The sequence below is a fragment of the Lepisosteus oculatus genome, chromosome 10, assembly GCF_040954835.1.
Source record: "Lepisosteus oculatus isolate fLepOcu1 chromosome 10, fLepOcu1.hap2, whole genome shotgun sequence".
Lineage (NCBI taxonomy): Eukaryota > Metazoa > Chordata > Actinopteri > Semionotiformes > Lepisosteidae > Lepisosteus > Lepisosteus oculatus.
Window position 1 is genome coordinate 26,942,909 of NC_090705.1, and position 137,097 is coordinate 27,080,005.

The 137,097-nt window shown below is 40.0% G+C and overlaps 3 protein-coding genes and 3 long non-coding RNA genes across 6 annotated transcripts in view; 3 read left to right on the forward strand and 3 right to left on the reverse strand.

Moving 5' to 3' along the window:
- Nucleotides 1-4,471, reverse strand: part of LOC107078604 (coiled-coil domain-containing protein 18-like) — a 22,007-nt gene extending 17,536 nt beyond the window's left edge. The window contains exons 1-3 of the mRNA XM_015357256.2: nucleotides 4,087-4,471; nucleotides 2,269-3,716; nucleotides 1,556-1,640 (exon numbers count right to left, since the gene is read on the reverse strand). Coding sequence (XP_015212742.1) covers nucleotides 1,556-1,640; nucleotides 2,269-2,275 — 92 coding nt within the window. The 5' untranslated portion in view covers nucleotides 2,276-3,716; nucleotides 4,087-4,471. The remainder of the gene's footprint in view (nucleotides 1-1,555; nucleotides 1,641-2,268; nucleotides 3,717-4,086) is intronic.
- Nucleotides 4,472-39,013: 34,542 nt separating this feature from the next.
- LOC107078599 (uncharacterized) lies at nucleotides 39,014-41,696 on the forward strand. The gene is made up of 3 exons (XR_001479553.2): nucleotides 39,014-39,065; nucleotides 41,331-41,437; nucleotides 41,533-41,696. It is a non-coding gene; the product is annotated as an uncharacterized lncRNA (long non-coding RNA).
- A 23,066-nt stretch (nucleotides 41,697-64,762) lies between these two features.
- Nucleotides 64,763-69,343, forward strand: hey1 (hes-related family bHLH transcription factor with YRPW motif 1). Its single transcript, XM_006635695.3, has 5 exons — nucleotides 64,763-65,212; nucleotides 66,022-66,097; nucleotides 66,275-66,358; nucleotides 66,666-66,747; nucleotides 67,291-69,343. Exons 1-5 carry the CDS (start codon nucleotides 65,127-65,129, stop codon nucleotides 67,839-67,841), a joined length of 879 nt encoding a protein of 292 aa, XP_006635758.1. The 5' UTR covers nucleotides 64,763-65,126; the 3' UTR covers nucleotides 67,842-69,343.
- Nucleotides 69,344-75,084: 5,741 nt separating this feature from the next.
- Nucleotides 75,085-87,200, reverse strand: stmn2b (stathmin 2b). Its single transcript, XM_006635694.3, has 5 exons — nucleotides 87,012-87,200; nucleotides 81,722-81,817; nucleotides 79,466-79,638; nucleotides 77,234-77,425; nucleotides 75,085-76,484 (listed from the first exon to the last, which is right to left on the reverse strand). Exons 1-5 carry the CDS (start codon nucleotides 87,028-87,030, stop codon nucleotides 76,425-76,427), a joined length of 540 nt encoding a protein of 179 aa, XP_006635757.1. The 5' UTR covers nucleotides 87,031-87,200; the 3' UTR covers nucleotides 75,085-76,424.
- A 4,512-nt stretch (nucleotides 87,201-91,712) lies between these two features.
- On the reverse strand, nucleotides 91,713-93,620 carry LOC107078588 (uncharacterized). The gene is made up of 3 exons (XR_001479548.2): nucleotides 93,300-93,620; nucleotides 93,095-93,208; nucleotides 91,713-92,367 (listed from the first exon to the last, which is right to left on the reverse strand). It is a non-coding gene; the product is annotated as an uncharacterized lncRNA (long non-coding RNA).
- A 942-nt stretch (nucleotides 93,621-94,562) lies between these two features.
- Nucleotides 94,563-101,233, forward strand: LOC138241495 (uncharacterized). Its single transcript, XR_011190723.1, has 2 exons — nucleotides 94,563-94,811; nucleotides 99,257-101,233. It is a non-coding gene; the product is annotated as an uncharacterized lncRNA (long non-coding RNA).
- The last annotated feature ends 35,864 nt before the right edge of the window (nucleotides 101,234-137,097 follow it).

The following is a 137,097-nucleotide window of genomic DNA, read 5'->3' on the forward strand; positions in this document are numbered from 1 at the left end:
TCTTCCACATGTAAAGTTGCCATCAAACGTATTCGACTCCCCTTGGATGTTTTTACATATTTTTGTGTTTCAATATGGAATCATAATGTATTTAAGTCATTATGGGAGTTTTTCATCCCCTCTGAGTCAAAAATTGGTAGAGGCACATTTGGCACAAATCAGAGCCATAAGTCTTCTTGGATACATTTCTGGCAGCATTGCACATTTGGACAATTTTGCCCATTCTTCTTTGCAAAATTTCTCTTACTCTGTCAGGTTGGATGGGTAAAGGTCAACAGCAATTTTCAACTCTTGCCACAGATTCTTGATTGGATTGAGGTCTTCTATATTCACAAGTGTTCCAGGCCCCGATGCAGTGAAGCATCCCCAAAGCATGATACTGTCACTACCATGCTTCACAGTAGAGATTTTGTTCTCCAGATTATGTTCTGTTACGCATGCGCCAGACAACGCTTACCGTTGAGGCCAAAAATTGATTAATTTGAGTACCGTCAAACCATAGAATCTTCTTCAACCTGCTCTCAGAATCTCCCATATGCTTTCTGGCCAAGTACAGTGGAGATCTACTGTTTTTGTCCCTCTAGGATGAAGCCCAAATTTGTGAATTGCCCAGGCAATTGTCACATGCACAGTTACTCCCATCTCAGCCATGGAAGACTAACTGTAATGTACACTGTAATTTAGAGTTTGACATTATAAAGTGTTTTGTGTTCATCAATGGCAAAATCCCAAATAAATACATTGTGATTATATATTGTACACTGTAACATAGTAAAATGTGACATAACATGCTCCACGGGGGTGAATACTTTTGATAGCCACTGTAGTTTTCACTTGTGACTTCAATTTCACAATTCACATTTGAAGAAATCTGCTAGGTCTCCTCATAGTCTTCTCTGATTCCAGATTCCATTATTTATATTCCACAGACAATATTTTTTATAATGTAGTGACCAAGAGTGTACACCTTATTTTAAACTAGGCCTTTGTAGTTCCTTTATACCCTATACCATGGGACTTCACTCAAAGTCCTCATACTCCTATAGTCTCTCCCCTTGGACTTTTTACAGTCCACTTTTTAGAGTAGTCTCTAGGATATCCCCGTAAATGAGTATAGTATGTAAGTCCTGGTCTGGAACCAGAGAAATCCATAGTCTATATGGAATGTGTGAACTACTCCCAAAAGACTGCATAGATTGAAATAAAACAAAACTAGATTTTATTGATAACCAAGGACCTCAAAGCTAGGTAATAAACACATGTGGTACTGTGATAACAATAACCCTTAATCTATGTTAAAGCCTTGTTCTTAATGAGACCATAGACAAAATAAAATTGTCTGCCCTACAGTAATGCAATGCAAGGTGTTATTGTTATTTCTCACATTCTTGTGTAACAGTCCATTAATGAAACACGTGTAGGCATATGCTGTATATATACTTAATGTCCACACTTAATGTACTCATAAAATGAACGTTTTCAGTAAATGTGAAATTGATTAAATTTAACTCAAACTGATGCCTAACTGAATTTCACTACCGTAGTCTCAACTCACTTAATGGTTGGGGCCAAGGCATTTCGCTTCCCATTTTTCTGAGCAGGAGATTGTTTAGATGGTTTTGGAGTTGGTCTCAAATTTCCTGTGAAAACAAAGTTTGCTTGCTTACAATAAGGGATGTATTGACATCTTGCATTTTCCCCATTTTTTACAATTTTTAATACACCTGTTCAACATTGAAGAGGAAAGCAATGAGTAGGGTTAGTGGGATCAACTCAAATGGTAGTTGTTTAACACTAGAACAATGTATTATTGTGTATTATGAAGGTAAAAGGTTATTTATGAAGGTAACAGCAACTCAATCAAATAGACAGAAGAGGTGATTTTCAGTAAAATCAAGTGTAAATTTCAACACTGTAAAATCTAAAAATACATAACAATAAGAGGAAGAGACACATTTAATGTATATTTCAAGTAAATGTGCACAGTATTTTTTCTGGCATGGATTGAAAGCTGTCATTTTTTATTGTAAACTACAAAGTTATCAATGTCTAGATGATTCAAATACTGTATTATTTTATATCACACAATGCTATATAGCTGGCATCAATACATATTTAAATTATAAACTGATTAAGCATAATCTGGAGCAAACGTTCAGAGTTTTATCGATAGTATACAGATGCCTCTATAACAGATGCTTTTAAGCAAAATGTACTTTTCTGTTTGACAATGTTTCCAAACTTTATATTGTATAAAATAGTACTTACCAGACATTTTCTTCGCTATTTTGTCTCAAGAACTGAACTGAAGTGATTTTTTTTTAATTTTTAGATTTTAATAGTTTCATATTTTACGTCAAGAATCGTTTCGTCTTCAACCGGAAGTCACACCAAACCGTTTCCAGTAGCAACTGCCACGCCTGTCTTGAGCCCAAGCCAGTGAAGCGTGATCCTTTTAGCAGATCATGTTTATTATAGTATTTTTTTTATTTACAGGTCTACCAAAAAGCTATTTGGGTACATTGTACGATGGAGTGTGAGCTCTTTTCGGGTAATACTGAACACGGTATCATGAAATGTAGACATACACTTTTTTTATTAATAGACTACGGGTAAATGAATATAAAACATCAACCTGTAATACGTGTTTGGGTCTTATTTTTAATTTAGTGTTTATTTTTTAAAGGTCTTGAGGATTGTTTTCAGTATAATAATTGAAAATAAAATATGTTGTGCGCCTCCGCGGTCCAGAATTGGAAGAAGCGCTTAGAAAAAAAATCGATACACTAGTAATACTGTAGTGTAATGTTCTTGTGTGAAAAAGTAAGTTTTACAGTCTGTGCTTTCATTCTCCTCGTCCTCCTTCTTCTCTCATATCACCAGTATGTTCTATTCTTTCCAAAAGAGTTTTGAATGATTAGTTTTCAGTTTTTTTTTTACTTTAAGGCAGATCACTAAACGATTTTGATGAATATAGATTTAGTGTAATAAGAACGGTTTAAAATAAATATATTCTTAACAGTGCAGCACGGTAGGGGAGAGGTTAAAGTTGCTGCCTCGCAGCGCCTGAACCCTTGGTTTAGTTCTCGATCCTGCAGTGCTATCTGTGTGGAGTTTGTATATCTCTTGTGTTCGCGTGGGTTGTTCCGGTTTCCTCCCACAATCCAAAAAAGCACTAGTCGGTTGTAATCGCATCGGGAGTCTGGGAAAACTGGCCCTATCTTAGGGTTAGGGATACTGCGTTTCTCGTGTTTCTGCCCTGAGATTGACTGACGTCCCCTCCAGGCTCCAGGGTGAATCCCGCCTTCCGTATTTTGCTTGCCCAGTTCAGGCTCCGACTCCCCCGCGGTATCGAATGAGAAGAAGCGGTTAGAAAATAGATGAATGGAAATCTCTACCTTTCTTACCACTAGGTGTCAACATTTTCCCATCGTAATATCGAAAACAATGTATTGGACCTGAGATTCAAAATGAGCTTGTTTCACAGACCAGGATCTGCACTTGTGCTGAATTCGGTTACATAAATTAACAATTGTGATCCTTGATTATGGCTATCAGGTTTTGTTAAACTAAAACAGTATGGATAACATACATATATATGATATTTATATTATTTTTCAGTTACTATTTCCATGTATTTTAACACAGTGCTTAAGTTTATTGAAGTTGAGTAGTATTTTCATTCATGAGAGGGTAGCAATCTTTGAATCTGTGGCCTGAACAAAAGAAACAGTTATACATGTCAACCTATGAACAGCAAAGGTCACAGACAAATCTGGTACGTCTAAATTCACATCAACATGCGGTACTAAAAATAGCTCCATGATGCACCCATTAAAAAACAAAAGTATGATAAGATAAAAAAAATGCAACATCATGTAGTTGTACACAGAAACACCAAGGACCTTGTGTCTTATCCGCTGTACCAATGTGAGTTTCATGACCTCTCATGCTCTAAAGCAGGGGTGGGGAACCTTTTTTCTGCCAAGGGCCATTTGGATATTTATAACATCATTCGCGGGCCATACAAAATTATCAATTTAAAAATTAGCCTGCTATATTTGGTCAAACATTTAATTAACTCACCCCTAATGTGATGGCTGGAACTGCCTCTCTTTGGTGAGGCGTGTGATGTTAGCTGGTATTGATGATGTTGCTACTCGCAACTGCTTTTCCAGGTTTGCGTCGGTCAGTCTGGAGCGCAGTCGATCAAACAGCCACTTGCTATCACATTGAGTTCCCCGACAGGTTTTCCCTTCACCTCCATGAACTGCTTGACTTCATCCCGCAGTTCGTAAAATACAGTGTGTTAACACTTTCGTGTACACTCCCAGCCTGCCTGGCACTGAGTGTCCTCTGAGTCACCGCAATACAGGCAGACGGGCCGCGGTCAGCCAGCGACAAGCATGCGTGTCTATCCCGTCATGTACTCGTATGTGTCCTGTGTATCCCGTAATGGACGTTCCTTGTTTGTCCCTCAAAATTTACATTATTATGATTCACTTAATGTAAATTTATGTTGCTATGAAAAAAGCTCCTAGAGTTTCAAGTCCCGCCTGCGTAGGGCTAGGCGATATGGCCAACAACATTATCACGATAAAAAAAATCATATCAGTCGATATCGATAATCATCACGATAAATGTCAATCATTATTTCTTTCAAGTTTAAAGGCAGATTTTTTTCTCCTGAATGAAAGTTGAAGAAATCAGACAGTTAATTGGTGAATTAAACAACTCTTTATTTTAAGAACATAAAACTTGCCAAACAGCAGAAACATTAAACAAATCTGTTAGTACCCGGTCTACAACACGCACGCGCACTCGAGCAGTATTTAGTGCGCATGCGCGTATCATGCGTAAAGCATGAACATTTATCGAACTTTTGTTAAAATTATATCGAGGAAAATTATATCGCGATAATTATCGTTGTCGAATTATCGCCAGGCTCTCTGCGGTTGCCTTGGCAGGGCCAGACCAAATGATTTCCCCACCCCTGCTCCAAAGAGTAGATAGGATTTCTTGAATGTTACTGTAAATTATCAACATTTGATTCTTCAATTTCAACCCATTTTAAAGTAGACAGAATTAGTTTCTGCACTGCAGTATTTCTGGGATTTACCAGATCTTCGATGTTTTCAGTATCTAATGACAGCTGTTTTATGCTATTGATTAAAATCTTAAGACAATATGCAACGTGTGTCAATTGCTTTGAAAATATAAATGGCATTTATATTCATTGTGGTATGATCATTGTTGATGTGATTTAAGGTACCTTTTACAAAACAGCATTCATAGTTTTAGTACCAGTTTCTCCAGGTAAACACTTTTATATTAGACATTCTCAAATATCCTTTAAAAAAGATAAAGTGCTATATTGCCCATTTGGCTTGAAGCTCAGGCATAATTTAAGTATTCAATGTACCAGAACAGAAAGATAATCATTACCTGGTTCAGCTGTTGAAAAATGTTCATAGTATTTGATATCTCATTATATAGTATTTGTAATTAAATATGAAAGTATCTGTGGAAACCTGCTTTTGACTTCTTTATGATTTCTTCATATTATTGGTCATGAAAGCAGAAGGCCACAATAACAGAAAGTGCAGTGAAAGTTTTTTTTTATTCATCATTGTAGAAAAAAGGCAGATTAGTTTATTATAATGTCCTGGAGCATGTCTTTAATACTACACATCTTAGAACGTAATCCTAACAGTAATACCAGCGAAAAACATTAGTTTCATGCTGTCAGTGTTTGCCGCCTTCTTTGTAGTCAGTAAAATCTTTCCTTTGTGAAAGGTTTACTGTTTGTAATGGGTGGGATATCAATGGATAACTTCTAGGAATTACTTTTCCCCATTATTTTATCAATTTGATATTAATGCCACAGCAGGGTTATCCTTTTTTAATTTTCAAAGGAAGTGAGGAGAATGGTTCATAAAATGAACTTATTTTTCCTGCTTATCATTTTACCCAAAATAAATAAAATAAAATTTAGCTTAATCCAACACAGGGTTACTCATTGTATGGTCATAAGGCGGAATAAACCCTGAAAAGCACACTAAGGCACTGGGGCATTATGGGGCAATTTAAAGATTTCAATTTCCCTAGACAGCATGTCTTTTGACTGTGGGAGAAAAGTGATAAAATGCGCATGGCCACAGGGAGATCAAACATCATACAACACACAGAGGGTGGCCCAGACTTTATTTGAACTCAGAATCAATGACCTGCTGATATTTTGGTTGTTTAAATCACAGTAGGCTTTTCCTTAAATTTTGGTTTCAAAGTGAGTTCAAGGTAGGCAGCCATTCTTACACAGTGCCATAAGATCTTGGGATATTAATTATCAAATTGTCAGGATTCATCTGAAGAATGGCACTGTCTGCCATTGTAGGATTGCCACTTAGTGGTTCACAGACACAACATTATGCAGAAAACCTTCTTAAAGGTTTCCCTTTAACCAAGGTAATACTTGGTTAGTTTCATAGATACGATGAGATCAAGCTACGATGCAGTAAAGCTTTTTGACTTGTTTTAAATATTCTAATATATGGAATTGTGAACAAATATTTAAGAAAAAAGACAAACTATTCTGCCCACCTAAGTTTAAATATCAGTAGTAGGCACTACATTCCCATCATACATCGACAACAGTACTACAACTGCACTGTAGTATTCTCTGAAGTGCTCTGGGGACTGAGATGTTAATTCTCAGATAAAACCATGTACTTTAAGCGTCGCACTCATAGCTATAATAATATCAGATTTCTTCTGCAAGAAAAATTAAATAAATTATAGTTTGATGGATTTAAAATGTACAATTCCCTAATTATTTTTATTGTAATCAGCTCACACGTAACTCTTATTCAATACAGAAAGGACATGAGCCATCTTGACTAGAGAACAATAATATTCACTAAGTGCTGAGTGTCTTTCTCTCTTGATTTGGTAAAACAAGGCATCTTTTGTGGTCTCCCTCCGGCCTGATGCTTGGGTAGGTTCAGGTGACAGCTCTGAGTTGCTAAACCGCCTCTTAATGAACGTGAACTCTCTCTGGCTGCTGTAAAGAGCAGGGGAGGCCTTTTTCCGCCTGCGTTTCCTCAACACTTTAGCCCCCATTGAGCCGGGAACACTGGCCACAGACAAAAGCCGTATATACTGTACAAACAGAGCTCCAAGCCGCAGTACACTGACTCATTCTTCGGTGTGTGTGAGAACTGAGGGGGACTCTATTCAGCCTCTTTGTGCGGTTGTCTGTCAACAGTGTTGTTTGAGGCACAGCCCATTGTACCGGCCAATGTTTCTTATTGACACAGGACTCTGCTCTCAGTGTTCCCAGGGTCGAACCTGCTAGTAAGCGAATGTTTGAAAGAAGATCCTTGGGTAACATGCAGTTTGCCGCATTGTACACTGACATATTAAATCTAAACTGTGGTTTGCATTAAACCAAACAGGTAATTGTCCGGTCACAGCTGCAGCTATTGACATCTCACCACCTCCCTTCTGAGACAAATAGCTGTGGTTTATCCCTTTTATACTACACTTCTCAAGTGGTGTGTGCTAAATAACTGAATTACTGAGTAGTATGAAAAGTTCAGTAGGGTGGATACATACACATACAGTTCAAGTAGGTAACTGCATCAGCATGCGTAGGCTGCAAAGGACCAAGTAAAGGTTTATTCCATGCTGAAAAGAGAAGAAAAGAAACACAACATTTCGGTTGTGGAGTCTTCTTCAGGTGTGAAGAAGAAGAAACACCTGAAAAAGGCTCCGTAGCCAAAATGTCGTGTTTCTTTTCTTCAGATACTGTATATACACCTATATGTGTGTGCGTGTATGCACAAAGTTTAAATTTATTTTTATGACACTGCAAATGCCTAATGACTCAAAGTAATTGATGACTTATTCTGACAGCAGTGGAACGTGGTAGGTGCATATTTTGCTATGTGTATCTCAAATATTAGAGTATAAAACGTAAGAGGATAATTCTTCCAAAACCTAGTGACAATGCAACCATTCATATTTTTTGAAGGTGTTCATCTGGCTCTTGCAGGCATCCATTGGATCACTGTCCCTGACATCAATTTTGATTCACTATTGTTACTACTGTAGATGGAATTTGTCCCTGGACCATAATGCTACCATAATGATGCTTTCTGAGAATGAAAAAAAGATTTCCTTGCTCTCCTCTCCTTTACAGGTCTAATCAATAATGCCACCAGCAGTTTTCAACTAGTTGACAGAAAAGTTGAGACAGTCTTGCCCCTGTGCCGGTATGTGATTGTGGTATAGACAATACTCAGTTAGTTAGGGTTCTTCTCTAAGGGACACAGATGAATTTTTACTGTAGGATTTAGAAGAGTGAAGGTTGCTAATCTTAATTTTTGAGGAAGTTTATTTGGGGACTTGTAGTTTCTTGTTGTATGCAGTATGCACAGAGCATACAGAGTACACATTCAAAGCAATAAAAAGAATAAGGTAATCCCCACAAACCACCAGACTTAATATTTTGATGTTTCCTTTCTTTTTACAGCATTTTGTTCACTGCTGTCATCCACTTAAGCAGTTGAACTGCTTTCCTTATTTTGAAGGGATTACTGTTATTGCCCAGCTGGTTTGTGGTGTTTCTGGCTTAAAGAATTCCAGCATGTTTTATACTTCAAAGTGTTTCCAATAAAGCTTGCAGCTAGCAGAGGAGCTCTTATTCTTAACACATAAATTATGCACTTAACATGTCTCTAAATGCATGATCGAAGTTCAGTACTTTAGAAGTAAAGAAGCTTTACTTATTTCTACCTTCAGTCACATTTGCACTTGCAGCCAATGCTTTCTAAGCCTATCATCCTGTAATGGGGTCTGTACAGCAGCTCTTTGTATTACCTCTTTTAACCTGACAAACTGAATTTATCAAGGTAAAAAAATAAGTCTATAATAAGAATGCTACATTTTCACATGGGGAGGCCACTTCAGCCTTACATCAAGCAAAACAGTCACTTTCAGTGCCAAAACAGGTTCTGCATTATAGAGTGCTTCAAAATGAATATGCAGCACTCGTGTTTTCAGCTTATTCGATTGGATTATGCTATCATTACTCTGGTTGCTTTGCAAATGGTCCATGTAACTGTGGAGAGTATAAGATGATTAGGTGTTGTTGTGCAGAGATCGGTGGTGAGAGAGCCAGCCTCTACCATCTGGTAAGCAGCTGAAGGAAAAGTGCTGATACAGACCTGTATTTTGAGCCTGAGATGATGGAGCGGAGCAGCTCCCAGCCCAAAGACCCTACCTTCTTCTCATGTAGCTTTACTTGGAGATGCCTTTAGTTATGGGTGACAGGAAATTCACCTTGTTTGTAGTTTCTTCCATGCCTCAAAGTACTCTGCCCCTTTTCCCTCATTCTGTTGGTATGTCCCTTGCTATTCTTTCTAGTGCCATCAACAGCACCATGGAAACAAACTAAACAGTATGGCACATCACCTGTCATTCAAGCCACTGCACTTTCACACAAAGTCAGGCTATATTGCTCATCTTGTCTCAAATACAGAAAACACAGTCTGTGCTGGCCACTAAAGTGCCACAGGCTGTAAGAGGACAGTAGACTCAAGTTGTTTCTTCTCAACATACCTCTTCACTGTCGATATCTCAAGCAGGAATGGGCAAGCACCTTCTTCACTGAAAGAAAATCTGCAGAATTCAGTGGTGTAAGAAAGAAAAAAACAGGGCAGACTTTAAGTTTTAAATCACCATCTCCCGTGTGGTTTGCTTGTACATTGCGTTAATAATTCATAGCTCATTACCACTTGCAGTTTTTATATCAGATGATCAGCCCAATGTTAGTTTCATTCTGAACCACTGTTAAATTTATTTAAGTTGTACTGCATATTCCCAAAATAACTATATCCCTGGTGTTGAGCAGTTACTAATTAAAAAGATGCAGGATTTAATAGCAGGACTGGGTTGATCACCCCAAACATGACTAGAAGTGTGTCTGGATTTCCATATCAAAATGTCATAATGATGACAAGTGGGTCACATAATGTTTTTATAAATCACCTTTCCTTTTAATGGGCCAATTTAGATCTGTTCAGGAAAGCCAGCACTCCATGGAGCTGCTGCCCCCTGGGCTCTCAGGCCAGATTGACAGCTTGTGTCGCTCACCAGCAGCAATGGCAACTGATGGTGCTTCTGTAACAACTGCAGCCTGTTGAAAGGCCTCACAGCTGTCAGGCCACGTCACTGAGTGTGAGATCACCCTCACTGCTGCTTCCCAGGCCGTGCCTGCAGGTGAGGGAGTGAGGGAGTAAAAGGGGGAATTGGAGTGGCAGGGGTGAGTGAGGGACAGGATTAAATAACTGGGAATATGCAGCTGTCCCCCTCTACCACACACACTCACTTCCCCCTCCTTTCTTTCCCCCTCCATCACCCAGAGAGGGCATGAGGTCTGTCAGAAAGCAAGAGATTCTAATTCTCACAAGTGTCAGGCAGTTTGAGTCTGGGGCTTTATACCAGCAAACATAGGGCTTGGATACTTTAAACTCACTCCCAGTACACAGCAGCATTTTCTAAATCAAGACAATGAGCCAGAAGTTTAGATATGGGTCTAAACTGTTTTGTTTTGGTATAGGAGATTATGTTATAAGTTTTCTTGCATCTTTAAGTAAGGTGATGTCACTAACGTTCAAACCACTCATCTACTCAGAGCTGTGCAGCAGTGTCCCTCAAATCCACTCTACAGGGTTTTATAGTTTCCTGGCTTCTACTGAGACTATTTTAGACTTATTTTAGCTCTGCAAACCTGCTGAACCATGACCATCAAAAAACATATTTGAAGACCACTGTTGTGCATGTTGGTCAATGTGCACTGAGAAGACATTCTGCTTATGTAAACTTCTGTAAAGAATGCTTTTCCCTTTCAACACACACAAAATGTCTTCTGTGACATTTTGGTAATATACCACAATGTATGAAGTCAGTGGTTTTCCTGAACCATCCAGACCCTCTTGAGAAAAGCTTTCATAGCCAAAGGCACTTTCCCACCATGAGTTAGTAGAGGAGGCAAAACAAGTGCTTCATGTGCTTAGGCCTCTGCAGAAGGAAGGTGAGAGAGCTCTGTTTTGTGAACTGTGGTGTGCAACTCCCCATTCTTTAAGCCCTCACTAAAATCTTAATTAGAATTTTTAGAAAAGGGCAAATGGACTGTGTAAAGTTTAAGTTCTTAAAGCAATAACTTAAAAAGTATGCAACAGTGTGCTTTTTAGTTGGGTTTCAGACAGCATGTAATTAGTGAATTTCAAATGATTCTTGCATGTAGCAATCTAATTTAACATTGGGTTACTCCTATATGTCAGCTTCCTTGAAAAACTAACATATAGCCAACAACAGATTAAATATTGCTGTCTATCAGGCAAGGAACATTTCTTCATGCCAGTACTGCCAATAAGCTAGTAAGGAATACGGTGCTCTATCTCCATCCTCTACAAGGAGGTACAGGGCTAGTATCGCTCCAGTGCTATTTAATGCTGGTTTCTGTGGAATTCTTTTGGTGTAAATACAGACAAGTATGACCGAAATACCAGGCATGACAAAGTACAACACTGTCCCTAAGAGCAGAGACACCTAGAGAGAGCAGCTACATCCATTTGATACAGGTACAGAGTATCCCACCTACGGTAGCTGCAGCATAGTTGCTAGCCATGGAGGCACAGTGAACAGTGGAAACCTAGCTGGTAGATGCAGATTGTTTAGCTACTGGGAAGCTTTCTTCTAACCAGACCACAGTAAAAACAGGTGACTTGAGCCTCTAGAAGGGGCAGAGGCCTTCATTTATTTAATGCTTGTGTCAGCCTCGAGTTAAGTTGATCAAGCTAACATGCTCAACCAGAGAGGGGACAGATGGAACTCTGTGAATGAACAGAGGTAGACCTGAAGGAGACTCAAGGTGTGACGTGTTTGAGCAGTCTGAACTCCAGCAACATAGGATTTTTTAAGGACTTTGTTAAGTGCCATTGTTTATTAGGGAAAGCAGGATCCTTTGACAAGCCTACCAGAGAGGTGGTCATCACCAAACTCTAACCACTACTTAAGAAAATCCAGGAAGACCTGCTGCGTTCACCCCTCGCCTGAAGCTAAACTTGAGCAACAGCCTGTTGTTGGTTTTCTATGTACTCTGTGTTCCATTGAGCATAGACACAATGGAACTTATGTTGTGCTGCAAATGGCATAGTAAAAGCCCGAATAATAAAGAGTATCTATTCTTTTGTGTACATGGTTGTACAGTATACTGACTCTCATAGTTCTTTAAACAAGTTGCTGTAACTATGCTAAGATCATTTTACAGATGGTGTTAAAATGTGGTTCATACAAGATACATTTAAGAAAACATTTAATTAACATCTTATGTTTGTGCTGATGGAAAATGTATTGACTTCCTGTTATGTACGTGCAGGTCTGAGCTCTCAGCCCTTGGTCTCCTTGGAGACCTTTCACGTTCTCAAGAGGAGCTCAACACTGTTTGGTGTTACACACCCCAGATTCCACATGCTGTCCCAACCAATTGTCATGCATTAACCTTTGATTAGCACAGTATTTAAGCCCCACTGCTCAGGGCTTGGTTGTTGAGTTGCTCTCAGCCACGCTCTGTCCCGACCTGAGAGTTCTGTGACTAAAAGGTTGTGACATCCCACAACAACACACCTTACGGCATCTGTCACACCTCAGCTGTTGTTGAGCAGTGCTGTAGCAAGTTGACAGGTCGAGACACAAGCGTGTGACTTTGGGGATCTTTGGGGTATCCTGGAGAGAAGAGAAGTAGGTGAGACAGTAGATTGAAAGCAAAGAGATGTCCAGGCACGCTTAAGCTCGGAGAGGGCAAAGACAGCTGTTTGTAGATTGAGAGCTGTCTATAGAAAAGAAGGCAGGGTAAGACAGTGAGAGAGGGGTAGTAAGGTTGCTGGTGCAAGTCAATCAGGAATATGCTGACAGCGGAATTGCAGTTCTGCAGTGGGTCAACCAGAGGGTTGAAATCCCAAAATACTGGCGAGAGGTTCTCCAGGGAAAGTCCAGTCTCCACTGTATCAGAGCTTGCTGAATGTCAAGAGAAAAACTCTGGTTTAGAGAGGCGTGTAAACAGTACCCTATAAGCAGTTACTCAAATGAGCACAGGTCTAGCACAGAGCCCTGCCTTATAAATAGCCCAATTAATGGGACAATTGACCAGAGGATTGACTGCCCGAAGTAATTGGCCTAATTGAGAGGTGCCGTGATCTTGTTTGCATGGGCTGGTGGAAGGCTTATTCCCCATGCGAATGTGCTGGTAATCTCTGGCAATGGCAGGACACAACCCACTCCCAGCCTGGGCATATTATCATATTATGATGACACCATAGTCAGGAAATACTTTTAAATATACAGAGATAAAATAGTTTTGTTATTTTAATAGGAATGTATGAGATATATATTCATGATTACCCCCACAATAATAATTTAATGACAGCTATGGGTACAGAACAAAAAACAGAAACTCCTGAGTAAACTAGGGACATGTATTCTGAAAGCAAGGGCTTCGACACAGTAGACAGTAGCTTCTACACAGCTTATTCGCAAATTAAATTAATAAAATCCCAGCATGCTTAGGGTCATGTATAAGAATGCCTGGTTGCCTATAATCATGACTAACATGGCTGCAAGAAGAGACCTAAGTGACATTGAAGGAGATGTTGCTGGGGTATGCTTCAGTGATCAAGGAAGCTCAACTTGCTGATTTTTTGCTATTGCAAAAACTGAGTAGCACAAAAAAATGGTTCACCGAGAACACCACAGAGAATGAAACAGTAGTCAGGTTAGAGTTCACAAACCACTTGTCACACCAGCCATGTCCTTCTGCGAGTCCAGAGGTGCAAAGTGCACAGGCAGTGGACTACAAAGCAGGGGGAAAATGCGATATGGTCAGATGAACCATCATTTACCATGTTCTTGACAAACTCACAATGACAAACATACAATGCAATACATACATCCAATGTGACACCAACCTAAAGAACTTTACAGCCCAAAGTGCTTTGTTCCAACAGTGAAGGGTGCTCATAATTCCATAATGTTGTGGGGTACTTTTTGCTGACATGTTTGATTGCACTAATGTCCTCAATGCTAAGGCATTGCAATGTCAATGCTAATCTCTACTTAATGGTACTGAGTGGACATCTTCGCCTAATATTGCCACATTTCTTTCCCACCTGGAGAAGTGACTTCCAGGATGACAATGCCTCCATCCGCAGAGCATGTGTGATTGCCGACTCGTTTGATTAGATTAACGCTGATGTTCAGTCACCTGATCTGAGGCCATTTTAGCATTTATGAGATATTCTGGAACAGGGTTTTCCACCTCCATCAATCAGGCATGAGTTGATTAACCTTTCTGTGGAAAAATGGTGCCACACCCCTCTTGCATGGCTTCCAGATGCTGGTAGACTCTATGCCATAGTGCCTAATGGCTTTACTGGCCAAATTTGTTTTTTCCAATTTTTTGGTGTTTCCTTTTATTGAAAATTTTAAATTGAAAATGTTGTGCTATGTTTCAAATTTTTGTTCAAAACTTATATATGTCTGTTTAAGTAAACCTGTAAAATTGTCTTTTAATTCAAGAATCTCATGCAGTTGTTTCTCAGAAGATACCAGGGTATTGTCTCCAACAGCATTGCAGCTCAACTTGTCCCAGACTCCCACAATCTATTGTTTAAAGAAGTGTTTCTTGTCCTGAGCTTGTTAGCTTCCAGAAGAAAAAAGGCAGAGTTTCACAGTTCTGTGATAACCCTCTGGAAATTCGTGAGGATTTTCCTCTTCTTTTCAGGACAGAAACACTCAATGAGGGTTACACAAAAACGCAACCCAAAAAAATAGAACATAAACAATTAAAAAACAGTACAAAACCAATTTACAGCTACAAATATCCAAATCTTATCCACCAGTCTCCTTGCTCACGAGCTTATGCAACACAATATTTGCAAGTCACCAGAAATCACAACATTTATACATGAGACAGGACATGTAGTGTCACATAATAAGATATCATTGGAGATTACCAGAGGAACATCACACAAGCCACAAAAAGCAGGACAATCCTTAATATCATATACCAAAACAAAAAAGCAGTAAGGTCAATATATAATAAATATATTGCAAAATTAAAGGGATATATACTGACATCCCTCTATCCCGTGTACACATAAAGGTGTATTGTTTTCCCTTACAAGACCAGTTTGGTATTTTCTGCATACGCGTCCTTTGTACCATGTATAGCTATTCACATGTCTTTCACAGGCAAAGGTAGATAGACTTTCCCTGGCTGGTTAAACAGCAGATAATGATAGATTGTTTTCCAAATGCTGGATAAGAAGGGGAGCAAGAAAAAAAGAAAAACAGTTTTAAAAGCAGGTTTGAAAGCTTGAATGAGATCTCTACGGGGCAGTGTGAGAGGCAACATGATACAGTGGGAAACCTCTGAGACACCCACAGAACCGTAAATAGAACAACAGGAACTCATGTACAATTAGCTCTGTTCCATAATGGGTGTACTCTGCTCCTAAAGATTGCTATGGTTTAGCTGTGTAGATATATGTTTCCTAGAATGCTGTCCTTTCCCTTGTTCTTATCACTCATCTTGTCATTTTTTTCTTTTTTAAAGAAAGTATAGTTGCTTTGATCCAGTTAACCTCATCAAAACATGCAAACAGATATTGTGACATTTGGTCAGTGCTGTTCTGTTGTTTTTGTAGAATATTTTTACTGAGGCCTCCCAAGTCTTCCAGTGTCATTTGCATGCTCTGACTCACTACTATAATTATGAGACAGCATTACTGAGCTAACAGTGCACCAAGCCCAAAAGACTTTTGTACATCAAAACAAAACATTTTGGGATCTGCTGGGTTTGGAACACCACGTGACATGTTGTGATGTTGTGAAAGGGTAAATGATGAGATGTCTTAAAACTAATTGCTTATTATTAGAAGTATGTGCTCTTTGACAGAAATTTGGTCAGTTCATAAAAAAGTGGATGCAATCTTTTATTAAGGTGGAGGTTTAAAAGAAAAGGCCAGCAGCATGAACAGATATGTCTTGAAATCTATGACACATTGTCCATTCTTTTATGGTAATAAGGAAAGGCTTGGCAGATGACTCTGTGGTTTTGTTAAGTCTTTGAGCAGCTCTGTGAGGCTGCTCAGTGAAAGACTAATCACCACATTCGTCTGTCTTTTTCAAGAGACTCTCAGTAGTAAGTCTGACTCAGTTCGTCTAATGCTCTCTGCTTATCAAATCCAGAATGTTGCGAGTGCTCGTGATCAGAGAACTTCTTCATGTCTCTCCAATGTCTGACAAGTGTGTTGATCAGGTTACCTGTCAGTGATAGAATATAATTCCTGTGTATCATAGTTAATTTGTGTAGAGTGGTCTTGAGACCATCATTCCTGGTCTTGCAGCAGCTTAAATATATCCCAAGACGGCTTTCGTCTAGTCCCCAGAGAAGAGTATACAGATTGATTTTGTCCAGAGTCTGAAATACCAAAAATGCTTTTCAGTTCACAAGAAATGTGTATAAATGTCCTACAGAGTGCATATTTCGTAGAGGATGACATTAAACATAATCTGATGTTTATTATTAATAATAACACAGTGTAGTAAAACTTGACATACTTTTATTTGATTCATCCCAATCAGGGCACAAATGTGTTCCCAAAAAATAAAGCTGGAAGCCCTGATTTAGATCCAAGAAACCTACACTAGACATAAGTAGAATCCAAACCATAAGTACCAGAGATAAGTGTTAGGAACCCCTGGTGGGAAGATACAAGGATCCTGTGCAGACGCAGGCACGGGTAATAGATGAGGCAGGCGAACAAACCAAAATGAGAGGCAAGGTCGTAGTCAAAAGGCGAAAGGCAAATTGTAATCCAGGAAGATCTCCGGTAGCAAACAGTCCGAGGCGAGAGGCGAGGTGCAAAGTCGAAAAGGCAGAAGGGGAATCCAAAATCCAGAATAAACGAGGTACGGGGAACAATGCCAGGTAGAGCTCTCAAGGAGTAGACTCAATACCGAGCAGCCGGAAGCAGGTGAAGATGGTATAAATAGCAGTGCACACCGCACGGTGAGTGTGCGCAGGTGGTTTAACTCGTGCGGCGGCGTTTGTTAATAATCACCCGCTGCTGGGGCTGATTAGCTCGCTTACGATTTGGTCTTGACTGCCTGGTGGTCGTGACAATAAGCTCCATCATACCTGGAAGCAGCACATCAACGGAAGTAGGTCCAAGCTTAAGGCTCATCTAAAAAAATCAGAAAGAAATGCATTAATGTAATTTGTGTACAAAATGTTCCTATATAAACCACCAGTCTGGTGAGTTAGGTACTTGATTCTAAATCAGGAACCAAAGAGGGGTGTCTTTAACATTTGATGTGCTGTTTGCTCCACCTTGCCTCACAGGACAGTGTCTGCATGAGTGAAGCACCTCTCACTGACAGCTCTTAAAGATCAATGGCACTTGGCAATTGCGGGGATAGAGTGGGGAGTTTCTGAGTTGAACCCGCCCAACCTAGCGAGAGTGTGGCCACTGTCTGAGTGGACGTCTTATCTAATTGAGCCACTTCTGTCTCTATATGCACTATAGATGTGAGTGTGAGTATGAAGGAATTTAGATTAAATGCATCCTGAGTTTGCATGAAATGGAACAATACTTTTGTTCACATTCATGTATGCAATATCATTTCAGTGGGTTTTCACACTGTTATGTTATGAAGGAAAAAGGCAGGAGACATTGTATTCTGGCAACAATATACTTACACTTTTGACAAAGATGGATTTGAAGTGATTCAATTGTGATTCTTCAAAAGAAAAAAAGATGAGATTTAGAAATCTTGTAACTCAGTGTGGTTTTAATTACCTATTTGTGATCAAGGCCACCAATCTTCTCAAGGGAAATTATGTACTATAACCAGAAATAGTCCTCAAAAGGCTGCTTGTGATTTAAAGACAAAAAAATTACAATGTAGATCCCTTAATGTTTTTGCGCTGGTAATATTTATAGCTCACTGCTTGTTTTCTCTCAGTGTAAGACAGTTTGCTAAACAGAAATTCTAAATTCAAAACTAAAAGGGAAAAAAAATTGACTAATTTACTCTTAAAGGCAACAGATGCATTTCACTGACTAGCGAAATGTAAAAAAAAACATATCCAGTTGTTCTTCAACTGGAGTTGTTGTTGTTGTTGTTCTCCAGTCACACAACCTATTATTAAAAAAAAAATCCTGAAATTCACAGATGTTCTTCTTGGCACCTCTACAGTACTAGTGGGGTTTGGGTTTTTGCTAGTGTTTCAATGAGAGGTTTCTTTGTTGGACACAAAGCATTGTCTGTGCTGGGAATTGCAGCAAGGATGGGAAACTGTCCTAGTGAAGGGTGCATGGGATTTGTAACAGAGAAAGTACATTAGGGATAGCACTGGGGCCAGTAGCTCATCACCCACATTGGGCTGCTCTGATCTTTCCCCACAGGTTTGTGGGAACCATCTCTGTAAATGTTCCAATTTAAGAGGAGAATGATGAGAAGACAATGTAAAAAGTGGATGGCATACACCTGTTTTCTACATCTTTTTTTTTTACAAGAGAAGGTAACAGGAGTGCAGACTTTATGCTTTCTTTGTTTTCCTGGATCAACCCATTTTTAAAATGTGTTGAAAAGGGAAGATACAGTGACGTGGCTATTAGCACAGCTACCTCACAGCTCTACAGTCTTGGTTGGATTCTGGCATTGAGCATCTCACTGTGCCGAATTTGCGTGTAATCTCTGAGTTTGTAGTTTGTAGCTTGCCAGTTATTTTGGTTTCTTACCAAACCCAAGACTTGCTGGTGAGGATTGACTGACTATTCTAAGTTGTGCCTTTATCTGTGAACCTGTAATAAGATGATATTATGACAGTCTGTGTAATGGGAGAGCATAGCATATTTGTGCTCCATTTCTCCAGTGTTGTCAGTGGTGTACAGTTGTTCTAAGAAACCCATCACCAATATTTTAATGAGAAGAACATGTGACAAGATCTGGTGACAATGATCAATTTAATGATCTGGTAACAATATTACTATATGTACAAAGTACTGTCTCCAGGTATCAAATCATCTGTTTCCCGTATCTTGTATGCATAATACAAAATAAATAATATCCATTCTTTAAATTTTAACATTAAATACAAAGTTTAACATTTAGAAATTACTCAATCCTTAAGAAACACATAAACACTTAATGCTGGACATTGGCGGATACGCCACGTTCTAAGAAAAACTTGCCTCAAAAGTTCTGTTTCACTTCATTATTTTACATCACCAAAACCACAAAACTTACAGAAAATCTTTTATTAATCGAAAAGTGTTCAACTAGGGCTTCACATAACCGTTTTTAGACATTATAGACAAACGTTCATATAGTCACACGTGTGCTATCCTTAGTGTGGTCATAAACGTCCACAGTGTAAATCAATATCTACCTTTGATTCCTTTGTAGTTTTAATAGTTTTTACCAACCAAACCACAAAACCATGGTAGCAATCGAAAAAGGACAACCGGAGCTTTAAAAAAAATGTTGTTTTTTTTAACCAAAACGATCGATCCCAAAATCACTTTTTATCTGAAGATGCACTTCCAAAATTCCCATATGCATCTATTAGGTTATCAATACCAGCAAATCAAGACCTCAAAAGCAAAAACCAGCAAAATATATATATATCCCATGTTTTTACCTTATTCCGAAGCACGATATATATCCACAGAAGCCTAGACTAGCTTATCTCCAGACCTGGAGGGTACTGAATGTTATTGATTTTGTATTAAATGTTTGAAGCAGGACCGCCAGAAATAAGTGTGATTGGTAAAAAGCGCTGTCATTCATTGTATTTTCAGCCATTCAGAGCCTTTAGGGGATAAGACTTCCTCTAGAAGCCTCAGGCTGCATTCCGCCTGCCTTTTAGCTGTCAATCATTGACTCAAAAGGGGTAATCAATCAGTTTTTTTATCAGTTTCTTTTTTTCACACCAGAAGGCAACTCTGAGGTTTTTTTTATTGCATAACATAAGATAAAGGCTCTCTAGCAGTGTCTAAAGGTTTTTATATCAATTGCAATGGTTTTTATTGTTATTATTTTCAATATTTTTATGATTTTTTATTATATGTGTGAAATTTCATTCCAGGTTCAGTCTTCACAAAACATTATGTAGATTTTTTTCTAATTGATCAATTTGTCCCAGATTTTTATCCAAGCTAGTAGTCACCTAGAACAAATAATTCATATTATTAATATAATATAATATTTCAAATAATTCCCAGGACATTCACAGGCCTAGAATTGAAATTTCTGACCTCTGAAGTCCAAAACAGCATTTCCGCCTGCTGTTTTGTTTTGTTTTTCATATGTTTGCCTGCTGAGTGGACACATTAAGAAATATAAGAAATTCTCTTCACACTCAAAGCCAAGGGGGTTAGCTTCAATTTAAGACCTGAACCAGGCTCCTGCTATGTTCTGCTGCAGAGATATAACAAAATGTTTAAGGGGTGGAAATTCCAGGTGGACATTGGCTAAATAATAATATCCATTCTTTCAATTTTAACATTTCAAGTTTAACATTTAGAAATTACTCAGTCCTCTATTGTTGTTGAAATAAATCAAAACCCACTTCCTTTTAGCTCTTTCAGATTTGCTTAAGAAACCCATAAACACCTTTAAATGTGGATGAAATGTGGATTGTCATAAATGTGACAAACCTGAATACTCTATTTACAACTGGTGTTCTGTTCACAACTGGTTGGCAATATGGAAGTGATCATTCAATTTATCTATGATTGTGTAACATATATCAACACTTGTGCAATATATCTATACTGTGCAATACATCTTCTTTGTGCACTGTACATTGTGTTTTGTATTTTCTGTGTTATGTTGTACTGTGCTGTGTTGATTGTGCCTGGCTGCTGTTGCACTGCAATTTTACCTCACAGAATTAATAAAGTACCTATCTATGTGAGATTGTATTTCTTTCCACATTTGGACAACGATGGAAAGCTGAGAGAGCTCAGAGCTAAGGTGATGTAAGCAGGACTCTTGTAGGTCTCAAAGACATCCGGTGTCTTCAGGGTTCAACTGTTATAAAAGTCAAGGAAAACACACCTGTTTTGAAAAAAGATTCAAGAGACCACTAGGGAGCCTCACATCTGTTTAGGGAGCCCCAGAAGTCAGGGTAAAATTTTCAACTCACAACTGGTAACCCACTGAAGCTAAGCAGGTGTGAGCCTGGTCAGTACCTGGATGGGAGACCTCCTGGGAAAAAACTAAGGTTGCTGCTGGAAGAGGTGTTAGTGAGGCCAGCAGGGGGTTCTCACCCTGCGGTCAATGTGGATCCTAATGCCCCAGTATAGTGACGGGGACACTATACTGTAAACAGGTGCCGTCCTTCAGATGAGACATAAAACCGACGTCCTGACTCTCTGTGGTCATTAATGGGTTCTTCTCGAAAAGAGTAGAGGTGTAACCCCGGCATCCTGGCCAAATTTCCCATTGGCCCTTACCAATCATGGCCTCCTAATAATCCTCCTCTATGAATTGGCTACATTACTGTGCTCTCCTCCCCACTGATAGCTGATGTATGGTGAGCGTTCTAGCACACTATGGCTGCCATCACATCATCCAGGTGAATGCTGCACATTGGTGGTGGTGGAGGGGAGTCCCTATTACCTGTAAAGTGCTATGTAAGTGTAAGCAATTATTATTATTTGTTGACTTGCAGTTATGCATTTAATATTTTATACAAATAGTAGCATAACTCTCCCTCTCTCTGTCATCCTAGCATTAATCCCACATCAGCAGGGCCCACTTGTCTGCATTCCCGTCTCCATTTGGTGGTTTGAACCAAATCTTCAAGCTGACATTGCCATTAAATGTGACCAAGAATACTCCAAATGTGACCAGCATGTCACTCCACCTGCCATCAGGAGGGGGGGGGGTGTCTCTGTTACTATACTGGGGCATTAGGACCCACATGGACTGCAGAATGAGCACCCCCTGCTGGCCTCACTAACACCTCTTCCAGCAGCAACCTTAGTTTTTCCCAGGAGATCTCCCATCCAGGTACTGACCAGGCTCACACCTGCTTCGCTTCAGTGGGTTGCCAATTATAAGTTGCAGGATGACATGGCTGCTGGCTAACTGGTTATATCTATAAACGTCAATTGAAATGTAGATTTTAATCAGGTGCCCATGTTTAGAGGAATTGCTCGAAGAGGTCTTTTCTTGTCTGGCATAGATAGACACTAAACCCCTGGAGTAATCCTTTCTATTGTGATTATATCTGTTTAATCAGATAAAATAAATTAAGGAATCTTTATAACTACATCCCCTTGTAAAACTGTTCACTCCCTTCCAGTTATGTCCTGTTTTCTTGAATTCCAAATGATGTATACACATTTGATTAAAGTTAATTTTTTAATCAAAACTTGAATGGTCAAACAGAGCACTTCTTTTGGCAAAATCCGCAAAGCATTTAAGTGACGTGGAAACGTGGTAAAAGGTTTTGTGGTCACATGACAAAATTGGAATTGTGGTCTAAATGTAAAGCATTATGTCTGTTGCAAATCCAACACAGCATACTACTCAGAAGAATGGGAGAAAATCACACTATCCCAGTGTGCACAGTTAGTACAGACTTATAAAAAAACACTTGCAGCTGTAAATTTCTACCAAAGGTACTTCCACTAAGTGTTAACTCGGGCAGGTGAATCCTTATCCAGCTTATTTTAGTTTTTTAGTTTTTTCTGTGCAGCATTTGATGACATTTAACTTCATTTACAGTACCTATTCAAAGTATTCAGTTTTCAATAATCCAGTTCTGATAAAAATTTATCTGCCCATATTCTAACTTCTTCATCCAATAAAGGATCATAACCTAGAGCTTATCCCAGTACATAATAAATTTTCATTTTCACAAAAAATATTTATACATTATTTTTAATACAATAAAATGGAATGTAATTGGAAGGGGGTGAATCTTTTGCCAAGCACTGTACATTCATTTTTTCCTTAACACATATTCCTGTCACATGGCAAATCTTTTGGCAGATTATGAGAGATCATTCTGAAGCATTTGACTTTTGATGCACAGCTGCAAGCAGTGCTTAGTGTAATGAATGCTGCATAAAGAAAGTCAGCCCTGCCAAGTGAACCGGCTGTTCCAGAACAGTGGGACACCATGTGTACTGAAGGTCTCAAGACCCAGACAGTGACAGTGTTTTGATAGTCTTCTTTCCTACAGCTATCTTTATAAAAGTAAGGAGTGACCTCACAGTAAGCTAAATGTTTAGCTGGCTGTGTAGGTGTTAACTCCAATCATTCTTCCTCAACAAATTGCTTCAGAATAGGAGCACACGCAAGAGAGGAATTCCACATTTTGAAACTATACTAAAGTTCATGTCAGTTTGCTCAATGTTCTGTTTTTTTCATTGTAGAATATTCAAGGTTTTCTTGAACTTGGAGATGTGTGTTTTCCTGACATTTCATGTGTGTGTTTTTTAGACACACAAAACATATGCAAATTAGGACCTGAGAGAAGACCTCAGCAACACTGTACATTAACTAATGCAACTTCACTTCAGAAGAATCCCTCATTTGAATTAAATTGAGGAATTTCAGGAAGTTTTTGGGGATCCACATGTGGAGCTGGTGTCAAAATCAGCCAGGCAGTAGGACAAGCAATAGGGATTGCCTGTTCCAAAGAGTCCCCATACTAGTGTACTTTAAGGATTAGAAAAATCTCAAGGCCTGTATATGCGAAATATACTGTACACCAGAGTAAAAAAATAATGAAGGGACAGTGAAACCACAGGCCTCGTTACCATATACAATAGTACACTGAGGAAACCCACCCTCTTCCTCCCCCTTCTTCAAGTTAAAGAAACTCCTTTTCAGTCTCAGAAAGCATATTATTAGTGTGATACTGACATTGCCCAGCAAAGTAAGACTTTCTCACGGCAAACACTGTGTTGCTGCTGTGTTTACAAGCTGCCCTTGATTTTTTTATTATTTAATACGTCCCTATCAAAGACCAGGAAGCTCATCTCTATTTTAAGACTCTGAGAACCTTTGCTGCTAAAATCTTGGCAGATGTTAAAGAATGTGCGGGGGGGAAGAATGCTGAAAACCTCTCCAGCAGGGGGAAAATGGGGAGGGGGGTTTAAATTGTTGCCCCCCGTACAAAGATTCAAAACCAGATTTAATTGCCCTTTTCCTATAGAGCTCAGACAAGCTGGCTCTTCAGGCTCAACTCATGGCAGGAAGACACTGTGCAATCGTGGAAGACTCCTTTTTGCAAGGCTGGGACTGAATGCACCCTTTTAGGCACTACAGAGAAAAGAGATCACTCAAAGAAAAGTAACTGAAGAGCAATGCAAACATCAAGCCGAGCATGCCAGTTTAATTATGCCACTACGTGTTAAGATGGTTTCCTTTTCAACCTCTTTCCTCATTTATATAGCACATCTTGAACATCAGTAAGGCTCATGTGCTGCTAGCTTCAGACAAACCCATTAAATAAACAGCAAAGGTTGTACCTCCAAGGGTTATTCCCACTCTATCCAAGCACTCAAACTCATCTGGAATTAAGAGGCTTTACAGAAAGTTGACCCTCTCAGAGCAGGAATATTCAAACTTGTTGTTCAAATTCAAAATTACTCTGCAAACGAATAAAAACCCAAACAAATACCAGTGAAAATTCTAAAACTTATTCCTTTTTTTAAATTAAAAAGGCTGCACCAAATATATGTCATATACTGTCTTTGCAATATATAAATATATAAATGTGGCAGCCGACTGTGAGTGTTCAAAGGAAAGCTTAAGAAGTGCTGGTGTAACACTCAGCAAGATGGCTAAGCTTCTGCAAGTTTCTGCTGGCTTCAATTCTTTGGCCTTTTGCTCCTTACACAAGAAGGGATTTTAAAAATATCTGCAGGTCTGTTCAGTTTCTGGTTTTCTTTTTCCCTGAATGCATGCTCTCCTGGCCCAAATCCCATGAAATCAAAGGAAGTGTTCACCTAAAGCACAGGATAGCCCTCATTATAGAGCAGGATTAGTCTTTCGGTCATGCCTTAATGCTGGGTTTTATGTATAATTATTCTATGCCTGTACCAACCTATCATTCCTCTGTTTACCTGTTGAGATCATTCACAAAATAGATGGATTCCCCTGCAATGACTACTTTACTTGTTTTGAGAAATGTAAAATACCCTTAGCTTTAGGTAAGAACTATCACAAACAAAACCCAAAGAAAACCCTGACAGTTGTCCTATAGCTGAACTGCAAAAGACAAGTGGTAGAGTTGTTGTTTTTTTTCTTGCAGGTGTGATTTCTAATGAGCAAGCTTTAATCTTTTTTTTCTTCTCTTCTCATCTTATAACCAGCTTGTCAACAATGTACCTGGTTTTGGCAGACAATCCACACAAACCTTCACTGGGTGCAGTTGAAGGGGAATTCATTGTCAGGGATTTGATTGCTGTGAAGCAGTCTCCAGAGACCATCCAGAGACCATCCAATTTCGAAGCACTGAAACCAACCGAAGGTAAGTAACTATCAAGCCAGTAATGGCTTGATAGTTAACTGAATTGGTGGTGAAGGGTGGATACCTTTTAAAATTAAGAGAGAGATTTGTTATGTAGTCTTTTGAAAATGCAAATACCTTTCCAAAACATCTTCATAAAGAATTACTTAAATTATGAAAGTTAATATATCGGCTATGCAGGTTAGCAAAAATGGTTGTAGGCTCACTGGGCTCAGCCTCCACTCTGAGCCTTGCAGGAAGGTTATCTCCGGTGTGAATGTGGGATGTGACGTTAGTCTGCAGGTTTCAATATTCACCAAGAGGCAAGTGACCAAGCACCTTCAGAAATGGTCAGCTTCCTGAGTTAAGGAAGGGTCCTTTCACTGGACCTGTCACTTGTCCAGTTTACGCCATCTACCTTCTAGGGAGTGTGTGACCCTTTTTCTTTGTAAAAACAAAATGACCAGTTGCCTCAGATAAGTACACATTCCAAAAGAAAAGTTTTCACCTACAAAAGGGTGTAAATATAATTTTATGTTTATTATGAATTCAGATTCCTAACTGTGAGTGAAATTTTTAAAAAAAATGTAATTCCATTATAGCTTTTTTTAAAAACAAACAAACCTCAAAAGTTTCCAATGATTATTTGGGGATATCTCTACGCATCAGTTTACTCCTTTGTGATGGAATACAATGTTGAGCATTTCCTTCTCAGTGTTTCACATAAATTGTGAAGGATTTACAAATGTGTGCATTAATCTCAGTTTCAAACCTTCCCAATTTTTATAGTATTATAGTTCAGTCAGACATAAATTCAGCTGTCAAAATTAGTTCCACTTCAGAAGCATCAGCTAAAATAAACTGATTTGTGTCATACTTTTCTAAATTTCTCAACATGGAATTAATTAATGTAGCCCTTTTTAATATAATTTAACATAATAACATAATGAATAAGGAATTTAAAAAGTGGTCAGCTTGGATTTTAACCCAGGTTAACTCATGAGCGTAGTTGGAACTGTTTAAATGACTTGTTCAGTTAATGACCAATAACTTTATCAAATTTTCTAAATGGTCACCTTATAATTTTATATTGATCACACCCCTGACTAAAAGTATTTGAATGCTCACACACATTTAGGTCTGTCTTCCTGATATAGAGTACCATGCAGTGTCTGTAATGTTTTCAACAGTGTCAGAGCGCCTTTGTCAGTTTTGGATACCGTAGCTAATGGCACATTCTAATGAAAGGTCTGATGTTTGCTGTCACATCCTGTGTAGTTGATCTGAGATCTCTTACATGAGTAAATAGCAGATTTGCAGGCCATATATACATCTAAGAGATAGAAAGAATGCATGCATCCAGTTGTAGAGAAAAAAATATTGTAGCGCCCTCGCCTGGTGGTGTGGAGGAAGCACACCTAGGCACTCATGGTACCGCGAAGCAGACTGGAAGGCGTAACCAGGGGGAGTCTGACGGTCAGCACGATGACCAGCAGCTGACCCTGCGTATGTAAATAGTGTTATATTAATTCTAGTGTCATGTTTAGCTTTGTAAGTGTATAGTCTTTTGTTAATGAGTTACCACCTTAACCGCGTGTACGTGTTCCATCGGTCTCCTTATGTGTGTGTATATCCTGTGTTTGGTTTTTGTGTGGTTTTGACAGGAGAATAAAAGCAGTCACTTGTTTCGCTATCTCATTTCCACTTGTCCTTTGTCCTGTGAGAACTTGAAAATGCTACATTGGTGTCAGAAGCAGGCAGGATGGACAACCCGTGGCAGACACTAGCTGATTCTGTCGCCGGCTGACCCTAAAAGAGACCAAACCCATCGGCAGCGCACACACGGAGCCTCAGCAACTCCTGGGTGCAACAGTGGCCGCAGCCCTTACCCTTAAGGGCTACCCAGTAGTGGTCCCGCCAGTAGAACTGGGGCGACTGCCTGCTACTTCTGCCCAGCGGATGCCCCTGCCGGAGCCGGCCAGCTATTCCCATACCCACCGGCGCGGGTACTGCCCGGTCGCTATGACGGGGAAGCGCCTTGGGAAACATACAGAGCGCAGTTCCAGCTCGCAGCCCAGACAAATGCCTGGAGCCGGGCAGAGATCGCCAGCCACCTGTTGGCGGCGCTGGAAGGAATGGCCTGCCAGGTGCTCCTGGATGTCCTGGAGGAGGACCGAAGCGAATACGCGGCAGCAGGCGAGGAGGAGGCGCCAGACCTGATGCAGGAAAGGCTGGCCAAGCGGCGGCGCCGACCAGGAGAGCGACTGGACCCAGTCGCCGAGGATACCCAGCTTTCCCCCGGGAGGCACGGCAGTAGAAGGCTCTTCAGGCCTTTCTCAAGGCCCTCTCACCCAAGGAGCTGCGGCGCCACGTACAGCTGGCCACTCCGGCCTCACTGGAGCAGGCCTTTGCCCTTGCTACATGGGCTGAGGCCCTGTTCATGGGTGCTGGAAGTGCCAGCAGACGCAGTGGAGTCCAGCGAGGGGGAAGACGAGCCAGCCTGTGCAGCGTCCCCCGCGGAACACTGTGGGAAGAGGGGACACAGAGCCCATGACTGACGGGCCCCAGAGCCTTGCACTCCTAGATCGGTGTCGGGAAACGGGAACGGGGCGGCCCTCCTTAATCCTTAACCTGTGTGTGTAACCCCTTCGAGGAGTTTTAAACTCTGACTGTCAAAGTTGGACAGGTGGAGTTAAACAAACGTGTTGTTGACGGCACATCAGGGGCGTGCCAGCTTCATTCTGTGTGAATCCTCCAGTCACTACAATAGTTTAAAGTGCATCATTTCAATTGACATAATTCAATTGGCATTTACATCTCTTTTTGCACATTTTGGAGTGAAAGTGCTTAGGAACAACAAACAGCAAAATCCAGCACTACTGATAAGTAAAATCCATGGTAATGTGTCTGAAAATCAGTGCAAGGACACATCATTATTGGAAATGTGAAATTTATCACTTACTGTACTTCCTGTTTTCAAGCTGTTGGACAACAGTAGGGAATAGTGAATGTAGGGACTTTGGCAGGCAAATGTAAACTTTTTCTGAACTGTGAGTACAATTTCAAAGAGAGAAATGTCTAAAATTTTATAGAGCATCGAACACCTGTAAGCTGATAGCAGCATTAACACAAACACTAAGCAAGGTTGGGCTTGGTCTGCCTGGATGGATGGGATGTGAGACCTCTAAGGAAAACCAGGTTCAATTGTAGCGGTGCTCGTGGAGCAGTAAGTGGCACTTTTCCCTCTGGATCACAATTTCTAAACTTATTCTGCAGTGCGGTGGCTGTTTAGGAGATGTGATCTTTCAGATTAAATCAGATGAAATACCAGGACAAAGTCCTGGCTGCTAAGCCAGTAAGGATCCCACTGCACTACTCTTTGGAATGGGGTTGTGAACACAGGTTTCCTTACTAAACTACACTCTGAGTTTTCAAAATGTGGCCAACCTAATGTATCCAATTAGTAATTTTCTAAATCTCTACCTGACCCCTTGTGAAGTGGGGACTGCTGGCACAGGATGGTTGCCATGCATCACACACATGGGTACTGTACTTCATCGGACGTTGAAGTGGATACTCTCTTTGGAATTAAAAGCATGAAATGCAATTAATAATTATTGTTTGTGGATGAACTGGATTTCATGTTGCCTGATATTGGGAAGACATCTGTCCTCTCATTCTACAGGCCAGTACTCCTTGAAACAATACACACACTTACGCTGAGCTGCTTCAAACAGGCTAAAGTGTAATTTTTACCTCCTCTTAAGATATGTGGACAGTCCAAAGAAATATCATACTGAACACTCAGAAGCAGATAAATGCATCCTAATCAGGGGTGCATTTATAATATGCAACCTAAAAGTAGTTTTTTTTTCAATTCATCACGTCATTAAGCAACCATTTATCCAGTTCAGGTTCATGGTGGCCCAGACCCTTTCCTGGGAAGTACTGGGTGCATGGCATGATACACCCTGGAACAGGATGTCTGTTCATTACAGGGCACACACAAACATGCACCTACACCAGGTCCAATTTTTACAGAAGCAAATTAACCTACCAGCATGTCTTTGGACCATGGAAGGAAACTGGAGCACACACATGCAAACATTGGAGAACATGCAAACTCCACACAGGTAGTACACCAGGCATTGAACCCAGCTCCCAAGCACTGTGAAACAGCAATACTAACCATTGTGCCAGCACACTGCCCTAACTCTTTTTGTTATATTTTATTATATAATTTGTAATTAATTTGTGGAATTTGTAATGAATTTACCTAGCCTGTATGTGTCAGCAAAGCATACTATCCCCTGTGGGATCGACCAGAGGGGCTGAAAGGGTTGGTCAGCACGCTTTTCTGTGAAGCAGTGCATGTGCACAGCCCTGTCACAGTCAACTTTGATCTACCCTCTGAAGCTTCAACGCACACTCCAGATTATAGAAAGCCCTGCTCCCCTATTTACTGATTCGCTGACTTTGATATAAACTCCTTGTCCCTAATTAGAGTCACGATTTGCGCTGGGTGAAATTGAGCAGTGCTTCTGAGTGCTTTGGGCGTGGGGGTTCAAAGGGGGCTATGGGTGAGTTTGGGTTACCCTGCTTTCATGCTTTCAAGGAGCTGCCCTCTTTCAGTTGAGCAACAGTGGGCTGGATTCTTGTGTGAAAAGCAACTGCCACAGTACTTAAATTGTAACCTTCTCACCCCTGACGACATGGGAAAGTGCACTTCTCAGCTGTTAGTTATATAAAGACTGCTGGAGTCATGAGAAATGCTGATAAAAACGCAGCTCAAAACTTCCCTTTCTTCCATCAGTGTCTAATTGGATGAGTGCTCTTAATATAGAGTTTTCATGTGTACAGATCGGTATTGGTATTATATTTTATGTTAATTTTATGAACCCCCCTCTTCCCAAGAGAATAGCAAGCTACAAAAATAAAATAATAAAATTCTTTCATTTTCAGATGTTTGAAGTTCTTGAAAGCTGAAGGATGTCATTGATGGGCATGTAATTGTACAGCCTGTAGGCCAATATTAAATATTTTACTTAACTGATTCTTTCTCACAGTAGCACTACAGCTCAGGAATTTCAAATATCCAAAGTCCAGAGAAAGGAGACCTTTGTGATATGATTTAAAGCAGACCACAAATTCCCATGTCATTAATGTCTGACTCAACCACGTGGAGGTATGTACAGGCCACTGTGTTCTGAGATACACGAGGATTCCAGAACTACTGGGACTCCTCCTTCAAAATGAATACAACACACGCACATATAAATCCTTCTGTATATGAATTTCGTGTTTTTATAGATTGTTTTAGAAATCCTACAGCTCTTTGAGGTTGAAATCCTGCATTTTTTTGTGGGAAGACTCTCTGGGATTTTGTATCTACTGTTTTAATTTCCTCCATACAGAAAGTGACAGCCATCTAAAGTAACAAGACAGTCTTAATGTTAGCATGTCTATACAGAGTGCTCCATTTGTTGAGGCTATAGTCTTCAGAGAAAATGTGCGATAAGTTATGTATTATTCTATTGAAAAAGCCTTTTGAAAAAAATCCACTTGAAAAGCCTTAAGTGTTTGAATATACTGAAACTGATACTATTTCCCATAAACGTGTGGCTGTCAACTTGTGCCATTTCTTTTAATGATTATGGCAGTTGTTGGAAGATTACTATTTGCATAAATAAAGTTAGATACATTTAAAAAACCTTCCATTGTGCTTGCTGTCTGTTTCTATTTCAGTTCAGGTGGTAGAGTTAACGGAGTGTTATTTGAGCTCTTTACATCCATCTATATACTGTACAGTATGTTTAAGTGGCTTTGGTTCCAGTCTCCTTACCACTTGGCAATGTAAACAGTATTATGATGATTGCTAAACTACTCAATTTAGCTAGCCTGTTTTATAGATCATAACTGATTTTTTCATATATTTAGAAATTGTTTATTAAATGGTGACCTACAAAACATACTGAGTTTGGGCTCTTTAGAACCAGGGTTGGAGATACTGGTCTTCACAATACCATTACCCTGTACCCTGATGACTACTGTACAAGACTGTAGTCATCACCAATGGGAAGTTCCACAGACCTTTACTGAGTTGGGGTGACATGGTATAATTTATGCTAATATGTAGCCAGAAATTGTAACGAAAGCATTCTTTCAGAACCCTATGCAAATGACACAATCCGGGGTAGAGTGAGGAAAACACAGAGAAAAAAGCATGCGGGAATCAGAATGAAAACAGGGGGCAAGTCCATAGTGCGCTGGTGTTCGGGGGAGGTGTGGCAGAGTCCAAAAGTGAGTCCAAGGGGGAATCCGAGATGAGGCATAAGTCCAAAGCCGGGTGGTCCATACAAGACAAAAGGGATTAAAAACAGGAACCAGATCGAGACCGGCACGGGAACAAGAACTAAAAACTTGACGGGACCAGGCACTTCCAGGTCCTGGACTCACCTGGTACGGAAACCAATGCAGACCCCAGAACAGAGTGAGCGTCTGGCTTTTAAGGTGAACTGAAAAGGGGGCTGGAACAGGGAGCAGGTGCAGGAGATGAATAAAAAACAAGGAAGGGCTGGAGCGTCCTTAAGAGGAGGGGTTTACCAACGTGACAGAAATGGTGTACACTGTTTAAGTATGGAGTGAAATGGCAAGCTCTGAAGCATTGAGCTTAATATAAATGATGAGGACACCCAAAGTGCACCAGAATGCTCTCCACACATCAGTTGTGGAGGAAAAGAGTAATGAAGCCATTTCATAGTTGGGAAATATTAGGAGGTAAATTGGTAAAGGCCAGGACACAAGGGTTAATACCCCTATTCTTTTTGAGAAACACCCTGGGATTTTTAATCATCACTGAGAACAGCAACTTTTTACAGAGTAGTGTACTCATCACTATACCAGGACATTAGGACCCACACAGACCATAGGGCATCGTACTGGTTTCTCCAACACCTCTTTCAGCAGCAATCTTAGCTTTCCCTTGTATCCCATCCAGGTACTGACCAGACTCACACCTGCTTAGCCTCAGTGTGTTGAAAGTTGTGAGTTGCACGGTGATATAGCTGCTGGCTCCGAAAGTATTTGGTGATCTTCTTATTTTTGTATCTTCTGCAACTTTACCAGAATCTAGATCATTGTTATTGTCACGGAACCGATACGTGGAATAGAAGGATCCTTATGTGTGACCGGAATCCCACAGGACACAGAGTTGCAAAGGGACAAACCAAAAGACAAAATCCAAAGGCTGGGTCGATAAGGGAGGCAGAGGGTCCGGTAACGAGAGAAATCCAAAACAATTCAAAGGCAAAATCCAGAAGCCAAGGTCAAGAAGCGGAAGCAGAAGATTCGTAACGGGAGATCAGTCAAAAGGTTTAGAAACGCACTGGAGAATACTAAGAAAGGCTTCTCAATAGTGAGCGTGGGAAGGTGTGCGAAGGGGGTTTAAATACTGAAAGGAAAGGGGTGTGATTGAATGATTGGTTAGGGAGTGAGAATTTGAGGAATTTGAGGAATCTGATGCATGTGAGAATGTGCTGGGTTCAATCAGGGATGAGATTGGGAAGCAGAGGTTCCGGGAATGTAACGTCGTTTGCGAGGGAGAGTGTGGGGCGTGACAGTACCCCCCCTCTAGGGTCGGCTCCTGACAACCCCAGAGAGCGAGTATGAACAAAGTCATCAATGAGGCTGTGATCCAAAATATCTATATAGGTTACAGGGGTGAGCTGGGAGAGGATGCGAAAAGGTCCAATAAAACGGGGTCCCAACTTATGTGAAGGCTGTCAAAGGGGTAAGTTTCTAGTAGACAGCCAGACAAACTGTCCTCGTCGTAGTCTGGGCACAGGTCGTTGATGACGGTCAGCGGTGGTCTTCTGCCGGAAGGAGGTCTTCAGGAGGGCTGATCTGGCTTGTCTCCAAATCCTCTTGAGGAAGGTGAGGCGCTTCTGGAGGCAGGGAATATCCGAATCAGGGATAGAGTCCGGGAGAAGAGAGGGTTGGTATCCTAGAGAGCAATAGAAGGGAGACATCCCAGTGGTGGAGGAAGAGAGAGAGTTATGGGCATACTCAGCCCAGGGGAGGAGAGACCTAGTCATCTTGAGAAGCAGAGACGCAAGATCGAGGGCAAGTGAGAAGGTCCTGGTTGGTTCTTTCCGTCAGTCCATTGGATTCAGGATGATAGCCAGACGTGAGAGATGTGGAAGTCCCAAGAGATTTGCAAAAAGTTCTCCAGAATCTTGAAATGAATTGAGGTCCTCGATCTGATACGATATCCTCAGGAATGCCGTGAAGTCTGAAGATGTGAAGAATGAAGAGGTCAGCCATGTCTTGAGCAGATGGAAGGGCAGGAAGAGAAATGAAATGAGCCGACTTCGAGAATCTATCTACCACGACCATAATGGCAGTTTTGCCTTGACTCTCAGGAAGATCCGTAAGAAAGTCCACTGAGATGTGGGACCAAGGTCTTCTAGGGGTTGGGAGTGGTTGGAGTAAACCGGGCTTCTTAAGACGGGAGGATTTGGACATGGCACAGATGGGACAGGCCTGCACGTACCCAGTAACATCAGTCCTCATAGAAGGCCACCAGAAATGTCTAGAGATGAATTCCAAAGTGCGTTTGACACCGGGGTGACCTGCAAATAGTGAGTCATGACCCCAGCGAAGAACAGTGGAGCGTATGGTATCAGGAACGAAGAGTCTGTCTGGAGGACATTGGGGGGGAACGGTTTGGTTGTGAAGTGCACATTTGATTTGGTTCTCCAGGTCCCATCTAATAGCAGCCACAATTCTCTCAGGGGGTATAATAGGTTCAGGAGGGTCCAAAAAGCCAGGAGGATCATGGAGGCGAGATAGGGCGTCAGCCTTTATGTTCCCGGTGTATAAGTAATGAAAAAATGGAACCTAGAAAAGAAAAGTGACCAGCGGGCCTGGCGTGGATTCAAACGTTTGGCAGTTTGTAGGTAAGAGAGATTTTTATGATCCGTAAGAATAGTAAAAGGGTGTAGGGCCCCCTCCAACCAGCGTCTCCATTCCTCCAGGGCAAGCTTGATAGCCAGTAGTTCTCGGTCTCCAACATCATAATTAGTCTCGGCCCGGGACAAATTTTTTGGAGAAAAAGGCGCAGGGGTGAGGATACCCTTCTCTCCATGACGTTGAGATAATATGGCACCGACTCAGTTGGCTTGAGGCATCCACCTCGAGGAAGGTTGGGGTCTGGGTGAAGGAGGAGGGGTGCTGTGGTGAACAGTCTCTTGAGATGAAGGAAAGCTTGGTCTGCCTCAGGAGTCCATTTCCCTTGATCAGGACCTTTTCGGGTCAGGGCTGTAATGGGGGAGACGACAGAGCTGAAATTCCTAATAAAACGGTGGTAAAAATTGGAAAATCCCAGGAAGCGTTGAATTTGTTTTAAATTCTGGGGGGTTGGCCAGTTCTGTATGGATTCAATCTTGGCAGGGTCGATTTCAATGCCCAGGGGTGAGAGGATGTAGCCAAGGAAGTGGATTCGGGTAACATGGAAAGTACACTTTTCCAATTTGGCATAGAGTCTGTTCTGAATCAAACGATGAAGAACCTCGCGCACATGAGAGACATGCTCCTGGGGACTTCGGGAAAAGATTAGGATATCATCCAGGTATACCAGGGCATATTTGTGCAAGATATCCCTAAAGATGTCATTCATGAACCCCTGAAAGACAGCAGGAGCATTAACCAGTCCAAACGGCATTACTTGGTATTCATAATGACCGTGGGTAGTAATGAATGCCGTCTTCCATTCGTCACCCTCCCGAATGCGGATCAAATTATAAGCACTGCGGAGATCCAGTTTAGAAAAAATAGTGGCGCCCCGGAGCGATTCCAAAGCTGATGAAATCAGAGGAAGGGGATAACATTTCTTGATAGTTATGTTATTCAGACCGTGATAATCAATGCAGCGTCAGAGAGAGCCGTCTTTCTTTTTAACAAAGAAGAAACCGGCGCAGGCAGGTGAGGAAGAGGGGCGGATGAAACCAGATTCCAAGGACTCCAGGCTATATCTTCCATAGCCTGAGTCTCCTCGTTGGAGAGTGAATAGACATGGCCCTTAGGGGGTAGAACCCCTGGGATTAGGTCTATAGGACAGTCAGATGGGCGATGAGGCGGGAGGGATAGTGCCTTCCGTTTACTGAAGGCTATGTGTAGATCCGAGTACTGGGAAGGGATATTGGGGAGGTTATCTTGAGATATGCAGGAGACGGAAACTTTCTGAGGAAGCCGACAATGCGAAAGGCAATGGGAACCCCAGGCTGTGAGTTCCCTTTGTGACCAGGAAATGTGTGGGTTGTGAATCTGTAACCAAGGGAAACAGAGAACCAATGGGTGAGAAGGGGATTGAATAAGAAAGAACCAAATGACTTCCTGGTGGGTGGCGCCAATGCAAAGAGTGAGGGGAGGGGTCTGCCACTTCACCAGACCAGGGGAGAGGGGGGAGCCATCAAGAGTGAGGAGCCGAATGGGCTGGGTGACTGGCAACCGGGGAATATTCCAGTACAAAGCAAGTCCAGAGTCTAGGAAGTTCTCTTCGGAGCCTGAATCAACAAAAGGGGTTTAAATACTGAAAGGAAAGGGGTGTGATTGGATGATTGGTTAGGGAGTGAGAATTTGAGGAATTTGAGGAATCTGATGCATGTGAGAATGTGCTGGGTTCAATCAGGGATGAGATTGGGAAGCAGAGGTTCCGGGAATGTAACGTCGTTTGCGAGGGAGAGTGTGGGGCGTGACAGTTATATATTAAGTGCATTTATCCCAATACAACATCCGGACTAGCTCAGTTGGTAGACCATGAGACTCATTATCTCAGGGTAGTGGGTTCATGTCCCATGTTTGGTGCATGGTTCTCTAATTACCCATACTGGACTGCAGCAGTATGGGGTGGTATTGATGGTAGAGGGTTGCATATCTGTGACAATGGCAACAACACTTGCACTATCTGTGCAGAAGAAAGGCCTGGCAATCTACTTGCAACATTCTTTTTATATTTCAGGGTTATAGAGAATTGGCATTGATGAGCGTAATGCACTTGTGCATTGCAATAATATAGCAGTGCATATTTTCTTGTACAATGTTTCAAACGAAGTTATGTCATACTGATTAACATTCTTCTCGTCCTGAAGTTCTGTTTTTTATCACTCTTCACTATGCTGGAGAAAGATGTTAAACAAGGAAACAAGGAAACAAGAAAAGAGACAGGGCCTCAGGGTCCTATTATCAGTGTGACAGCTGACAATTACATACCAGCAGAACATGAACCTTTCTCTCAAAATTCAAATTCAAATTCAATTACACTGCCACAATTTTGGTAACATTGTTTTTCCTTGATAATAGTGCTCCCCAAAGATCTCTGAGATTAAACAGATTTTTTAAATGAATGTACAAATTTAGATTGAAAACTTACTTGATTAGCTCAAGGCAGAATGGATATACAGCATTGTATAAAATTAAAGAGGTACATTTTTAAGTTTTAATTTTTAAAACCTTTTTCAGCTAGTATTATTTTGCCCCAGATTTTCAAAGACACCCCTTGATCCATAAGCTAATTCTGTTAAGCAGTTCACACAGTCTGATAGGTGGATGGACCAATAAGCAATAAACAGTATTTCTTTTAAAAATAAGAAAGACTTTATATAGCAGCATCAAATGACATTTTGAAAATTAGGGTGAAGTAACATTAATAAACAGAAGATCAACAGCATTTTTAAAATATGGAGGATTTTTGTGATAGATAATAATTTAAACGAGAAATCTATGTCAAGCTGCATTTTTTTTTAATTTCGCAGAAGATATTCCTCATAATATTTAAGCAACCGTATGAATTTAGTGAAGGCTCGATGTTCCATTTATACATTGTGTCATTGTTTTTGGAATTTCTATAGCCAGCTGGTAGCTGAGTTGTGAAAGAATAATATGCCTTAACATACTGTGATTTTTTACTATTAAACCACATGTTAGACCTAATCATGTACTCCAATACTTGGTACCACCAGCTCAGCAGCCCCTCCCTCTGTTCCCCTTCTCTAACCCCATTTAGACATGAATTGATTGAGACACACAGATGCAAAGGCACAGAGAAGGACAAGTAATTGCGAATTAATTGGACAGGCAGAGCACTTACCTTTAATTAGACATGTGGCAAATGTTTAGCTGCTGCAGCAGTGCTTCTCATGTCAGCAGCTGACTGTAGTTAATAATTTATTAGAAACAAATGGGAAACCTTCAAGTTTAAGCTTCATGTTTGTAGGGGTATAATTTTCCCAATTAGACGGGTGACAATCCAAATGATTGCACATGACAATATGCAGACAATGAAAGGGCTGCACCTTTGACTTAATCAAACACTGCAGAAGGAAAGTTCCTACCTTTACAGTGTCAAGCAAGTGAAGGTCTGGGGGGTTTAGCAGCTTAAGGCATGCCTGCTAAGGTTGAGACTACTATTATTGATTCTTCCATTAGACCTGGGACAAGGCACCATTTAAGACTACTGACATTCACAAAGTAAGTTACTGTGGTAAGCACCTAACCATTTGCATGGTGATAAGAATATTTGAAAAATGTACGATACAGCAAATTAGGTTATCAAAATGCTTATAGTATTGGGAATTCACACCATTTCACTGAGTGAACAGCATGTCCATGTTCATTTATTGCATATTATTACATTGCACAGTACATTCAGAAGCTTATTGTCTGGGTTAGCTTTGAATGCTCATTCTTCCTGGATTCAGGTCAGGTGATAGCTGACCAGTGCAGGATATCGTGGAACATGTTTCAAAGAGTTCTGGTGTCAAACATCTTATGCACGGTGGTTTCAACATAAAATATTGAAATGGAAAATCAAAGTTGTCACCGATGGTATCTTTGCTAAAGAAGAAAGGTATGTAATGGAGACTCGGGATATCACGTAATTAAGATAATTTCATATCTACTTAAAGATTCATATCTGTATTATCAAGTATCCAATGTGCCAATCATTGTTTTTATATACATCTATGTGTATAATATCAATTACAAGAACTTAATAATAAAGTTTGTTTTACATAGCACTTTTTAAAAAAGTCATTTCAAAGGACTTTAAAGTACATTTAAAGCATATTTCCCAAAATACAGTAAAATTAAAGAAAATTACAAAGCCTCTAAAATAGAGTAAATATAGAAGATAGAACAACTAAATATATTTCATTACCTCTGAAGGAATCCATGTCTTGACGTTAGCAAAATTAGTATAAAATACAATCCATTTTTCTTCGTTTGTTTTTTTAAATGCCTTTTTAAAGATTTATCTGTAAGTAAACAATTGTGATAAAAATATTTTCGTATTTTTTTATTAGTTTTATATTTCTTTGATTTTTTATCACAGTGGGACACACATGAGAGGTGGTTGTCCAACGCCCAGGATGACAGGATTTGATCTCACATCCTGTAATGTGCGGTAAATATTCAGTGGAACATACAAGGAAGTTTCAGATATAGCCTTGCTACATCACTTTCCATTACTATGGTCATGCTCTGAGCAGCACAGATGTTGTTTTAAAGCTTTGGAAAATGTAGCATTTGAAGTCAGTCAAGGTTCTTACTTCAGCTAAGTCTGAACTATAAGCTTTCAGGAAAGCTGGCATAAATACTATTGATCTGCATCACATGATATGGGATTAGAAATTAACTTGTTGATGGTGCAGATGATCATCCCAAGAAGACAAGTTAAATGTCATAGACTAGAAACCATTAAACTAACCTAGCCTGCCTTCACAAAATATAAATTTTACCAATCTCATTAGGTCCAAAAGCTATACCTATATTTCATGTCAGTGTTGCCCAATGAATGACATTTGTAGACAGGAGCAGCTTTTGTATGTGAAGGTGCCTAATATACTGTATATTTTATGGATTGTTTTATTGAGTGTTAAAAATTGACAAAGAATACTGCTGGGTAATTGGAAACTTGTCAGCTGGTGATGGTGGTGGGTTCTAATGCAGTGAATGCACGGTGCAATTTTTTCTTTAGGGTTGGGAAGTATGTAAGGAATTAAGAAGCTGTTACACATATACAAGCAAGGTTCTGTTTCTATTTCAAAGTAGGAGACACATTGACCTGACCTCATGGTACTTGTGAGGTATATGGAATGAAACCGCATGTACAGTACATTGACATAAGGGTGGTGGTGATGGTTCTGTGCACATATGTTTGTTCAAAAGGGAATCAGTGCATTTCCTTCAAAGATGCACTATACAGTATATCAGCATATATCAGGTGGCCTGGCGGCTGAGGCTGCTCTCTGTGTAACAGTGGACTGCAGCACAGAATGATGGAGCAATAGTGGGGGAGGGTGAGCAGGCTGTATGCAGCTTGCTGGCAGTTTGACTGCACTGTAGAGTAATGGAGCTGGCAGGGCGGAATCAATTACTGGCCAGTGTGAATTTTCCCACAGGCCTAAGCTTGGGAAAGAAGAACTTAGGCTGCAGCCTAGACAGCTGGCATGGAGTGTCCACCGGGAAAGGAGCCTACTCAAGAAGAAAAGGGGACGTTTCCCTGTGATAAACTGGTGACAGACTATAAATTATGCTCTTTTTTGTTAAAATGTTAGCACTTGTTACCTCTGCCTATCCCTTTTTATTTTGCCAAGCACATTTTGCCAAAGACAGGACACCACAAAAAAAGTGTTTGTGAAACACACAATGTTTGAAGAAGACTCAGCCTTAGGGACTCCAGACCTAGCTCGTAAACCAACATCTCCCAGTCGATTCACAAAGCCCCCTCTCCATCCTCTCTCCATTTACTGTACTATGTTATTTATGGGCCTTCCTTTAAAATAAAAAAAACACACTTTTATTAAGTTCTCTGCAGGTCTGTGACAAATTTTGTTAAACTTTCCTTTTCAATTCTGCGAATGTCAACATGTGCACAGGACTCACACCTAACCTAAGCTATTGCTAGTTTCACCTGAAGATATATTTCAATGTAATATTTTATGTATATATTTTTTCTTAATTTAAATCGGTGAATATACTGTGCTGTTTTGGCTTTTTGTTTTTACATATGTTGATAACAGTACTTGAGATATTTGAAAATTCTCAGGGATAAAATATATCATTATAGTTTGTATTGATTTTGTAACCGAAACATTGGTTCGATTTTTTTATATAGCCACTTTCATCGTAAAGATCCCAATGTAGTTTGCAGGTGCATTTCATTTCATTCTCCAGCTCACTACAGCACCCTCTATGCTGGCTTGTGGCAGTGTGTGGTGCAAAATGATCTCTCTTGTTTCAGTGGAAGTGTTAGGAATTTCTAAGGAAACTAAATATAAACAAGAAGTGGTAATGAGGATTGACAACATGAATTTAGCCAGCAGGGTTATCACTCTTAGTCTCTTAAATAGTGCCATAGGATCTTTACTAACTAGTAGCGGTTTCTCCAAACGGCAAAATGGCAATCTAAATTTACTGTTAGACTTCTAGGACTGGTATTGTGGCTGTTGTTTGGTACTGGTGTCACGGAAGCCGGAGGCTAGCCGTGGAGAGAACAGAAAGACCCTATGCGTAGCGGCAGGAACGGAGCAAACGCGGGGGTTATGCTCCGAGCTCGAGGTATTGGGTGGAGTCAGGGAAAAGAGATCCCCAATACCTCCTGACGCCTAAATCAATAATGACCTCACTTAAACCTAATTTAACTGAAAGGATATATATATATTCCCAGACACCAAGACATACCGGAAGAAGAAGTAAAGCACAAGGAATGTAGGAACAGGACAGAGAAGGTGCGCCCTCTAAATGTACAGGTCGTGACAACCAGCAACCACTGAGGTACCAGTTTCAATTTTAAAAAGATTCGGACAACATAATGTATCTCATTAGCAAGATCTCATGTGAAACTCTTGTTGCAATGTTGTTTTTTTCAGGATCAAATGCGTCATCTTTGCTTTCTACACATTACACTGAAGCTGAGAACATGAAGCCTCGTGCTCTTGTGAACACGATCAATAGCATCGACAAACAGTTTAAGGAAACTGTAAAGGATGTCACTTCCTAAACATACTTATACATAAGGAGGTATTTGTTTAGCTTTGGGGAAACTTCCAGCACTGATAAAAAACATCTTAAACACTGGAAAGTGTGATAAAAAATAATGCATTTTAGGTGTCCTGGGAGAATACAGGTGTACAATGTGGTTTGTATATTATTGCTCCATTGTTATACTATTTTAATGTTGTTGTTTTTTTATCTTTGTGCTTTATGAAATCTCTTTTATGCCTCCTTGGTAGAAATGCTTACAACAAAATCACAACTTAAATGTTTAAAACAACTTAATATGTTTTTGACTTTTTTCTGTCACATAAATAACCTTGTTAACATCAAGACCTTTGCATAAGACAAGCAGGGTGATCATGTAGCATAAATATATTATTAGAATGGAATTTTATAGGTGTCAGTAATTCTGAAGTAATTATGCATGAACGAATGTATGATTTCCTGTTGTGTTCACATTTAGGGCATATGACAAGAGCACAAAATTATGCAATAAATGGTAACACTTTATATTAAATAACATATAATGTATTTATTATGAATAAGAAATGTAATATTATCAATTAATGCAGAATACTAATAAATTCTTATAAAAAATAAATTATTACATGCATACAGTATGAACTCTAAAACTTTAAAATTACTTGATACTGCATTAAATTTGCAACTGCAGGATTCAGAAAAATTCCAAACTGAACACAATTGTTTCCCAGTGAAAATGCCTTCAAATCTGCCCACATATCAAAGAGAAATCATTCAATGAATGACAGGCAAACTAAAGCCTTGTTTTTGTGATGATTTAATGTGTCATAATTATCCATGATGAGAAACTTGATAAACAGGATTTACTAGGAAACAAAGTCTAATACTGGATTGTCCTGTTGTTATGTTTTCCTCACTGAAGACCACCAAAGGGCCTGTGACTAGCCCTAAAGCCTGGGGAAGTCAAGGCACACATAAAAATTAACTAAATATGACTCACACTTCACCTCAATAACCTACAGGAGCATACACCTGCCAAGACACGGCAGAGGTGCTCTGACTCTCTGCAATGTCAACATTACCTGGTTAGGATCACAGAGATTTGCTGAGGCTCTTAAGAGTGTTTGGTCCTTCTGCACTTGGAGTGATGTCATGGAACTAGTCCTGCTTGAAGCAACTCCACTGGTCATCTAAACATACTAATCTAACTCGCTGGACTGTGAACTTTAACCTTATGGGGTCTGCAGACTGCAGGCCTGGCTGATGGGAACGGTAGCAGCCTTCCCCACTCGCATGGGAGTGCACTCCGTCTGTGGGAGCTGAAATTTAAGATCACCCAACTTAGAGAGATGAAGAACAAGGAGGGACAGATGTCTGGACACACTCAATGGAAAACAAACAAACAAACTTTTCTTTAAAAAATACAGTCACATCCTCTCTCTCTCCCCACCACTCTTCAGACCACAGCAGAAGAAAATCAAACAGAAAGAATAGCCAGGAGAAAAACAAAGGAAAGGAAAATGTGAAAAGGGGCAGGAGGATTGGAGTTTGTCTGGCCCTCAGCTAAGGAGAATGAAAAGGGCTCTAGAAATGATTGGTTGCTGGAGCCAGTAGAGGCGAGTCAGGAAATTCTGGCTAGCTGGATAACAGCTTTCAATGGATCAGGGAAGGTTAAACTTTTTATGTCCTTTTAGTCTGAGACTCATTGTGGAGTTCCTAATCCAGGGACCATACAGTGGGTGGGTCCAGCTGAATTCAATCATACAGACATTTAGCCGCTTTTTAAAAAAAGGACCATGCTCAAGTCAACAATCAATGCGTCCTTTGTTTACAACACATACAAGCTGAGAACAGTGATTTATCTGAGCAAAAAAATGACAGCATTTGGATTAAAATAAAATACCAGAATAACCACACTAAACACTTCCATGCAAGTGTGGATAACAGTTTATTGGCTATTTTTTAGATAGACAGAATTAAATATTAATGGGAAATTCATGTTCTTTTACATGCTGAATAAGACTGACTACACTGTCATAAAGTGGACAGAAACAAAAGGCTATATGGACATCATTTTTTATGTTTGATAAGGTATGTTTAATTCTATATGTTTAAAAACACGTGCACACCCAGGGGGTTACCTTCCACAACCTGGAGTACAAATATCTGTCAGGTCTGTCATTTGTATAAAATTCCTAACTATCCCCAGTGGTGCACTGAAGTTATTAGGTTCTTTTCAGTACACAATTATGATTTTGCCTATTTAATTAATAAATTTTGTCCAAGCAGGGCCATACCATCTTTAAATTTAATTTTTAATAATATTATTTGTAAGAAAACAATCAAACCATTAATCTAGTTTGACTTCATACAATAGTTAGCACCATATTAGAATACAATTAACTTTGAATTAGAATTAGAACTAACTTTATTTGTTGCAATAGACAGCAATTAATGAATTGTCAAACATAAATACATAGGGCTGAAGTCAAGAGCTGTAGTTAAAATAATAATATTTCTACAGAAGAGAAGGTAATCACATAGGACATAGATGTAGAATAGGGAATTCCACACCAAAACTACCTTGCTATTTACTGTGATATACCATCCTCAGTCATTTTGGCAGTCTGAGCGGCTTTTGGAAAACCTGTTTATATTTAGTTCAGGAATAACTTTAGCACAAAGCTTTGTCCGGAGCAGAAGGTGAAGAATCAAAAGCTTCTCCCTGCCCCGTCCATTTTTCACATCTGTTTTCATTTCCACACTATATCTTCTGCCATTCTCTCCCAGCCTCTGCATATCATGAAACTTAAGCTCCTGCACCCGACCCCACTGGCAAACACCCCTCCCTGTCCTCCTTCCTCCTTTAAACCCTACTCCTACTCTCCCTCCCACATTGAAGTTGCTGAATGGCAGGTATAGGATGTCAGGTTGGTGTGCACACAGGATGCACGGGGGCATGTGAGCACTGCAGCAGCAGACAGCTCCCATAGTTGACCTAGTAAATCAATCCGGGGTGGGGGGGGGGGGTTGTTTAAGGAGAACCTATTGGATTGACAGTGGAAATGTCTGACAAACACAGGCAGTGAGAGAGGAGGCTGTCGGCGGGTGGGAGAACGCTGGCTGAGCGTTGGTCACACGGAGATTGAATTACAGCTGAATTAGATCAGAGCTGTGGGAAACAGCACCTCCTAAACACACACACAGACACCACACACGCACACACAGTCACACAGGGAGATCTCGGGGAAGATAGAGGAAGGCAGCTGGGCAACCGCCAACTTTTAACAAATGCTTGCTTATACCTCTTAGCTTCCTGGCATTGCTAGGGGTTGGTTTTGGCCAGTGGGTGAGGGGAAGGAGGGGGTGGCAGTTTAGTGGAAGTCTAGTTGGGAAGCAGGCCCTGGCCTTGACTTTAAGGCTGTGACTGAAGAATAAAGAAAGAAAAAATAGGAAGAAACCCAAAAAACCAAGCAAGCAAACCGTCAACAACTTAATTTCCTTCCTTTTTCATATGTAAATGTCCAGTGAGTGACAGTTTTTTAGAGTGAGTAGTGAGCTTGGTACACACAAAAGTGAATGGACAGTTTAAGAATGCAGTCCACCAACTCTTTAATATCTTTCAGTGACTGAATATAACCCATAACATTGTGGGGAGTGGCTGAACCTTAAATCTTCGTCAGATGCATTTCCATTGGAGTGTTCTATACCGGTGTGATCTTTATAAAAATATTTTGATACCTAAGTAAAATATAATGTCTACACCAAAATGGCATTAATTTTTTGGTACTGTACTGATCGTCCAACAGTTGTAGTTTTATACAGTCTTTTAAAAAATATATTAATATCTTTTATATATGACTTTTGTGTGTATGTACAGTATACATGCACTCTTAATCTGTGTGTGCTGTAGGGTATGAAAAGATATATGAACAGATTATCTGATTTACTATGGCAGAGCAGTTTTAAAATTTACTCCAGTTGACATAACTTACTTTCCTTAGTTTATGTAACTTGTTTTAGTATTTAAAATTGTACCCTTTCTGTAATTTAATATTTTATATTACATAGAAGTAAAGAATACATTCAAATTATAAAAATTAATGCACAGAAATTTGTATCAATTTAATTTACATTAAATTTAAATTTGATCTATATAATTTTACCAACAAGTCTCTCAGTTTAATTTAGAGCTTCAACAAGACAAATATATTCAAATTTTAGGTAAGAACATTTGATTGGCATCACAACAGGGTTGAGAAATGTGAAATGTCCACACAATTTTTGTCTAGGTGTGTGAATTGTTACTTCAGAATATACAATGGTTGAGCTGCTGCAGAGTAGCAAACTCACATGGAGCTTGAGCTAAAAATTAACTGCCACTTTTGTTTTTGTTATTGTGCTAGAAACAGCTCTGAATACATTATAAACTTTGTAGCCTTCCTCGGATGTGACTATGATCTTTTACAGACGTGATGCTGTCTCAGTGATGATAGACATTAACCCTCTATCAACCATCATTAGGTCAACCCTTGTCATGAGACATTCTGAGCTTTGAGATGATCACTTTAAAATATGCTATATAAAACTAAGTTTAAATTATTATTATTATGAGGTTAATAAATGGTTATAAATGCTCAGGTTATGGATTATTATGGATTATTGTAGGACAGTGATTTGAGAGACATTATCTCCTCTACCCAATAATTAATGGTTCTAGAACTGTAGAACTATTGTCGACATTAACTCTGAGACTTGCATACTCTGTGACTAAATCATCTGTTCCTTCTCCATAAGTAGGGTATTCTAATTCCTTATATTTGTATGTGAGGATTTGGCTTGGTTCCCTATGTCTACAAAAGCAAATGCTTAATTTCATGATATAATCCTGTTAGTACAGTAACCACATTACATAAGTCCTTTCCTCAGACACTACACTTTTCCTTAGATTGCACTTCATAGGTTCATTAGGCAAGAGGTAGGCAACAGTCTTGTGGCATTAATTCAAGTTCAAGTTCATGTTTATCGTCGTTATACTCATATACAGGTATATGGTATAACGAAATGCTATTTAGCTAGCTCTCGGACATAAGTAGTACAAAGAAAAACAACAACAACAACAACAATACAATTGTATAACAAAACAAAGACAGAGACAACAGGCAATGTGCAAAAAACAACAACAGGCAATGTGCAAAAAAACAACAACAAGCAATGTGCAAAACAGCAAAAAGGTAACAGGTTATGTGCAAAAACATGCATCAACAGAATGAAATAAAGGGATAGAAATTATGGTGAGTGAGCTTTTGACATGTATGGTAGAGGTAGATTTTCAATGTGTGTTTGGGTTTTTGGTAAGAAAGAAAGAAGGCACTGTGAGGTTCAGATCATAGGTGAGAGGTGAGGTGAGAGTGAGAAAGGCTGGGAGTTTAATAGTTTAATAGTGTGGGGGTAAAAACTGTCTCTGAGTTTGGTAGTTAAGAGTTAGTGTGCCGGAGGTGTGGTTTCCAAGCCTGACAGCCTGAGGTCTGCCTGTCAGAAAGTCCCGAGTCCTGGGTGTTGAGACCCAGTGCACTGAGTTTCTTGACTAGTTTCTCTGGGATGATAGTGTTAAAAGCTGAGCTGAAGTCGATGAATAGTAGTCTTGTGTATGTGTTCTTTTTGTCCAGATGGGATAGGGCAGTGTGTATGGCAATGGAGATTGTGTCGTCTGTGGATCTGTTGGACCGGTAAGCAAACTGGTATGGGTCCACTGTGTTTGGAATGGTGTCTTTAATGTGCTTCATGACCAGCCTCTCGAAGCACTTCATGATGACAGGTGTTAGTGCCACTGGTCGGTAGTCATTAAGACATGTCACTGTGGTTTTCTTTGGTATTGGGATGATGGTGGTTGTCTTGAAGCAGGTGGGGACTACGGCTTGGGCCAGAGACATGTTGAAAATGTCTGTGAATACACCCGCCAATTGATTGGCACAGGCTCTGAGGACGCGACTGGGTATGCCGTCGGGTCCTGCAGCCTTGCTTGTGTTCACTTTTAGCAGAAATCTCCTCACCTCATCTGCAGACAGTGAGAGCAACTGGTCAGCTGTGGAGGTTGCAGTTCTGATGACTGGTTCTGTGTTGTTGGCTTCAAACCGAGCATAGAAGTTGTTGAGCTCGTTAGGCAGGGAGGCATCATGGGCAGGTGATTCTTACATTTATAACATCTTGTTCTATATCCCTTTGGCTAATTAGATCAAAATTTAAGTTTTTCAGTTACCCCATTCTTAGACACAGACAGGTCTCTGGATCTGGTTATTTGGGTTTCGGGGTTCACTTTGATGATTGGCAAGGTAGCCAGCATAACTGCCTTGCAGCACTGAGGTCTGGGGTCGAAGTCCAGAGGTGCAATCTGTGTGGCATTTGTTAGTTCTCCCTGTGTTTGCGTGGGTTTCCTCTGGTTTCTTCCCAAAATCCAAAGACATATTGTTAGGTTTAGTGGTTTCTGGGAAAACTGGCCTAAGTTACTTTCTTGCAAGTTGAATCAAATTATTTCCAGATCCACTATTATGATCAGAACCAGATTCAGCTTGAAAGTCCAGGCATGAACCCTCTGAGCCCAATTATATATATATTTCATATAATATATGAAATATTACAGGGAGATTTCAAATTTCCATATATAAATTGGGATGTTGTGATAAGGAATACAAAACTAATAGAGCCATGGCTGAAATAGTTAACCATTACTTTTAAACCTAGTTTGTAAAGGCACCTGCAAGGCACCACTATAACACCAACACTAACCCACAATGCATGTGGCAAGACATAAATACAATCACAAGCTACAAGAGCAAAACAAGCCCTGTAAGTGCTACTGACCCCTCTCTTCTAAGCAAGCTTAACACCTTCTACACACGCTTCTAAGCTCAAAACCCTGAACCAACCCTGGACCACTGAATCCCCTGCCACCCCACCCCCCACACTATCCAAGCTTGATGTGTGGAAATCACCAAGTAGAGTGAACACACATAAAGCTGCTGGACCTGATGGTATCCCTGGCCTGGTACTCAGAACATGTGCCTGGCAGATCTTCAATATGTCCTTGGCACAGGCCACTGTACCTAGCTGCTTCAAGATGACCACCATCATGCCAGTACCGAAAAAATCTGCCCCCACACGCCTGAACGACTACCGCCCTATTGCACTCACCCCCATCATAATCAAGTGCTTTGAAAAACTACTTATTACACACATTAAAGCCAGCATTCCAAAAACACTGGATCCTCTCCAGTTTGCCTATCGCACAAACCACTCCACAGAGGATGCAATATCTATAGCTTTACACACCCCACTAACCCACCTGGATAACCTATACAAGAATGCTGTTCATTGACTTTAGCTCAGCATTTAACACCAGCATACCCATAAACCTTTCTACCAAACTCAGGGCTCTAGGTTTAGATACAACCCTCTGCAGCTGGATCCTAGACTTCCTCACCAGCAGACCCCAGACTGTCAGGATTGGCAACCTCACCTCCAACACGCTCACCCTTAACATCAGTGCCCCTCAAGGCTGTGTGCTCAGCCCACTGCTTTACTCCCTGTTCACCCACAACTGTACTGCCAAGTTCAGCACAAACACCGTCATCAAGTATGCTGACAATACAACAGTCGTGGGCCTGATCACTGACAATGATGAGACTGCCTACAGGGAGGAGATAATTTGCAGACTGGTGCCGAACCAACAACGTATGTCTCAACATCAGCAAAACCAAAGCTGATTGTTGACTTCAGAAGACAAGGAAAAGTTCACTCCCCCATCTACATGGAAGGGTCTGCGGTGGAGATGGTGAATAACTTCAAATTCCTAGGTGTTCACATCTCTAAGGACCTTACATGGACACTGAACACCTCCAGTCTCATCAAGAAGGAACAACAGCGGCTGTACTTCCTGAGAAGGCTGAAGTAAATATGCCTGCATCCACGGATCCTCACCAACTTCTACAGATGTATGGTGGAGAGCATACTGACCAGCTGCATCACAGTCTGTTATGGCAACTGCACCGCATCCGACCGTAAGGCACTGCAGCAGGTGGTTAAAACTGCCCAACACATCATCGGCAGTGCCTTACCATCCATCCAGGAAATATACAACACCAGGAATCTGAAAAAAGCCACCAAAATTATGTCTGACCCCACTCACCCCAGTCATAACTTGTTTGTTCCCCTACCATCTGGCAGAAGGTTCTGGTCACTCCAGTCGCACACAACTAGACTCCAAAATAGCTTCTTCCCCAGAGCTGTCAAGTTGGTGACGCCCCCACTCCCTCCCACCATATTATGATCTCTCCTAACGTCTTCCTGTACCCACAATGATTGTACTCCTACACCACTACACACACATGTAAGCCAAACTTGTACTGTCCCCTCGATAGCCCAGTAAAACTGTACCGGTCTTAATAATATTTAATATTAATTAACCATACTATTTTTAACCATACTATTTTTGCAGTGTTCCAAGAATTACCTTGCACTGTTTTTGTCCTGTTATATTTTCTCTGTTTGTGGAATTTTGCACAGTTTTGATTACTTGATTACATGTTATTTATGTTATGTTATTACATGTTACTGTTATTGCTATTGTGTGACTGTCTATTGTCTTATCTTCTGTCCTATTTATATACTGCACCTGAGTGACTAATGAGAAACACTTTTCATTATACTATGCACCTGTGTAAGTTTAATGACAATAAAGTTGAATTGAATTGAAGATGCTCTTATTGAACTAGTTTTATCAAAAAAGATATAATCAAGGAAGCAGATGTGACAGAACTTCTTGGACATTGTAACCATGGCAATCATTGATGTATACTGTAAACCTTCAGCTTGAATCTAAAACATGTAATAATCAGACTATGAAAGACTAATTTAAAAAATGTGAACTGGGAACAGATGGATTAAGAGTCAGGTGAAGGGGAAGGGTTATACTACATTTCCAAAATGTAATGTTAAAGGCTCAAGATAGATTAATTGGTAAAACAATTAAATTTAAGTCAAGGAAAATATTATGTAAATAGAAAAATAAAAGGAAAAAACAGAAGGAAGGGAGTGCTCTATAGAATTTCTAAAATAGTCTAAGATTTAAGACAGAAAAAATATACAATACTTAGTTGCAAGCTAAGCTGAAAAAAAATAATTTTCAAGAGAGACAGAAATGAAGACTGCAACACAGGGCAAAAAATAATGCAAAATACATTTTGAGTACTACAGCAGTAAAAGAAGAAGTCAATAGCTTAGAAGACAATAGGGAAGTATACATAGAAGATGAAAAAGAAACATTTTTTGCAAAAGAAACTGTCATTAACAAGGCACATGCTACAGTATATAAGGAGAACCATGAGTTAGAGATATTATTAGGATAATTGAAAATTAGGTTACATAGCTTTAAATTATAACCTGCCTGTTATGAGTTAGGAAAATGAAATTAGAACAATACCCACAAGGCAATGGCATTTTAAGAGGCAGCCATCATGTACAGAACCATGAGAATGTTTGCACCAAAGACAATTGACAGTACTAAAGCATGTACTGTGTAACATTGAGATTTCCAGACAGGTTTCACATTTGGTTCAGATTTTGATACACAGTACCTGTAGTTACCAAATCATCAATTTTGCAGCTGACACAATTAGGGGCAATGGCAAACAGAAATGATGACAAAGGAATTACAAGATCATAAACTGGGGAGACATTTTGCAAACAAAATGCAACATTGCAAAATATTTGTTACACATGCAGGATTCTCCACTACACATTTCATCTTCCAGGTTGCCATAGAGTAGAGACACTTTTTTACAATATCCTATACCAAAACTCTCTTGAGTAGTGAGAAAGGTTTACTTGTTGATTCCTAAAGTATTTATACCAGTGAATCCTTTTTTTTTGGAAGCACCTTTGGTAAGGATTACACCCATAAATATTTTAGGCAAGTCTCTACCAACTTTGCACACTGGCTTGGTTGCACTTTTGGCCACTCCTCTTAGCAGATTTGTATAAGCTGTCTCATGTTGCTTGGGGAACCACTTATGCACAGCAGTTTCCAGGTCTTTCCACAAATTCTCAGTAGGATTCAAGTCAGGAGTTTGACTGGGACACTCAAGAGCCTTCGTTTTTCTTATTCTTTAAGCCTCTTTCATATACTGTAGCTGTCTGTGCCCAGGCCTTGTGCACTGAGTCATTGACCTGCTGAAAGGTGAATTTCTGTCCCCATCTTAAGTCTATAGCAGTCTGAAATAGTTTTTTTCCTACGTAACTGTACTTTGCTCCATCCTTTTTCCATGCAACCCTAACACATTTTTCAGTTCTGCTAAGCATAATGCTGCCAGCACTGATTATAGGGATGATATTATATAGGGCCGAGGTAGGAGCTCTCTGGGAGAGAAATCAATACCGAGCAGCGAGTAGCGAGTTCTGAGGGCTTAAATAGAGATGAGTGCGGAATGGTACAGCAGGTGGTGATGGTGATGGTTTAACACGTGCAGTGGTGCTTGTTGTGATTAGTCTGCTGCTGGAACTGGTTAGGTCGTTTGTGGGTCGATCTCTGATAACTGGCGGTCGTGACACTGCCTCCTTGAGCAGGAGCAAGAGGTGTATGTTTTCCTTGGCAGACTAGTCAAGAAGATGCTATGCTTTCTGCTGGAATTCCTATAGCCTTTTATTCAGCTCAGTACTAATGGGAATCAGAGGGAAAAGAATATGAAAAGCCTCCCTCATCTCCCCCTGCTTTAGCTGCTGTTCCATAGCACCATTTGCAGTTAGAGTATGTCTTCTGACAATTCCTCTCAGCAGGCACCAGTGTTCTGATAGTTTCCAAGTGTTTCAACCAGTGTTTGCAACTGGCTGTTTTTCTGCTTAATTCTCCTTTCATTTGGAGATTCTCCCTTAATTTTACCTATTCCTTCCTGGTAAGAATTCAGCAGGGCTTCTGTAAAGTATTTGTTACTGCAATTGTGGCAGTAACTGCCCTATTCATCCCAAGTTCTAAATGTTTGCTTCAATGTTTGTTTGCCATTTCTGAGGAAGAAGGTCTCAAAGAGGTGCATTTGCTGACTGTAGAAGATACAGCAGAGTATCATGCTGGTCTTCCAGCTGCTCCTGCAAGCACCAAGCTCTTGCAACCAGGCACTGAACCTCAGTTAAATGCCTCAGCTTCTTGGACATGTGGGTTTTGAGGAATAGTGAGCCCCAGATCATGTAAATGGTGCTGGACCTTCAGCTCTGGTACTTTCCTTACAGTTTTCTTCCTCTTTAAAAACTCACAAAGTTGAGTTCAGCTCACCCAGGCTCAGGGCACATTACTGGTTCTCCATCTTGGATTTCCAACACTTCTTCCTAATATTCCCTGAGTTTGAGACTTCTCACACAACAGCCATTAAAACCCAAAGCATTATAGTGAAAGACACTTAAGTGCCACAAATCCTCTTCATAGACTCACACAAAAACCTACTATTCAAAAACATAACTACCTTCTACCCCCGTGAAACCTTTTATATACAGTACCCCATGTGAAATGAAAATAATTAACCAAAAATAAAATGTGGAAAAAGATACAATGAGTATTGGAGATCTTCTTCTACAAGGGTAGTTTATGTGTGTGATGTGTGTTTTTCAATAGCTTGGTATGACCAAGGAACATCAGAGACACAAGTGATTTTAGCTTGAAACCACTGTTTTAGCACTCAACTGATTGTGAGGAATTGTTTAGGTTATTTAGGTAAAGTTGGGTTTACCACAGCAAAGGGTGTGAATAGTTATGCAATCATGACTTTTGCATCTTTCTTCTATATTAATTATATATTTACATCTTTGTGTTTGCTGCTTTGAATGTGTGGAGTAGGTTGTGTACAGTATATTACAAATATGTATTGCTTAAATTGCTTCTTCCAACTGTCTCAACTTGGGGGCGGTGTGGTGGCTCTGTGGCTAAGGACCTGCGCCTATGGCTGGAAGGTTGCTGGTTTGTATCCTGCGGCCGGCAGAGGAATCCTTCTCTGTTTGGACCCTGAGCAAGGCCCACCGTATAAATGGCTGACCCTGTGCTCTGACCCCAAGCTTCTTTCCCTGTCTGTGCGTCTCATGAAGAGCAAGTTGGGGTATGTGAAAAGACAAATTCCTAATTCAAGAAATTGTATATGGCCAATAAAGTGATCTTATAACTGCAAGCTTTAAATAACAAAATTATAAAAATCTACAAGTTCCTGAATATTTTTGCACAATACTGTATTCGCTACAAAATGATTCTGAAATTAACAGTTGATTTACACACCTTATACAAAGGATAATCATGCATAATTAACATTAAATACATGTAAATTCCTAATTGGACAACTTGAAAAACTGCTATAGTGCAAATGTGACTTTGCAGCAATGTGATGATGTATATATAAGGCTAGTAAGTCCTCTGACTCACTTAATAGAATTCTATTTTGAAAATTATTCCAAATCACCCCATTTACAGAACAGAATGGTATTTTTGAAGTTTTGGTTTATCACAAAAATAATGAGATCTATAAACTGAGGATGAACAAGAACCTAATGTGAAACAGCAGTTACGATATGCAGGCAGTCAACACACAGACATAAACAAAGAAAGGATTTAGGATAAGGCATGCTGCAGAACTATATGTCTTATTAGGGAAATACAAGCTTCAGATAACTGCATAGTCTGCCTTTCAGCATTGGCAGGCTTGTGACATTTGGAAGCTGTGTGATGGATAACAGTTGCTCTCTGTAATCAAAGATCACATGTACACTTGTCATCTGTGGAGCACAACAGGTTAACAACTGATATAATCGATTAGGGTTCTGTTTGGGAACAGAGTTTCCAGTAGAGAGAAAGTGAGAGAGGCAGATTTCCCTACAAATCACGTGCTCGTCCTATGATGCCATACAATGTCTATGGCAAATAATGTTTTGGTTCATCCAAAACTGGATAACAGTAAAATACCACAAAGAAGGAAAGTCTAAGTAATTGAAGCAAATAACATCCATTTATCCACCCCTATGACAGGGTCACAGGGGAGCTGGAGCCTATCCCGGCAAGCATTGGGTGCAAAGCAGGACACACCCTGGATGGGATGGTAATCCATCTCATGGTACACACAGACATGTACACACTCACACACTTGCAGAGTTTTCCCAATGCCAGTTGCCTCTGGACTGTGGGAGGAAACCGGAGTGCCTGAAGGAAACCCACACAAACATGCATACATAAAGGTTAGTTACATACCATAAGAGTCTCTGTTAGCAGTTACTTGGATGAAAAGAACTTTAACGTTTTTCATAATTCTTCCATATGAAAAAAAAAATATATTTCTTCATTTGAAAAATGAAGAGTACATTTTAAACATTGCCATTGAAAAACAATGCAACAACAAAATTATGTTCTTACTGTGAAAATTGCCTTCTAGGCATTATTTGAAACTAGACCATACATGATAATCCAGATATTTTACAGTATCTCGGTTTCATTTTGTATGACATTGACACATAATTGCTTGAAGGCTTACACACTGGCTCTGTCCCAAAGGGAAGCAGCACCTTTGTAGCATAAACACACCTGAAGTAACTTACACTTGGTGAAACCTTTCCTTCTGAAGGAAGGAGGGCAAAAATATCTAATTCTGAGCACAACCTAGAGTAGAGCCAGCATATACACATAAACGTATTCATGTATCACTTCCTGTCTATCACAATGACATGACAGGTTTGCAGTATACAGTAAGAGTGTGGATTTTTAAACTCTGATTAAATACACCTAAGTTCTACAGTTCTTTGCACTGGCTTCAGTATTACATGCAGTTCTCAATCATTTTAGCCTGTATTATTGGTATGATACCGGTAGTCTTGTAGCTGAATGTAGACAGTTCTGTATTTACAGTACAAGAGAAGATCTCTGGCATTCAATCAGTGCCACTCTCAGTGCTCCCAGCCCCTGGAGACAACATGCAGTTTTATCACCGCTGGATATTTAAAATACATGTGTTTGAACATCTCTGTGAGCATGCTTCACTGCTGTTGCGGGTACGTACAACTTGAATTCACGAGGAATGACGGCAGCCGAAAACTTGGGAGAAATTAGAATCATTTATTGAGATGTGGAGAGTTGGCGTAACCTGCTTGGCTGAGGGCCAACCTCCCGGCCGTTGGACGTGGAGGATAGGACCCCCATGCGACCAATGGGGTAGCTGCAAAGGTGGAGGAGGGATGCAGAAAACGAACGAGGAAGAGGAGAGGGTGAAGTTTGATATATATGGAGACCGGTTGCTTACGTCAGGATTAGTGAGAACTGCGGCAGCTGTGTCGAATGAGCTCGGCTGCTTTCATTCCTCCCGAACTTTCATTAAAAACTCCATTGACAGTGTTCTGGTGTTTTTGCTATTTTAATCTTTTGACAGATAACTAAAATCCTCTTCTGCCACCACGCATCTGTTTTTCTATTTTTATTCTCCACTGACCTCCCTTATGACAAGGAATATTAATGAAAGGTTGAATAAATTAGCATGGTAGTGACTTGAGTTTTTCATCAGAAAATGAAACAATAAATGTAACCCTCCTTTTCTTATAAGAGTTTCATGTGCACACAAGGAGGACAATTGGTTCCTGAAAGTGGAAGAAGGAGAAAAACAAGCAATCAGAGAAAGAGGTAGGGAAATACACAGGTGAAGAGACAATCATAAAACTCTAACTCCTTCCAAAAAGGTAGTATTGTCCAATTTTCTCACAATACTACCACATCCATCTTTGCAAAGAAATTTACTGTGTGACCACCTTCATTAAGCCCTGCGTGACACAAAATGACACACTACAAGATAAAGATGTGTTTGAGTGGCCTGCTTTTTATGCTACTCAGTTTGGTACCATGAATCTCTGTGTAAAGGCTGCTTATTTCTACTCATAGTAATTGAGATTGGCTCTATCTATATATATATAGCCGCATAAGGAGATGCATACATAAATACAAATAAATGCACAAATAGACACTTGACGACAACAGATATGAGAAATGGGTTATTGAAAGACATTCCAGCCTGAAACATCCCCATTGTTGAGCAAGGCAGTCCTCTACAGCATTCCTAGCACAAAGTCTTTGCCCTGAAGGCATCAATTATTCGGGATCACACAAAATGTGCTGTTTCCCAGCCAGGCAGTCTACATCAAGACTTTCACACAACCTGCATCCTGACCTTCCCTCATTATGGGGGTCACCGCTCTCTGCCACTTGGGATACTTTACAAAATATTCACAGAAGCTGCTCAGAAGTCATTTTGTCAAATAAAATGTCAAAATTCATATGCTGCTCCTTTATTAGAATGTGTGTATGAGTAGCATTTTGACACTGAGGCTGGCAACACTTTTAAAGAACGGATGGATAGATGCAAGTTAAAGAGTTTGGCATACAGAAGTAAACATCAGCAGTCTGTCTGTCTATCCATCTGATGGATGTTGAAAATTCATTATTTCTAATTAGGGAGCAGAAGCTTCAGAAGATACTTCTAGTTCTGCTTCACAAGTATTTCATCAAAGTAAACAAATATGGAAAGCTGTTTCTTTACCATTATTAGTCTATTTATCAATGCATCCACCCATTTACAGTGATTGATAAAATCAATCCATTACTTTTCATCATTCCAAAACTTTGAGTAGGCAATGAGTTTGTTGGCCAGACATGCAAATGCAACTGTGTGCTATCCGAAATAGAAAAATTAAAGTAATTTATTAATGCTGTCCACACACAAACATAGTCACACCACAAAAGTAATGATATTGGCCCTCAGTTGTGAGATATACAGTATATTATTTTAACAACACAGAGAGCAAATGGTGACCTGGAAATCATTTAGATTAAGCATTTTTTGTATTTACCAATATATATGAAAAGCTGGGCTGTCATTCACTGTTAGTCAAGATACACCAAAAACCCTACCAAAGTGACAAACTGTTGAGATCAATCCAAGCTGTTAAGTGCTGGTCATGAGTTTTGAGCTTTTTTTAAATCTTCTATTCTGTCATAGTCTTAACTAGTTATCATTTGTACACTCTCTCTGTGGTAAATTGTGCCTATGACTTAGTTTTGGTTGGATCTGAAGTTCTCTCTGAAATAACTAAACCACTGTGAATTAGCTCTGCAATGGCCACCCACCAGGATTTGTGCCAAGTCCAACACGACTTAACTTGTTTCCTAACTTCTCTTCCAAAGCTTAGATGATTATACCACATAAACCCTCATATTAAAAGTAACTACAAAGATGGAACTTTTAATTCTTTATAAAATAGCTCAAACAAAACTCTTTCATGTCAGAGCCAAGTGGCAGGTATTGTACATAGAGATCTTAGCCTTCATGGTGGATTGTCCTCTTGGAGCCTGAGAGAAAGCAGCAATGACAATGAGGATAACACTGGGGACCACAAAAAAAAACAGACTTGCTTAATAATGTACTTCAACTATATTATATATGGAAAAACATAAGGATGCAAGAAATATAAACCATTCAGCCCATCCTGCTCCTTAAGTAATATCATATTTTGTCCATTTCTTAAATGTGCCCATATCTAGGCCTCAACCATTTGGCTGGCAAACTTTTTCCAGATATATAAAATTTAAGTAAAGAAGCATTTTCTAGTCTGTGTCCTAAATGAAATCCATCTTAGTTCATGATTGTAACCCCATGTCCTTTCATTATGTCATGTAAAAAAGCCTCCTGGATTGACAGGGTGGATATGCTCTCTATGATCTTACATAAAATCTAAATTGTTGCAGACTAAAGAGACCCGCTTTAGCTTGTCTGAATATGCCAGCTTCCCAAGACCAGGAATCACTCTTATTACTATTCTTTGAACTCTTCCTAAGGCTATAATATATTTTACATGGTATGGTGACTGGAACTGAAAACAACATTTAAAGGTCTTCCCTGGATTTAAATTATGGACTTCTTATTGCAGAGACAAGCATTCTGTTTGTTGTTGCATTGCTAATATCCTTGAATCAAGTCTCTAATATCCTCCTATTTACAAGTTTATATTATTATATTGCAAATTTATGTTGATTGCAAAGAGATTGGATGAAATGTTTAAATTTTCACAAGGGTCTTAATTAGGGCAGCATATGTATAGAAGAGGTATATTTGTTTAACTCAGCACAAGTGGACCGTATGTGGCAGATGTGCATGTGGCTGGTGGTAACATTCAGACTTTAGTGTATGTTTTGTTTGTTTATAACTGTTTGAATGTTTCAACAACCCAGAATCCTCATGGCTGTTCCACCACTTTTGTGGTATTTCTCTTGTCTGAAGATCATCAAATGGTCATACTGAAACTGGGATATTCCACACATCAAGCTAACCACAGTGTTTTTGGCAACTGAAATACTATAGAAATGACGGTTGGGTTCATTTTGCCATGTTGAAGTGTGGTTTATTTTTGAGTTAGAGTTAGGGTTACAAAATATAGTGCTGACACTTGGGCTTGGGTTACAGTTACCTTGAGTGCAAAATCCTCTAATAAAAAGAGAAACAACTGAGTCACAAATTTAATATTGCTCTTTACTAGTTTATATTGACAGCAGAAAACACAGCTTCTGAATTTATTAAGTCTGAATAATGGGACACATGAACACGGTCGTTGTTAAAGGAGATCTTTTTGTTTCTTTTTTACAAGTGTCAGAATATCTGGAGGGTTGCAAATGAAGGGAAACCTTTCAGCCCATCGTACATACAGTATTTGGTGCTATTCCTCTGTAGTCACACAGCCAGTACTAATTGTGCTGGGAACAAACCCCGAAGTATGAAATACTCCAAGGAAAAGGACAATTTAAAGTAGCCAATCAAGTCTATCTTACATGTCTCTGGAAGGTGGAAGGAATTTGAAACACTAGAATGCAACCACAGAAAGAACCTGTCACTTGTCTTATGCTCATTCAAACAGTGCATATGTCCTTATTTTTGGGACTATCTCAATTTAAATTAGAATACAAAGTTAAACTTTTTAAAGTCTTACAGCTTATAAGTTTTGTTTTTAATTCAATTAGAATAGAAAGTTACAAAAGATGAAGAATGGTAGGTAATCTCCACATAGGGTATCATTGACAAACTGTTTTTCCGACTTTCAATGATTGTGTTTAACAGGCATTATTCAAGCTAAGATTTAAATAAAATTAATTGTACTTTTATAGTAATAAGAATAATTTCTATCAAAATTCATTTCTTACTATTCCAGATGAAAGAATAACTAGGTAATAATGCTGGAAAATGCCTTTACTATGGACAATATTTGATAATAATAAGTAATAAATATTTGCGGGTGAATGATTAAATATTCCACCTGTCAGCAGCTGCAGTCAATAAAACATGGTATAAGATAACACAGGAATTACTACCAAAATACTTTTTAATTATACTGTGACAATACTTTAGATATTCTTCACATTTTGTACGTAGTGTATATCACGCTGGTAAGAGGATAGCTGTATGTAGGTCACTATGACCCTTGACGTCAGTATTGTACTGAGAAGAGGGATGGATTTCATAAATTGGTAGGTAATAGTTTTGGACAGGAAAGAATATTGAATGAAGAAGTCAGGAGAAAGAGACCAACAAGTGGCTAGAGAAACTGCAATTGAGGCTGTGACAGGGAACAATGTACGTCGACACACAATGAAAGGTGTCACACAGATTTCAGAGAATATTAGTGTCTGCTTCCTCTCCCCATTAGTTAAACAAAGCTAACCTTCCTCTAAGCGTGACTTCAATATCAAGCACTATTTATAAACAATATCATCTCTCCCTGTTGCTCCTGCTTTAGAATTTCTAATTGTTAACTCTAATTGTTCCCCTGAGAAATGTCTGTCTAAACTGAGACAGGGCGGTGCTGGGTTAAAAGGCCCAGGGGTTTGAGGTATAGTTACTGGCAGAATGGGGACCTTAGATACCTTGTGTAGATACTTACACAATGATTGGTAAACTAAACTCATACTGTGAGTGATTGTTATTCTTATAAACATTGCGAGACTGCAATGTAAACCCCCTTTCCATCCTTTCAGAAGTATATTTTAAACCAAAACCACTTTTCTTTATTTCTTCAACAAATGTGGATGGCTTCTTCAGGAAATACCTGGATTTTGGAAACAAATACTAAAAGAAAATATATATATTTTATATGTACTGTATATGTGTCTTTGGTCAATCCAAAAACTAGTCTGTAAACAATTTATGATAAACTTTGATAAGATAAAGTTTGATTCATTACGTCACTTAATCATTTAGAATCATATTTTAAACATGTATTTTTGAAAGCCAAACCTGGATATGGGTGTGGTATGAGACACATGGAATGTACAGTAAGGTAGAAGTCAGGTATTCCTTTGTAAGACATGCCTACTTATTCCTACTGTGTTTGCCATTTAGCACAAACACATGCATACAAACAGTCTTGCGTGGGCAGGCAGAGATGCCTCACACAGTGATGCTGTACACAGTCCCATAGGGATGTTCCTCCGTTTAATCTGAAAACCCCAAGACTCATTACCCTGTTTGGCTGATACATTTCACATGTGGTTGTTGCTGACACATTTCCTACTAGTTCAAGTACAGGTAGGTAGCTGCGTCAGTATGTGTAGGCTGCAAAGAAACAAGTAAAGGTTTATTCCATGCTGAAAAGAGAAAGGTGAATCCCAAAGAAGGCTCCTCAGCGAAAACATTGCGTTTCCTTCTTTCTCTTTTCAGCATGGAATAAATCTTTACTTGTACATTTCCTACAATGTATGCAATATCATTTCATTACATTTCACACTCAGTAAGAAATGAAGAGCAGAAAAGGGCATGAATTCTAATCAAAAAGGGCACCATTGTGATATTTACTAGGTGGGAATAAGATGTCACATTATATCAACATTTATACTGGAAATACTTACAGTCTGCAAAGTCACTAAATGAACTCCACCAATTTTTCAGTGTTCAATTTAAACAATTTCTTGTTTTACTTTTGTATTAGAAAAAAGATCAACCTGATTGCAGCAAGATTTAAAAATTCAGTTTCTTTCTGAATAGAGCAAAAATGCTGGTTTTAAATAACTAAAGCAAATAAAGTTATCTGTTAAGAGCAAAATTGTGTTCCTCTGTACAGTTCATGCAATATAGAATGTCTTACACATAAACATTAGTTTTTGTTTTTTAAATATCCAGTCACCATAATTTTAAAATATAATTTTTAGATATTTCAGTAATATATATTGTTATGATTGATTTTAAATTTGATAATACAATTTATGGATGATCCCTGCTTTCAAATCAGTGGCTGATTGTAGCATTTAATTGAATTTGTCATTTTTACCTTTATATGTTCTTTATGGCCTGCATACTGTACATCCATTACAAATTAACACTGGGGAAAAAAGAGGTAACAAGATACAAAATAAATTGTCTATAACATCTGTAGGAATTTAGGAAAGGGCTTGTGAACAGAGCCCCCTGTATCACAGAATGAAGAATAAGACTCCCCTTAAAACTCTAAACAGAAAGTATTCTGCACTTGAGTTTGTTCTTTAAACAGAGCATGCATGTTTTCGTGAAGGAAGTGATGCCCTGTGTTAGGCCTTCACCTTCAAAGGAGGGCAGCTTTCATAGCTAATTAGGACATGTGATGGGAACAAGGAACAAACCAGCAAACAATAGCAGCGTGGGAACCCTGAGCAAGTTTGAATTACAAGCAAGCCCTCCTAAACAAAAAAGTCCCTGTCAACAACCAAGCGCAAGCTTGAGAAAAACAACACAACAGCAAAGTTACTTTGTCATGTTAACCTGGAGAAGAAACAGTACAGCAGCTTCCCGTCATTCACTGCTGCTAAAAAAGGAGTCTTCTTTTCCCTGTTGGTGCATATTAAGTGTGTGCATTTACTGATAAGAATCTGCTTAAGGATCGGGCACTAATAATAAAAGACCCACTGGTGACCCATCATTGACTGAATTAGACTCCTTTCTCACTGCATGCTGCTACTCAGATTCTTTTCCTTTTCTTCCTGATGCTTTGTTCTTCACATTATAATTTATTTTGCCTTTTAAGAGAGTTTTTTCATGCTGCTGCCGAAATATATGAAGCCTGTAATGATGGAAAATTCAATGCCACATGTTTTGTCGTTTAGGCCCTTTTCTGTTCCGTGATCTAAATTCCTGCTGAAGACTGCATTAAGAAACTTCAGTTATTTTACACTTGGTTCGGGCTTGTGCTGTATCTGAATCCACTGATGGTATGAAGGTACCATTGTGGAGGGGGAGGTCTTTTTCTCTTATATTATATCTTTCTAAGGAAACAGAACTTGGTTTTTACACATTGACTCTGTGCTTCTACAGAGAACTGTTTCACAGAGGGAGAGCTGTTGCAGCCAAAGGTTTATTTTAGTTTTGGAAACCATATGAAGAAAGGTTTTCATGGCAACATCAAGTATTTACTAAGCAACTTTAAAGCAATTTTGTTTTGTGTTTTACTGTATACATTTGACTGTATGCACAATAATATGTGTATGGTAAGTGTTTACATAAAAGCTGTTGCACATAAACAGTATAAATTTAGACATTGTTGCTAATGTGCACATATGACAACAGATACAAGTCATAACATGACATAATTCATTAGCTGTCCTAAGTAAGTGGGGCTGTGTGTCTGTTCTAATCATTAGTATTGACCCATGCAGCTGACACTGGGCAATGAATAACGCATTGAGAAAGGGTTTCTGCTAATGACTTTTCAATTCTACAATGAAAGAAGCTCAGCTGGATTGCCCCAGGATGCTACTTGTGTTCACTCTGTTGTCCTGTTATGCTGTTTCTTATGTCTCTCATGCTCCACATCTTGTATCAGGTTACTAAAGTACTTAGTTATCAGAGCTATACTCAACCTCCATTACCCTCACGTGACTCTGCAACACACTGCATATTACACACACAGAGTAACTACACAACAATGGGATGGGGATGTTGTATAATAGTAACATAACTTTCAAATATTCCGTTTAGTTTATGTTTTACAGCACTTTTATAAAGAAAAATCAGGTCTTTATCTGTAATCCCTGCAAACGTGACAATAAGAACTAATTTTTACCTTTTGTAGTGTTCAAATTAATTTAACGAGGACTAAAAAACCTTTACAACCAACACATTTTCTTCTGTTGTTCTCTTCAATTGTTCTACAAGGAAAAAAGCAACATGACTTTGCAAATCAAAATAGTCGTTTTCTAAACCTGTAAACCCTGTGAATACAGTAAGCTTATACCCTAAACACGAACGTTTTGTAAGTGCTTATTCCAGCCTTATTCCAAGGCGTTCTTAAAAGGGGGGCTCTTTTGCTATTGAGGTCACTTGATTTATTAGCTACACCTGCCAAAAAATAGAAACTGAGTTTCTGTATTCTCTAAAAAGGCTGCATTATCAGATGAAGGAAAATGTGTGTCCTACAGTGTTTCGCAATTTTTAGGAGGATACGAGGATTTCTGGTAAAGCTGTTCTGTCATGTCAGTGTTCCAGTAAATAAACACCCGAGTAAACCCGGACCTATAGCTGCAGAGCTTCGCAGTAGAGCTAAAGTAGGACATGCGGGATTAAGGTTAGGGTCCTTATGGGCAAAAGACATTGAATTGAGCACCCCTGCGGCCCCCGTCACTTTATTTGAACCACGGCAATAAACATGCTGTTCAAACAAGCGGCAGGGTGTAGTGTGTTATTTAGTTTAAGAAGGGTTTTGTTTTAATTGCATTAATTCTTTGTTTCACCGCGGTACTCGGACGCCGCTGTCATCTTTACCATACACGCTGCTGCACCGTGAGGTAAAATTAAAAGTCGTTTTGACTCCGTGTTACACTGTAGTCTGTCGGATGAGTTAGTATTAGATTACAGGTTCACACGCTCACTTGCAGACCGCCCGTCGCCCCAACCAATTGCCCCATTCATTCCAGAGCCGGAGACAGCCGTCGCCTCTGATTGGTTATCGGCGCTCAGCGGACGAACTTTCCCACGGCCAACGCGTGCTGACAGTCGGCCAGCCACATCACTACTGGAACAGACAGCCTCGGGGCTCAGGGAGCTCGGGGGGTGGTGCTATACAGTCACACTCAAGCTATAACTCAAGTCATTGGTTATTTCCTCAGAATAGTCACATTATCCTGCCGGTGGTCGTGGCTCGCTCTGGGAGAAGACAGGATACAAAGCTGCCAATTAAGGTGGCTGTCTTGTTTTTTACTGGCTTGTGTAGGTTTCAGGTCCGCCCTGCCGTCAACCACCTCCGCTCCACCCATTTTTTGGGTTCCCTGTCATGTAGAAATGACACCGTGGGAAATAATCTTGGCGTTTTAAAGTGGTGAACTGAGGGGAGTTTTGACAGTCATTCACTTGCAAAGCTTCATATTAAAAGGACCTGTTTGGCGTGGAAAGAGAAGGGATAATAGCGACCCACGGTTAAAATGAAGCGAAATCATGATTACAGCTCTTCGGATAGCGAGCTCGATGAGAACATCGAGGTGGAGAAGGAGAGCACCGACGAAGTTGGGTAGGTTTTCATTTTGTCTTGCTTTTGCAAAACGCAGCAAGTATTTTTGTACACTGTCTTGACTCCCTGTTATCACGAAACGCATTATCATAGAAGTGTGTGAACCCTTGCCCCCACACACACAAACACACGCCGGTTTAAGTCTGTTATTAAAGCAACCCAGTATAGACGCAAAACACTTGACGGTTGATTATGCGGCTATATATAAGTATAAATATAACATGCACATATTTTTCCAAAACGAAAAAGGTGTAGATTTCGCTGCGGAATAAATATTCACCACTTTAATTCTGGTTAATTAAATTTTAGTTTCCCCTTTTCTATACAATGTTTTGACCACGCTACGCTCTGCTTTGGTTTTGGGGTTTTTAAAAAGATCCAAGATACATAAGTAAACCAAACACCTGATGTATCTAACCGGCGAAAGTTAAAGCTTTATTTTTATTTTAGCAATGTTTGATTTTGACTTGCCTCGGCCTTTCCAAATATTTTTAAGTAACGTAATTATCTGGAGTCTTCCTACTATTTTTATGTTTCACTTTACTGACGTTTTAATTACATTTGATTACATTAGTATATTTTATGGTTCTTGTTATTATTAATAATAAGTATAGCTAGACGCGGAACATCCACGATAGTTTTGTACCAAAAGTAATATTGTTCGGTCTAAGACCAAGTAGAAAGTTCTATTTTAAAATCTTTCTGTTTTTAAAATAAACAAAAAGTCATAAGTGATATGTCAATATATATTACACCATCACTGTTAACCGGATTTTACACTTAATGTTTGTCTGTACTGTATATTTTAGAAACGTAAGTTCCCCCCAAGGATCGATGTCTCCCACAACATCATCTCAAGTACAAGCGAGAAAGCGGCGTAGAGGAGTGAGTATTTTCAATACGTGTATCTATAATATGCATATGATTTAATTGTGTAACTATCAGAATACATATAAAACGCATTTACACGCTTATATATATATATGTACTGTATAATATATGACACGGGTTTGTTGCACGAATTCGCTGCCTAATTTTATACTTTACTTGTATCTCCTTTAGATCATTGAGAAACGGCGCCGGGACCGAATTAATAACAGTTTGTCCGAGTTAAGGAGACTCGTCCCCAGCGCTTTTGAGAAGCAGGTAAGCTAATGAAATAGAGCACAGCGGTAAAAAAAACAGTTTTCAGAATGTAACTGCGGATCTTAATATTAAACAAGGGTATGCACATGTCTGTACTATTCCTTCGTTTATTTGTCTGAAGCAAATAGCGTGGAGTTAATATTTTGGTATCCAATTCCTTAGATAGAGTCCTTGCTTATCTGTACATTGAACCAACTTTCAGAAAGTTGCCACAGTGCCTTTTGGTTTGCGAAAGCGCTAAACAGTGGGTGTACTGTAGAAGGAGAACTGTACTGAACTTGACTTAATTTTTTTTTACAACATGAAGGGTTCAGCCAAGCTTGAAAAGGCCGAAATTTTGCAGATGACGGTGGACCACCTTAAAATGCTACATGCTGCGGGTGGTAAAGGTAAGGTGTTTAATGCAGAAATTACTGCTTCACAGCCAATATTATCAACGCAAAGTGCTCAACTTGGTTCATTTAAAAACGAATAGAGCTGATTATGCTTGTATGCAACTTTATTTAAAAACAAGATTTGTTCACTCATCACTCAATAACTGAAAAAAATATTAATTACCATTATGTGTAAATAGTGTTAATACTTCTATTTAAAACGTTTCCCCTTTGATGTATGGAAAAGGTAGTATGTCTTTAAACAAAGGCAAGCCTTATAAATAGTTCTCACTTTGGAGAGGTCTAATGAGAGATTTTTTACCTGAAATGACTGAAATGCCCACTAAGAAACCAGTTCATGGTGGGCAAAATGGAATCAATCACCATAAGATATTTGCAGTCAGCCTGCAAATTTTCAGATTATAGAATAATTCTTTGAATTTCATTTTTTTAGCACACCCAAGTTTGACTAAATGAAAGGTTTATTTCTGGTTCTGTGAGTTTTTAACCCTTTTTTAGTTTGGGAATGCATGCTAACTCGAGCCTCTTTCCTTGCAGGCTATTTCGATGCTCATGCGCTGGCTATGGATTACCGCAGTCTGGGGTTTCGCGAGTGCTTGGCTGAGACTGCCCGGTACTTGAGCATCATTGAAGGGCTGGACAGCGCTGACCCCCTGCGGATTAGGCTGGTCTCCCACCTCAACAGTTATGCCTCCCAGCGCGAGGCTCACTCTGGACTCGGACACTTGGCCTGGGGCTCAGCCTTTGGGACGCCCCCCTCTCATCTGGCTCACCATCTCCTCCTGCAGCAGCAGTCAGCCTCTCGCAGCTCTAGCAGCTCCTCATCCTCTTCCGCAGAGACCCATGCACCAAGCCGGCTTAGTGCCGCTCAGCACACAGAGCCCAGTCCACTCAGAGTGCCGCCTGGGCTGCCCTTGGTCACTTCGGCCTCCAAACTCTCCCCTCCTCTGCTCTCCTCTCTCTCTGCATTCCCGTTTTCCTTCAGTGCCTTCCCTCTGCTCTCCCCTAATGCCCTTGGCTCCTCTGCCCCCTCAACCACTCTCGGAAAGCCCTACAGACCATGGGGCACAGAGATAGGGGCATTCTGAAAGTTGAGGATGCACCCCTTAACCCCACTGAAGACTAAACCACCAGCTGAGCTGGGGCTTCAAAGGACTGTGCAGAAATCCACCACCTTTTTTTATTCTCATCTTTTTTTTTTTGCTGTGCATGAAAAGAAAAAGGTGTGTAAGAACATGTTAAGTTGAAGAGCCTTGATACAATGAGGTGAATGGCAGATTTACATCTGATCAATTATTTTTATTTTGTGACTACTCTCCTTGTCTCATCCCTCTTGTTCTGGACTCGACAGGGGTGGGCACTCCATATGGTCAGGCTATCGTTTCAGATTACAGCTCTTCCTATTTCCACACACATTCAGGAGTGTGGTGTGGTGATGCTTTGCTGCTGAAGGCAGAGGTGTTAAGATGAGAATTTGCATGACAATGTATGCACACGACTTCGGCAGATAATGACTATTGTCTGAATCCATTGTTTAGAAGGGATTTTCAGGACTGTTAATCACTTGCAACTGATACTTCATTGAATTGTTACCTTCAGCTTCTCAAATGTCCTTATTTAATATAATTAGTTGAAAATATAAATTTTGTGAAAATATATATTTTTTTTACATGAGCTACTTATTTACAAATGGAAAAATAAACTATGATCTTTTACATATATCTGGAGCAGCACAATTAGGTTTTAAAAAACAATTTCAGTCCCTGAGAACCACACTGGATTGCATTTGTCTGTTTGCTTTCCCTCAAAACGTGAAACAAACTCGCCCTCCACTATAACAGTTCTGAGCAATCAAATTACAATCAAAAAGAAGCAAGGGTTTAATTTAGAATTTTAACATTATGCATGTCGGACTTAACTTTCCTTCCCTGAAGTGGTGGCGTCCATTTAGATCTATAACTGTTGCAGCTAAACGTTTTGTAGGAAAAGTTAAAAAATGGTAGAGCATATTTATAAAAATTACATAGTTGTATCCGATTTGTCCATTTTAAATTGTTTCTGCTGTACATATCTGTTTGGCCGGTATAATAAAATGCCTCATTGAAAAGTGATGTTATGTGTTGTCAGAGATGTCACACAGCCATAATACTTTACAAAATTAAAACCAACTCATTATTTTATATGAACATTTCTGTAATTTTTTTTAAATATCGGGGATGCATGTTTTCCATATTAAAACAGCAGCAATATATCAATTACAGTTCTGAGACACTGCAGAGTGTTTTATGAATGGCAATCTGCCCAACTTCAGGAAGACATTACACATCTACTGTTTCATGTTGGTATCACTTTGTGAGGGAAAAATGATTATAAAAATGGATGCAAATTTACATTTGTAAGATATATTTTGTGTTTTATATTTGTGAAAAAAGCGTTGACAAATCAGATTTTCTCAGCTTTTACATTCAAAGATGATTATAGATCAGAATAGGTATAGTACAAGGATGATGTTTTCTCAGAGAGTAAGGTACTGTATTTGATCCTTGTGTACTGATCTGACATTTCTCAATAAAGAAGCTGTTTGTGAAAACCTTGCTTTCTGTTCTTTATTCTTTCATTTTCTTGGTGGCTTTTCTGCAACCTATTTGTTTCTATTGTTATCAAAAAACCTTTTAAAAGTAATCAGTTTTAAGAAAATGTTTCTTGCTATGCCGATGTTACAGAAGTCGCTTTCTTAAAAATAAAACAAGGTACTACAATAGTGAGGACGTCTTTATTTCTGTATCACTAATACAGAGTAACCCTGACTCAAAGCCAAGACTTAAATATATCCACATCTTTTCTTCTGTTTGGCCAGGAAGCGATTAACAACAAGAGGATATCCTGGACAAAGACTGACCAGGCCTTAGGGTGAAGCTTGATGCTGTGTGGGGATATTCTGTAGTGTGAGTAGATTGGTGTAGAATGGAAAATGGAAAAACTGCATCCACAGTAACATGTGGATGTTGACAGCCAAAGGCCATCTCAGTGCTACAGTGTGAGCGTTATACATAGGCTGAAGGGACAATTTCATTTAGTTTGCTACTAGTCCAGTGGTTCTCAAACGGTGCTTAGAAATTACTGCAACCATGGAAGAAAAAAAAGAAAAAATTGGAAAAACAATAAAAAACTTCGAGACTTAATGTGATATAGAATATGAGAAGTTCATTGACCTGATTTTAGACTCTTCCTTACAAATAGCTTTTAATGAAGTGCAGTTGGCAGTTTTGGTGCAGCACCAAAAACAAATATCCAGTATTATCAGAGAAATGCTCATTCTGTTCTTCTCATGTTTGTGACCACCTACTGTATCTGTGTGAATCGCAACAGATTGGATAAACATGAGACTGCAACTCACATCCATAACTCCAGACATAAAAAAAAAATGTAGAAGAGGCAAACTCACTCATCACACTGAGATTGTTAAAAATTATCAGTACTCTTTTAAAAAAAACATCATGTATCGTTGTCTCACTGTGTTTTACTTAGTCATTTTGCTACCTACCTTTGCCATTTGCACCTGTTAATCCACAGAAAATGTTGTCTGGTTCTAGAAATATATTAGTTTTTTTTCCTTTGTTAACGATTTAAAACATTAAAAGTTTTCAAACCAGAATGAAACCCTTCTGGTTTTCTTCTTACTTGGTCAAACCGGCAGTTAGAACTTTGATTCTTTTATTCTCAATGAGTATTTCAGTGATTAAGTTTTATTGAACTGTAGGGGTGCTAGGTGCTACAGGTGGACTACCTGTAGTATGCCAATCTGGAGACCAACTATCATTCTTGTCACTATTACTATAATTGTGTGTCGTACAATTACGTGAAAACTGAATAAACTAAGTGACATCTTACTAATACATTGTAAAACTTAAGCACACTGTCTCTTGATTTAAATTGCACAATTTTTGTTGTATACCCATCCTGTTTTTTTTTTTCATTGTCTCCCCACATGGTCCTCATTAAGATACAATTTACACAAACACTCAACTCCCTTTGATTGTAGTTTCCTGCAGTTCTGAGTCATCTATGCATTATGTAAAGTGTATGTACCTACTGTCACTGTGGATCACTTTGCACATATCAATGCTGAATTTTATTCCATGACTTAAGTCTTTTTGTAATTCTTTTGGTGCTATTTTGGTTCGCCACTCCATCTATTTTGTTTAATCTACAAATTTAATTAGCTTTCTAACTATATCAGAATCTAAATCATATAGATCTGAAACAACAAGAGGTTTACAATGGATCCCTGTGGTATACCACTGCTTACATCTCCCCAATGAGAGGTTAAGCCTTTAACGCAAGCTTTAACGCAAGCTTTGTAAGCTTTGTAAGCTTTAACGCAAATAAATGTGAAAATATTTCTAAGGCATTGTATCCCATTCACAGCATATTTGTGTTCTATGTATGAGACAGACTGAAAAAATGGGTGTGGAAGCATCAGGTGTGAAGGACTGTGTTGTTCTGAAGTTGCATTGAATGGTTGTGTCTCGGAAAGGGTTGTGCATATCCTTGATCTTTAACTTCCTGTTGATCAGAGGTCGTCACTGAGACACTCATTAATCTCCACACAGGTAGCATATGGGATTGCAAGGCAGATCTGACTGGGCCTCAGGCTAAGAGGCATCCCTGGAACAGGGTGCAAATACACAATGTATCATTGCAGCTGGCCACCTGTGTGCAGCCAGTTAACCAATGAGCCCTGAGCAGATTGCTCTGCCCAAACCCCCCAGAAAAAGACAGAGTTGGCATGACAACACCCAGGAGAAGACTCGGAAACCTTGAACTCTACAGTCAGAGCAGCAGAGAAAGGCCCTAGCATCATCTTCCTCCTCTCTCTAGCGAAGGACTTGGAGACAAACAGGGTAGGAGGGAGAACATCAGAGATATGGTTTTCAGGATGACTCTGACTGAGGAGGATGCCTGAAACTGCACAGTGTTTCTTTACTGTGCCATAAGATGGCACACCAGGTCACCACCCAGAGCTGTTGCTAGAGAACAGAACTGGTGGATGGCTCTTTTGGGGCATTTGTTTCTGGTAGCTGGGGTTCATGGGGTACCTGTGCTGGATTGAAATGTGTGCCTCTTGTGGATAAGTCGTGTCAAGTCATCTGTTTATTGGGTGGGGAATCACAGAAATTGCTGTGTTATAAAGTTATGATTGTGTTATAGGAAGACTGAAGTATTGTAATAAAATGGAATATTATATTAGATTATTGTCTTGTCCAGTCTGTTGATGCACTGGTGGTTCTAGGAGACAATAATAATGTCTGGCAGAGGAAAGGACCCTAGCACCTTTTATATAACTATAAAAGTCCTCCATTTAGGGGTCATTATATCTGTGTCTCTTCAAAAAGTAATACATTTTATGTTTTGTTGCACTGTATATATCAGCATTCAAATATTAATTTACAGTTTCCTTTTTTATTCTGTTTCAGCTTAATGATTTCTTGATGGATGACTGTTTACAACATTCATAGTCCAGCTCCAGGAGAGATCCTTCATGTTCCTTACTTCTCTTTAACTCCTTAACTGCTTAAAGACTTGGATAAAACACAGCCAATCAATAAGAGCAGCAATTACAATAGTTAAATCACAAAGATGCTAGAACAGATGAGAGAAAAATCTAAAATCCCCATGGCTCTTGTGAATTGATCATCGGGAATCATTCATTACCCTCCTGTTTTGAGCCAGTAATGGGAAACTCTGGACCCTAAGATTTGTTAAATTTCTTGTTTTTCTTGCTGAAGGTTTCAATTTCTGTTGTATTAAAGAGAGTTAAAAGACCTACAGAACTGTGCATATATGAGCTTATTAGCCATCACCAATGTAGTAGGCAGTAAGGGTTTGCTAATAGCAATGCCAATTCATGTAATCCAGGGTGTAACATGGAGCACAGAACGCACCACAATACCATTTTACAGAAAGGTCAGTTATTTGGTATTCTGCTTTTCTTTGCACTACCCACAGATTCTCAACTAAGAGGAAAATACAGAAAATATTTTTTAAAATACTAAAACCACCCTGAGGGAGTTAAAATAAGTTGATTTGGTTCTATTATCCCTTTAAAATTTTTACCATGATTTATTCCCCAGCAGTTTAGAGTTCCATATAAATAATTTCAAGACAGGTCAGATTAAGTGATGCCAGGGGAGGGACCATTTCATTTCTTTTCAGATTGATTCTGAAGGAGGAAATTGACAAGAAATAGCTCTCAATTGCATTGTTGAAACCCGTTGCTGTGTCAACAAATCCTCACCAAAAATGATCCAAACACAAGTGAATATTGAAAAAAGTGAAATATTTCTGGAATATAAATATCTGGAATTTACTTTTAAAATATATAAGTACATACCTGGGAATGACAAGCTTTTTGCCGCACATTACGCAAAATGGCACGTAAAGGTTATGGACTTACGTAGTAAGTAGTATTCATTATAAAACGTTAACATTTTCAGACCTTGTTTATTAATGTGTATTAACTGCGTCTACCACATACATAGTCACTGACACTTTTTTCTAACCTTCAGCATAAGTCTTTCCTGTCATAGTGCGGAACATCATTATCTTTAGTGTTGTTTAAATGGTTTATTCTTTTTGATAATTAGCCGTATTTTGTAATAATACTGCAACAAGGAAACTAGTACGCGCTGCGTTTAAATCTGTCAAAGGCCCAAACACCCAATCGTACACCACCACCTGCTGGTGTTTTGCGGTATAGTTACCGACAGCTCTGTTCCCGGCCGTTTCTGGGTTAAGCGGTACGCTGGTTTATGCCATGTGACTACAGAGCCACGTCTGAACTTCAAGGAGGTACTGTATGATTTGCTTCCCAGACTATATAGAAGTAAGACATTTTCATTATTAAAGTTCAATACAAAATACAATTCTCCTATCTTCATAATATTGTAACACATACGGCAGACATTACAGGTTGTGCGAGCCGGCTTACCAGCGTGGTGACGTCACCGCCCTTCCCTGTGAATAGCAGGGCCGCCGGGCTGATGGGAGATTTCCTTTTAACTCAACTGGCTGGGTCCCTGTTGAGTAACGCCAGAGGCTCGGGTTCAAGTCCCCAGCGGTTGGGGGCTGACCTGAAGTGGCAGCAGCAAGGGCGCATACCCATGTGAACCTGAGAGCGCTACATTGGTGTTAACAGTGGGATAAGATAGCCCTTAGCTGAGGATTGCAAATTAAGCGGGGAGTGTGTAACACATACGGTTGACATTACAGGTTGTGCGAGCCGGCTTACCAGCTTGGTGAAGTCACCGCCCTTCCCTGTGAATAGCAGGGACCGCAGCCACCGGGTTGATGAGAGATTTCCCTCAGCTCAACTGGCTGGGTCCCTGTTGAGTGACACCGGAGGCCCGGGTTTGAGTCCCCAGCGGTGGGGGGCCGACCTGAGGGTGCATACCCACGTGAACCCAAGAGCGCTACAATATACTCCAATTATTGTCCTTTGTAAAACATATAAAGCAGAAACATCTTACACTCATGATGAAATATGTCAGTGACTTAAATTACTTAGTGCTTGTCTCATTATTTTATTTACTTATGTTACTTATTTTTTTAAACCTAGTTATAGATCTTTTCGAAATGCAAGTGCAAGAATCAGTAGATCTAAGATGAGTGGGGTGTGGGTGGGGGCTCACATTGCATTCCCACGTGTATGCAGGCAGAAAGTCGAACAGGTTGGCAAAGTGTACACACTGAACACAGACACACTTCTTTCAGCTCACAGAACCCCAGCCCTTTATTCGTCACAGCTTGCTCACAGATATATATGGGGAAATAACACAAATGGGACGCAAGAAATGCAGGCAGACAAGAAATCTTCCAAGAGCTGCGACAAAACGAAAGTGAGAGAGCTACGTGCATTGAATGCTTAGCACTCATTCGCCTTCCAGATTCAAAAGAGCAACAACACATCTACCCAGTATCATCTGCTCCTCCCCCACAAACATACACACACACATACAGTAGTAGAGGAGAGAAGCCCCAAACTCCACCGATAAGATTTCTTCACGTCTGTATCACATCTGTAGCACGCCAGCTTTGTGTGATGGATGATGTATGCACAAAAATGCTATCATTTTGGCTTTCTTCTATTCTTCCATAGCCAACACTGCACGTACCCTTACAGAGGGGCTGTGCTGTATACATAGAGGTCCAAAACTTCTCTTTGGCCTTTTCACACTCTAGCGTCAGTACGCACATCTTCATGAAAACATTCCCCATTCGGATTTGCACTGGGGATCTTTTCATTATCTCACAAAAATAATACAAACTATAGCTGATCGCAATATATATATTGTTACTTCAACAGGTTATACAAGCAGCAAAGCTTTATACCTTTTGCACATCCATGATTATATGAGATCTCTCACCCCCAACCAACTGTGCAGTTTCACCTCTACAAACCATTTATAAGACTGGGTCTAAAGCTCAACACAAAAAATTGCACAATCTCCGTATTAATGCTTAAGTAAAGGACCACTGTCCAGTGTGCAAAACGTTTAGAGTAAACTCTTCCTTTCTGCCTGGATTAAGGCAAATTTTGTAGTTCCTTTGAAAAATGATGGCAGTGACAGAATGTTTCTGAGTCCATCCCATACAAACACACACACATCTCCCACCATTTCCTATACCAGAAGGAAAATTTATCTGATGACACAAAGTGTGATTTTGTTTGAAGGGAATATTTAAGATGAAGAATGGAAGAGTAAAAAATTAAACACTGAAACATAAATACAGAAAAATATGCACCCCTTTTTCTTAAATTAAGAAAATCAATTTCTTTTAAGCCATACAGGAAGTGATCACTAAAACAAGTGCTAAGTCAAATTTACTCATTTGTTCAACTTCACATGTATGAAGTTATTTTAATCTGGCATTTCTGAGTTTCAGATTATTATACTGTATATGAGAGACATTACAACTCCATCATTTAAACCACACATAGAGTCCAAAAAACAAAAGGACAGTTTTTTTGGTTTGAAGCATGCAGGTTGCACAACACTGTTTTGAAAGGGAAACAACAGGTCTATAAGTATGACAAGATATTACAGTAGCTGTAAAGTAAAAAAAAAAAACACTATTCTCACTAATGCTTGTTTTCACTAGAGATGCTCATTTTCCAGTCACATTCATTCTTATATTTAACCCTTAGTTTGAAAGACAGGGGAGCACAACATTAGAGTCAGCTAGCTAATTGAAACAGACCTCTAACTGCAGCTTACAGTGCAATACAATCCCTACCCTGTGCCTTACTTTGAACAGATACAGAAACCGATAGAATCAGAAGACCAGACATCGCAAAGTCAGCTAACTGGCAACTCACAACATCAAAGCCTGTTACAGGAAACGTCAGATTAAAATTAAAATAAATTAAAAAATGCACATTGTAGTACTCTCATTTTTTACATATATAACAAAAAAGGAAGTATTTACAAAACAAGATCCATGTTCACTTTTGTTCAACATCAAGCAAATCATTCGTCTGAAAGGAGTGCGTCACGTTTGATTATGCTGATAAGTGTTGGAGCAGCGTCTCCCACCCTCTGGACACCGAAGGCTTTCTGTCTGCGCTGTGCTAGCCGGGGAGTGAGGCAAAGATGGCGCAGGCCCGCGGCTCATGCTGAGAGCTCCTCCATCAGCTCTTTGTTCCTGCGCACCACAGCTGCATGTCTCTCCTAGCAAGAACACACAACAGTCAGAGTGACCAGAAGCCCTGGCACCCTCAGGGCTGGTCCCAATAGTCCCAAAACCAGCTGGAGAAAGTACTACAGTAATTACCAAGACAAAGACAAAATGTGGGAGTAATGTGATAATCATTACTTAATTGTTTGCAAAGTAAATCATGGTAATTGTACATTGGAGCTTTATGCTTAAGTCATAATATACACAACAGAGAAATAAAAGTGCATATAATAACAATAATGATTGCATTTTTGTAGTACTTTTCATGCAAAAATTATCCCAACATACATCAATATTGAAGGTGACCTCCTTTATCTATTATTGAGGGAAGTACATTTTTTTCAATGCAATCGATTTTTCTAATCAAACACAATTACAAGGAAAGCATACAAGATAATTTTGAAGCTATCTGGCTCATATGAACCACCTTCTTAGGAAATATGTGCAATGTGGAGCAACATCATTTGGTACACAATAAAATTGGGACTATGAGGAGCTTATACTCATGACAAATGACAAAATTCATAAGTTGGCATAGGAATCATGCAGCGTGCTCCTACATTTTGAAATCAACGCACACCTGCCGCTATTCCTTATGTTCATGTGCAATCCTTTCATAGCTCCATATATTACATAATTGTATTTGTAATATTTCCTAACTTCTTAAGTCCGATATATGAATCTAACCCAAGTGGAACATCTGTTTTTTCTGAAATCCCTAATGAACACAAAGTCTGTCTACCTTCTCTTGCAGGCGCTCCAGGAGTGCAGCTAGGTAGGCCTCACGGTTCTCCTTAATCTGCTCCATCTTCATTGTTAACTTCTCTTCAGCCATTTTGCTGAAGTTGCTGTTCTCCTCCAAGGCCTTCAGGAGCACATCTCTCTCATGCTCCCTCTTCTCAGCCAGAGCCTTCAGTATTTGAGCTTCCTGGGACTGGAGACAGAAACATTTTTACAGGTCCATCAGCACCTACAAGCATGTTCTGCATGCTGCAAACTCAAATCATACGAAGGGCAACAATTTATTAGTTTGCCCTTTTTAAAATTTTACATTTCCCAAGACCAGTAGAAAAAGTACTATAGTAATTATTAAGACAAAGAAAACACATGGTACTAACATCGTAATAATTACTGAATTGTTCGCACAGTAAATTATGGTAATTGTAGATTGCAATTTTATGCTTATGTCATAATATACACAACACAGAAATAAAAGTGCATTACTACCGCACTTTACAATCCTTGATCAAATGTTCTAGAGGATCAAAATGATAGAGGTAGTCTTGGATTATGTCTAGCGGTGTAAGTACTGTAAGTACTAATGACACCCTGGATAGGATGCCAGTCACTCACACCAGGGCCAGTTTTCCCAGAAGCCAATTAACCTACTTATTGATAATGAAAAGTGATAATGAACCGATACTGATACCAATAATGAACATCTAGCATCACTTCTACTCTGTGCTGTATTGTCAGGGAGTGCCTTTCATTACAGGACTGCTAGAACATCTTGCAACAAGTTTGACTGAACATTAGTGCACTGCTGATGTCTTTCTGTATTAACATGCTACATGGTTTATAAATTGATATTGTAGCTCTCTCGGGTTCATGTGGGTATGCGCCCTCACCGCTGCCACCTCAGGTTGGCCTCGAACCCAGGCCTCTGGGTTACTCAACGGGGACCCAGCCAGTTGAGCTAAAGGGAAAGCTCCCATCAGCCTGGCGGCTGCGGTCCCTGCTATTCACAGGGAAGGGCGGAGACATCACCGCACTGACAAGCCGGCTCGCACAACCTCTAATTTTGGCTGTATGCGTTACAATATAAAACTGAAACTTCTGACAGAATATTTTCAGAAAAAGATCAGATTCAGAAAGTGGCATGTATAAACTAATATTTTTTCAACTGTATTTCACTCCTCAGTTTATAATGAAACTGTACCATAATAGAAGATACAGTACTACACTACAGTATGCTGTATGTTTTGCAACTTAATTTTGTGTGGCAAGTTTTAAAACATGGATTCTATACACCCAGACATGGATGTAGGCAGAAATACAATTTAAGTTTTAATGATTTTGTATGCATTATTTAAAACACTCTGTTATGAAGGAAAGACACACTAAAAATAATCTGTCTCATTTTGTATGCTGAATGGCTTGAACTTAATTAACATCTAATAGTGTGTGCTGCCAAACTTTTATGGTTGACATAGCTCTTTTCAGTTCACTCATGTCAAAAGAGACCCCAGGCATTAACTTAAATAAGGAAAATGGATCTAAAAATATTTTGAATTATCCATCCTCTCAAGGTCTTTTATCCAGTACAGGGTCACAGAGCCCAGCCCAGCAATGTGCACTAGGTGGGATACACCCTGGATGGGATACCAGCTCATCACAGAATTAAAATTATAAAATTAATAATGCAATATAAAAAGCTAAGGTAAATGACAACAGATGATCAGCACACATTATCAACATATTCCTATTAAATAGGAAAATGAATATGAAAACGAATCATTAAAAGTGTTGATCTCTTGTTTCTAGTCTTTTTCTTAGTTTTTCCTTGGGACACCCTGTACTATCTCTAAGGTTTCCCAAGGGGTCTCAGGACCCTTGCTTGGAAGCCTGCATGTGACAATACATTTTAAATTCAGAACCCTCTTTGTCATCTTATTCTAGAATAAAGTATCAATGAAGAATTTAACTAAATTATTCCTCTTACAATTTTGGTTTGTGTAGCTCTCTTCAGGAAAATGGCCTCTATTGAAATAAAGTGCTGTGTGGACTAAACATATTTGACTCTTCATGGTTTTATAAACTTTTATTCATTATTTACTTAGAATTGTGTTTTCTCTTGCCCTTGAGTCATTTATGAAGGATGTGAAGGCCTGAATCTTAGGTTATCTTTATCCTGTTATCTAAGAAACACAAATACAGTACGCTGAACAGATGCTCAGGTCACTGTGACACTCACTCTCCTCCTGTCCTCAGCAGCTTCCAGCTTCTTCTGGATGTCTTCCAGGGAGATGTCCCTCTTCTTCGGGGCAGAGAGGTTGTGGGCCACTTCTGACACTGGCGAGGGCGGTTTCAGAATCACTTCAAATGCTTGGCCAGAGGCCCTCTTGTTAATAGGTTTGACCTCCATATCTGTCAAAGGGAAATGACATGACAGCAAGACAACGATGGACACATTTCTAAACAACTGAGTCATACAGATATTGATGCCAAACTTTACTCGCTGTGTGTGGCTTGCAAGATACTCTGCTGTACAAAAGCCGAACTGAGTGGTGTAGAATACCTGCAATCTAAGTGAGGACAAAAAGAGTTTATCCCCTCTGAATGGCAAAGCCCAATACTCAGAATGATAAACAGGACCATATCATATCCTTGCAGAATTTTCAAATTTCAGATGGAAGTTTGTAACTGAAATTAATGAGGAATGATGACAACAAAACCACTTTCACCTCAGCTGTTTTAAATCATAATTATTCTCAATGACATTTTAAAGCAATATCTATCATACTCAAATCCCTCTCTTTTGCATTTCATCTGATTAATCCATCCTCCACCCCATCTCCACATTTGCAGCTACACCCTGTGTAACAGTGCCCTCCAGAATTATTGGTACCCTTAGTTCAAGGCTATGAAAAAATGTCTTTGTTATCAGCTTGATCTTACACTGGAAATATGAGGGAAATCTAACCTTTCAGTGGTATAAATATGAGGTAACATGCAGGCCAAACACCCTTAGTCATCCATCAACATGGGGAAGGCCAGAGAATACAAAAATGATATTAGACGAAAAGTTATGTCAAACAACAGCTCTGATGATCCTGCCTGGAAGAGGACACAAGTGTATTTCGCCCCCACACACAGTGAAGAAGATGGTTCGAGAGGCAAGACTTTCTCCAAGGATCACAGTTGGACAATTGCAGGAGTTGGTTGCATCCTGGGGTCACCAAATCTCCAAAACTACAATTAGACGCCACCTCCATGCCAACTATTTGGAAGGCTTACCAAAAGAAAGCCTCTGGTGTTGTCAAACCACAAACATAAGCACCTGGAGTACGCTAAACATTACTGGAACTTTGATTGGAACCGGGTTCTATGGCCAGATTAGGCAAAAATAGAGCTTTTTGGCAACAAACACCAGAGGTGGGTTTGGCATAAAAAGAGTCAAGGTCATGTAGAAAAGAACCTGATCCCCACTGTGAAGTATGGTGTTGGATCTATGATGTTGTGGGGCTGTTTATCTTCCGCAGGCCCATGGAATCTTGTTAGGATACATGGCATCATGGACTCCATCAAATACCAGGAGATTTTGGATCAAAATCTGGCTGCCTCTGCCAGGAGGCTAAGACTGGGTCGTGGCTGGAACTTCCAGCAGGACAATGATCCAAAGCATACCTCCAAATCCACACAAAAATGGTTCACTGACCACAGAAACAAGCTTTTGCAGTGGCCATCCCAGTGTCCAAACCCCACTGAAAACCTATGGTGTGAGCTGAAGAGGAGAGTCCACAAGCAAGGACCAAGGACTCTGAAGGATCTGGAGAGATTTTGTATGGAGGAATGGTCTCAGATCCCTTTATATGTGTTCTCTCACCTCATCCAGCATTATTAGAGAAGACTCAGTGCTGTTATCTTGGCAAAGGGAGGGTGCAGAAAGTACTAAATGCAGGGGAGCCAATAATTGTGACACGTGTTTTTGAGAAAAGGTTTCTTTTTTACAAGGATTTTTTTTTCTTTTAATAATTTTACCTCACTGAAAGGTTAGATTTCTCTCATATTTTCAGTGTAAGATCAAGCAGGTAAAGAACAAAGAATTTTTTTATCTCATCTTTACCAAGGGTACCACTAATTCTGGAGGGCACAGTAACTCATCTGTTTTTCTATTCCTCATAAAATTTTAGATAATATATTCTTCTGCAGGCAATTTTCAACAATATCTGAAAAGAGGTTTGAAGCTCTGTGGCTAAATATGTGTGAGGTAAATTCTAAAGTACAAACTTCTTTTCAGAGAGGTGAAAGGACCTCAAATTTTGCTGTAATAGTTTCTAACTGGATAATTCAACATTTCAAGAACAAAAGCAGAACTTGGAGGAATGTGGAATTGAGGAGGGAGTGGAAATGAGGATGGAAAATTGGGATGGCTATTAAAGGGGCTGCAAAAGAGATTTTATTATTTTTGTGTAAAGAATGTTTTTGGCAGGTGAATTCTTGGGCTTACCTTCAAATTCGCACACCAAGTTGTTGCGATGCTCCGGATAAAAACAGGAGCAGATGAGAGAGAGCACAGATAGCTCCTTCATTTTCTCTTTATATGCTGCAGCAGAAACAAACATCTTTTACAATAAAATAATAAATAACAATGATTTGTCCATTCAACATAAATTCCACATGTACCAAAATACAGATTTCTTTTCCCTTTTTTCTTTTCCCATTTTCTTCATGTTACTTGTTCCACTGTTTTTAATTTCCCAAATTCTAAATCTACAGATGGACTTGATTTGATGAAGTTATTTGTGTTCCATTAAGATAACATTGTACCTAATTAAGGCTTTGTTTTTCAGTTGCAATGTAATATTAATGCCGGGATCATTTTATAATGATTTCTACTATGCAGCAGGATAAAGCCATTAAGTGGCTTAATTATAGAAAAAGATGCATACCAAGGATATCAATTTAGAGTGCATGCCTGAGGGTGATTGTAAATAATTGATTTCCAAAAAGATCCAAGCAGCTTTGAAATTAGCAAAGTTAATCCAAAATTCAGTTCTACAATTACCATACACATTTCTAGGTTCTAGGTTATAAGAATGTAAAGATTTTTTGGCACTCTTGCTATCACCCACCCTGTCCGATTGCATGAGATTGTTGGCTGTTTCATTCATGGAGGAAAATGGTTCCACTGTTTGCATAACATTGGATGGCTTGTTTTTTTTCACAACGTAGAGTAATGGAGTAATTTAGATAAATATAAATTTGACTTCAAATCTGTATTAGGGCACTCAGTGTGTTTGAAGTCTACTTAAATGGGGTAGACAACATGATGCTGGCTATGTTATAAATGTGGGGAGGTGGGGGGTGTATAGGGTGTTTTTTATAGGAGCATAGATCTTTTTACAGTTCTGCAAGCATACAAATTGCCTCAATAATGAAGAATAAATCATATATGATTTAACATCTTAATCAGATTAAAAACAACAGCTACACAATTACGACTAACATAGAAATGCAAATCTGTGTACCTAATGGTTTTTGAATATGGCAGGTGCCCTCAAATTAGGATTTATATAATTTGGGATAGAAGATTCATAATATGAGTTTTCTTTTTAACACATTTATATTCCCGCATTTCATCCGAGTGGTGCTGGGGTTGTTCACTGTCCATAAGTCCTAAGTCAGGACACCAAAGTGCTCTCTCAAGGAAGGTCATAGAGGTGTACAGAACTGGCAGAACCTCCAGAAAATTCAACAACAAATTGTGTCACACTAATAAACTTCAGAAAACAATACCCCTTTGAGATATAACAAGATTTATTTTTATTAAGGTTTAGATAAAATCATTTTGCCACATGTTTCCAACACACAGAAATAGCAGTATAACAAAACAGCTGGCTTTCAACCTAAAGTATTTAATTTAATGTAAATATTATCTGTATCCCCTGCTTAAAACTAACAACTGGATAAGGACTCCTCCAAATTAAACATATTGAAAAAATGAAGGAATTTGATTTAATCATCCCCGTTTTGGTCTAATACAAAAGAGCTTAATGTAACTGAAAAACAAAAAATAAATATTTTTCCCCGATTTGAATACATCAACTGAAGCAAACCCATGGTAGTTTTAGGAACAAAGCTATTAAATTTAAGAAAAATAATTTATAATAATAATTGCTTACACTTATATAGCGCTTTTCTGGACACTCCACTCAAAGCGCTTTACAGGTAACGGGGACTCCCCTCCACCACCACCAATGTGCAGCATCCACCTCGATGATCTGACAGCAGCCATAGTGCGCCAGAATGCTCACCACACATTAGCTATCAGTGGGGAGGAGAGCAGAGTAATGAAGCCAATTCTAAGATGGGGATTATTAGGAGGCCATGATTGGTAAAGGCCAATGGGAAATTTGGCCAGGACATAGGGGTTACACCCCTACTCTTTTCGAGAAACGCCCTGGGATTTTTAATGACCAAAGAGAGTCAGGACCTCGGTTTTACGTCTCATCCGAAGGACGGCGCCTGTTTACAGTATAGTGTCCCCGTCACTATACTGGGGCATTAGGACCCACGTGGACCACAGGGTGAGTGTCCACCACTAACACCTCTTCCAGCAGCAACCTTAATTTTTCAAAGGATGTTTCCCATCCAGGTACTGACCAGGTACTGACCAGGCCCACACCTGCTTAGCTTCAGTGGGTTGCCAGTTGGGAATTGCAGAGTGATATGGCTGCTGGCCATATCTGCAACCCCCCAGTGCAAGCCAGAATCTAACAGGTGTCAGTGCCACCTTAAACAAATAAATTAAATTCAAGACATATTTTGCTATAACTCCTGCACTTTTCAAAGATGAAAAGTGGCAAGCCTAGTAATTAACCTCAGAATGGAACCAGGATTGTGATGATAAAGAGTTGATTTAATTCTGATCACACTGGGGTATCTTTAAAGTCAATAGCAGCATTCCTCTGCAAATATTCCAACACCATGACACAATCATTAAGGTTCTGAATTGACTTTTGATCCTTTCAATAGACACTTTTGCCTATATGCCAATGATATGATTTTAGTACCCAACAATAATGGCTCCAGACAGTACTTTCACACCTCTTCCAGAATTTATTTTTTATATTATTTTCTTAGTGTATATATTTTCCTCAAACATCATGTCAGATGTGCAAATATAAGTTTTTATATGCCTCATAATATTAAGTACCAGTATGAGATTCTTCACCTAATAGTCAGGGCTGGAGCTGTTAGTGTTGTAGCAAAATTAATTTCTCTGACCCCCATAGTTGAGCAAGTATTATCTGAGGAAGCAAACACTCAGGAGTAGAAGCCACTGAGAAGTTCTGATTCTAACCTCAGTGCAAATGACTGGTGCTCTTGGACACCTTAGAAATGTGCAACGGTTATACAGGAATCAGATGTAATATCCAGATATGTCAAAATATCTGCCAAAAAAAGATTTAAAAACTCCTCAGCAGGTAACAGAGTTCCAGTCAGAGTGCCTGCAGTGATCTGTCACCAACCAGCTACAGATTGTCAATACTGATCAGTAGGCTGCTGCAGAGGCCACTGTATGACCACCCCCCTGCTGCAGGGCTGGCCCAACTCCCACACTGCTGTCTGCTTGCAGAACAGCAACTCCAAAGGCAGGACCAAAAAGGTGCCCTGTAGTTTGTGATTGTCTCATACCAAAAACCCACCACCCATTTAACTACACATTCATCTGGGCTGTGTGCCTGAATCTACAGCACTCTATAGTGGCCTTAGATTTGAGGGCCCAGAGTTCAGTCAGTTTTTGGGTTCACCGCAAAAAAAGGGGCCTCTGGATTGCCTCCACTCTTTCGCAAGATTTCTTAAGTACTTTCTTTTAGGAATTCCATTGGCATATAAAAATGATTTAGTGACACACAGACAAATTTAATATAATCTTTTTAACTGTCTATGTGTATCGCTAGCCAGTAATGTATACTTCAGCAAATGATAAATAACTCTACCTATCAAGGGTATAATTGAGAATTATAGGTCGCAAAAAGATTAATATTGCAGCCTTTTCATCTGACACAAAATCTACATTTTCTGTTTTAATACTACCTATTTAAAGAGCAAGTAGAAGCTCAGGTGGATGTCTGTACAGGTCTACTAATCTGTCCGATGAACTAAAAACCAGCAAGCTTATTAACATCATAATACTGAATACTAATACATAATACTAAATACAACAGAATAAAGCAGGGCCTTTTTTTAGAGTCTCTGTTTATCTGTAGATATAGAAAAGTATGTTTCCTTCTAAAACAGTCTAATTATTTAAAGAAAATAGGATAAATACAGGTGCATACCACTTCCACACACGTTCTGTACAGTAAATCCATATTTCAGTCCTCTGTTCACTGTATTAAGATAAACACCTATACGTTAGTGATATTGTGATGGAATTGTACACGTAGACTTTTGTCCTCTTTAGAAATGCTGCACAGATATCTGCATTAATGTTAGAAAATATATTGGAGACTCTTCAAGGACTCATCCAGAATCTGAAACCACAGCTTTATAAAATTTCCAATTCTGATAATGTAGGTAGCCTTAAGAGGCCCAGTATAACTGTTATAGCTAACAAAGCAATGATATAGAAGAATAACTGAGCATAACGTCTTGTTAAACAGGTGCAAAGAAGGGTGGATACCCTTCGCATCGCTATCTGAACAATAGTCACGGAAAAAATTAAGGTAATATCCTTTAACAGACATAATGAAAGGACGGTTCACTGTTTATGCATATTACGGTTCTGCGATACAAAACGATTGTTCTATCGTTCATTTAACTAGATGACCCTGTTAGATACAGAATTACACTGTCACCTTCAGTGTCTGAGAGCAAGCAGATGATTCACAAAGGAAATGCATATGGATGGCGCACCTGCTGAAAACTGAAGATTCCGATCGATAATAAAATGACAATAGCCAAGCCACTTTTAATTCAATGCAGTCAAATTGTTAGTTTGTTTTAATCAAGGCAGTGCCATTGATAAGCAGTGATATTTGTAAATGAATTCAGTGAAAATTCTTTTGAAAGCGATGGCTTCTGTTTTTAACCTCATCTATACATAACATGCAAGTGTATTTAATAAAAAAAACACTGTCATGTGAATATTTAATTTTCTCTGCAACACATCCTTATTTTTATATTTAATGTCTTGGCAAATCTGGTTTTAATAGCACCTTATTCTCCCCAATCGTTAGTAAAACGCCCCGAAATCTTGAAGAGAGCGAGCTCTGGGTGGGGTCTCTCTGCATTATGCTGTAGTAGCATGTGCAGAGCTACTGTAGCGGGTGCGGCGTTATAAATAAGCGGTGGTGGTGCTTGACATTTCCAAAACCGAAATAAATTCGATCTCAGGTATGCACATAAAAAAATTGTTATGTTAAATGCAATTTAATGTAATCAGAATACGATGAAAATAACACGTCTTATTAAGCTCTGTATTCAACGGTGCAGGATCAAGACATTTCGGCCCAATTCATAAAATTAAAACCTTAAAAAACAACGACAATATAAAATATGACTTTTGTAAATAGGTGGTAACATATGCAATTCATTTCATTTTAAAATGCACATGTGTATATGCGAATTTCTTCTCATGCGTCAGTGCTGTTGCAATTGACCGCTCCCTTGCAATTGACAAAAGCCTGAGGTCCTTTGTGTTTCGGATGTCGCACCTACCTGTGTTAGATTTCATTGCCCCTTTTAAATTAGTAAAATATCCTTATTAAAATAATCAGCCTTCTCCTTACCCATTGCGGTTTTAGCCATGGTTGTGGGTACAGTTGTTCGGTACCAAGGAAAGCGGTGCAGTTTCAGTAAGCGGCTAGAGAAAGGACTGAATAAGGCACTGAGTCAGCAGATCAGCGCTCCGTGCGTAAGAAAGAGCAAGAGACAGGACTCTGTGAATTATTATCGCTTTTGTTCACAAGCAGATTGGCTGCCGTGGTCCCCTGACGCGCATCTTCAATCGAGAAACCGCCGTGCTACCGGCATCTTAAAAAACCTCCGACTGATTCTAGGTCGGAATTAGAGTTGAAATTTTAAATAGTTATAATAACCACCACACCCCTCTCATACCACATTTAACGGTGCACCTCAACCAACACCCTAAAAGCCCTGTGCATAACATTACTTTATTAGGTAGATATACTGAAATAAATAAAAATAAGACTGCTATTCAAGTTTTATAATAATATCTGGTGATTAATGATTATTTAAGGTTTTTTCTTTATTGTTAGCTTTATTCTGATTTATATACGGAAAAGCTTTTGGAGCTTTTATAAACGAGTGTATATGAATCAAAGGAGGAAATACAAGTTTATTGTAATGTCTAGCAATCATTTTCCAAAGAAAATGTGTCTAAAATACCGCCTAATTCATCTTAAATAGCAGCCATATCACCTTGCAACTCACAACTGGCAACCCACTGAAGCTAAGCGGGTGTGAGCCTGGTTAATGCCTGGATGAGAGACCTCCAGGGAAAAACTAAGGTTGCTGCTGGAAGAGGTGTTAGTGGGGCCAGCAGGGGGCGGTCACCCTGCAGTCCATGTGGGTCCTAATGTCCCAGTATAGTGACGGGGACACTATACTGTAAACAGGCGCCGTCCTTTGAATGAGATGTAAAACGGAGGTCCTGACTCTCTGTGGTCATTAAAAATCCCAGGGTGTTTCTCGAAAAGAGTAGGGGTGTAACCCTGGTCCTGGACAAATTTCCCATTGGCCTTTACCAATCATGGCCTCCTAATAATCCTCCTCTATGAATTGGCTACATTACTCTGCTCTCCTCCCCACTGGGAGCTGATGTGTGGTGAGTGTTCTGACGCATTATGGCTGCCGTCACATCATCGAGGTGGATGCTGCCCATTGGTGGTGGTAACAGTCCCCATTACCTGTAAAGCGCTTTGAGTGGAGTGTCCAGAAAAGCGCTATATAACTGTAAGCAATTATTATTATTAAAATTAAAGGATATGTCTATGACAAGTTTAACCTGGCCTGGTGTAGGAGTTACCTTCAAATCAGCATTTTGTGAAAAAATTGGAACATATGTTTTGATTAGTTGAGTCCATTAATTGGTTCACTTACCAACTTTAGCTTTCAAGAGTAACACAATTTTGTTGTTTTCATTTTGAATGAGCTCTAAACTCCTTTCATGGAACATACAGTGCCCTCCAAAAGTACTGGGACAAGAGTTCAAATTTTCCCATGTATGCTGTATTCTCAGGAAATATGGATTTCAAAATCACAAGATGAATATAAGACAAAAGCAGTTGTGTGTTTTTATGCATAAATCATTATACAACAACAGCACTTCTTTTGTTCAACCCCCCACGTTTATATAAGAATATTGTCACGATCGTCATCCCTCCTCTAGAGGGGGCTCTGACCCTTTTGTGTTTGTTTCATTATCACGTACACCTGTCCCTGGTTTCACCGGTATTATTTCAACCCAGTGCTCTGGAAGCTCGATGCTTTGCATTGGAAGATGGATGCCCAGAGGTCCGCTTAGCATCAAGTCGCCATACTGTACGTCCACGGCTTGAGGGCTTAGGCTTCCGAAAAGCGTCCAGGGCTCGGAGGGCCTGGCCTTGTCATTCTGTTTGGACAGTTGGACAGTTTTGGACTTGTTTGCCTGCGCTACCCCTTTGCACCTGGATCACTGTCGGCACCGCCTCCCTTTCGCCATTCCTTCCATTCCTCACTGTTATTTCCCAGTAGAACTTCTCCAGTCATTTCCGGATTATACCGTCTGCATAGGGTCCTGAACTACGCACTACAAGGAAGTCAGGACCGGCTCCCATTAAAAATATGTACTGGGACAAATGGGGTTTACAGGTGTTTCTAATTGTGCAGATGTTACATGTTGCATACGTTTCACACACAAGAGCTGTGAAGGTCTGGCGTGGTTGAGGTCTTTTGAAACTGCTTCTGAAGTCTTTCTCTTGAATTAGTCAGGAAAAACCAACCTGAAGACCAGAGAAGAAGGCTATTTTGAAAATGAGAGGAAAGAAAATGACCATCAGAAAAACTGAAAAGTCTCTTGGCATTCCAAAATCAACAATCTGGGATGTTTTTAACAAAAAGGAAACTGGAGAAGTCAATAACAGGCTGAGAACAGAGCGTCCAAAAAAGACAAATGAAGTGGATGATAGAAAAATATTTTTGTGAAAAAACAAATTGTTAGTGAAATCAAAAATCTCCAGAGTGTGGGGAGGCAAATTTTGAGCACCACAATCCATAGAAGACTTCACCAAAAAAAACCTGGAGGCTAGTCTTTATTGATGACTTAACTGAAGATGTTAGCAGTAGGGTACATTCAGACACATAGAAACAGATCTTGTCTGCAAATGTAAGAAAAAATGGCACCAGACTTATTGGGTGGCAGTTAATTATGCAGCAGGACAATGACCCAAAACATATTGCACGCTTAAAACAGACAGAAAATAAAACATTTTAAACTGGCCAAATCAATCACCAGATTTAAATCCAATTGAGCAAGTGTGACAGATTGAAACACTTGAAAGGGTTGAAAGTTTGGGGTGGTTTGGGCGTTCTGAATATTGGCCAGTGAGGATCGCTTTCGTTTAGGAAAGTCGGCAGTTAATTAGTTTTTGCCTGCTCAGGTATTATAGAGGGAGCTCATGCGGTTTTCTTTTTTTTTTCTAGCGTTCGGTTTTCAGTTTTTTTTCGGAGCTCGCGGTTAAACGGTTTAGAAATAAAAACTGCGTGTACGTTTTAATTCTTTAATCATCTCCCCTTTTTGAGGGGTGTAACACAAACATTATATTTGTTCAAAAGGAGACTGAAGGAAGAAAGCCTGACCAACAAGCAACGGCTTCAAGAGGCTGCAGTTAAAGCCTAGAAAAGCATATCAAGTGAAGAAGTCTGGTGATGTCAACGGGACGGAGGCTTGATGCAGTTATTGCAAGCAAGGGATTTGCAACAAAAGACTGATTTTTCCCTTCTTTAATTTAAAGTCCCAATATTTATGATCACCTAAATAAACAGGCGCCGTCCTTTGAATGAGATGTAAAACGGAGGTCCTGACTCTCTGTGGTCATTAAAAATCCCAGGGTGTTTCTCGAAAAGAGTAGGGGTGTAACCCTGGTCCTGGATATCAAGTGAAGAAGTCTGGTGATGTCAACGGGACGGAGGCTTGATGCAGTTATTGCAAGCAAGGGATTTGCAACAAAAGACTGATTTTTCCCTTCTTTAATTTAAAGTCCCAATATTTATGATCACCTAAGTAAACAGGCGCCGTCCTTTGAATGAGATGTAAAACGGAGGTCCTGACTCTCTGTGGTCATTAAAAATCCCAGGGTGTTTCTCGAAAAGAGTAGGGGTGTAACCCTGGTCCTGGACAAATTTCCCATTGGCCTTTACCAATCATGGCCTCCTAATAATCCTCCTCTATGAATTGGCTACATTACTGGGGGGGGGTTTGAACACAGCACATGCTTTAGTTGAAAAATTGTGTGTGCAAAATATATCCTAAAAAGAAAGGGTGACCTTCTGAGCTCAGACTCAGAAGAATTTCAGGTTCTTTGTGGATACAACAGGGAAATGCCAATTTTAGGTTTTTGTCTCAATACATTTGGAGGGCATTGTAATTTCTACTTAGTGGCCAAAGTGAAATTGTTTCAGGTGTTTTAAAAACGGACAACCTAAAACATTAAAGATACACTGTATTTAACTGCAAGCTTAACAACGTACTTGTAGGACCTCATTTATAAACTACTGTATGTTCAGTTTCAGGTACCATAAGAAAAAAAGGATATTATCATCCAAAAGTTCAAATAACAACAACTGGAATGCAAGGATTATGCCTGTCTCCTGACACCAGGAATCTACTGATGGGGTAGGGTTTTAAGAAATATCCATCTACCCATTTTCTAACAACCTCATCCAATTCAGGGTCACAGGGGAGCTAGAGCCTTCTGAGGCGCAAGAAAGGATACCAGTAGTATAAAGCGATACCTTTCATCAAACTTTTTTGACAGGTGCCACACCCCCTTTTTCAGCCACTGGGAGTCCACGGTGGGGCCGATGTCCCACCCCCTCAGGAGCCAATGGTGTGTTGTTAAGGGGCAGATGTCCCGCCTTCCCCCTGCTGGTCAGGCCTGAGACTCATGGTCCAAAAGCCCCAGTCACCGCATCCCTCGATTTATAAATAAGTGTATGAAAGCATGTGTTAGGGTTGGAAGGCGACCATGTCTTCTGCGGGGTTGACCACTCTATTATAACCCTAGGGAATCAGGGAGTTACGGCGGCGTGGGGAGTCTGGTGAGGGCCACGAGATCCCGGGGTGTGAGCGTCAACAACCGCGGCCAGGTGGCCAAGTGGTTGACCCTAACAGCAAGTCTCAAAAAAAACATCAAGGGCATGTAAGCACTCACATACACACACAGTGACCACGTAGTCTCATGGAAAGAACTCACAGGACAAATAGCATGTGAAATGCGAACCACTTATTTCATGAATAGGTTTTCAAACACAGAAACATCGTAGTACACACTTTTCACAAACGTTAAAGACTCCCGTTTTCAAGCATGTAAAATGCGAACCACTATTTCCTTTATAGGTTTTCAAACACAGAAACATCGCAGTACACACACATTACCTGCTCCCGTTTGCAATCAACAATTAAATGTTGGTGCGGAAAATTAGTTCGGTACACATAACCACCACCCCAACATTGCTTAGGACTTTGAGGCATCTGAAAAAGCATTCATAATGCCCTTCCGCTCCCCATGTCTAAAACCATGTGAGCCGCATTGGGCGATTTGATCGAGCAGAGCAAACAAATTTGCCTGAATAATCAGCGGATGGTGTTACCACAGGTTCTGTGCAAAACACGTTGTATTTTGGAATACAGACTGCAGAAGCCATCAGGCTTCCGTTTCTGATCTGAAAACATCAGATCTGCAATAATTTCACTCATGTTCTTGAAATACACATCTATCTGTTTAACAAATTTAAGGACATTAGCATTCGACTCTTTGTTTTTCATATCAAGCTTTGTAGAAAGAAGTGTGTAAAGCACTCTTTGTAAGAATTCAGACGTATACATTCGAAATTCTCATTCTTCGGACGATGGCACACCCGGGTCTGTAAAACAGAGTGAAAGCTCTATTCACATGACGTGTATTTCACATAGATCTTTTTTTTGCATCTGTAAAAATAAGAATAATGTTTCTTTTGCAATGCATCACAAGTTACATCTACTAATTTTCTATCTAGCTGTTCAAGTATGGAGCGTACATGCTCATATGGCAAGCAGTCATAAATTATGTTTTTCAGCAAGTGTTTTATGCTCCGCTCAGTGTCATTTGTAATGGTGTATGAACCCAGACACCTGGCGATGTACAGAACAGCCGATAAAATTTGGGCTAAACTGAGAGACTTATAAATTTCTAACGCAGCAAATGTCACATCTTCAAACCCATCTGTGTAGTCATCAGCCAGGCATGTGTGACCCCGTTGACCGGGGTGGTCAAACAGGCCGGGCATTCAACAACCAGAACCCCCTTTAAACAGTGTTTGAAGATGCAATAAACTACTGCTTTCACAATCTGGGCCATAACATCGGACTCATTAGGGACGTCGTTAGCTAAACCTGGTTGAGCATCATCATTAACATTTTGAGGAACACACAAGCATAAACACAAAACATTCAGGCGCGATGGTAGTTTGAAGATTGATGCTTCGAGCTTTTCGTTATTCTATTAAAGGGAAAAGAAAAGGAAGGCTTAACAAAATAAATAGACATGGTTTGTACCTAAAATATCTATCATTTAACGCATCTTTTGTGTTGGGGTTTTTCGTTAATATTTACCATTTGTAGCGCTGTTTCATCACCACTCCCTGGCGGTTCTTCAACACCAGGTTCCCCATCCGAACTCACAGGACAGCCGCTGTCACACGTCGCAGAGGGCGGGGTCGGGTTTTGCTAAAAAGAAGACCAAGTATTAAAATGACATACGCTAAGCGCCGATTGAAACAACAATTCCACGATCAGAAAATATATTTTAGCAGCCTACCTCTTCACTTTGTAGAGCAGAGGAACCCAATGTTTCTCCACACAAAGAAGCCATCTTTGTAACTACCAACACCGGGATGGTGTCTGACAATTCCAGGGACACGCTGCACCCCTCAAGGCGGAGCGTTTAAGAATATGAACCAATAGTGTAACCACACCTACATAACTCAAGACATTTTTCAATTGGTTGTGGTTTTAGAACGACCAGCCGCATCTCTCCACACTCCTAAACACAATGTCACGTGTTTTATCGAGAGCGAAAAGTATTCACTTATCAGCTTATAAGTTTTGTTTTAAACTTTAAACGTATTAACACACAACACAAACACAAATGATGTGTTTGCCCAGTAAATACATTTTTTTCGTATACACTTTTTAACACGCGTGGATTGGTCTTAAAGTTTTAAAATAATGTAATAAGACACATTTAGCTTATTTTTAATAACACATTCGCGACAGCTTTTCAAAAGTTTGAAATGAATTTCCGCGCACCGCACGCCTAAAGGTCTGTAAAAGTATTAACAGGCAACAAATGATGTGTTTGCACAGAAAATATTTTTTTTAACACGCGTGGGTTGGTCTTAAAGTTTTAAAATAATGTGATAAGACACATTTAGCTTATTTTTAATAACACATTCGAGACAGCTTTTCAAAAGTTTGACACAAACGATGTGGTGTTCTTCATGTTTTAACGGACTGGTCTTAAAGTTATAAAATAATTTAATAGAGATCTCTGGGGGGTCGGTGTCACGACAGTTAAAGGCTCTGGAATGCAGAGACAGTGTATGATTTTATCTGGCAAACACGTGGGCACCCCTTCCGGAGTCCTGGGGGAGGAATGTGGCTGGTCAGGGGTCATGGTGCCAAAATTGACCTCCTAGCGAAAGTTCATATAAGTTTTAAATTTTAAGCGGGTACAATTAACAGTGACAATAAACGGACGGATATAGGAGTTATAGTTTTTCATTTGTTTTAAATGCTGTTTTGTATATACATTTTAGGTTTATGAACACGTCGCTATAAAGAATAAATACATTTAGCGATACCGTTAAAAAAAACTCATTTTTCTGAATAATATTCTTAGAGGTCCGTTGCTGATTCAATCACAGACACCGGGACACATTTTCACCACGTTTTAACAGCTATGAAATTTAGACACAGTTGTATGTCTTAATATAGATTTTAACGTTATAACGGTCTAAAACGTTTTCTAAAAATGTTTCTTAAAATAATTTCTACAGCCCAACACGTGCACACCCCATGATACCTAAGGTTAAAGGATTTATGGGGGGAAACGTGTTTCTTAGAAGAGGATGTTTATCGGGGGGTATAAGAACCCGCGGTGTAACATCTGAACTCCTGGCTGGATTCCAAGTATTTCAGTCTCGTCTTATCGACTAACTTGTCAGAATGGATCACACTAATCAAATTCAACAGTCTGAAGACGCTGTATTTACGGACTTAACACTACTCGATTTGATAGACGAAGACGAGGATTTCCAACATTTCCCAGGTATGTATATGGCTTATTTTGAGATAAAATTACAACGTCACGGTGCATGTCTCATGTTGACGTGTTGATAGCTAAAGATGCAAAATGTTGTATAATATTTGTATATTATGCAATATTGAATTATTATAATGGAATTACACGGGAGTTGTTCAGTAATATAGCAGTGACTGCGCGTATCCATTCTTTTCCATTAGGTGCACCGAAAACAACAGCTGACAAACGTCCGGTTACGGCAATACACCGCAACGACAATGTTTTGAATAACGCTTTACGGCCATGTCCGTCTTAAAGACACACGGGTACTTTCTTTACATCAATACACCCATGTGTCTATTTCACAGACGGTTGTGAGGGAACGAGCTATAAGTTTAAAAAAACTGTGCTTAAAATACCTCCTCAAAACCTTGTGGAGACTCAGGCAGAACCCGAACCTTCAAAAAATAAACTACGACGCATCGCTAAGACGTTAACTGAAACAGCAAACTCAAAACGTTTCAAATCAACAACCAAAGGTTAATATAATTTAAGCGTGGTCAAGATGTGGTATGAACCACTTTTTGCAACAGTTACTTCTTTTGTTAGAATGTTAATTTGTTGAAAGATCCTAGTTCACATAGTTTTCTGTTTTGGGTTATTAAAAAGTCTTATTTTAAAACTGCTTAGCCTTTAAGACTTCATATTTAAAGTTAAAAACGACTGATCTGCGTCTTGTCTATATGCTGTTAACCTAACCGCTTGCTAGTGGCGCCATCACTGTCTTAAAGGAAACCGGTGTAACAACATCAACATGGCCGGGTAGCTTGTTCCATTCCAGAAATAATAACGCATTTAGAGACTTGGCGTTTGGTGATGTGCTAGATTCAGTGCGGTATATTACACAGTTACTATCAACTGTGAGCATTATGAGGTGGATAAAAAGTTAGATTTAGAGCATCTATGAGCGGCTTTAGCAAGTGTACATTCCGTGTTTCCAAAACCGATCCAGGCTTACGCTGCTAGCCTTTTAGACGTAATTTCTAAAGAGGATGCAGCTCTAAACGCTGGATTTCAAAACCTGGTAATGCTATTTCATGGTTCATTGGCGAAGATCCCAAGGGATAAATGACTAAACATGCGGTCTAAAAAGTGTTTAAAAGAACGACCTCTTGCCAACATCAAGCGTTTGTACGTTAATAAAAAAAAATAAACTGGCAAAAGCATGTTTGTTGAGATGTAAAAGATTCAGAGAGAGGCATCAGATTTCCCAAGGGCACCCCGAACCACACGATGAGAATGCATTGGTGGAAAATAACTTAGCGCGCCGTGGTGCTGTATCAGAACAGGATGGCGGTAACTTTGAAAACCGAGAACCGGTTGTGATGAACGATGTGAATCAGGTTGGTGATGTGTCGGTGCGAATAGAGACCCCTTAGTTTTCCTTGAGCGTATACGTAGTTATAACCGGTCTTATAATAATTTTAGAGCAACAGAGCACTATGAAGAATTTTGTTTTGTTCATCTTGACAGAATAGCGTCGTATGTACAGACTATAGACGCTGTGCATGGTGCAGTCCAGAGAATATTGGATGAACTCTCCAAACATAGGGGTGAATGATTTTGTACAGCTGCGTTTGTCTTCTGGTGGTTTTAACAAACCCTTGTTCTCACGCAGGAGATGCCCCGGAGAATTAAATGCTGACAATTTTTTAAACCACATCTCAGACCTCTTACAGAGCCACACAAAAGTTCTCACCAATGACAGCAATGACATTAGTGGTGATGATAGTTAGGAATATGCAGGGGGGTGCCAGCAGAAGATTTAAATCCGTTCTTACAGCAGGGTAATTGCTCGGAAAAAAGCACACCTTATCGATTTAAATTACACGGGGGTTAATCTGTGTTTCGCCGGGAGTGTGTGCGGTTTGTTAAATAAAGGTTGTACTGATAGGGAAATGTTACAGGGCGCTAAACGAATGCACAAAGAGTTGGGTTTTCCAGAGAATCGGAAAATTAGTTTGTCAGACATTACAGCTTTTGAAAAACATTTAAAGGTGGTCATTAAAATTTTGTACCACGCCGGCAAATTCTAAAATACTGTAACGCTTACGGCCGACAAGCACTGTGTGTAAGAGCCGGCGTACCAGAGCGGGTGACGTCACCGCCCTTCCCTGTGATAGCAGGACCACAGCTACTGGGCTGTGGGGAGATCTCTCTTTAGCTCACGGGGCTAGGTCGCTGCAGAGAGACGCGGAAGTCCCGGGTTCGAGCCTCCAGTCGGGATGGGGCCGACCAGATGCGGCAAGGGCGCCCGCCTGAGCCCCTGTTGCGTTACAATACTTTTTGTTCTACTGCATGAAGAGCATTTTTATGGGGTTTAAAATATTAAAGCTTTTGTGGGGGCGGCGTATTTTGGGGGTTTCCTGGGGCTAAGGGTTATTTTCCACACTTGATGAACACTTCAGAAAACCAAATTTATGTAGGCCCGATGCCGCCGCCAGAACTTTACGGCGTTAACTACATGCTGCCGAGCGAGAAAGCTGAGTTTTTGGTTTGGTATGAAGAATGCAAGGAAACTGTTTAACTAACAGAGATAGTTAAAATGCTCCTGCCAGCTGGATGTGGCAATTCTAAGAGAAGGCTGTGTCAGGTTTCGGGACGAGGTCATGAATATGACCAGACAGGCGCGTGTGACTAAGTCGGGGGCTACCTGCGTTGTGTGCATCGACCCCTTTTAGTTTATGACTATCGCTGGTGTCTGCATGGCCATGTTCAGACTTATGTTTTTACAGGAAGAAGCGATAGCGTTGCTACCCCATGACAATTACCACCGCCAGCAAAAACAATTTTCTACACCCAGCATTCAATGGCTTATGTACATCGAACACACAGAGCATGTTAAAATCCAACACGCGTTAACCACACGTGTTGAGTGTGGAACCAGAATTCAAGGTTGGACAATATTTTCTTGATGGTTATGCTGTAATTGATGGAGTGCAGATAGCCTTTGAGTTCAATGGTTGCTTTTTTCACGGTTGTAGTGTTTGTCATTGTGAAAACGATTTTAATCCGCTGACAAACACTACTTTTGGTTGGTTGTAAAGAAAGACGATGGTGAAAATTAATTTTCTCAAAATGAAAGGTATTAACGTGCGTGTTTTGTGGGAGCATGAGTTCAGAGACATGCTTGTTGAAAATGGAGACTTGGGTAAATTTCTAGCAGTTGCGCAGTTACCAGAGCCTCTGCAACTGCGCGATTCGCTTTTTGGGGGGAGAACAAATGCTATTTGTTTGCATTACATCGTACAACCCGGTGAAAAAAAATAATTACTATGATTTCACCAGTCTGTATCCGTTTGTGAACAAAACAAAAAAATACCCACTGGGACACCCCAGGATAATATATAACAACTTTGGAGATTTAAAATGGTATTTCAGTTTAGTGAAGGTGAAAGTTTACCCACCCAAACGTTTGTACTTTCCAGTTCTACCAACCAAAATTGACAAAAAAAACTGTTTTTCACACTGTGTCGTACGTGTGCTGAAACAAAACAGACCACTCCCTGCGAGCACAGTGATGAAGATCGCGCTTTGACTGGTGTCTGGTGCACTCCGGAATTACAGACGGCCTTAGATCTGGGGTATAGAGTGGGTAAAATTTACGAAATTTGGCATTTCAAAAAGTCCTCACATGATCTTTTTTCCGACTACATCAAGCTGCATCTGAAAGGGAAACAGGAAGCTTTGGGGTTTCCAGAGTGGTGTACTGATGTTGCGAAACAACAAAGATATATCAGCGAATATTATGAAAAAGAGGGTGTCCGACTGTACCCCGGCAACATTAAAAAGAATCTGGCCAAAAGGCAGCTTTCAAAAATTGCCTTGAACAGTTTGTGGGGCAAGTATGGTCAAAGAGACAATTTACCACAGACCACCATTGTGAGAAACCCCGATGAATTGTTCAGGTACTTATTTGCGCCTTATCATGAGGTGTCAGCCTGCGAGTTTATCGATGAAAACACAGCCTGTGTTACGTGGAAACACACTAAAGACCACTATACAGGCCATTCAAACACTAACATTTTCATCGCTAGCTTTACAACAGCCTATGCCCTTGGAGTTATACAAGCTGCTAAATGCTTTGCAAGGCCGCTGTCTGTACCAGGACAGATTCTGTTATCTTTGTGAGCCGGGAAGGTGAGTGGAATCCGGAACTGGGTGACTATTTGGGTGAGCTGACCAGGAAAATCGATGCTAGACAACATATCACCGAGTTTGTATCAACAGGGCCCAAGTCGTATGGGTACAAGCTGTCTGGTGGGAAAGTCTGTTTAAAGGTGAAAGGTATTACGCTCAATGTGAACAATTGTGAAAAAGTTAACTTTGAGAGTCTCCAGGACTTGGTTTTTGACTATGACATTAACCCTTATGGTGAGTGCCAGGAATTTAAATGCATTTTTATTCAACAGCCGATGATCGTGCGAAGGATTGGCACATTGAGACCCGGACCTTAAAGAAAACCCAGAAGGTGGTGTATGACAAGCGGGTGCTGCAAGAAAATTTGACATCGTTGCCCTACGGATATTAACACGATGGATGTCAGGTTAAAACACCCTTTTTCATGCATTTTGTCCGGACCCTCGAATTGCGGTAAAAGTTATTTTATTAAACAACTCTTTGAGAACGGTGATACCGTTACAACTCGTAAACCCGAAAACATAGTCTGGTGTTACAGCTGCTGGCAACCTCTATACGCTGAGTTGCTTGTGAAATTTCCATACATTCAGTTTATAGAAGGGGTACTGACGTCGTTTTCCGACGATCAGCTACTGCCACCTGATAGAGTAAATTTGATTATAGTTGATGATTTGATGGAGTCTGTGTGTGGAAATAATGAGATAGAAAAAGCTTTTACCAAATACGTACACCACAGAAACCTTAGCAGCCTGTACTGTATATCGTCCAAAATGTGTTTTGTCAAGGCCGGAAAAGTAGAACCATAGGGTTAAATACAAAGTACATGGTGCTGTTTAAAAACCCTAGAGATAAACTACAGATTACAACCCTGTCCCAGCAGATGTGCCCCGGTAAAGCCAAAATTCCTTTCGGTTACTTGTTGGTGGATTTAAATGCCAACACCCCAGATGACTATCGCTTGTGAACAGGTCTTTTCCCCCCAGATGTACCCATGGCTTATGTATTTAAAAAATCTAAAAGTCGGTGATCTCGCAACCATAGACTCAGTCGAAAAAACACCTTCGGATCATCGACATGTCTTCATGCGTTCAGAGAAACCTGACTCTCTTACATTTTCTGGTAAAAGCCGCTATTCTCTGCGGGGCTTCAAATGATCATGTACAGGCCATAGCTGAAATCCCCTTGAATACCTTGAAAGGGAACATACCGTTATCTGCAAAGCAGTTTGGGACCCCGAAGAGAAATCGGAAGCTTATAAAGAGTTTGAGTCGAAAGGGTCTTTCTCTTAAAAGAAAGAGACTCTTGGTGAACCAGTCCGGTGGTTTTATTGGGACCCTGTTGAGTATTGCAGTACCATTGATTATGGGGCTTCTACAACGTCAATAATGGAGCACGCTGAAAAATGTACCTTATACCTCAGAAACGTCTCGATCGATTCCGAGAGCGGTCCAGCATCGAAAGCGATGTAAGAAAAATAACAACCCGCCGGTTGGATGATGAAATGAGAGACATTCTTCAGAACTCACATCTGGCCGAATATGAAAAAGTGAAATTGTACAGTAAGGTGTTGCAATGGTATTTGACATTAGTACACCAGGAGACTTCTGAAAAGGGGACGAGCTATTACGCACGTTACCACAACAGCCGTCATCGAGTGACTCTGACTTTGGGTATATTTTGGACAGCGTGTCTCAGCGGATCCGGAGAAATGCCGAGATATTGTTAAAGACTATGGCCCGTAGTGAACCGATAATAGCCTGGAATGAAAAAGGAGAATTTGTGTACAAGTGGCCACCCGTTGAGGGCTCTCACATTATTGATCTTGTCAGAGCTCTCACGCAGCAGCAAGCAGTTGCGGCCTGTAAGAAGCCAAAAGGTTGGGATGTATTTATGCTTGCTAGCCAACGCTGGTAACCGAGAGCTTCTTGAAAAACTCAAGGCTGCCCCGCTGGGGTGTGCAGCGTCTGTCAAAACTTTAAAATGCTCAGTAGAGATGTCAACGCTCGTCCCAGTCTCTAAGATAACCGCAGAAAGGAGATGATTATTAATTCGCAGACCCACCTGGTTGTCTTTGTAACATTTTTTCTCTCATCTGAGGGTGTGTGTTTTTGATAAATGACTTGACAGCGTGAGCAATATAGTTACGTTAAAAATGTTTGTAATAAAATTGCTTGGATGTAATGTGTATTAAAAAAAAGCTTGAGCAATATAACCACAAATGTATAATAAAAATATTGTATTGATTTTAATTCATATTGTGTGTTCTTTTTTAATAATAACCACACAGACAATGAAATGGTTCGATTTCATTTTTATTTTAGACGGTCGATTAACATTTATGACATGTTTTAAATTGGCGTAAGCAACCGCATAATTGAACATTCATATTTTCAAATGGCTTAAAAGGGTACAGGGGTCTCCATCTCACACGTCTTTGGTTTTCAGAAACATATAATTCTGGATCATTCTGGATTGCATTCATAGAATAAAGTTCTAAAATGTTTCTGGAAGATAAGCCTTTACATCTATGGTATAGAAAAAAGACGCAATGTAATCCGCAGGTCACTGCAAAAGAATCTTGCTATAGTCTGTTGTCGTACAATATGGAAATAGCATTTCTGTTTAAGAAATCAATAATGTTCTTGGGAAAGAAAAGGCTTCAGGTGAAAATCCGTAGGAGTAGAAACATTCTGCTCCGTCGTCATTGGGTAGGTAAATAGCGAGCCAGTGTTCGCTGGGGCGGTCGTGTGGGTGAGAATTAACTATTAAACTCAGAGGGTGCCGCGCCAGTCTCTCGATCGGTAGTGCGTCACTGGGGAACACGCCTAGAAAACTCGGGTCTCAGGTGTAGCGCTCTCAGGTTAGAAGTCTTCCAGCTGTTTGGTGTTCATCTTTATGTGTAGGTTGTGTGGCCTCCCGCGTTTTTTAGCTGAAGTTGTAAATGACTTGACGTCTCATATCAAGCTCTATCACGTTGTCGAACAGCACGTACACAACCATGTTAACTGTACTGGGTAGCAGTAGTGCGAAGCGTATTTCAGCTCTCAGATTACCCGTTTTGATAAATGAATAATGACCTGTGCACTCGTCGTCGGGGCTGAGGTTGAAAGCGAACAATGTGTAACCATGCGCATGCTCCTCGTGGTCCACCAGAAGTGGTTTGTCTTTCAGACGCTTCCCCGGATGTTTCCACCAGATTAAAATATTCACGTGATGTCCATTCTGGAAGTCTGGTTGAAGTGGTTTAGTGGGGATTTGTTCACCATCCGCATAGAGAGCCAGAAAGTTAACGTTGTAGTGTTTAAAATTGAAGGGGTTTTGTGTAAAACTGCAGCTGAATGCTGCGTTGTCCACAAACCCCAAAATTACCACTTTGGGTAACTGCCCGAGAAAGAGGTTTTCTTGGTTACACACACGGCTCCCTGCAGGCAGACTGAAGACTTTCATCTGTACGCGGTCTATGGGGTATTTAGCGTTGGCCAGCAGGAGTGCTTCGGCGTGTTCCAGTCTGATCCCAGGTGAGACTCTGACTCTTTTTACAAACAAAGATGCCTAGAGTACGCTCAGTTTGTGTTCTCCAGCGTTGTTCATTAAGCAGAAAGCATCTCTGTTGCGCGTGAGTTTTATTTTCAGGTCAACGCCATTCAGTAGTAGTTTGTCCTGAAAAAATAGGTCTGCTTGAATGTGACCCAAGAGCTCCAGTTTTCGGCTATGCGTCGTGTATGATGCTCTTTTTCGGAACCCCTGATTGGGTCCATCCAAAATTGTGGACTCGTGTTGCCCGGCTGTGTCTTTGTAAAAGAGCCCTGTTGAATACTGCGTCTTCAACGTCTCTTCACTGTAGTTCAGGACAGACTCTATAAAGGCTCTATAAGAATAACAGTTGTTGCTCTGGCTGATCAACCGGTCTCCTACAATGATGTCAACCTGGCTGAAGATGGCAGCAATGGGGTAATTCACCAGACTCACACGGGCTGTCGCATCAATGTCCCGACTGTCTGCTTCCGTTATTTTACAGGTCAAATAGAGCAGCATGTTGTTTAAATCTAAATAATCTTCTCCGTTGCCTGCAATGTAGAACTCCAGAGGTGCGTTTTCTTTAAGGGCTGTGAGGGGCAGAACTTCTATGTAAAAGCTTTTCTCGATGCTTGTTTGGGTAGGCGCTAATTGAAATATGTCCAGTTCCGACTTTGCACATTATGCAGACCCGCTGTGAACAAAAGCCATATTTAAAATATGTCTCGTTTCGTATCTCGTTGATTGCGGTGTGTCAAGGCCCTCTTCTTGGTCGACCTGAAGCTTTTATGAGATGACTATCTCCTAGCCGTTCTTTTATCAGGTTTCGGAGGCTCCCGATGGTGAGATGACGATGTCTGTCTTTTTCTCTTGACACCTCTGCGGATGTATGCTAGACCCGAACCTTCCTGCTGATTTGCTGCCACCTTAGATATGTGTTTGTAACGTTGCTAACCACGTCTTTGGCGATGTTTTTAGCTGCCGATGCCATGTGCGGCTTAGCTATTTCAAACCCTCGTTTCAGAAAAGGCACGGCTTTGACGGTTTTCTCTTAAAGTGTTCGCCATAGACTGTTCTCCACACGCCAAGGGAGTTGTCGGCCGTAACAGAAGCCGGGGTTCGTTTAATAGTTGTGTGGTGGCTATGGTTGTAAGAGTAAATAAGACCTGATAGGACGCCGATATATCGAAAGGTGTTTTTGTGTCAGGTACCTCCACATTTTTGTTTTAATAGTTCTGTTAAGCCTCTTGACCACGCTAGCCTTTACGTCGCTGGTCGTAACGAAATGTTCAATATTCTCACATTTGAGAACATTTTGGAAGGTCCTGTTAAGAAATTCTTTACCCTCATCCGTTTGTAGCTTTTTAGGTGTACGACCCTCCAGACTTAGTTTTCAGCAGCATGGCCCAAGCATATTTAGTCTATACATGTCTATACATGTTAAGATGTAACAGAACATGTTGAACTCGCGGTGCTCTCTCATGTCCACCAAGTCGGCCTGCCATTGCCAGTCCATTTCGGACACCAACGTCCTGTTTCTCTTAAAGCGTACGCTCGCTGGCTTGTGCAGCGTATAAGCCGCCTGGCCGGACAGCCACTTGGCCACCCGGCCGTGGCTGGTGCCGCTCACACCCTGGGATCTCGCGGCCCTCACCAGACTCCACGCTGCCGCAACTCCCCGATTCCCCAGGGTTATAATAGAGAGCGCTCAACCCTGCGGAAGACATGGTCGCCTTCCAACCCGAACACATGCTTTCATACACTTATTTATAAATCGAGGGATGCGGTGGTCAGGGCTTTTGGACCCTGAGGCTCAGGCCCGACCGGCAGGGGGAAGTCGGGACATCCGCCCATTAACGACACACCATTGGCTCCTGAGGGGGTGGGACATCCGCCCCACCGTGGACTCCCAGTGGCTGAAAAGGGGGGCGTGGCACCTGTCAAAAAAGTTTGACAAAAGGTATCACTTTTAACTACTTTATACACCAGTCTGTCGCAGGGCAGACACACTGATGCACACATTCACACCAGGGCCAACTGTGTCAGAAGCTAATTTTCCCGTCAGCATGTCCTTGGACTGTATAAGGAAACCAGAGCATCCACCAAAAACCCATGGAAACAGGGGATGAACATAAAAACTCCATATAGATGGCACCCCAGGGCCACAATTGAAGCCACAGCCCCAACGCTGTGATGCAGCAATACTAACCAGTGTGCCACCTAATTTTAAGAAACAGCAGGACTAAACTAAAATACAAAATGAGCTAAATAGGCAGAATAGTCTCCTCTTTTTTGCAACCTTTCATATGTGCTCAACTAGGGATTTTTACAGGCAATATTAATGCAAATTTTATTTTCAATACTACAACAGAAAAACAAGATTAAAAGCAGGAGTCAACAGTTCATCACATACAGTATGAATGATAATGGTAGAAGATCATAAAGATATAGGAATCTGCTGAACAAATACAGTTTTTTGAAAGAAATATAGGCAGTATTGTCAATTATTTTAGTATAACTAAGTGACCCATTCACTTCACCCATATTTCAACTCTAATTTAAGGTGGAAGCAGAAAAAGGGGCACAAATCTGAACCGGGTATCAAGAATCTATAGACCAAACTGCCTTACATTAGGCATGTTAGAGGTCTCACAACAAACAGCAAGGACATTGTATAAAACCTAAACTATTGACATGACACATTTAAATTTCCAAAAAATATGATTGAATAAGGAACCCTGCGATGGACTGTCCAGGGTGTACCCTTCCTTGCACCTGTTGCTTGCCAGAATAGGCTCTGGATCTCCCATAAACCTGAATTGAATGAAGCATTAAGAAAATAGATGAATAACTTGATAAGGCCCTTCATAAAAGCTGATTCTCAAATCAAAATCCATGGGAGCCCAAGGTGATGTATACAGATCGACTGAGAACTGGTCAACAAACAGGAAGCAATATGTGATCTAAATTAGCTATTTAAGTTTGCAGATGACACTAAGATAGGAGAGGGGCACACAAACACCAGTAGGGAATTACACAGAGCCCTAGACAATAGCATGCATGTGCTCCACATTCCTCTCTCAGGCATCAGTGGATCCTTGTCTGTCTTGATAACATTTACTGTATCTCTGCTGGTTGGTGCATGAGGACGGTGGAGACTGGTGCTGCTCACGTGTCAAAGCCTTGTGATAGTTGCATGGTGCTTCTATCATAACTGTCTAATTTTATTTTAGAAATCATTTTCTGGTATCGTGGAGAGAGGTACTATCAGTGGAGAGGGGGAAGAGGAAACGGGAAGGAAAATTTTGTTTATGTTCTTTTTTATTATTTTGTTCTGTGTTTGATAATTGAAAATTAAAAAAAAAACTTTATTCAGATTGGCTCAATGACCACCACTGTTTTGTAACCATTCTTATTTTCTTATGTTCCTCTGTTAAATATAGGAATTTCATTAAATAGTTATTTTCACATTCCTACTGTAAGAGAGACCAGAAGACTATGAGAAGACCTGATGTGCGTATTTAAATTTCTCAAAGTGAATCATTGAAGTCAGCTCTATGAACTCAGAATCTACAGATAAACACAAACCAGAGTACACAACTGGAAATCACATGGCAGTGCATTTAAGAACAGAGAACAGAAGACACTTCTTTATACTGAGGATTGCAGTTGTATAGAATGAGCTGTCCAGCCAGGCTGAAGCTAATACCCTATCTTCCCTCAAGAAGGGAAGATGAATATGGGATAAAATCCTTGGACAATTAGCAACTAAACAAGCTTGAAGGGCCAAATAGCCTAAGTCCTAGTATTCTAACTTATATAATGAATGGATAGTTATGGAATTTACAATTAATGCTACGAGTCACCCACACGGAAAATGTTAAATTCCCTGTGGTTTAAGAAGAGCACTAATAATTAGACCTAAACTAGAGAATTATCTGTATGGTATGGAAGCCCGTTTCCGCCAGGGAGTAAAAAAAAAAACGCGCTATGGTATCTCAGAATTGCGACTTAGCAAGTCAGAATTGAGGCTTAGCATCTCAGAATTGCGACTTAGCATCTCAGAATTGCGACTTAGTAAGTCAGAATTGCGACTTAGCATCTCAGAATTGCGACTTAGCAACTCAGAATTGCGACTTGGCAACTCAGAATTCCGACTTTATATCTCACATTTGCGACTTCGAAATAGCCATGTTTCATTGTCTGTCCTTTTGTTATTGTAACGGATTCGGGTTCTAGGGCTTGTGCCCTCGCTGCTCCCACCCTAGTTCGTGCCTCGCTGCACTGGCTCACTTTCTTTAACCCCGGCGGCCAGCATCCCTGTTATGCGCAGGGGAGGGTGGTGTACTGCAACCAGATCGTACAACCTGTATGTCGGCCGTTCAGTTACACTATTTTCATGAATCGTACAGGATCATAGGATCTATAAGCCTGAAGACTTGTCCTGTACAGTGCCCTGATAAAAATCAAATTAATTACACTAATTTTTATAGGATCCCATTTCCGCCAGTGAGGCTTCCATAGTACCCGGATGGAATAGTGCACGGTGGGCTTTTTAAAAATAGTTTTTATTTACGTAGACAGAATATGAAATAAGATACAGAAATAGGCACTTCACATCCAGAAGAATTCACAATTATAAAAGCTGAAACATACTTTTTACGTATTTCCATTGTATGTCCTTTTTTTACTTAAAAAAGAAGGTCTTCTTTGGTTCAGCTGGCAAGACTCAGGTTTGAGCCAGTGCAGCGAGGCACGAACTAGGGTGGGAGCGGCGAGGGCACAAGCCCTAGAACCCTAATCCGTTACAAAAACAAAAGGACAGACAATGAAATATGGCTATTTCGAAGTCACAAATGTGAGACACATGAAGTCGCAATTCTGAGTTGCTAAGTCGCAATTCTGAGATACCATAGCGCGTTTTATTTTTACTCCCTGGCGGAAACGGGCTTCCATAGTATGGTAATAGTATTCGATAGGATAATCAACATGGATTTAGATCTTGATTAACTTGCTAGTATATTAGTATTCTTTGAAGAACCCACAACAGAAATGAGTATACACAGAGTTTACATTTTCAGAAAGTTTTTTTAATAAGATTTGTGGAAATATTTATGCTATACATCACCTTTCACAATACATCATCTCAAATTGTTTTGCTATAAAGCAGTAGAGATTGGTGTATACATGTTATACTGAACTATAATTCTGAATTAAAAACTGGAGTAAAATTGAGTTTAAAGAAAGGATTTTTAAATGATAACTGAGATGCAAGATATCATATGGACTTAGAAATTATGCCACAGCTTTGCAGTGAAAGAACAGAAAGTTGTCCCTAATGCTTTCTTTTACTAATCAATTTAAATAACTACTGATGAGAAACTGCAAAAAAGAATGCCTCTGATAACTTCTTATGTTTACATATCGAAACATAATTTTCCTCTAGACTAGACAATGTGGAGAAGCAATAAAAATGATTACAGAATTAGTTAGGATATATACTGTACAGTGCTTTGCAAAATATTCAGACACTACCTGTGGTGTCCCATTTTGTGAAATTACAGAATAATGTATACATATTTTAAAAACTTTTAATCCATTTTATCCAAAATCTGAATGGTCAAACTCAAGACCTTTGAAGTTAAGATAAGTTACAGTAGATGTCAGCAGAAAAAATAGAAAAAATGAAATATTTGATTGCATAAATATCCAGACCCTTGAACACAAAATTGAGTGCAAGCAATTTAAGAGGAATTACAATTACAGCCACGGGTATTTTGGGAATATTGTACGTATATGGGGTTGGTGCAATTTTTCTCCATTCTTCTTGATAAATATGTTCAAGCTCTCTAAAAGCTGTTTTCAAGAAGAAACTTTATATAGGACTCTTTATATAGGAATATATTGGACTCTGCTCCAAAGGGCTAAACTGTTTCCATTCAAATGGGCCCATTCATTTCAGAAACAGTGGATACTTGAAAGATAGTCAATCTTTATTGGCTGTGCCCTGAAACTCTATAAGCTTTTATCTATTTGGAATTATTAATATTTATAATTCATATTTTTACGGCTTTAGGTAACTGAAAAGTGTCTCTTAGATTTTAGATTAAGTTTGTGACACCTGGCAGAGTAAACTCTTCTAACATCAAAGCAGAGAGGATGTTTGCTGAGGTCTTGAGGGTCCCTTGAGCAGAATTAATGGTGGATTAATGATTGTCAAGGTGCAGTACAGACACACACAATATAAGATCACATTAAGAGCACAGAGAAAATGAAGAAACAAGAAGGCAGCAACAAGATAAGATCACTTTATTGGCCATATACAATTTCTTGTATTAGGAATTTGTCTTTTTGCATACCCCAACTTGCTCTCCATGAGACACACAGAAAGAGAGTGAAACTCAGGGTCAGATCACAGGGCCAGCCATTGTACAGCACCCCTGGAGCAGTTAGGGTTAAAGGCCTTGCACAGGGGCCCAACAGAGTAGGAAGTCTCTGTCAGCCACAGGATTTGAACCAGCAACCTTCCAGCCACAGGTGCAAATCCTTAGCCACAAGGCCACCACACTGCCCGCTTCTTTTTAAAGGAGGGGAGAGACAAGAGTTCCCAAGAGACCCCCCCCCCTTCTTCATGATCATCCAAATCAAGCCTGAATGAAGCTAAGTACAGTATTTGAACCTTGCTAGAGAGAGCGTGCTATTCTGTGTTTTTAGGGAACTTGGGTTTCCTGAGTAAAGATACCTCAGTTAGAAACATCTATCCTGCTTAAGGTGCATTTTTATGGATAGGGATATAGGCTTCCATTTATTTTGGGGCATCTTGGGTGTAGAGAGAGAGATTTTACTGCAGACTGCTTTATATTTAGTTAGAAGGCAGCTTATCTCTTATGTGGCCACTGTAGGCATTAAGTTTAATTCACGTGCCTCTAATTATACCAGCCTCTCGATTATATTGATAGAAATCACTTACAAGTTGGGGATTATGAATGATTATTTCACTTATTGACTTAAGCGCTCAGTCAAATCCTCTTTTTCACCATTTTTGTAACCACCCATTTGTAACAATATTATATACTCCTAAGTGATCTTTGGGACTTTGGCTCAGTCAAATTTGTCACCTGATGGAGGCACCAATGAGGATCATTTCAACTGGGGAAGGAAAATTCATAAACACATCCTCAAAGTTTGTTTTACATTTTCTCGGCCTGGCACCGAAGCTGGAGCTCCATGTGCTTCCGTGGGTAGTAAAAGAACATGCAACAACACAAAGCCTGGTTATACAAGGAATAAGATTTACTTCATAGCTGTGGTCTGGTGTTACATTTCATCATAAAATAATCAATAAAATATAGGGCTATGAGTTTAGAAGCTGAGATAAAATAATGGGTAAAATCATATCCATCATCTTACCTATAGCCTGGGGGTGTGAGCTAATAACTGCATCTACAATGTGGTATTCAGAAATAATTATAGAAGATAAAAAAGGCTTACTGAGATTACAAATGTTAATATTTCAAATTGTGGTTAAATTATTTGAAACTTGTTATTTTATTTTAATTTGTTTTGATAAGGAAGCACACAGTTCTTCAGTAACATGGGCACATCCCTGTGTGGATCACCATCTATTTGGGTGTTGCATACTGTCAGCTCACTTAACTATACAGAAGCCTAAAGGGGGCCACACTGTATGTGTGTATTCAACAGCACATGTATAGTGGACCACAAGTGCAAAACACAAAAACAAAAATGAGTCCACAAACAAAAATGAGTGCCACCACACACAAGTGACAAATGTATGGAAGCCCGTTTCCGCCAGGGAGTAAAAAAAACGCGCTATGGTATCTCAGAATTGCAACTTAGTATCTCAGAACTTTAGATCTCACATTTGCGACTTCTAAATATCCCACATTTCATTGTCTGTCCTTTTGTTATTGTAACGGATTCGGGTTCTAGGGCTTGTGTCCTCGCCGCTCCCATCCTACTTCGTGCCTCACTGCATTGGCTCGAACCCAGGTCTTGCTAGCTGAGCTAAAGAACACTTTCTTTAGCCGCGGCGGCCAGCATCCCTGTTATGCGCAGGGGAGGGCGGTGCCGAAACCACACTGCAACCAGATCGTACAACCTGTATGTCGGCCGTTCCGTTACACTATATTCATGAATCGTACAGGATCTTAGGATCTAAAGGCCTGAAGACTTGTCTTGTACAGTGCTCTGATAAAAATCAAATTAACTACACTAATTTTTATGGAATCCCATTTCCACCAGTGAGGCTTCCATAGTAACCGGATGGAATAGTGGACGGTGGGCTTTTTAAAAAAGTTTTTATTTAAACACCAGAAATACAAAAACGGAGACAGAATATGAAATAAGATACATGAATAGACACTCCACATCCAGATGAATTCACAATTATAAAAGCTGAAACTTATACTTTTTACATATTTCCATTGTATGTCCTTTTTTACTTAAAAAGAAGCTCTTCTTAAGCTCAGCTGGCAAGACCTAGGTTTGAGCCAATGCAGTGAGGCACGGGGTGAGGTGAGGTAAGGTAGGGTAGGGTAGGGTAGGGTAGGGGCGGCGAGGGGCACAAGCCCTAGAACCCGAATCCGTTTAAATAACAAAAGGACAGACAATGAAATATGGGCTATCGAAGTCGCAAATGTGAGATATAAAGTCGGAATTCTGAGTTTTCAAGTCATAATTCGGAGTTTTTAAGTCGGAATTCTGAGATACCATAGCGCGTTTTGTTTTACTCCCTGGCGGAAACGGGCTTCCATACAAATGGGTCTGCGGCCTTTGTTAGAAAAAGTTTCCCACTTAAGTCGTACATTATCTTAGATGCAAAACTAGCAATCCCCAGCAGAGGTCACTCTAAGAACTCTTCTTTCTCAGGTCTTTCTCAGGTTTTTCAATTGAACACAGCGAGGGGTGCTCATACACAGACAAGGGCCTGGCTGCGCTACAACATAAATTGTGCTCCGGAGGGAGGTCAAAGAAAAGCCACCAGAATAATTCCCGGGCAGCAAGGAATATAGTACACAGATCAATGGAAGGAAATTAATCTATTTAGTCTTGAGCAGTGGAGATTCCAAGTTGTCTTTATATATAGCACATAAAGTCAACCCAAGGGGCTTCTTCAGAAAGTGAAACAATGATTTGGCGATACGAGTTTTAATGTTTTTGTATTCCTGCAATAAAATAATTATAAATTGGTTGATGTTTATAGAACAACCCATGGTGGGCAATGTGTCCTATATATAGTAAACAGTATTGCACAGCATTGGAAACACTCATAATCAACTTACTTTAAGAGGGAGCAGGGTTTCCCACCACTCCATTAACTTACACTGTACTGTAAAGTTACTGTATTTGTAAAGTTACACACAGGTCTTTCCAGTCCAAGCTCCAATTGCAACTCCAATTCAATTGCTTAATTAAACCCTTCATTGAACCAATAATTTGTATACGTTATTACTGTCTTTAGGTCTTTATCATTTCAGCTCTGAAATAGCAATAGATTTCATATAATAAAATTCTATAGTTAACTCCCACATCTTAAGAGATTAAATTGTTCTTTATATTGTACAGCAGATGTAAAACAACATCTATATACTGTAGAGCAACTATATTCTATATCTGTAATTTTACATACAGGTGTTGAGCCAAACAATTTTATCTGTAGGCATGAATGTAAATAAACCATTTCTTATATATCCCACAGTCTGTCCTAGTTTTTTGGTCCATTAGTTCATATCCCATGGTCTGTGCCGATACAGCTTATGGGATGGGATATTCCTTTAAAGAAGACTGATGCCAAGAACTCTCCATATCAGTCACAGGGTGATTATCTGCGTCTGTGGATTCAGTTTGACTTTCAGAGCTTCATCAGGGTTATAGCCACGTTCTTTTTGTGGTTTCAATTGAGTATTAATTGGGCTCTTTTTTGGGCTCAGCTCTTGGCTCAGCAGGGCTTTGTGGTGGTAGAAATTTTGGTCTCTTTTTTTAGGTATAGCCAATACTTTAATACTGTATTCTGTATGTTTATCAATAGTGGGTACTGGCCTAATTCGGCCCTGCACCTGTTGTTAAGTGTTTTTCTCTGCACATGGAGAATGTTTCTACAGATCTCCATGTGCAGAGTTTCTGTGGGGTGTTTGTCCCATTGAGTGTAATCCTGGTCTTTGAGGGGACCCCACACTTCACTGTCATATAGGGCAATGGGTTGGATTACACTTTGAAATATTTGGAGCCAGATTCTTGTTGGTGGGTTAATGTTGAAGAGCCTCCTTCTTATTGCGTAGAAAGCCCTGAGTGCCATCTCCCTCAGTGCCTTCACTGCCAGGTAAAAACTACCAGATGAACTGATGGTGAGACCGAGATATGTGTAGCTGGATGTGTGCTCCAATGTGTTGTTGTTGAGTGTGAATTTGTACCTGTTTCCCTGATGTCTGGCTTTCTTCTGGAAAACCAAAACTCTGGTCTTGTCCAGATTGACAGGTCTGACAGTACTGTTCCAGTAGTGCCAGGTTCTGCTGCAGCCCCTGTTCTGTGGGCGACAGCAGGACCAGGTTATCTGCATAGAGCAGGAACTTGATTTCTGTGTCGTGTAGTGTGAGACCAGGAGCTACAGACTGTTCCAACATTCCTGCTAATTCGTTGATAGAGATATTGAACAGTGTTGGGCTCAGGCTGCAGCCCTGTCTCACCCCACGACCTTTACCTTTAGTGAAGAATTTGGTCGTTTTGTTTCCAAATTTCAGTGCACATTTGCTCTCTGAATACATTGATTTAATTTTGTCGTACACTTTGCCCCCTATGCCACTTTGGAGTAGTCTATAAAACATTTTTTCATGCCAAATCGAGTCAAATGATTTTTTTAAATCGACAAAGCAGGCAAATATTTTTCCTTTGTCTTTTTGGTGGACGTGTTTGTCTCTCAGTGTGCGTAGGGTGTAAAAGTGATTAGATGTGCGGTGGTCTGGTCATCTCATGGTCCAATAATGCCAAGGAGTGGATTTTTTCTCTTTATTATTTGACAGGTATAAGAATAGTTCACGGCCGGCTCAATAGTCAGCAGTGAGCTCACTAAACTCTCAGGTACCACTAATACACAGAGAATGCGATTCCTTCTGCTTGTGGCACTTAAACTTTCAGGGGCAACTATACACAACAGAATCCAATAACACAGGACAAATACAAGAAAAAAAACTTGAGCCAAAGGATATAAATGGAAACAATGTTGAAGTGCATTTGAAGCCAAGAACAAGGGCAATTCTTTAGACAAAGGGTTTTGGGTGTATGGAACAGGCTATTTTGTTAAAGCCAGTACCCTGGCTTCTTTCAACATAAGGCTGGATGAGATGCTTGGATCAATTAGCTGTTATACTCACTACCAAATGGGTGAGATGGATCAAATGGCATCTGCTCTGTTGAAATTGTTCTTATCCAGTATTTTTAATCATAGACCAATCAAACACATAGAACAGCTGTAGTGTCCGACCCACATGGCACCCCCAAACACATTATGACATAAGCCCATGGTTCCTTGCAAAATTAAAATAACAGATGATGACTGACACCACAGCAAGAGCCCTCTAGCAGGGTTGGAAGTCTTCAGACACCCTAGTATCAGTGTCTGTCACTTGGATCCTTCAGATAATTAGACATGGGACCTGGCAGTCCCAGCTCAATGCTTGTTGACTGCCTTCAGGACAATGTCAAGCATCCATATGGACAGTTCCAGCAATTCCTTATGCCAAAGGCATTCCCCCCTGATACCGTGGAGCTACAGACCTTTAGGTTTTATTAATGGGCAAACTTCAACTTCTCTATGACAAAAGAGCTCCAAATAATGATTTTATCAGTTAATATCATCTTACTGTATATAGTATCAGCTAAAGCCATATTTCATTTAATCAGGCAACCAAGGGCTCAGCTTTGATGGAAGACCATGTGGTCCTATATAGGTATTACTTTATGTCCTTTAGGTGTCACTATCACCTTACACCGAATCTTAATTTTTGCAGACACTTTCTTTATGGTTAACACAATCTCAGACATGAGATTCCTCACACCAAGTTTAAACTCTTCTTAACATGGAGTTCAATTCTGTCAGTTAAAAAATGTGAAAACAAAGAATCAACTGATCAACAGATTAAATATAATCAGTAAATGAAGATGGTGAAAGATGAAACGGTTGTCCCCCCTAATTTACATTTAGACCAATGAAACATACTTTTTCATGCTAAATGCTCAATAGATAACTTATACCTGAGAATATGAAAATCTTCAGAATTATTTTTTAAACTTTCTTCTGAAGACTGTGATTTCGATGGAGATAAATGCTACTGTTTACCAGTGCTTATGATTATGGATAACGTGAAATCCGCCAAACATTTTGAGGTTTTTAAAATGTCTAATATATAGCTTATTATTTAATACATGTGTGGGTTCTGTTAACTATATTATCTATGAGCAGTGTCACAAGTAAAGTTAATATATTTGTGTTTCTTTTTATTACCAGTGGACTGCATGGAACAATGTTCCATGACAAAACAACGGTGTGTTCTTTGTTTACAGTAAATGGTAAGAGTATCTGAAACTACTATCAGATATTGAGACACACAACACTAAAAATTTACAGTGGAACTGATTAAATAGATGTACCATTTGGCAACAATTCAGGGAGCAAACATTTGGACACGCAACGTGTCTTTCGTTTATTTGCAACAATAATTTGTTTTTTACTTAAAAATCTATAATAATGACATTTATTATTATTTAAATTAGTGACTTTTCAATTATTTTAAGGTAGAGGTAACAAAATTATGACTGGTAACAAATGTTTCAAGACAGAAGCCTTTTTAATTCATCAATGCAGACCAATTTCTTCCAAAAGAAATTCCAGGAGAATGTTTCCCTTTCGCCCACAAGATGACAGTAGTTTAATATAACAAACCTGTTTGAATTTGTACACTTCAATATGTATTCAAGCATCAACTGTACGTCAAGAAAATAAATGCAAAAATCGTAGCTTTTCTAAATTCGTTTCAGAACAATTCTTTAACAAAAATCTGGGTAACTTGTTCCTGAAGGCTCACGTAACGTTCCTGTCCTGTCTTAAATGTGCTACATCCTGATTTTCAGTTCTGTCTTCTCGTCCCCTGATCACTGTCAGGGCTGAACATTTTCCTTGACTGAATGGGTTCCAGAGCCGCTAGGTAAATATACTTCCTGTTCAAAAATATTTTTTTTCCTAATCTCTTGCATATTGTTAATATCCCGTGATTTTAAGTTTGAACTATGGAGACTAATGTTTTTTATGTTTTTATTTCTCCGCACAGACTGTAGGGATACAGTTTAATATTTAGATGTTTTGTTGACTGATAAACAAATATTTTTAACTGTAGGGTCTTTAGATTTAGTGTTCCCTGGTTTAAAGTGTACAGTATGTTCTTTACCTACTTGGAATACTGGATGCAGTTCCAGCATTGTTTGCAGATTCTCCTACTTTGGTATTTATTATCTGGAATTTAAAGTTTTAAGTTTACTGGTTATACCAAAATCGTGGTTGGTATAAATCAGACAGTGATGATTTTAATACACATCCTTCTAGTACCACTCTAATCACCTAATTTTGAGTTGTTGCCTATTAGTATTTTTCATTTTCCATCAGCTGACCATTTTTCAATTCACATTCATACATTACATTGAATATGCTAAAGCCACCATTCTACTAATGCAATGTAGAGCCTTTTGAAAATCTAAACATGCTATATTATATTATATCAGGTGGGTAGCTGCGTCAGCATGCGTAGGCTGCAAAGGAACAAGTAATAGGTTTATTCCATGCTGAATAAAAGCCTTCTGCTCCACGGCCGCAACGTTGTGTTTTCTTTCTTCTTTTTTTCAGCATGGAATAAACCTATTACTTGTTCATATTATATTATATGCATGGAAATATAACATATTGTCTTTCTGTAATAAACATCTTTATCATCATCCATCATCCTTAGCTTTATTTTACAACATAAATTCAAGGATAATAATTTCTCGTTTACATTGATGAACAAGCTGTTGCACAGAGAGCATAACTGGATGGTTTCAGCTCAGTAGAAACCTTCTCCCACTCACAGGGGAAGCACATTAAACTGGCCTGTGGCCAAAGGCAGTAGATGGTGTGAAAATGTTGAATGTGATGAAAATAAGATGTAATGTATATGTTACATGAGATTAAAAGTTTTTTATTGCACACATCTAAAAAGACTCTACTGTGTCCTTCTGAGGCCAAGAAAAACCTGTAACTTTTCTTCTAAGAAAACTATCTTATGACCCAGGAACAGTCTTATTCCATAAACAATAAATGTATATATCATATATGCAGTATAAACAAAAATATTGTGTACATATAAACTCACATGGGATTGTGAGCATATTATGTATAAACAACAATTTAGTTGGTGCTGTTTTCAAGCTATTGAACACTGGTGGAAGCTGTTCAGGTGAGTAGCTGCAACAGCATGCGTAGGCTGCAAAGGACCAAGTAATAGGTTTATTCCATGCTGAAAAGAGAAGAAAGAAAACGCAGGTGTAAGCACCTGCTGGAAGCTGTCAGGTTTCCAAGGCAAGAACAAAAAAACTTACAGTACCTTGAAAAATTGAAAATATACCCTGAGAAGAAGCCTTTTCTTTAACACAAAGCCTGAGTACGTTCTGAGATTGGACTACTTGTGATCTTGACAAAATAAAATGATTTTAAAATCAGCACTTAATATCAGATTTGTTTCATTGGTCTAAATGTAATGAGAAAACATTGAAATATGATAGTAAATGGAGAACATCTTCAAGATTCTAAATAAGTGACCAATGGACATTCTTTCTGATATCTTAGAAATATATGAATTACATAAAATATTTTAAACACTTAACCAACCATTTTTGTAGCCAACCTGAACAGGAACTAATACAGTAGATATGAATAGTTTTGTGTCTTTTTCTAGTTTTAAAACAAAATGTCTTAAAACTTTTAATTGCTGGTTAAGAATCAAGATTTAACTCTAAAGAAAGTTTTAGAATTTTAAAGTCGATTTGCAGCACTATTTACAATGCGGGTATTCATAATAATAATTATAATTGCTTACACTTATACACAGTAGCGCTTTTCTGGACACTCCACTCAAAGTGCTTTACAGGTAATGGGAACTCCCCTCCACCACTACCACCAATGTGCAGCATCCACCTGGATGATCTGACAGCAGCCATAGTGCGCCAGAATGCTCACCACACATCAGCTATCAGTGAGGAGGAAAGCAGAGTAATGAAGCCATTTCATAGATGGGGATTATTAGGAGGCCATGATTGGTAAACACCAATGGGAATTTTTTCCAGGTTACACCCCTACTTTGTTCAAGAAACACCCTGGGATTTTTAATGACCACAGAGAGTCAGGCCCTCAGCTTTATGTTGCATCTAAAGGACAGCACCTGTTTACAGTATAGTGTCCCTGGCAGGGTGAGTGCTCCCTGTTGGCCCCACTTCCAGCAGCAACCTTTGTTTTTCTCAGGAGGTCTCCCATCCAGATACTGACCAGGCTTACACCTGCTTACCTTCAGTGGGTTGCCAGTTGTGAGTTGCAGAGTGATATGGCTGCTGGCTACTATATGGCACTATAATTTGCAATGATATTGGGTCAAGAACTCTAGAAAGTGTTCTTTAACCTCTTTCTCTTCATGTTGTAGATATGCCTGGTGAAATTGTCATTGCTGGTCTGATGGGGCCAGATAAAGTTTTTAGTTAAGATGTTAATTGGAAATCATGAAAGTTCAATGCTGTATACTGTCATATACACTATTATTGGTATGCTGATAAAGTTGCATTATAAATACAGTTGTCTCCGCTTGTCATAGTAGAATGTACAGTAGATGTTCTATTCTGTAGACATAAATAAACAGGTTAGCATAGAATAAGACTTGTCATTCTCATTCAATGCTTTCAGTGCTAAACCTTAATGCCAGAAAAACTCTTCCTCAATTTCTTAGTTTGCAGGATGAAAGAATGCTACAGATCGGCCTCTATCACTATGTTGGCAGCTTGGGACTCTGCTATTGATAAATCATGTCTTGTGTTTTTTTTTACTAAACATGTTACTCCCTCGTTTTCTTTTTCTTTCTTCTTTATTTTTGACTAACACACTGTAATGTGCATTGCATTTCTATGGAAGAATTGTACATTGTTTGTTTTGTGGTATAATCCCTTCTATGTTTCCTTTCCCTTGGGACTGGAGTAGATAGATAAATAGAATATTTTTTAAGTAAAAATAAAATATTTGTTCAAAATATAATACTACAGATCATATTTCACAATTTTGTAGAACCATACACTTTTACTTCATATGACCACGGAAAGCAGACTGAAAGAAAAATACAGAGCCTGTAAGTTTTTATTTTTTTCTGAAAAATATTACGTGCAATGTCCTCAGAGCTGAACAACAGAAGACTCTGGCAGGAGAAAAAGCATTCTAGAAGTGTGTTCTTTCAACAGTGTTATCTCCAGGATCTTTCCTGAGAGATGCCACACTGCTGTTGTGACTGTTACAGGAGCCGGTCCTGACTCCAGTATAGTGCGTTGTTTAGGATGCTAAGTGAATGGTATAATCCGGAAGTGACTGGAGAAGAACAACAGGAAAAACAGAGGACAGGATGACAGACAGTGTGCCATGACAGCTGTGATCCGGGGACATGGCGCAGGTGAACAAGTCCAACACAGTGCAAATAGGGAAGCAAGGGTACAGTCCATAAACCAAAACCAGGAAATCCATGCAAGACAAGACACGAGTAAAAACTGGGAACGAAGACATGGAACCAGAAACATGGAAGTTAAAAGAAGGATAACGAGGTCAGATGCTCCGAGCTCCGGACGTAGCTTGTCAGGACGCCGTTCTGAAGCCTATGCCGTTGGGTCACTCCTGGACTTGCGGGTAGGTGGGCTTCTGGGCATCCGTCTTCCAATGCTGAGCCGAGAGCTACGGAGACAGCAGGGTTAAGTAGGGGAAGGCGGAACAAAACACAGGTGCCGGAACTTAAACTAAACGAAATACAAAAAGGTTGGAGCGCCTTCTAGAGGAGGGAGTGATGATAATGACAGTACTTCCCCCCAAGGGCTGCTCTGGGGCCGTAAACAAAAAAGTACAAAATAAAAATGAAAACGGAAGGATTTCTGGGCTTCTAGACTACCCTCCACGGGGTTCATGTTGTGGCTCTGCATTCTGTCATGAGAGCCGGTCCTGACTCCCGTATAGTGCGTTGTTTAGGACCCTATGGAGACACTATAATACGGAAGTGACTGGAGAAGGAAAAGGGGGAAAACACAGCTGGAACTGGACGGGATGACAGACAGGGGGGCCGGGGGGTGTGGTGAAGGCAAAAGAGTCCGAAACAGTCCAAAGGAGACATCAGGGTGCAGTCCAAAATCCAATGCCAGCAGGTCCATCCGAGACAAGACGAGGAACAGGGAACTTGGAACCAGGAACACAGACGTTAAAATCATAACAGAACCAGGCGCTCTGAGCCCCAGACTCAGATGGTCAGGATGCCGTTCTGAACCCTATGCTGTCAGGTCTCTCATGGACCCGCTGGTAGGCGGGCTTCCGGGCATCCGTCTTCCAATGCTGAGCCCTAAACTTCAGAGGCACGAGGTTTAAATAATAATGGGAAAACCAGGGACAGGTGTACGTAATAACTATAAAAAGGGTTGGAGTGCCCTTTTGTATCCCTCTAGAGGAGGAATGAGGATCTTGACAGTGACGTCTTGTGACCTTGGTGTAAGAGATACTTATATTCAGTCTACCAAGTGGACGTTTTTCACTGCACCCATTCTCAGGTTCAGGGTCTTATTTAGAAGAGGTCTTTTATATAGAATGTATCTAAAGTGCCTACCAATACAACTGCAGTCACTTTTATTTGTTAACCATTAACCACTGTATTTGTTCTGTCCCAGAATTACAGATGTTGAGACAGTGCAACTCTTTCCTTTACTTGTGTGAAATACAATCAGACAATCTTGACAATCTAGCATTTTTTAAAATACTTTTTATAGATACTTTTAAAATACCGAACATCAAAATAAATGTATCTGTCTATGCATGTATTTTTCTAGAAAAATAACATATACAGTACTGATTTTGTATATTGATTAAATGATTCTAACATTCTAAATATGAATTGATCATTCATAATTGTCAGTGATACACTTGAGTTGCTTTGACTGTTACATAATAAAGTATTATGGAGAGAGTTGATTGGTTACAAGGTTGAGATGTTGTAACCTGTTAGATGTCAGGTCTGGTGAGAATCAAGAATAGAAATCTCAGAAAGGCAGCAATATGGCCTGTTTATCAAAAGAGCAACCACCTCATGCATTGGTATATTGGGAAGCTGCACTAAGTGCATTGATAACTAAGAAATATATAAATTGCTTAAAATATTTTAAACACTTAATTGTTTTCCAATATCTATCTTTTTAACCAACCATTTTTGTAGCCAACCTGAACAGGATCTATAGATACTATATGAATAGTTGTATGTCTTTATGTCTTTGATTGCCATTTGGGATGTTGACAGGTAGCAATTTCTAACATTATCAATGTGTTACAGCCACAGTTTGTCAAAGATTAGGCCACAATACTGGAGACCAACACCTACACCAAAACTGATGGAATGGTCCAAGTGTGATGGTGTGTGCAGCCGTGTTTAGCTGCTAGACCACTCTCCCTGTGGTGAATGTCAGAATGGCTGAATGGTGCTACATTGATCAGGTCCTGAGGTTTAACATCCCCATGAAGCACCATTCCAGCAGGAGCATACATCTCTCCTCATGCATGCAGGAACAGTGGCTTTATTGCAAGATAAGAATTTGACAGTTAAGCCATGGATGCCCTGCTCATCAGACTTGAACCCCATTGAATATTTGTAGGATTAATTGCAATGGCATGTGGCATTTTGGGCTCATGATTGTATTGGCTAACCAAAATAATGGTAATAGACACAGAATCCCACAAGACTGCATTTGCAAACTGGTGCAAAGTATGAATAGCAGACAAACAACAGCATGTATTGCTTTCAACAGTGGCCATGCACATACTAACCTGTGACTTTCACTTCCCTGTTCAACAGCCCGGTTTATAACCTATTTTAAAGAGCATAACAAATTAACTTAATTCACTTAATTTCTTCAACATCCATACAATGACATCAATACTTGTTGATAAACAGTTTGTTCTTCAATATGATAAAGATCCAAAACACAGCCACAACCATTGCATACTTCTTAAGTCAAAAAGAAATGTTATGGGATCAGTTTCAGATGCAACCTGGAGAATGAAAACAGAGGTCTGCACAGCATCTGAATAATGACATGAATGGAAAGGATAAAAAATAGATGGAAATGCACTGTTTCTAATTTTTTTTTCTATCAGTAATATAGCTTGCCTAATTAGGTAATGAACTGCATAATTGCATACCTCTGAATAAGACTTTCCTAATCAGGGGTGATTTTCCTGAAAATGATAAATCTTTGAGATTAACGGGCAACTTTACGATGTGCGTAAGTAACGTACGTACTACTTTTTCGTGCATTTCTAAAAGCCCCTCTTAATCGGTCATTTTACGAGCAAGTAAAAAGTACTTCTTTGTTAACCCTGCCCCTGAAGTCGCTTAGCAAAAAGCATCACAAGTCGATTGAAAAACAATCGATTGACAATTCTTTCATTATATGGTGTCGGTTTTGGTCCTTCAGTGGGATGAAAAAAAGTTGTGAAAAGGAATATGAAGTAAACATGACATCAAAATTGATCAACCAATTAACCAAAAGCATATAGATAGGCACAAAATGGGACACCTATTGTTTCTAAGAAAAAATAAAATAAATGACTGACATGCCGTAAAAGAAAACCAAGATTGACTGCGTGGATAGTGTATGCGTCCTGCACAAAGTCTTTGATTTAAAAGCAAGATTTTTTTGGTGCGCTGCCATTGTTAAGAATCACAGTGTTTCATGATTCTGTTGTTATTTATATTTATTGGGTGTATTGGAACTGAAACATTTTAATTGGTCTTATTAACATGACATCTGGAAAAATGAACTACTAGGCTTGGCAAGTGTCACTCAACAAATACAGGACCTATAGTCAAATTTAAAAACAAATAGGTCTAAGCTTTACCATTAACAATCACGACAAAACATAAAACGAACTTTAAATATAAAAAAAGTTTAGGCCCAATGATTTAACTTAATGCATTACTGCATTTCATTATGAAAATCATATAATCTAGTCAAGTATAAAAAAAAAATGGGATTGAACCCAGGTCTCTGGCGTCACGCAACAGGGACTTGCCAGCTGAGCTAAAGGAAATCTCCGTTAACCCGAGCAGCCAAGCTCCCTGTTATGTGGAGGGTGTATTCGTTACACTTTAACAAATGTACAAATACAAGTAGAGGAGAAAATACAGGTAAAAGAAAAATAAAACAGAAACAGAACAAACAACAATTATCTTCCAGCGGTAATTAGGTAAATATTTATGTAACCAAGTTATATTTTAAATATATCACACGTTTTCCTTGCTTTAGCATGTTTCACATTCTTTATGGAATTTAAATACAATTTCAACTCCACCTCAAAAGTGCAAGAAGAGGGAGTATTATTGGACCATTTGACTTATGAATATGAAATTTACCCAGGATGGCTAATAAATCCATTACTATATAAATTAATGTTCTTTTACCAAATTTCTACTTACACGGTACAACAAAATATGAAAATCTTTAATATAAAATCTTAGGATTGTAGCGTTTTTGAGTTCACGCAGGGCAAAGGATAAATGGAGACATGATAGGAAAACAAGCGACTGCTTTTATTCTCCCTTCAACACCAAACCAAACAATATTTACACACACATAAGGGGACTGACGGAACACATATACTGGTATAGGGGGAACCCTTCTGCACCATGCACACCGCAGACGCCTCACGGTGGCAGAGACCCCAATAAAAGTGGTCTCGGAGATGCTGCAGGGTTTATTTTACTGCCGAAACGCCCCATGCCTGGCTGGCCGTGCACCTCTCGGAGCACAGCCCTGCAGAGCGACTGTGGTACCACCAACTGCCACCAGATCTTGCCGCTGGAGGGTACCCGCCCACCCCCCCCCCCCCCCGGTGCAGCACCCCGTCCTTTACCTCCAAGGCCTCCTACAGGGAGCAGAGGGACTTGACAGACTTTGGGTGCGGGCCAGGGTCGTACCGCGCAGGCCGCAATCCTGCTGAATTCCAATGGAGCACCGGCCCCACATCAGGATCAGCTGCCTGTTGCTGCGCCAGGTCCGACAGACCCATCCCCAGCGGCCCCTCCAGGGCCGTGGCTGCGGCACTCACCTCCGCCATGGTGCAGACGGCCCCCTCACGCTGCTCCCGCCGGGCACAGTAGCGGCAGTCTGCAGCCTCACAGGGGCTCCGCGAGAGAGCGTCGCCAATGCGATGGCGAGATCCCGCATGGTGCGCGACAGTGAAGTCGTACCCCTGCAGGACCTCTATCCATCGTGCCATCTGCCCCTCCAGCTCCTTAAAGTGGAGCACCCAGGTGAGGGACGCATGGTCGGTTCACAACTGGAACCGGGTCCCGAACAGGTTTGGCCTGAAGTGGCAGACCACTGCCATCACCTCCAGCAGCTCGTGACGGGTCACACAGTAGTTCCGTTCACCCTTATTCAAAGACCAACTGTAGTAGGCGACCATCCGCTCCCCATCTGGCCCCTCCTGCGCCAACACCATGCCCACCCCCGAGTCACTCGCGTCGGTATCCAAGATATAAGGTAACCGCGGGTTGGGGTAGGCCAGCACGGGGGCCCCCACCAGAGGTTTGCATAACCGGCCGAAAGTCATCTCACAGCCCGAGGCCCAGTCAAAACGGTGGCCCTTGTCAGTGAGGCAACGGGCAGCGGGGCAGCGGGGCAGCGATGCTGGTGAAGTCCTGGACGAACCTCCAGTAGTACGAGGCCAACCCCAGAAAGCTGCGCATCTCCGCGACGGTGTGGGGAGTTGGCCAACCCCTTAGTGCGGCGACCTTACCTGGGTCTGTAGCCACCCCTCGTGGTCCAAAAACATGTCCCAGGAAGGTCACCTCCCGCATAGGAGCTCACACTTGTGGGGGTTGAGCCTCAGGCCAGCTCAGTGGATGCAGGCCAGCACTGCCTGGAGGTTTGTCAAGGCCTGGTCGAAGTTCCGGGCATGGACCAGCAGGTCATCTAGGTACAGCACACAGGTTCTGCGGGACCGATGCCAGCACCCTCTCCATCAGTCTCTCGAAGGTCGCTGGGGCATTGCACAGGCCAAAGGGTATGACAGTAAACTGCCAGAGGCCCTGGCTGATGGAAAAGGCCGTCTTCGGGCGAGCATCAGGAGCGAACAGTACCTGCCAGTAGCCGCAGTGGAGGTCAAGGGAGCTGAACCAGGTTGACCCGGTGATGTAGTCCAAAGCGTTGTCTATCCTCGGCAGGAGGTAGGAGTCTTTACGAGTGACCTCATTCAGCTTGCGGTAGTTTACGCAGAACCTCCACGAGCTGTCTTTTTTTTCGGACCAGTACAGCTGGTGCTGACCATGGGCTTGTGGAGGACTCAATCACCTGCGGCCATCCCAGATCTTTTCCTCGGCGGCGGTCCGCTTGGCGTGAGCCATGCGTCCCAATGGGATGCAAATGGGCCGAATTTGGGCAAGTAGCGCCTGCAGCCGCTGCCGCTGGTCCTGATTGAGGCCCTCATAGCTTCGGTACAGGTCCTCAACGGTGCACCTGGCATCCATGCAACGCTCGGCCCCCACCACCGCCGCCTTGTCCGCCTTGTGACTCAGGAGCAGGATCCAGGACTGCCACCGCCGCTGCCGTTTTGTCCTCCAGCTCTGGCAAGCCTGCGTTCTTCGGCCTTCTCCAGGCCTGCCCTCCACCAGGTGAAGTCGCTCTTCCTGCCACACCAACTCCTGCCGGCCCAAGTCCAAACTGGCCCCCACTCGCTGCAGCAGATCCAGCCCAGGATGCAGTCCTCCTAGATGGGTGCAAGGTAGCAGGGGTGGTGCACCGTCACTGTACCCAGATGAATAGCAAGCATCTGTTTCCCCTGGACTGCAGCAAGCTGTCCCGTCACGGTCCTCAGCCGCAAGCCGGAGGCTTACCGATGAACCGGTGTCGAGCAGGACCAGGCAGGGTTGGTCCTCCATTTGGTAGTGGAAATACAGGCCCCGGCTACAGCCGACTTGCCCCACAGTGGTGTGCGGGGTGCCGGTCTTCACAGCGCTCTCCGGAGCTGAGGTTGAGGTGTTCAGGGCTGGCTGTCCCCATGCAGGGTGGCCGTCCCCGTGCTGTGCCACCCCGTTCCCATTTCCAGACACCGACCTCAAAGTGCGAGGCTCAGGGGCCCGGCAGTCCTGGGCTCGGTGTCCCCTCTTCCCACAGCGTCGGCAAAATAGCTTGCGGGGCTGTTCCGCGGGGGTTACTGTGTGGGCTGGCTCCTCTTCCCCCTCACTGGACTCTTTTGTCGCCGCCTCTGTCACGTCTGCTGCCGTTTCCATTACCCCGAACACGGCCTTAGCCGTAAGTGGTGCCGCAGCTCCTCGGGTGAGAGTGCCTTGAGAAAGGCCTGGAGAGACATCTCCCGCTATGCCTCCCAGGGGAAAGGTGGGTATCCTCGGCGGGCTAGGGCCCAGTTGCTCTCCTGGTCGGAGTGCCAGCCTCTCCTGCATCAGGTCCGGCGTCTCCTCCACGCCGAAACGCAGCTGGAGAGCTGCTGCCAGCACAGAAGACTACACACTTGCAAAGCTTCACAGGACACTTAAACTAACATAACTCTATTTACATAAGCAGGGTCAGACCCCCCCCCGGCTACAACTCCCAGCCTGCTTTGTGGTACCCTGAGTCCCTAGGTGCGCTTCCTCCTCACCACCGGGTGAGGGCGCTACAGTATTCTTAATTTCCGGAAAATTGTCATGACGTGAATTTAATGTGCTCTGCCTGGCGATCTCTGTTGCTAAGGTTGGCGCAAGAGGAAGCCAATTTAAGAAGTACTTGATTAACGAGTGGGTCAGGGAGCACATAGATTACAAAGGATTTAACGTGCTACTTTAGTTACGATGGGTATATTAACGATAGATCTTAAGATCGAGTTTACAATGTTCTTAGCACTACGATGCTTTCAGGTACATCACCCCAGTATATTTTGAGATTCTTCAAAGACATATTACTTACATTAAAAAAGTGCTGTAACATGTGGTCTTTAGTTGCCTTATAAAAGGTGTCCTAAGATTTGATGTCCCCTAACTCCTGACAACCATGGCATCACAACTCAAGAATGTTACTGGCATCAGATTTGCATACTGTACAGCTTTGAAGTTAACTTCTGCTCTGTGAATAACAATGTACAAGGTTGCATACCAGCTTTTTAATCCTTTCCACAGACAATATAATCAACTTCTAAGTTTAGCCACGGTCTATAATTCTTGTAATGAGTTTTAAAGGTAACTGTCATGTGGGTAATTCTACAGCCAGGAAATATTTAGTTGCTTCTTTGTTCACTGTAAAATATAATCCTTAACCTACAGTGTAAAGACTATAGATTTTAATCAGAGGAGATTTTAATCAGACCTCAAAAGTAGTTTCTTTCTCTGTTGGATATAGGCCAGCTTTCTGAGTAGCAAATGGAACTTATTGGATGGAAAATATTAACTAATTGATGCTTACAATCCTGGAGTCTTATTGGAGTTCTAAGAGATGTGGTCATATATTGAGCCTTTTTCTCATAATTGTAGTTTAGTTAAAGGTATAGAGGTTAGTTATGTTGTGATTTAATATTTTGGGGAAAAGACTATTTAAATCTAACACACAGTCAAATGAGTGTTATAGGCGTATCCTTGGACATCTATCATTTAATTATTTGAGGTGGGTAGCTGCGTCAGCATGCGTAGGCTGCAAAGGAACAAGTAATAGGTTTATTCGAAGAAGGCTCCATGACCGAAACGTTGTGTTCTCTTTCTTCTTTTTTTCAGCATGGAATAAACCTATTACTTGTTCATTTAATTATTTGTGCAAGTGAGCGTAAAGGCCACACTCAGACAGGATGGCTTTCAGAAAATGTTGCTTTCTTGTCTTCAAAGCTTATCTCCCAATATAGACCATTAAAGTTCTCACAACTGTGCTAAAGTAGAACAAAAAAATGTTATTTTTTGTTTTCCGCATATGGGTATTACCCAGGGCTTAATTGGAGTCTTCATACCTCCATATTTACTTTTAGAAAATAAGGGGCAAATTCTGCTAAAAAACAAAAACTGTTGAAAATCCTCCTGAGCGAATTGCTTTTTAATAATTAACATATTTATTTTCATTGGTTCAGTTTTATCAGATAATGGTTGGACAAATAATAATATTCCAAATACATGCAGTAAAAAGTAAAATACAGGACAAACTACCACAACTGTCAATCTATGGGCTCAACTGCTTTTATTTTACCATGTATATTAAAAACATAAAAATGTATCAACTTAAATATAAACAATCATGTTTAATGGGAGCAGTCTCAAGCCATAATGGTTTCAGACAAAAATAGTGTACAGTAAGAGTTACTGTATAAATCCCTGTAGGTCATCAGTATTTTCAATGGCATTCACATAACATGAGTCTTCATGGGAGCTACAGTAGAAGAAAAACTTAAATGCTGGTGCTTTATTCAAGTATTCATTTAACAATGCCGTGACATCCTACCGTGGATTGAGATTAGAAAGAGCGTAACCCAGCAGACATTGGGCATACGATACTGAACAGGACAGCAGTCCATTGTAGAGAACATGTAGCTTAGCCTAACATGCTTGTTTTTGGCAAGTGAGAAGAAATAAGTGAAAACATGCAAATTCCATAGAGAAGGGATCCCTAATCTAAAATTGAACATAAGAGCTGTAAGGCACCAATGCTAACCAGAAGGCCACTGTGCCACTCTGTTTAAGTGTCTTTATCTTCTAATATATTTTTTTCTTATCAGATAAGAATCCACATAGAGCATTTTTAATAGAAGTGGAAAACAGGAAGCCTTTCAAAACTCCAATTCTGTAAGGAGTGAAAAAATGGTGTATTGTGAAACCTACTATTACAGTATAACATTGTCTTTTCCAAAGACCTGCATACCTAGAAATAATCTAAAAAGCTCATAAGCCTGATAAGTAATTATAGAAATGGGAAGGTTTTTGTTTTTTGTTTTGACTTTGGAAAGATTTGTGCTGGGCTGCAATGGTGTCCAGTCTGTGGTCCTGTAAACATGTAAAAGAAAATTAAAATGAATAGTTCAATTTCATTTTATCTCAAAGATTTAACCCTGGAACGTCTGTATACAGTCAGCTTTTGGATTGTTCTGAAGTTTTGTTCCCAAACAAGTGAATAAAATTACACTGTCTCACCTGGATTTATTTGTCCTGCTGAAGAGCTTACTTTAGCACAGTGACAATACTCTTGCCTAAAACGTTTAAGTATTTTGCAAAATATTTCATTTCACAACTCTGTAGCTAATATACGGAAAAGATTGAAATAAAACCTTAACTACCTCAGCAGTACGGAGTTTTGTACATGCCGTTTGATGGAACCTTTATGTTTGTACTGCAAGAAAAGTCACTTGCATGCATTAAGTTTGGAACTTTCAATTGACAGGTGGATTCAAATTCTGTAACATAAGAATATTTGCAAATGAGAGGAAACAATTTTGTCTATAAAGCTTTTTTTCAGTACCTATAATACTAGAATCTGAGGATCTCTTACAGCCAGTTTTTAAAAGGTTGAGTTTAATCAACATGACTGGGCAGACCCATGATGCCTATCTTAAGAGACATTACTTCCTTTTCCCTTTTAGTATTTAATACTGTGAAAGAATAAAACTGCTTACTTAGTGCAAGATACAATATAGAAGTGAAAATAAAAAATACGATGTTGTTAACGGTATATGTGCAAAGAGAAACAGGATGGCAACAGTGAGATCGTGACCTACAGTATCTATAGGTGAGAGGCAGAAGAGCAGATTTTATCTGGTTGGATTTGAAAAGTACTAGATAATTATTCACATTATTCATATTAAAGAAAAATAAAAAACATCAATATGAATGTTGAAATATTAAAAATGGAATATTATCTTGAATGCACTATAAAGTAAGGTATAAACAGTGAATTTAAACTAATAAACCTGATTTATACTGTATTTGTCATTCAGTGGTAATGTTTTATTCCCTCGTTGGTGTTGCAAGGTTAGAATCAGAGGATCATTGTGTGAATAGTATCATATCTATTCTGACTCAGTTTTGTTCAAACAAAGAATCAAGTTAATGTTACCCAAAGAATTACCAGGAACTGGAGAAGACATCAGGGCGTTTGTCCAGAGCGTTCTGTTTCCCCCTTGTCGAGAAACTGACTTAGTTCATTTTTCACCAACTCCTCCGCCTTTGAAAAAATGAAATGTTATCTTTCATGAACATCCAGATAGATTAATGGATTAACTGAAGAATTTACACATCCTTTATTCATTTAATTGAAACAACTCTGAGTTTCATTTCAGTTCCATGTAATTTACAGTCTTTGTGAAGAGAACTACAGCACACATTGGCATTACTGAGATCAGTGTTCTACATATCTTTTTCCACAATTTGCTACACTTTTGTTTTCACTCATTAAACTTGTTTTTTAGAAAAAAATGTGAGCAGATTTTAATTTGGATCATATTAAGCTGTTACTTTGCTTGTTAAAAAAGTCTTAATTATTTTTAGTTTAAATGGAGACAGAGCAATACTGTATAGTATATCTTCAAATATACTATATAACCAAACCAAACCAAATAATTTAACTTATTGACTTTTGACTTCCTCTTAGAATTTGCCCCCTTGAAGCAGAACATTCCTTGCAAAAAGGGATTTAAACTTAGTTTAGCAATGTGAGAATAATTTGAATGAATAAAAATATGGTATAGTACAACTGTCTGGGGTGATCAGTTGCCTTTTTAAAGGACAAGGGACAGTAAACATATTGTATACATTAAACAGTAAAGCCGTTTTACAATACCAGATACGTTTCCTGTGTATATTTGACATAAAGTTATGTTTACAGCAGATAGATATGTACAATGCAGATTTAAAGGAGATTATCCATTGACTTTTTAAATCTTTTTTGGAATTATAGTTCAGATAATAACAAGTATTTTTTGCTGATCCATCTACAGTACTTCGAAGCCTGTCCTGGAGAATAAGAATCTGGATAGTTTCATCTAGAACCCAGCTGGGTTTGGATAAAATCCTAATTAAGGAGTGTTGATGGAAGAAGTGATGCACCTGCTTTAAGGTCAAAGCCAGGAAATGGGCTGGATGTGGAGATTCGTGAATACTCCAGGAGCCACACATGCTCTGGAGAATATACAGTTTTTTGTGGCTGAATCAGGTATGTGCAACTGGATCATGCCTGTAACTATGAACAGTACACTATATTAATAAGGTTATTTACTGTACCCTAATGAAATAGTTGTGTTATGAAAACTGCACTGTTTAGCAGTGAACATCAGTACACATAACAATGGACAGTATGTTCCATTGGACATTATAACAAAAATACACACCAGAGAGCACTCACATCACTAGCGTCCACAAGTGTGGGTCCAAATTGTTGCTACTGTAGGTTATAAACTCACCACCACATATACCATGCAGCACCATCTGGTGCTCATGGAAATGATTCTCTTATGGCCCCATTTGTATGTGTAGCAACATTAATTGGTCAGCAGTGCATGATCCATGATCTTACACCATTCCAAAAAGCGAACTAAATTTCTATAGCATATTTTGTCCCCAAAGAAAAGGTGTATCCTTTGTGTGTCTGGCCTTTCTGATGTTGCATCTAAAGTATATTTCTAGCCCTGATCTCTCCTTGTGGAGTGGGTAGGGAAAGAGTTATCACCTTGTCATATATCCCATTTCATCCCAGAAAGTATGCAAGATAGGACTTGGATAGAACTGCAATGAGAGACTCCAAGGAAATCACTTTACTACGTCAGGTGGTATTGGACCAATAGGTGACTATGACAAACCCGGGCACACATTGCTTGAATATAACAACAACCTCCTCTGGGACCCTAACTCTTCTACATTGTTCCCCTGACAGAGAAGACTGCACAGGTCTCTTACTTCAGGCATTGGAGCATTCATCACAGACTTCTGGGTGCCCAGCTCTCTCTATCTTCACTTATCACATTCTACTTTCACTAATTACTGGGCACAGGATTTTTTATCCTTTATGGGTATTCACCATAAACTCCTTCACTCATCACCCACTCATCTTACATTACTTCTCTTCTACTTACCTTCCTGCCCAATTATACGTTTTTATAATAAACGCTTGTGTCTACGATACCGTGGCAGCCGGGTTTGCAATTTCCTTTCACTCTGATCTTACTCTCCAAGACATCCATCTGTCCACTGTCAAGGCACTAGAGTACTCAAGGCTCACCCTACTCCACAGCAGAGGCAAGAACCTACACTGCTACCTTGCCAGGTGATGCTTTGTTTCTCCAGGTGATGCCTCAATTCTCCAGCCACAGCCTCCAATCAGCCCTGGTCCAGCAGACCAACCCCATTCCTTGACGGTGCACTTCATCTTCAAAGAGTCTGGCAAATGAACTTCTACACAGCCAACAAGTTCACAGTCTCTGACATCCCTCAGGCCAGTTTAAGATGTATCCACTAAAGTGTTTCATAGCTCTCGGAGTCCCACAGGCCTGTCAGCCAGCACGTTCAACACCTAGTGAGAACCTTCCATTTGATCTCTCCTTCTCTTTTTAGGCTATAAATTAGACTTAGTCCGCTTTCCTCCCATTTGGTCTTATAAGCCTATTAATTAGTCCATAGGAGTTCTTAATTTCATGCAGAGCAGAGCATGCTTATGGCCACACCATTGGGCATTAATTTTGAAACTGAGTTGTAGGCTTCTCCATAAAGTTCTGAACTAAAACCAATGCCCCAGTGGGGTGACCAGGGACACTGTGCTGTAATAGGTACCACCTTTTGTACATGGTGCTAAAACAAGGTACTAATTATTTTGTCATTTAAGATCCCATGTTACTGATTTATTGAGAAGGTGTGTTAATCCTGGTAATCAGGCTAAGCTTACCGTGCACAATTTGGCTTACTTCAATTTCAACTTTATTATGACAAGTGAAGCAATTCCTCACTTCTCTACTTGATCCGTTAAATGTCCTCCACCTATCTGTTGTTCAAGATGCATCTGGTGGCCCCTGACAGTGAGTCATTACCTGAGTAACTAGATCAAGCAGGTGTCTCCTGCACATTATTGTGAAACACTGAACAAAGTAACTATTCTCAATAGTAATGAGATTTGCATTTTAAGAAAACAGCAAAGAGATTGCAGGAACGTTTTTGTATATCTTATGATGAGAGATATGCAGAGACCTGCCATGTAACACTAAGAAGGCATGGAGAAGTTCAGGTGGGCAGTTGCATCAGCATGCGTAGTCTGCAAAGGAACAAGTAATAGGTTTATTCCATGCTGAAAAGAGAAGAAAGAAAACACAACATTTCGGCTGTGAAGCCTTCTTCAGGTGCCTGGAGAGTGCTTCACAGCTGAAACGTTGTGTTTTCTCTCAACTAAGAAGGCATGACAGACAGAGTACAATGCTGACAAAACACTGTGTACAGAAATGAGCAGACACAAACACGGTCCTCACAGCTTATCTTTGTACATGTGATTCAATTGGCCTTGCAGTAGGTGATATTTCTATGCCACTATACTGTAGAGGACAATTGCTGCCATTGTTTCATTTTATTTTGGGTAGCAGGCATCTGCAAAAGTCGGAGTGTTCAAGATTTCACTGAATTAAATACATGAAGAAACAATTACACTCCGAAGGCAAGTGCTGTTGTTCTTATTGTCTCAATATCTGTGTATATCTAAGATAACATGTAACTTACAAGGCTGTAATAATTATGCAGTTATGTAATTTAAATAGAAAGTACTATAAACAAAACATATTTCCTAATAAAATGCTAACATGAATGCTGTTGTTTTTTCATACTAGTACAATCCTAATTAACTTACAAGGGGCTCTTTGTCCTGTGTATTAAAATATTTGGCATTTTGTGACTTCTTAGTCATAATCACTCTTCTTCTTTGTTTCTGGTTGTGTCTAGTTCATGTTTCACTACTGATCCTAAGTATCTTAATTTAAGATAACTTCATCAATACCTATACCTATACATCAATACCTATCACGTTTTCTCATTGTCTCTTTTGTTCAAAATAACAGACATTCAGCAGCTTTAACATATTTTATGAAGACATTCCATTAACTCCAAGAAATAATCTTGTTACTCTTCCTTAGACTGGTTTTGGAGCAACAGTTACTTTAAATTACCATTGACTCTTTAGCCAAAGGTTCCACAAACAGGAAATCCTTATAATGAATTGTGGGTAAAATAACATGAGTTATTTGATGTATTTGTTTTAATAACACAGGCAGCAGAATATTTCTGTACATGGAAGCATTAGTGCAAAAACGAAAAAAAAAATAGCCTTGACACCTTTATGTATTTAACATAAAAAGAGGTGTGAATTAACATTACACAAGCACAAAATGTGGGCCGACATACACAAAATAAGTTAGTTGGTACAGTAGTCTGACACAATACAAAACCATGTCATAAGAAGGTGGGTCTCAAGAAAGTGTTTGAATGTTGATGGAGATGGTGCAGGCCTGATGTTTCATTTCCAGCAGTCTGATTCCACCATTAGCATGCTTGGGAAGAAACTGAGCAATCCACTGGGTTACGTTTACCAGTTTCTTTTAAACTTTTAAATACTTATTGTATATCAAGTCCCCTCATAACCTCATCTGCTTAAGACTTGCTCAAGACTCCTTAAGTCTATATGTACAGTATATGGCAATCTTTCTAATGCCGGAACTATTCTGATCAAACTCTACTGAGCTCTTTCTAGTGCAATATCCTTTTCATAATGGAAAGACCGTAAGTAAATGTTCTTTATTTCTTTCTTATGTTCTCGAAAGCCTGATGGCCTAGAAATAGGAAGGCCATAATAATACAGGTAAATTCATTGACAAGATTTCAGAACAAGATTGTCTTGAAACAAGAATAACAAGTTCCAAAAACAGGAAGGAACATCTAGGATAACTGAATCCTCAAATATTTTAAAGGAGTAATCACTGTCAAAGATTTGCAGCTTAAACAAACATTTAATAAACGAGTGAATAACTATTGAAGATGGAGGACACCAATACTTATGCCTGCCTCTGTATATATCAAAGGCAGCTTTCACATGAATATGCACCAGTTTCTCCCATGCAACAGCTTAGAACATTGCTACTTTGTACTCTGGTATAAAGATCTATAAAAGTTATCTGGTAGTCAGGCTACTCTATGCCATCAGAAATAATTTATTGCAATGTATGTGGGGGAAATCTTGATGTGTAACACAATGTGGAAAAAGAGGTGAATGAGTAAATGCAAATCGTCTTGTCACACTTGACATTGTTACTAAAATCCTTCAAAGCATTATTCGTTAATCGAATTAGCTTGTCTTTTTTATTATCTTTCACAACCACGGTATAGAAAAATAACTGTCTTGATACACAGCAGGAGTAAAGGAAAACTGGACTGCTCATTAATATGGAAATAGAACTAGGTAATAGGTTTATTCCATGCTGAAAAAAAGAAGAAAGAGAACACAACGTTTCGGCCGTGGAGCCTTCTTCAGGTGTGAGAGACACAGGGCAGTAGGCAAAGGTAAAGTAGCGGGAGAACAAAGGCTGGGAGGGAGGAGGAGTGAGAGGCGGGAGCAGGGGACAGAAAGAGAGGCCAATCAAGAGGTGTGAAGTCAGAATGGGTGCAGAGAGGTGTGAAATGAAACTTCCAATGAATGGAGAAAATTTAAAAGAACAGTAATCTGTCGTTAAGGGAAGGGAGAATGTGTGATCCTAGCTGCAGAATAATTTTAGTTTCGGTGGTCTTTCTGATGTATGAGTTCGGAAAACGGTCTTTGAGAACACAAACGGAGAGATTAGAGTGGTCGTGGCCGTCAGAGGTGAAATGAGAAACAATGGGCTTGGAGATATCTTTAATCTTCACAGCCCTGACGTGTTCTCTGAAGTGGTCTCCAAGTCTCCTTCCTGTTTCTCCAATGTAGATGGCTGGGCATTTACTAAGAGATACAGTAAATAAGGTTGCTGGAGGTACAAGATGCTGTCTGGGTGATCCGGAATTGTCCTGAGGGGCCTTGAATGAGTGTGGTGGTGGCTGTGTACTTGCAGGTGATACAGCGAGCTCTGTTGCAAGGGAAAGTGCCTGGTGTGGATGGTTGTTGAGGGTGGTCAAGGGAGCTGTGAACAAGGAGGTTACGCAAATTAGGTGGTCGGCGATATGAGATGATAGGGCGATCAGAAAAGAGGGCCCCTATGGAGGGATCATCCTGTAGGATGGAAAAGTTCTGGTTAATGGTCCTGGGGATAGGAAGTGTGTTAGGGTGGTAAGGAAGCACCAAAGGAATGCAGTTGTTACGGCGGGAGTTCCTGATCGGGTTGATGGTCCGGGGGGTGTTTTTGGCTCGGGCAAGGGCCCTGTCAATCACACTGCTGGGGTATCCTCTGTTGATGAAAAATGAGTACATTTCGAGGGCTTGGTTCTCGAAGTCGATGTCGTCGCTGCATAATCGTCGTAACCTAAGGAACTGTGAAAAAGGAAGAGAGTTTTTAGTGTGGTTGGGGTGAAATGAGCTGTACAGGAGGTAGCTGTGTGAATCCATGGGTTTGTAATAAACTGAAGTGGACAGTCGGGGGTAGTTGATAGACAAGTGGATGTCTAGAAACGGAAGAGTGGTGGAAGATATGTTAACCGTATATTTGAGGGACGGGTAGAAGTTGGTGAAATGGTGCAGGAAGAATTCAAGCTGATCGTTGGAGCATGTGGCGGCACCGACGCAGTCATCAATATATCGTTTGTAGAGGTCAGGGACATAGCCAGTGTAGGAGGGAAATTCTTGGTCTCTGGTTAACTGAAGTATTACATTTTAAGATTTAAAAAAATTAAATTATGTTTCCTGCATACTTAAAATTTTTCATACAAACAGAAAAATTTGAAGTCCTTTATTCTGTACAGAATTACTGTCAATCATTAAAAAGAGTAATCTAATTATTTTTTGTTTTTTTTTTTAAGAAAGGAAAATCACGCAAAAGAAATGTCACATACTGTACAGGTTTTAATTTATTTAAAATTTAAATTAAATTTATTTGATCCAGTAACAGGGCTTAATTTGTCTATGTCAAACGAACATTAAAGTAAAAATGTATTTTCATGTCCAAATTCAGTGTAATTTTCATTCCGGGAAAGGTTTTGTTTGACAAAGGTATGACCTTTCTCACAAGGTCTCACAAAAAGGGCAAACATATCTATCTGAAACTTTTGCATTTTACCCATTTAAACGTTTTATGATGTTGAGTGACATACAGTAGTACCATTTAGTTATG

Bases quoted from the DNA above. Each gene is read 5' to 3' on its own strand.
- stmn2b (XM_006635694.3), bottom strand. The intron at 77,426-79,465 runs GTGAGTGTCACA...TTCTGTCTCCAG, and splicing joins CTGCTGAGGACAGGAGGAGA to TCCCAGGAAGCTCAAATACT. The intron at 76,485-77,233 runs GTAGACAGACTT...TGTTCTTGCTAG, and splicing joins TGGAGCGCCTGCAAGAGAAG to GAGAGACATGCAGCTGTGGT.
- hey1 (XM_006635695.3), top strand. From the start codon at position 65,127: ATGAAGCGAAATCATGATTACAGCTCTTCGGATAGCGAGCTCGATGAG. The intron at 66,098-66,274 runs GTGAGTATTTTC...TATCTCCTTTAG, and splicing joins CGAGAAAGCGGCGTAGAGGA to ATCATTGAGAAACGGCGCCG. The intron at 66,359-66,665 runs GTAAGCTAATGA...TACAACATGAAG, and splicing joins CCAGCGCTTTTGAGAAGCAG to GGTTCAGCCAAGCTTGAAAA.